Source organism: Ciona robusta, chromosome 7 (assembly GCF_009617815.1).
Source record: "Ciona robusta chromosome 7, ASM961781v2".
In the NCBI taxonomy this organism is placed as follows: domain Eukaryota; kingdom Metazoa; phylum Chordata; class Ascidiacea; order Phlebobranchia; family Cionidae; genus Ciona; species Ciona robusta.
The window spans coordinates 62,854-188,291 of NC_143241.1; the positions used below are offsets into that span (position 1 = coordinate 62,854).

Sequence of the window (125,438 nt, forward strand, 5' to 3'; positions counted from 1 at the left end):
TTTTTTTTTTTCATCAACCGATGAATCAGTAAAGAAGTATGCTGGTAAAATATAAAAATACAGAGATACAATGCAAGCCACATTATTTATTTAGCTAAGCTTTTCTTACCAACAATTTGTTTCCAGTTTCTGCATATTCCCTTGACCATGGGATGCTATCTGTTGATTATTAACAGAAAATCCAGGACTGAGAAGTATGCTGGTAAAATATAAAAATACAGAGATACAATGCAAGCCACATTATTTATTTAGCTAAGCTTTTCTTACCAACAATTTGTTTCCAGTTTCTGCATATTCCCTTGACCATGGGATGCTATCTGTTGATTATTAACAGAAAATCCAGGACTGACAAACCCAAGAAATCTCTTCAAAGTTAAATCGGAGTCTATGCCCTCTCTGATTTGCATTTCATCCAACACGAGAGACTGCAATAAGTTGGTTTGTCGTTGTCATTCATATTGGCTGTGCTAAACATCATGCCCATGTACTTGATTATGTTTTGTTCAATCCCTGGTGGAAATTTTAAAGCACTGACTCGCCTACATGAGTTCTGTATGATATAATTGGAAATGACAGTTTTCTTAGAAATTCATATCTGTAGAAGTCAATTGTTTAACTAACTAAACAGTTAACATTCACAATTTTGTTATTTGTGAAGATATGTTTAACTTACCCATGTGCACCAGTCGTACATCTAATTTGCAAACATTTCTTAATAGTTTCATCAGACCACACTTGTCCTTTACTATTTTTGGAAAGAGAGCTAAGTTGATCTTCATTTAAAAATGAACTAAGTTTTGCCATCTGTTGACTACTTTTTTTTAGTCAGCTGTGCAATCTAATAACAAAAATATATTATTTAGAAATTAGCTATTCAAAAACAAAAAAAAGCATATGCTATCTATATGTTTTTAATTTTTTTCAAAAATAATGAATCTGCAACAAACCTTGATATCGTATATATAGAATTTTTTATACCTTGCACTTTAATCGACGACGCACTTCCAGTTGCAGCTGCTTGCAAGTGGCACATGCTTCAGATGCTTGGGTAAATCCTAATATTGATCTCAAGTAAAGGCCTCTGTTCTGCTTTTGAGAAATGATGTATTGGATAGGATAGCAGGACAGATCGACACAGTCGAGGCAAAAGGCTGTAACTTTTCGCTTCTGAAACTGTATACACATGATCAGCATAAAAGCTAAATAATAAATAAAAATTTATACTGCACTTACTGATCGCACCCAGAGCAGAACTCTTTTTTTAGGGGTCGGTATTATAATAAAGTTTTCGAAATAGTAGTTCAAAAAGGGCAGGAAAAGAACAAAGAAAAAATAAAGCAATGTGTTAAGATAAAATATAAGCGTTCATATATTTACAAATGTGCGCCAGGAAATACGACACAGGTGTTTTGTTTCACACACCTCGTGATCATTCTAGATAATTGTGTTATTTATAATTTTTTATACTATATGCTAAATAGTTTCATAAATATTGTTCCTATATTTTATGAAACACTGCATTAAAATCAATTTCCCTTGGATTTGTGTGTGTTTCCTTCACAGCAAAAACGTAGATTTGCTGGAGCACATACAGGAGGTCTGCAGATGGGGACGAGGAATCTGTCTTGCTTTAACTAAACGGTGAGTTCTTAATTTACCATTTCATACTGAAAATAAACAGTTAAAAACAAATAAACGGTAAGTTCTTAATTTACCATTTCATACTAAAAATAAACAGTTCAAAACAAATAAACGGTGAGTTCTTGATTTACCTTTTCATACTATAAAAATAAACAGTTCAAAACAAATAATTAGCGGTAGATGAGCAAATATGCGACACGCTATGTCATAAAAATATTGATAGGAGATGAACATTTTAACAACAATTATCTGATGATCAACACAGGAAAACTGAACCTAATGCTTACATCACAATACTACCTTTCACCATGCTTCATGTTCATAAACAATGTTGGCATTTCATGTTTGCAACATGCGCCAAATAGGCCATTGACAGAAAGTTTCTTGTTTTATTTTTTGATCGCACAGTACTTCCAGCCTGAAAATCACTGCAATCCTGCAACATTTGTTTTGATTAGGCAAGACTCCTAAAAGATATTGTCCTCATTTAACTTGCCTGTTTTGGTTAAAATCGCTGAGTGTATTGCTGAACAAATTCATCAACTGCGGTTTGCTTCAAAAAATATATCTTTGTGGTGCGGTTGGATATTTTGACCAGTTTGACGCCGCACGAGACCAATTATCGTCAAGATAGAATGTCTTATTTTCATCCTGTGTTAATATTGGTATGTAACCTGAATGATCAGTAGTGTAACTATTAATGTTTTTACTTATAAGGTAGAGCAGCATGGACATTCAGTTCCACATTATCTATACCAGCAGTCACTAATTCTGGAAAATTGCGCATTATGCAATTTGTAGACATGGTGTCTGTAGGATTGCATGACTAATAATATTCTTGCTATATTTTAATTTACTGGCATTTAATAGAAATAATAGTTATTGAAAAATAAACAGTATGTTAAAAACACAGACATAACAAATGTCAGTTAGCAAAATGGAGTAAATACAGAAATTAACCTTTGTTTTGTAACCTATTACTGGTACATATCTTAGATGCATTGAGTTCACAAAACCCTCAGTAGAAACTTGTTTTCCAAGCATAAGTACTCGTAAAAATTCTAAGTAATAAACCTCGCATTGGCAGAATGTGGCATTAATACTCACTAGAGTCTTTTTAAAGTTTAAAATAAATTATGAGTTATGGTCATTTCAATACAGCTAAACTAGCAAGAAAATTAGTGGTTTATTTTGTGTTGACAAGTGGTAATTATACCATGTCAGGTTGACAATAAGGCACACATGACAATATGATCGTCCTGTCCCTACCAACCAGTTTAATATTTTACTAATTATGTGACACCACCAATTTAATATTTTAACAATTATGTGAATAACACACGTGTCAGCCAGTACAAGTGCGCGTTCGGTTACTTTTATTTAACCTATGTATGGTAAAGTGCTTACAGCTAAACTAGCAAGAAAATTAGTGGTTTATTTTGTGTTGACAAGTGGTAATTATACCATGTCAGGTTGACAATAAGGCACACATGACAATATGATCGTCCTGTCCCTACCAACCAGTTTAATATTTTACTAATTATGTGACACCACCAATTTAATATTTTAACAATTATGTGAATAACACACGTGTCAGCCAGTACAAGTGCGCGTTCGGTTACTTTTATTTAACCTATGTATGGTAAAGTGCTTGGATACTTTGTTGTCAATTACACTACAAGTAATATAAAGATGTTTGGAATCGGTTTTAATTATAACGTGTCAAGTAGTATAAAAAACTATTTTGTTTTAAATAAAGTGTCATCTTCGAGTCGCATGGGTTTCATTTTCCGTACGTCGAGAATCTCGTTAATGTACAGCCTCGTTATTGTGAAAACGGCTTTTTATATCATTTTTTTATGAAGTAAAGTTTTAAATTAAAATATTTCAAGGTTGTGGTAAGCACCTTTAAAATAGGTCTTTAAGCTCAAGTTCAGAGTACAACAGAAATAGACGTCACGATAAAGAAACAAGTCGAGATAGCTCTAGTTCAAAGTACAACAGAAATAGACGTCACGATAAAGAAACAAGTCGAGATAGCTCTAGTTCAAAGTACAACAGAAATAGACGTCACGATAAGGAAACAAGTCGAGATAGCTCAAGTTCAAAGTACAACAGAAATATAGACGTTACGATAAAGAAACAAGTCGAGATAGCTCTAGTTCAAAGTACAACAGAAATAGACGTCACGATAAAGAAACAAGTCGAGATAGCTCTAGTTCAAAGTACAACAGAAATAGACGTCATGATAAGGAAACAAGTCGAGATAGCTCAAGTTCAAAGTACAACAGAAATAGACGTCATGATAAGGAAAACTCCTTTTCGGAAAATGCCTGTAAAAAGACATGTAAGTGATTTTTGTTTATTTTGTGTTGATTTACTGCTTAATTTAAATTTACTGCTGGTTTTGGCAGCGCTTATAACAAATTCTATTGTCGCTGGCAAGCGCAGTATTTTTGTAGGTTATTTCCGGGAAATCACTCTCAAAGCAATGAAACATACATTGTATAATTTCATTGTATTAACTGGTTTTTGACTACTTGAGTATGAATTGTCAAAACTCTGGATATTTAGTTTTTCTCAGTTGCAATTATTGATTGGTTACAAGCGTATTAAAACTACAAAATGTAACAGAACATTTTAATAGCTTTGTACTACCGAAGTAGACCAGTTAAAATAGTTGATTATAATTATATTTTGTGCTTTTAACTTTGTGGATGCAGCACTTTGTGCATGAACTTGTTTTGTATAGTGATGTTTCTTTTATTAAAATGTTTTCCGATACAAGAAAATAAAGACCTTGTCACTTATGCTCACGCTGGTACGAGGAATATTAGTGCAAGATTTGTTTACTTTTGCAATTGTAAAAGTAAATATTCTCCACTATGTGGAGAGGAAATCTTCAGTTAAGACCTGACGATGTTGTTAGAGATCGCAGAATAGCTTCTCAACGAATTCATGTTGAGGGAGTTATAGATTTAGCAAAAACATATAAAATTATTATAACTGTACCTCTTCCTTATCAATTGATTCCTCTTGGCTTAAAATTAGTTTTCATTTGCTGCTGTGCAACTTCCGTACGTCAGTTGTATCATAGTAACCTACTTAGATCTTTACAAATATGTTTTGTTTCAGTTGTGTTTAATAAAACAAAATTTGCCAAGTTGAAAGAGAAACTGAAAAACATATTTAACCGAAGAACTTTTTTGAAGGTTGAAAATCACAGCATGCGAGAGGTATTGGTATATACAAACCAATTCATAGATATTTTTATTAAAATACAATATATATAGAAACCTTTTAAAACAAACAATGGGATTAAGACTTTTTGGGACAACTTTTTGGCTATAAAAGGTCGCCAAATTTTACTGTAAAAACGTTGCAATTTTGGCAAAACTATCTGTTCATAAAAATCATAGTCAGCATGTATCGTTTCCACAAACATGTCTTTAAACGTAGTATATACTATAAAATAACAAACTTTTGCTTTACATGTATACAGTTGGGATTGGATTTGAATGTAGTATTTATGACCGTTTTAAATAAAAACCGCTGTCAGTGAACTCTAAAAATGGCAAGCAGCTTCCAGGGGCCACTACCAGATCTATACCTAGGTATGGACATTGGATCCGATTTGGATGTAGTATTTATGTAACCGTTTTAAAATAATACCGTTGTCAGTGAACTCTAAAAATGGGAAGCAGCTTCCAGGGGCCACTACCAGATCTTTACCTAGGTCACTTCTAAAATATGATTTTTATTTAACTTTCCATCAGGACTAGCACCCAAGTAAGGTATATCTGGATCAATATGCAAACCACATTTTTAACAACAACATTATACTTTTTGGAAAACAGGTCTAGGGCAACATTTTCAAATTGTTTTTCATGTAGAAGGGAAGGAGAAGAAATACCCACAATACCAACATGGACTCGCACAACTTTTCCATACCCCGTTTCTCTGTTGCTTTTACTATCTCACCAAATCGGGAAGATGTGAGCCTAAATTTTCTTTCACTGTGCCAAAGACACACACTCCGCCTGGGATACGTGTCATCTTTTCCAATTTTTCTGTATCTTGCTTACGAAATTATATACCATCTTAACTAAACTATCCTTAATTATATTATTACTATCTAATAACCTTAAACTGTTCATCAACCAAAAGTATTTAACAAATGAAATACTAAAATGGTCATGGTCTTTCTGGGCTGCTTCTAAATCTGCTCTTTTATACAGATAATTCATTGTAATGGACGTTTGCTTGCTAATACACCACAATAAGATATTATGTTTGTCCTAACCAAGTCGATGTAATCTGCCGCATTTCTGTATTCCCTTGACCGGGTGTCATCGTCCACATCTGTTGAGGAAACACCAGGAAGTTTTGATGCCTCCACAGGACCACCTAAGAAAAATTATTTTTACATTTAGTTAAACATGTATTAATTTGACACTTACCCTGATGTTTATGTTTAGGTTGTTAAAATGTTTGCAACGAACCAGTACAGGAGTCCAAATCCAGCACATCTTTCTCTCTAAACTCAACCAGCATGCATAGAATAGCTGCAATATATGCCTGTATGTTGAATGGGACCTTGACCTGCAGGACACTCGCAACTTGTGTTTTCGATTTCTCCAGATGATTTAATTTTTAGTTTAGTGCTGTAATGTAACCCTTTTTTCATTGCCGCTTGAACTAAACTGCTAAAAGATACACATGCATCCAAATACGAAACACTGCATTCTTGTGTGCTTTTAGATTCAGTAAGCAGCTTTCCTTTTTCAATTGATTTTATGTCTGAGTTCATGTGGTGGTCAATTGCACCGCGATAGAGTAAGCTTTACAAAATTCTAGGTTAATGCTGGTATTATGTCTCTGTCTTGAAGTACTATGCTCCGAAATTGTTCTGTTGGCCAGTGAAATGTAGTTTGTGATGGCTGTGGTATTATTATGTTTTGAAATTTGTTGTTTCGGTCGTAATCTTCTAATCTGAAAAGCAATTATAAAGCTAACTAGATGGCGTAAATTCACTGACGTTAAAATGACAATCTTATCAGGATAAAACAAGAGTTGGCCAACTCCCATTGTTACGTTTTCACCCATTGTCTCTCGTCACGTTATGTAAATCGCAACCACGTGACAGTTACTGATGACAACGGCGACGCTGCCAAATAAAAACAAAAGCAGTTATCCTCTGAGTGTCAACAATGACAGTTATCCAGTTCCCGTATTGTAAGTGATAATACTTGGCATAGTAAGAGAGTGCACCTTAAATTTGGACTTTAACTTTAAAAAACAAGATAGCCTTTGGTGCGTGTGTAAAAGTGCAGCATTGTTTGCCACAACTTTGAGATGCATCCTAATCTTAACACCACGTAGATGCGTATTATTAGAAACCTCAACAAACACTATTTTTGATCAGATTTAAGTTGATTTTTGTATTGTAATCTGTTGATATACATAATTTTTTTGTAATAGTTGTGTAGTAATTTAATATGGCCTGTCAATTGAATGAAAAATTAACCTTAGAATTACTTGTTACGGAGTTTGAGAAACAAGAAGAAAAACAACAACAGCCAACAAAAATTATAAATATTACCATCTTACATACTTTACAAATTCCTCCTGCATCGTTCACACAGTATGGGTTTTCACAAATATCAGCATGGTATAACAAATATAAAATAACAAGTAACAAGTCGGCAATATTAAAAATGTATCCGGAAGTTTGCAACAAAGCTATCAGTTTTTTCACTAATCCAAGCGACAACTGTCAAGCTGCGTGGAAGCTTCTCAAAATCATTAAAACAATTGTTCAGGATACGATTCCAAATGTTGATCATACACCCCAATTACGTTGAGTGATACTGAAAAAGGCATAATTGAGTATAGGAGGCTATACAGTTAAAAGAGCAGGAAGTCGATTTAGAAATGAACTTATAAACTTAGTTTCATCGGATGCACCGTGCGGTTCTTTGATTCCTATATTGGAAAAGCAAGATGTATCTTTAAAGTATCCCAGTAAAGATTATGTTAGTTTGTTATGCACAACTTACTTTCTCTTCATAAAAGTAACATTTTTTTCCATGGTGTTAAAGAATCCATCTCACCACTATAAATTCCCTAAAACATGGAATCATAATTAGATTGTTATATCTATTTACTACACATGTACACAACTTACCTCCATGATGTTGAGTATTTTATCATTTCACTACCAGCATGTTCAATGCACTTGCAGCTTATTGGCATGAAGTTGTCATCACTTGATTATTTACTGTGAAGAATTGTGTTGGAAGAAACATTTGCATTTTCCATAACTTAGGGCAGGATTTACAAGAAACAACCCACAAAATTCAGATAAAAAAGCTGCCGTCTTTCACTTTACTGAAGCTTTAAATTTGCGGACTGAAGAAACAAATACATTAACTCACTAAATATCTGACAATGTGGTGAACGAGATATGGTTTCCATACTCATCTTTTTCCCTGTCCAATGTAAAATCGGATGATTTCGCTTTTCAATAGAGTCAACCCCTCTACACATCTGAATATTTTTCATATATCCTAAATTGCCAAAAATGTTGTACTTAATTAAATAGCTTTACCCACCCTAAAACAAAACACAGCGCTTTTAAAATAGTTATTTATACTTAAAAGAGAATAGCGTATCTTCTTTTGGGTTAGGAAGGTCAATCAAATTATCCAAATCAATGGGCCATCCATACGTGTACGAAGTAAAAACTTCAATGTTTCTGTCAATGCAGATTCTATAAAAAACAACAACATTACAACAGTTTCATATTTATCTAGTTTTAAAATTATTGCATAAAACTTACCGAAATTTAGAAGCCACTTCATGCTCCGACATGAAATCAATATAAACAAAATCTGCATGTTTTATAGCCAAAATATTATGATCCAGATTGCAAATAAAGATTAAAAATATGTATCTCTTCGTTGTTACCAAAAAGTTTTATTTTTTGCATCCAAAAGGGTTGTATAATTTCGTGGTTGATTTTTTCCTTGCATCACCATCGTATGGGGAGTTTGCGAAAATTTTTGAATCGGTTTTGTTTTCTAATTGTTTTATCATATCTGGTTTTGTTATACGAGTTTCCTGTATTCCGAGGATCGTTATATTTTTGTTATTCACGTAGTTTGATATTGCATCTATTTTATTTTTTAATCCATTTATATTAATTGTGCCTATTTAAAAAAAAAACGCTTGCTCGCTCTCATAAGACATTAAAAACGTTTAAAAAAGAGTCGGGAGAATGTGAGAAAGGGAATTTATGGGTGAGTTTTGGTTATAGGTCTTTTGTTCTTCTCCTCTTCGAGGTAGTGTTAAATTTCTCGAGTTCATCCATTTCTGGTGACCTCCGGATTGTCGGGGGTTCGTGATTCCCCATACTCGTCTCGTATATATTGGAGTAGTAGTGCGTCGGCATATTTGCTAAGTTTTGGTGGTAGGTCTCTATAATTTTTATATTCCTTTCCACATCTTCTTCGTCGGATTGTGTGGATGCAGATGTTTCGGATTGACTGGAGGGGGAGTTTTCATTTTCTTCGCTTGCGGGTGATGGTGTATTGTTTTTGCCCTTTAGGATTGATTGTTCAGGTTCAATTTGGGGTTTGGGGGTTTTGACTGGTGTGCTGGATGTTATTCTGGTTGTTTCTTTCGATCTTTTTTTTTGATTTTGGTGTTCTTTGTTTCCGGGGGTTTGTTGTTCTTCCATATTTTCTGTTTCTTTTGGGCTTGTTGCCTCCTCCAAACTTGGAAAATGTTCCATGCTGTTTAGCTCTGGCTCTATTTGAAGAATTGAGAATTTGTTTGTCGATTGTATTGGTTTGGGTTGGGCTTTTGGTTGGCTTTTGGCTGTTCTTGTTTGTATTTTAATCCATGGTTGTGCCTTTTTATTTTCTGGGTTTGTTGGTTTCGACCTGCAGTTTTTGGTTATGTGGCCCTCGGTTTTGCAGTAGGTGCAGAATCCTTTTTTTGGACATGCCCTCTTTCCTTTCAAAACCGGCATAGGGGCAGATGTGACTCGCCGGGCCGGGTTACCGTCGCCCATTTCCCACATATTTTTGCAACCTTTGGGAGGTTGTTCACATTTAGATTTTCGAAGTAGTGGTTTAGCCATCCGTTTTTTATGTCTTTGAAATTTCTATGGAACCCAAAACTCATGTTGTTTACTTTGCCCCATTTGTTTTTTTCTACCAGTTTTTTTATTTTGCTTTCCTTCACGAAGCATGGGACTGGGTGTAGTGTTACTACTTCCAAAGGTGGGGTGGGGAGATGTGCCGTTACTGTCATTATATTTCCGTTTTCAGATGTGAACTTTTCAATTTTTTCCTGAAAAAAATCGACGATTTTTTTTATTTTGTGGCTGCTTTCTTCTTTTAGGGTGACCAAGAGGGCGACATCCTTAAAAGATTCCGTTATGACGCCTTTAACATCGTCTACCAGAGGCTCCAGTGGGCGGCCCGGGCTGAACAACTCCATGAAAGTCGATACACTGATGTGCTCGACATTCCCTTCAAACTGTATGATCACAGATCGTTTGGCATCTTCAATCAGTTCGATGACGTTTTGGTTTTCGTTTGAATATTATGTTTTATGATTTGTGGGGTTTTGTACGCGTGTATCGTCCTGGCAGCGGTCGGATGTTTTTAATGGCAAAGTAAATTGCGAAATACAGTAATAAATAAATGTGCGGAAAAGTAATTATTAGTGTTGCCAAAAAAGCGCAAAAAACACACAAAAAAGGGGAGTTGGCAACACTTGATTAGTCAAAAAGGCAGGCAATTACCAAATTTAGGCGTGGGTAATTAGACGAGTGTTTCCGAAAAAAAGACAAAAGTATTAGGTTACGCAATACGGGGAAACACTCAAAAAAAGGGGGGAAATGGCAGATAGTATTAATTGGCCAATGATCTCATGTTTATCGTCGCTTCTCGGCTCTTTGAGTTATTTGAAAGTAAGAACGAGCAACCAGTCCGTCTGTCTTACTCACTCTAGAGAAGCTCTCTCTCTCGCTCTGAAAATCTGCTCTGCGACCAGGTGAACTTGTTTACTTTTTCTTGCTACGATTAAGCCTGCCTGCTCGCTCTCAATCATCCATCAATAACTATAATTGCCTGTGTTCCTATCAACGACCCGTCACGGACAAGTTCCCTTTTTTTGTGGAGTAATCTACAGGTCACCTGGATTAGATCTTAAATCTAACCTTGAATTTCAAAACCACCTTTGTTCAACACTGGACAAATTAGAAACTAGAAATTCTAAATGTATTGTTATAGGAGACTTTAATTATGATTTGCTTAATGATAACAACCAACACATATCTGATTTTATTGAGATAATGCATGATCACTGCTATCAGTCAATTATAAATAGACCAACTAGAATCACAGACACAAATGCAACAGCAATAGATCACATCTGGACTACAGTTAACAGTTCACACATCAAAGCAGCAAGTATAACAAACTCAATATCAGATCACCTGCCAGTTATTTTCAAGCAATAAACACGAGAATTCACATAAATCAGACCAAACTTACTTCAAGGAGTTTTAGCCCAGGTAATATATCAAAATTAAATAAAACTTAAACAAAAGTTATACAAAAATTACATATTAAGGCAAACAGCACAAAGTAAATCGGAATATAAACTAGCAAGAAACAAGTATCATCATGCAGAGTAGTATAGTAAAGAGTAAAAAGAATATTACAGAAAACTATAAACAGAAAAAAACATGAAAGCAACCTGGAAAACTATCAACGGTTTGCTTGGAAACATTAAAACCCAGTTCACAAAAGCATTTATGATAGATGGTAAACAAACAAGTGATCCAGTTGAAATCCAGATAGGTTCAATAAACATTTTTCAACCATAGCCTCAGAATTAGTCAAAAGTATTCCACAATCAGACAGTCACCATACAGAATTCCTTCATTCCCGCTCACCAACCTCTATGTTCATCTTTCCAACAACACCAACTGAAATTAAAAATTTAATTCATGAAATAAAACCAAAGTCTAGTAGTGGCATGGATGGCATTCCAGGCAAAGTCATTAAATCTACTACTGATAACATTTTGATAGCACTATCACATGTTTTTAATTTACCATTACAATCCGGAACTTTTCTTAAAGCCTTTAAAATTTCAAAAATAATTCCAATATTTAAAAAAGGTAAACCCGAGGATATAAACAACTATAGACCCATAAGCCCACTACCAGTATTCTCCAAAGTGTTAGCAAAACTAATGTATGTACGAATTTGTTCTTACCTCGTTCGATCTAAAATACTCCATGATTCTCAATTCGGCTTCCGAATAGGTCATTCCACTGATCATGCAAACTCCATGTTAATAAATACTATCATAACTAGTGAACTAGAAAATTAAAATTCAGTCCTAGGATTATTCTTAGACCTGTCAAAAGCATTCGACACTATAGAAGACCATAAAATACTGTTACAAAAGATGTCTCATGATATCAGAGGGACTGCATTAAATTGGACCCGTAGTTACCTTTTAGACCGGAATCAATTAGTAGAATTTAACAGACTTGTCCTCCAACCAAAAAACTATAAATCTTGGAGTCCCACAAGGATCAATACTCGGCCCTTTATTATTATTCCTGATATATATATAAATGATTTTCCAAACTGCTTAAACCACAGTAAATGCATAATGTTTGCTGATGACACTAGTATTTTTATATCAGGTAAAACAAAGACAAAAATTCTTCAACATGCTAATAATGACCTAAAAAAACAATTTAAATTGGCTATGTTCTAATAAACGATTTCTGAATACTGATAAAACTAAATTTATGTTTTTTTCAAACTCTGCGAAAAAAAATTTTTCGCAAACCCACATAGAATTCAAAATAAACCATCACAAAATTGAGCAGGTAACTTCTTTTTGATTTCTTGGCGTTACAATTAGTGAAAACCTTTCATGGAAACATCACATCACAAACCTAATTAAAAAACTACGAACGAATTTGGCTATAGTACGAAAGATTAAACCATTAATAAACCAACCATCCCTATTAACACTTTACCATTCAATGATGTTAAGTCATATAAAATATTGTATAACCACTTGGTGTAATGGAAACAATCAATTAATTGCTAAACTTCAAATACTTTGCAACAAATTTATTCGAATGATCTTTAATCTACACAAACGGGTTAACACAACTAAAATCATGAGACAACATGGCCTTCTTACAATTCAGGAAATGTATAAACTGGAAATTCTCACTCTAATGTACAAATGTAACAGTTATAAACTACCTACAGCTCTGCTTCATTCCATCTTCCATAAACCATCACACATTACACGAATAACTAGAAGTCAAGCCAAATTCTCCATCCCTATTGTGCCGAGAGATATATTGGTCCTAAACTTTTGGTCTCATTACCAATAAAAATTTGTCTGTGCTGTCAAACACCATATGTTTACACAAACACTAACTTAAACACTGACTAATACACTTACCACATTACCCTATTTAAACCGTTTAAGCCAAACACACACCTTCATCCTTTAATAACTACGATGTAATTTACCACTATTTTTTATATTTTGATTTATTTTAAATTGCCCACTTTGAAACACTATAATTCTCATTTTTTATTCTTTTTTGCATGGTCTGTGACTTTCACTACTTTGCATGGTCTGTCTTTTAATTTATTGATACAGCACTCTTACACTTACTGCCAACACAATTTGATGCACATTATTTCAGTGTTCAACATCGACATGAGTACTATTACTTCGTAAGCCGTTGGCACACTTGTGTTTTGTTTGTTTAATTTCCCCTGATGGAACTCTGTCCAACAAGCTACTGTTTCCGTAGCTCACATTACTATTCTTTTATACCACACATTCTGCATGTCACTCATTTTTGTTCATATCTTAATTTTTTTATTTATTCAATTCTGCTGGTCCACTCTTCTTTCCAATACTTGTTTATATATCTTTTCCATCGTATTCCTAACTTTTCAACTCCTAAAGCATACCCTAAACAGATTTACTGCCCACAAGTACTCTAAACTGCAGGTTCAAACCAACATCAAGAGAAACCCTTCACGAACTAGAGCTCCAGGCATCTCAAGGATTAATATTCGAAATAAATAAACATAACTCAATCTGCAACTAACCGGACATTATACTTAACAAACATAACAATTTGCAACTAACTGGACATTATACTTGCTGCCCATTTTCCTTTTTGCTTCTTATTTATAACTATTTTATTTATTTGCTTTTTTTAAAGTTCTCATTCCAATGTTTATTTATACTGTGATGTATATTAATGTAATGCACTTTTTTCTAAATTCTATATAAGTTTGCACTCGAAACTGTTTACTGTAAACTTTGGTGGAATTTCTTTTTGGGGGTTTTGTGTTTCCATCATGTTCCAATCTTTGGATCAATCTTCTTTAAGGCTGACTCCCCCCATTGTACGAGTTGTGTCCTTGCGCACATTTTTCTTCCAATTAGAACTTTAATATGTTTAATTAAATGTTATTTATTTAATTTTAATATTGTATCGTCTGTAGGGTGTAACGGTCATGCCTTTTATCCAAAACATTATTTTTTTTCTTTTTTATCAACAAGCGTGTTTTAACAACTGTTACTACCCGTCTTTTCGCTTTTTGTCAACTCCCTTGTTCTTCGTTATCGTGACCGAAGAGCCGAAATAAATTTCATTCATTCAATGCCAGCACACCTGAAAATGTAGAGAAGCGTTTACCAGAGTACATAACTGTTTTATTGCATCTATCTATATATTATACGAGTCCCGCTATCAGTAAAATAGAAAAGGAAACGTTATGTATCAGGACCAATATTGGACAGAGACAAATTAGGTCGTTAACCTCGCACCGCACTAGCAAGTTTCATAAATGTGTTGCGCCTCGTTAAATTTACATTTAAAATGTATTATTTAAATTAGACTTTTATGTTATGTAACACTGTTACGTTTATTAATTCCCCTCCATTGTGTTATGCGATATCTATGCCGTATCATTCCAAAATCACCAAGCGTTACGGAACCGCCATTATCTCGATTTCCTTTGTTAACCGCAACGCTAATGTTGCTCTTAAGTATTATTAATCCAGTTTAATCGCGGTGATTTAGCGTTGTACTTGTACCTATGTTCCATTATTAGTAGTGACAGTCCTAACACTAATACCAGAGTATACTAAACTAGAGTAGGCCAACTTTTTTCACCCATTGTCTCTCGTCACGGTATGTAAATCGCAACCACGTGACAGTTACTGATGACAACGGCGACGCTGCCAAATAATAACAAAAGCAGTTATCGTCTGAGTTTTAACGATGGCAGTTATCCAAGTTCCAGAGTGTAAGTGATAATATTTAGAAATTGTATACTATGACGAAAGGGTTTTGCGTTACGTTTGCGGCTGTGTCATTTTATCTGTATAAAAATAAAAATAGACTGTGATTATTCTTATTGATTTAGATTATTACGGTCGTAAGATTTTTTTAAAGATAAAAATGCCGGCCAGAAATTGTGCAGTTCCTGGTTGCTCGTGGAATTACGACAAGAATTGCAGCGTACAGTCTACAAGCCTATTTTCGGTTCTTCGGCCTGAGTTCGCGAAAACGGCAGAAGATAAGGTTCACCGTGAAACTTTGACCAATTTTATTTTATCAATAAGAGATTCCAAGTTGGATAATATCAAAGAACTCCTTCATAAAGAAGTGTAAGTGCGTGTTTAAACGTGTTAGAACATTAATTACATAAAATATAAATACTAACATGTATACAAATATACTTAGGGTCGGAATTTGTGACAAACACTTTAGGAAATCAGACATTGAGATAAAAGGAAAGAGACACAAATTGAAAGTTGGTGCTATTCCATGCTATAATCTACCAAAAGAATGTAGCTTTAGTAGATATGCAGCTGTCGCACCAAGATCGGACAAAGCCCGAAATCGAAAATTCATTCCAGCAGTCAGACACAAAAATTTTGATCAGTTATTCAACTCTTATAATAAATTACCCGAAGAAATGCAAGGTATATAAGAGTTTAGTCAGAGCTGTATAAGTTTATAATGTATTCATAAGATGTCCAAGTAGAAAAACAAGTTTGAAAGGTTATTTAGTGTACAGAAACATATCCAACAAAACTTTGTTTGATTGTAATACATGTTTGTGCTTTGTCAGATAATCATCCAAATGTTTGTAATTTCAGATATGTGGGCTATATATAAACATGCAGATTTTGTTTATATTGATTTCATGTCGGAGCATGAAGTGGTTTCTAAATTTCGGTAAGTTTTATACAATAATTTTAAAACTAGATAAATATGAAACTATTGTAACTTTTTTTTTGTAGAATCTGCCAGATGTGTAGAGGGGTTGACTCTATTGAAAAGCGGAATCATCCGATTTTACATTGGACAGGGAAAAAGATGAGTATGGAAACCATATCTCGTTCACCACATTGTCAGATATTTAGTGAGTTAATGTATTTGTTTCTTCAGTCCGCAAATTTAAAGCTTCAGCAAAGTGAAAGACGGCAGCTTTTTTATCTGAATTTTGTGGGTTGTTTCTTGTAAATCCTACCCTGAGTTTATTATCTTAAAATGGGAAATGCTGATGTTTCTAACACAATACTTCACAGTAAAAGAATCAAGTGATGACAACTTCATGCCAATATGCTGCAAGTACATTGAACATGCTGGTAGTGGTAACAAAGACCTAAAGGAAACTATTGCAGTGAATGATAAAATACTCAACATCATGGAGGTAAGTTGTGTACATCGTACATGTGCGGTAAATAGATATAACAATCTAATTATGGTTCCATGTTTTAGGGAATTTACAGTGGTGAGATGGATTCTTTGACACCATGGAAAAAAATGTTTGTTAAATATCAAATGTTAAATGGTAACAAGAATCCACATGGACGATGGTATCATCCTGATGTCGTAAGATGGGCTATTGAGTTGTATAGCAAATCACCATCCGCTTATGAGCAGTTGCGAAAGAGTGAAGTCCTAGTTTTACCGGCGAAAAGTACTATGAAACAATATAGGTATTTGATATTATGCAATGTTAAATAAATGCATGTAAAATATTTGATATTATGCTATGTAACAAAAAATGCATGTTAAATATTTGACATTATGCAATGCGATATTAAATGCATGTTAAAGAATGATGTTGTTAAAAAATTCCAATCATTTTTATAAATTTTTGTATTTATTACTACAACATTTATATTGCTTTCTCAGAAATCAAGCCGATACAAATGCGGGAATCAACCAGGAAGCATTGTCTGAGATTGAACGAGTGACTGCGGGCGGAAAAAGTTTACCTGGTTATTTAACAATAGATGAAATGAAAAGTAATACTGCGTTGCTGTTTGGTATTCCTTTAAATAATTTCTGATATTGTATTTAGTTTGGGAAAATCTTATTCTAAGAGAAGGAAAGTTGGTGGGTTTCGTAGACTTTGGCCCAAACAACAATTGCTTACCAGAGATTGCCACCCATATATTAGGTAGACTTTGAATGTTATTCTTTAGTAGCATGATGTTTAATGAATAAAACTTTTACAGTATTCTATCTGCGCACAGTCAGACGTGAGATATCACTGCCAATTGCATGGTATCCAACAAAATCCACTTCAGCAGAAAATCTAGCTTTACTCTATTGGAACATTTTGTTTGCATGCGAAACTAGAAATGTAAACATTCATGCATTAGTTTCTGATGGGCATCCAACCAACAGAAGATTGTACAAATTGCTCAGTGGAGTAGATAATTTGACAGGAGAAAATGGGCTGACTGCTCCAAACCCATTTGCGCCAAATAGACCTATATTTTTGTGCTCTGACCCGTCACATTTGTTAAAGGTTTGTAAACGAAATTTAACGACCTATGTATGATTCCATAACTGATGTTTTTGTTTAATCCTTAAGACTGCAAGGAATGCATTGTATTCATCAAAGCCAACAGGAAGTCTATATTTACACAAAGGTGGGAGAGATATATTGTGGACACATGTTCAGCAATTGTTTGATCAGGAAAGGGCTATTTTAAAGAGAGGAAAGGGCTATTTTTTCAGGAAAGGGCTATTTTAAAGAGAACTCCTCTTTCTGAAGAGCACATTAATCTAAATGCTTTTAGCAAGGTACTGTGTTATTAGTATTTTCTTGACAAAAATACATTTACTTAAATGATCTTAGATGAAAGTGAACTTGGCAAAAGATACTTTGTCTTGGAAAGTTGGTCTGTCAACAATAAAAGGCGCAGAAGGAACATCTGATTATGTATTGCTGTTTTCAAAGTGAGTTAAAAAGTAATAGAATGATTTTGTTAACACTGACTTTTTATTTCATCTTGCATTTATCTAATTGTATACTGATATTTGTTTACTTATATTTTGCAGGTGGTTTGATATAGTTAACTGTCATTGGAGTCACCCCATAAGAACGATGGAAGATGACAGAATAATTTGGTTGAAAGAACATTTTTATAAAAACATTGATTGAGTGGAAGGTAAGCTAAGAATTTGTCATGAAAATATTACAATACTTTACAATACTGCCTGATTTTTTGTTTACCTAATAAAATATATTCCTAAACAGAGAGAAATAAAAACCACTGAGAAGAAAACAATTATACCCCAACCAACATTTGAAGGTTTATTATTTACAACCTTCAACTTTATTAACCTTTGTGAGCGACTTTTATATTCTTTGGAATATGTTTGTCTTGGAAGTTTTACCCAAGATATTTTAGAAGCGTTCTTTGGAAACCTGGTAACTAAGCATTTTTATTCTCCCATGTGGTAAATTGTGTCAACAAAAACAGGGCATTCCTGTAACTGGTATTTTATACAGAGACAACTAGGTCAGCGTTCTCAAAATCCTGATATTGGTGAAGCAGCATATGGCATTCAGCACATATTGAAGAGAAAGATAATTAAGAAAGTTAAGGGTGGGAATACAACAAACGGAACGAAAAATGCATGGCAGACTGCTGTAATGAACCATTGCCCAAGAAAAAGAAATGATTCTGAGGTAAGTTTTCATGTTTTTATTTTAAAACTCATAAATACAAATTATTGAAACAAGAATAAGTTATCACAGGTTACTGTTTGTTTTGTGCCATAGCTACACTTTTTAAACCATGCCGTAAACTAGTGGATCTTGAAGTTTTTTTCTTAGAAAGCTTGTGGAACAATTTTTTAGGAAAGCTGTAAGATAAAACTCTAATAAATAAGGCCACAATGTAGTTTAGTAGTTGTACAACATTGTCTTTATCACCAGGTTCACAATTGTCATGTAGTTTTTGCAAAAACTTTATGTACTGACTGTTATTAGGTATGTTCTCACTAAGTATATGAAAGTTGATCATTGTAGGGTTTTGTTGGGTTTCTTTCTTGAAGAGAAAATAGGTTGTGCATAACAGACTAACATAATCTTTACTGGGATACTTTAAAGATGCATCTTGCTTTTCCAATATAGGAATTAAAGAACCACATGGTGCATCCGATGAAACTAAGTTTATAAGTTCATTTCTAAATCGACTTCCTGCTCTTTTAACTGTATAGCCTCCCATACTCAATTATGCCTTTTTCAGTATCACTCAACGTAATTGGGGTTGTATGATCAACACTTGGAATCGTATCCTGAACAATTTTTTCAATAATTTTGAGAAGCTTCCACGCAGCTTGACAGTTGTCGCTTGTATTGTTGAAAAAACTGACAGCTTTGTTGCAAACTTCCGGATACATTTTTAATATTGCTGACTTGTTACTTGTTATTTTATATTTGTTATACCATAGTACTCTAAACACTAGTAGGACAACGCTTGGCAATTGTTTGTTTGTTCTTTAATGACGTAATTTTTGGTCACGCATGAGTGGCTAGGTTAAGGCGGTTTTGTTTCTGATCGAATCAATTGAGCTGTGTGTATCGTGAATATTTATTTGGTTTGTACAAAATTACCTGGTAAGTGAATTCGGCAAAATGCTATGGTAAAAAGCTTTTGTTAAATGTTATGTTTTAATTAAAATGCTTTATTAAATAGTGGATTGATATTTATATAAGCTAAGCAACTTTTATATAAACTTTTCAAAAATGCCTGCTACCCACTGCGCTGTTCCTGGCTGCAACTGGTCGTACCACTTGGGTAAACGAACGAATGAAACCCGAAGTATCTTCACTGTAAGAAGACCTTCTTTTATAAAAGTCCCAACCGAAGCTGAACATCACACAATGTTAACAAATTTTTTGTTGAGTATGCGGTGTTCCACAAAGGCTAGTGGCGAAATATAACTGGGGCGCTATACTGAGCAGCAAGATGTTAAAATGAACCATCCAATGGAAAAGAAAAGGCTGATGGCACATCCTACATTGGAGGGATTGGTTTTCACATCAAGAAATTTAATTGGTTTGAGTAGACAGCTCCTCCAATGCACTAAATTAAAATATGTGTGCCTTCATTCATTTACCCAGGATGTCCTTGAATCATTTTTTGGGAATCTTGTAAGTATCACTTTTTATTAAGTTTTGATTTAGTGTTTTGCATAAAATGACTGCTCACTCATAAGTTATTATTTAAACTCCTTAGCGACAACTTGGTAGAAGGTCAGCCAATCCAGATGTTAGTCAAGTTGCATATGGATTGCAGCACATCACACAAAGAAAAATTATCAAAAAAATCAAAGGTGGCAACACCACTCACGGAACCATCAATTCCTGGACAACTGTGTGTGATGCAGATGTTCCACGAAAAAAAAGAAAGGTGCAGTAAATGAAACATAAATTGTTTCAATACTCTTTTTTCCATTACTGCCACTAGATTTCCAACGGGCAATCTAGTTCGTTTGCACATGTTTATAATTTGTTCTTACATGTTAAACCAAACCAGCCACAGTGAGCCTGCTGGTGGTACAGGTGATACCCCCCCCCCCCTTGAGGGGCTAATACCGAAACAGTTGTCTGGGGGGGACTGGGAAGCCACCGATTGAAATTGTAAAATTAAGACAAGTAATACACTTTACAAATATATTCAGTTTTTTTGCATTGAAAAAAAGAAAGGTACAGTAAAACTATAAATGAAATACACAATACAAAAACGAAGGAAAATTTAAATGTATGGAAAAAAAAGAATCACTCAAACTGTCAAACAACATCAACAACTGTTCGACAAAAAAGGTTCCATACAAAAACCTGATTTACATAATATATATATTATATACGCTATTATTTATTAAGTTGCCTTAGCTTTTTTTTTAAATCACCTCTTAAACCAGCGGACTGTTTAGATGAAGTTTTTAACATGTCATCTAACAGTTTTTTGGCATAAGTGTAAGAAAGTAACCTTATAAATAATTGCACCATATATGTAACCACACATTCAACATTATTGGAATTCAATTCATGTTCTTCACACAATGATTTTAAATGGTCTATTAAATACAAGAAATAGTTTGATTTTATCACATTTTTACTTACAAAATTAAAATCTATTTCACCATGATTTTTACTTATTTCTTGAGTGACATATAGGTATACTTTTTGTAATAAATACATAAGTTCTTCTGATGGATATTTAAGTGCTCCTACTCTTTTTTCCATTACTGCCACTAGATTTCCAAAGGGCTTATTCGTTTGCATATGCTGTAGAATGTTATTATTTTTATATTTGCCAATTGCCTTTTTTAATAAATAACCTCCGAGATACTCAATTATGTCATTTTCATGTTGGGTGATACATCCTTGTGTAGGTTCATTTACTGGTAGTGTTGATGGTTTTGTGATCACTTCAATTATATTAATTAAAAACTTAGCAGCATGTGCATTTGTCAGTTGATTTTTAAAATACTCTTTTGCAGAAAGGCACACCTTTGGATATCGTTCCAACAACTTGGCTGACTGATGGGTTTGTCGGTACAGCGTCAACCACTCAGCAATTAAAGTTTCCCCGGCAGATGTCAGAGACAAACCAGCTTCCACTAACTGTACAATATCATTAGGCCCTGCTTGCATGACATCGCTACATTCTGTCACAGTTGCACTTTCTTCCTCAACAAAATCCGTCAAAACTAGTTGTTGTATCGCATCCTCAGAAATACTCTCCCAATAATTTTCTGCCATCGCTATATAATTCACCTTATTTCTATTTAATTATCCTAATAAATACAAAATGTTTTGATATTCGCTATATACTTTTTGTATCCAAAACTGAAACTTATATAAACATTACTGAACACAATAAATTATACTTGCGATTGCTTAAATTGGTGCAGGAACAGCTTACAAATGACTCAGGGAACTACATTTTCTTGGTATTAACCAACAATCACATATTATACAATAATAACTTTTCTTAAACGCGTTTATTCTTAATTGGTTGGTTTGCCAGTCAGTCACTCTTCCTGTCTCATATACCGGTAAATATTATTAGAATTACACTGTATATAAAAAAGATTCTCTTCAGAAGCAAGCGATATTCCATGACTAAAACCTCACTACGCAACTCTGCAATATCAATCATTTCGAGATTTATTACGTAACTCACTACAAAAAAATTAGCAAGACATTACTATAACCAACGCTGATACAATATATTACAATAAGACGACAGTATAATGGCGCTTCTAAAATCATATCCTAGTCACTCATGCGTGACGATTGTCTCGTTGTCCTACTACTGTTTTAGAGTACTATGGTTATACCATGCTGATATTTGTGAAAACCATAGATATCATATATATAACTAGATTGCGCATCTGGTGTTCAAAATTGAAGTCAATTGAAGCGCGCCATTTTGAATCGTATGTGACCCACTTGTCTATTATCGTATATTGGTAATGTGTTATCTGGGTTAGTTTTAGGCAGAAAAAAACTCATTTAATCCAAACAAAAAGTTAACCTACGGCAGATATTTCTTTAGTGAGTCTGTATGATTATACTCTGAAGATTTTGCGTTTTTAAAAGTAACGTTTGACCCAACTTTTACCGACAATTTACGTGAGAAACTTTAACTCCTAACAGAGTTTAGCAAGGTATTGCCATAATTAGCCAGTCTTCCAGTGAGTTTTTAAACTTACCTGTTGGCGATTTATTCTAGTTCGTAATAATATCTATTAAATTTAAAATGGCTATACAAGGCGAGTGCAGCAGTAAATATATAGGCCAATTCAAGTGTGGCGGTTATACCCAATGTACCGGTATAATGGACTCGCATCAAGTTGTAGGTCTAGTTTTTAAAAACAAATGTATTCAAAGTTTGCAGAAAGAAACGACCCGTGCAATGGGGGGAGTCGGCTTTAAAGAAGTTTGATCTAAAGATTGGATCATGATGGAAAAACAAAACCCCCAAAAAGAAATTCCACCAATAGTACACAGTATACTGTTTCAGGGGCACACTTACTGATAACATAATAATTACATTATAGTATCATACTATCAAAATAAAAATATGGTTATATACAAATACATGTACAAATTGGTGCAAGTAAATAATTTTAGGATGGAATAGGTGGCTTAGTTAATGTGTTAAGTATTAAGTATATAATGAGGATAACGCAAAAAGAAAATTTCGCTGTTTGGTCCAATGAGTATCCAATTGTTTGTGTGGGTGTGGGAGGTTTCCAGTTAAGAGGAATGTCTGGACATTCATCAGTGGTGGAAGCTAATCTCTACCAGCCAGTTGATCCAGGTCTCTAAGACACATAATTTTTGGCCAGTAAATCTGTATTTAATACGTTAATTAAACAGTACTAGCATGAAGCACACCTGTAATGATTATATTATCATAACAAGATTTTTATATCATGAGATTTGTAATATACATAGCTAATTTTACTGTTAACTGGTTAATCATAGTTTTAAAAACAGCTTGATATGCTTACTCTGTATATCATTATGCAACTATTGACTACAAATTTTCGAAACCTTTGTGTTGATAAAATATAATTTAAAATAACAAAATTGAACAAAATATGCTGTAAAATGTCTAAAACTAATACTTCTAGGAAAGAAAATATAAAACACTACTACTATTATAATTGTCTTGTAGCCTACTGCAATAAACATTATTGGTGCTTAAACAGAACCAATTTATTTAATTTTTTCGTACCAATTGTCCAGCAATAGTTTGATTGAATTCCTTTTCTAGATGATGAAACCGAATTTTGCAATATGCCAATGCAAGTGATTTTATAAGGTGAAACACATGGTTGTCCATTACAGAAGAATCAGTCATATGATTATTTAGTTCTTCAAATAATTGACTGTTATCCTCCAAAACAGATGTAGCAATGGCTAACGGTATCCCTTTTCCTACAAGAATAACAATTTAAGGTATGTGTTGTAAGATCCACAAGAAAAAAAAATCTTTATTGTTTAAAATTCTTTAAATATTATGTTCTTCATTATTCGTATAGGGTAAATACCTATAAAGAAAGAACTGCAAAGTTAAAGCCATACCTTGTGGTAATTTTCCCTTGGTAGTTAAAAGAAGCCTTTGAAATCTTATTTCAGTTTCTTCGCAAACTTTTATTGTACTGTTTGTAGGTTTACATAATCCACCTTTGTCCTTTTTTTCTAAAAACAATGAATTTGTTTTTTCTTTTGTAGATCCAAGGGCAGCACAGCACTGGTAACAGAGCAGTTGTTTTTGGGCCATTTTTGCAGCATACCCCGCAATGTACGAAATTGATGCCTTTTTATATTCTGAGAGTTTCGTTATTGGTGGAATGTCAAAATAATCATGATCCTGGTGAAGTGGTATGTTTTCTGATAGATCATACTTTCTAATTAACGCTGCATTTGAAATTGTTATTGGTAGTTTTTGGCCAAAATTATTGTCTTCTAGAACTGAAATAACTTTCAAAGGATTGCTTGTGTCGCAGTTCCCTTTTCCTGCTTCAATGCTGCTCCTCATAAGAAGGCGTTTGTACGCGGCAGTGAATTGTTGTACAGTGGGGTTGTTGTTGAATCCACCAGCTGATCGAATCGCACCAAAAAACAATTCCAGGTGATCTTGACTTAGTTTGTATGTTAGTATATACCTCATTGTTGCCTCTTGTTGTTCAACTAAATCATGAAATAATTTCTTTGATACATCGGCTGCCATTAAGAATCCTAGAAAACCAGTTTTTTTGCGGGATTTAAGTATTGGAACATTAGACTTGTCTCGTAGACCACTGATGTATCTAGAAGCATTTTCCAAAAATGGTTTCCAGCTAGATTGATTTGATAGTCGAAGTGGTGATTTAAAACCCCTACCACATGGATTACGTGAATTTAAAACATCGAAAAGTCTGTCAAATAATCTTATAAATTTAACTGTTGCAGCAGAACCTTGAAATTTTTCCATTTTCAGGATGGTGCAGCAATAATCAATAGCATCAGCTACACTTGAACTTAAGGCCTGAGCTGCGAGGTTCACCTTCATTTTTGTTGTCTCCATTGAATGTGAGCTAGTTTTAATTTATTAGCAAGTCGAAGCCCTTCATTCTGTTGTAGGTTTTGCAGCTCCACAATGAATTTCCAATCGATTTTACTTCCATCTTCATCAATAAGGACTTCTTTACTACTGTAACCGACAAGCAGTTACATCAAGCCAAAGCCTCAAATTAAAATAACACGCCAAAACATTTATTCCCGTGCACGCACTCTAGAAAGCAGCTGTAGGGCGAACATAAATTATGGCACCGCAGCAGCACGAAAATCCAACACACGAACGGAATATTTGTTGCAGCAAGAGTTTTTTAAATACTGAAGCCACACAGTTGGCACGCTATGAGGCTTATTCAAATAGAAAATAAAACGGTTAGATAAGAACTTAAAACGACTAACAACCAAAGAATAAGAACCTACCGCTACACAGCTAACACTGAAATGAACTAAAAAGACGAGCGCATGGCCAGACGAAACACAAGAAAACCAAGGAATGTAAATTGCAGTTAACGGGGAATGTAAGACGCGCGCCGGCATCCGCAACGACTAACTTTAAGGAAATTTAGAAATGACGCTGTAGTTTACACACCGGCCCCAAAATGACATGTCCACATTCATTTTCTATAAATATAACGACAGCGTCACCGAGCGGGTGAGGAATTCGCTGAGATGTCCTGAAATAGCAGTGCTTTGCACTTACTAACGTATTCGTTGCCCCATTTGTTTTGAAGTCAACGGTGGACGGGATGTAGGATATTCGTTGCCCCATTTGTTTTGAAGTCAACGTAGGATATTCAGACTGGGCCATATTGATGGTTTGCTACACGTCGCCGAATTAAAGCCTAACCAGTTTGTTAGTCGTGCAGATGGTGGGCGAACTTAAACATAGTGTAAACAAAAAACGTTTATACAATTACAATGTGGTACATAAAATGTCCGTACAACGAGTAAATCTCGTCGTCGCCTGAGTCACGCTGACTCTAACAAGCAAAGCTTGCGAATGTCCCGAATGAACATCGATTTCTCCGTCGGTCACCATTAAAACAATATCTCCAACCGCGAAATTTTTCACGGGCTGCAACCACTTCTGTCTTAACTGCAGTAATGGGAGATATGATTTCGTCCATTGGTCCCAGAATCTATCTGCGAGATACTGCACCGCCTTCCAGGATTTTCGGTAGCCATCTCCTTTCATGAACACCCCGGGCGAGTACGATGACGCGATAACTCCAGTTAGAATCGAATTTGGTGTCAGGGCGTTGAGGTCTCTTGGATCGTCGGATACCGCAGTCAACGGGCGGCTATTAAGAATGTATTCTATCTCCGCCATGTAGGTTTGTAACGAATCATCGCTCATTGTTCTCTCCCATGACAGTTGCCGCAGTATCTTTCTTATCGAACGAATCATCCGCTCCCATACACCTCCTTGATGACTCGCATGGAGCGGATTGAAGTGCCACTGGATCCCTCGCTGCGATAGGGATTGGTCGATCTGTCTGACATTCCAATTTTGAATGTTCGTTCTTAATTCCTTTTCTGCTCCCACGAAGTTCAAACCGTTGTCGCTGTACATGTGCTTTACAGCGAATCCACGTCGACAAAGAAATCGACGCAATGCATGAATGAACGCCATCGTATCCAGGGAATGTGCAACTTCGAGGTGTATTGCACGTGAGGCCAAACAGGTGAAAACGCATACGTAGCGCTTCACATGGCTGCGGCCAATCTTCACCATCAATGGTCCCATGTAGTCAACACCAGAATGGGTGAAGACGGGATTGCCCGGCGTTAATCGACATGACGGTAATGGTGCCATAACCTGCTCGCCTACTTTTGCTTTCCAAAAGCGACATGACCGACAAGATTTTAAATAATAACGAACACTAGACAACCCTCGCACAATCCAAAAACGTTCTCGAACAGCAGACAAAACATGTTGCGGACCGGAGTGACCAACAATATCGTGATAAAAATGAATAACAAGTGACGTAACAGCGTGACGACTCGGCAAAATAATAGGATGTCTCGTATCTTCTTCAAACGACGAATACGACAAGCGTCCCCCAACTCGCAAAATACCTTTAACCAAAATGGGACGCAACTTAAACAAAACACGACGCCCCCTACCGATTGCAATCCTACCACAATCTGCTCGCAAGGCAGCTGTGCAATCTGAATGATCGACCAATGACGTCATAACATCGACAAAGGCTTCTGCCTGAACCAACTTAACAATATCCATAGTAGCGGCGCGCAACTCATCAACCGACAACGGACCTCTTAACCATTCGTGGGCCGACGACAAACCATGACATAACCTATGACTTAAATAAAACTTAAAACGAGCGAGCCAAACGAACGAACGCTGCAAACGCGTCAACGATGAAAACCGAGATAATAACTTAAGCAATGGCGTCGTAACTGAAATAACGGCGGCGTGACTCTGCGTTGCCTTTTTCACTTCTGGGTCAGAGTCTGGAATTGCTGGCAGCGAGGAGGGCCGAACTGGCCACGAATCTTCGGATTGGTGCAAAAATGATGGCCCATTGATCCACACATTGACTTGCCCCCCCGTTGCTTTGTTTGGCATTAATCCTCGAGAAGCTGCATCTGCCGGGTTGCGTTTTGAATCGACATGTCTCCACTGTTTCGAATCGGATAATTCATGTATAACGCTCAGTCGATTAGCCACGAACCGTTGAAATCTTCTCGTAGTATTGAAAATGTATTGTAACGCAGACGTGGAGTCTGTCCATGAAATGATTCTGTTGACTTGGTGTTGAGACTTCTCTACAATTTGTCTCACCAGCTTCACCCCGACCACGCACGCACACAATTCCAACCGCGGAATCGTAACAACTTTCAGCGGAGCCACGCGCGACTTTCCCATAACAAACGAACAAGTAATATCACCGGCATTGGAAACAACACGGACATAACAAACCGCGCCGTAGCCTAACTCGCTTGCATCGCAAAAACAATGTAGCTCAACCGACCGATTAGTATTGGACAGACCCAACCACCTCGGAACTCTGATTGATTCCAAATCTTTAAGGTCTTGCACCCACTTGAACCACTTGTCTTCTTGGTGTTGCGGTATTGGCTGATCCCATCCGATTCCATCTTCGCATAGCTGTTGCATAATTCTCTTCACCGGAAGAAGGAATGGCTGAACGAATCCAAGAGGATCAAACACCTGGCTTGCCATTGAAAGCAGGCCTCTTCGAGTAGCCGGCTTCTCTTTCACGTTTACCTTTACCTCGAACGCATCTGTTTGGGTGTTCCAAAATATCCCATGGTTTTGTCTGTCGGTAGACAGGCCACGTTTAAAGTCTTCCAGCATGGCGACAGCTCACTTTGGTTTAACTTGTCCATCACGTACCGACTGCTGCTCAAATACTTCGTTAGCTTGAACCCTCCACTTGATAACAGTTCGTCCAACTCGTGAATTAAGGAAAGCGCCTGTTCTTCAGTTTCTACAGACTTCAGCAAATCGTCCACATAGAAATTTTTCATGACTGATACGACAGCCTCTTCACTCACTCCGGGGATATTGTCCTTCGCCGTCCGTCTCAGAGCAAATGAAGCACAACTCGGAGAAGACGTGGCACCGAATATATGCACAGTCATACGGTAGCTTAACGGCTGTTTCGTGTAATCCCCGTTTTCCCACCATAGGAAACGAAATGCGTCGCAATCGTTGGAGTCAACGTACACTTGGTGGAACATAGCCTTGATGTCCCCTGTGAATGCAATCTTGTATTTCCTGAAGCGAACCAACGTTCCAACAATACTGTTTGTTAGATCAGGCCCGGATAACAGGTTTTCATTCAGTGAAGTCCCTCGATACTTCGCCGCGCAGTCAAACACAATGCGGAATTTTCCCGTTGTTGCATGGTGCGGTACGTACCACGTTCTCCCTGGAATCCCACGCTCACAATCCATGGGTACCACAACGGCATACCCACTTGAAAGGTACTCGTTCATTTTCAAATTATACATATGATGAAGTCTCGGGTCGCGAACAAACCTCTTCTTTAGACTCATCAGTCGCTTTAGCGCCATCTCCCGACTATCAGGTAAAACCCGTTCCTCGTCCTTCCAAGGTAACGCGACTTGGTAGTGACCACGAACTTTCGTAACGGAAGCTTCCATCTTCTCAAGGGCTTTTTTATCTTCCACGGACATTGGGCGGGCTGGATCATTGCATTCAGAAAAATCTTGATTGAACATTTGTTTCATTTGCTGATGTAACGTCTCCATCGTGCAACACGCATTGTAAGTGTGACGAGCCTCAGATGTACTTGCTGCAGGAAGGGAACGCTCCGGACCAACGAGCGCCCAACCCAACACGGTTCGAACGGCGTTTGGTTCATCGTCTCCGCCTATTCGCTGTTCAACGACACAGTGAGCGGATTTGCAACCGGCCCCAATGAGCAACTCCACGCGACGATCAGGATCAGGAAATTCCAGACCTTTCAAATGCTCGTACCTGTCGACAACCGCGTTGCATGGAATGCTGGATTCTAATGACGGCAGCTGCGATACCGCGAACACACTTGGTATAAACACCTCACTATCTTCGTATATACCGCGAATAGACAACGAAACTAAGCGACTTAACTCTCGACCGCCACCGAACAAACATTTTACGTCTAAAGGTACTGGCGAACCGCGCAAACCTAAACGTCGCATCAAACTCGTGGTACAATAAGTGCTATCAGAACCCTCGTCGAGGAATGCATAAGTCCGGTGAGGATGGGCTTTGTCTTCTCCCCACACGAACACTGGAACTACCTTGAGACGAACTCTTTGGGTGGAAGGGATGAATTCACCAACGCACGAAGTTGTAGGTCGATTTCGTATCTGCCCTTGCTTACCAGGAAAGCGTTGAATCGGTGAACTATCTCGTCTCATTGGATGAAGCGTAGTATGATGTCTGGCCCCACAGCGGAAACATCGTTGAGGACAATTGCAGTTCCTCGCAGTGTGACTTTTCCCCAAGCAGTTAAAGCATAACTTCTTCGACTCTACCATGGCCCAACGATCATCGGTTCTTCGCTGCAGGTATGCGGAACAACGCATGCTTTGATGATCGTCACCACAGAAGTGACAGCGCTGCCTCACTTCCATCTTTCGCTTCTCAACAGTCAACGGTTTCGCTGGAGCCGATACCACAGTATGTGTGACCGCATTGCCTACTCTTGGACGTACCTTAGACAGGACTCTTCCTAGAGCATTTGTGGAGGATTTCACTTTATCCCGGATGAATTGCTCGATTTGCGAAAACTTCACTTGCCCACCAGCGTTAAGATAAACAGCCAGCCTGTCGTTCAGTTGCGATTGAAGATGGCGCGGTAAACGTTCGAACAGAGCCTCAGTTGTCTGATGAGTGTCTAAATCAGTTGCGTAACCATGCTCGGTCAAAATTATGCGACTGTTGACGAGAGATGTTAGAAAATCGCTTAGTCCATCCTCAGTATCTCGCACTTGCGGACCTTTGGTAATTGTATCCAGGTGAGCCCTAACGACCATATGTCGTTGACCAAATCGACTTCGTAGTAAGTCCAGGGCTTCTTCAAGCCCACGTTCTGCTGGAGTGATTAGAGAACATGACTGGATCATTTTTCGCGCTCTGCCCTCGCAGGAATTTATCAACTGACGCAACTGCATCGCAGGTTCTCTCACCTGATGAGCCACCGTTTCCTCGAACGTCTTAATGAACTCGAAGTAGTGAAGTGGACTGCCGTCAAACTTCTCACGCCGACCATGAGTCAATACGATACCTTGCTTTATGACCGCCTGTACACCTTGTATGGCCTCCACCAACGTTGATAACGTCGCATTATTCGTCGAAGGTGTGGTATCTTGTGGTGCCACGTGTCTGACCTGTTCAGATTCAATACCTGGTGGTGTCTCATTCGCCACTCTTAGAACATCGTGTTGGACTGGAACGTTCGATAGGTTCTCCTGAAGCCAAGTTTCTACGTGACGGGTTCCAACATCGCAAGCACTACTTGCATCGGAAGCATCGTCAGCCTGTCTACGCAATACTTTTGCTTTGAGCATTTCCCTCTCCATAGACAACCTTTTCTCTCGAAGATCGAGCTCCGCTCGCTCGTAATTTAACTTCGCTTCTTCTTCAAGCTGCTGCGCCTCGTGAAGCAGTGAGGCGCGTCCAGAACGCTTCGAGCTTGCAACCGATGGTGCTTTAGCCGGAGACGTAGATGTAGTAGGGGGAAGGGGAGTCAACCCTGCACATCGTGTGACATAGGAAGTACAGATTCTCTCCATGCGCACCTGTTTACCACGCACATCATCGGATTTCGCTTTGCCTTCTTTTCGCAGCGAATCGTACTCTTCTCCTCTCGGCACAAATCTTGCAGTTTCATCATAATACGCCGTACACTTGTCTGCAGCGGCATCAAAGAATGCCTTCTTCTCTAACACTTCATAGTAATTGGATGGATCCTCCATGAGATGTTCTAGTTGGCCTTCCAACTTTGTGACGTTTGCCTTCAAACCACCCGCACTGCGAATCCTTTGTTCAATATCCCACGTGACATCTTCTCGATACATGTCTACGTCACCGCCTACACTAGAAACACCACGTGGTCCCCGAAACGCCATATAGACCGTAAATACGCAAAACTAAAGTAAACAAACAAACGAAAGCGCCAACTGTAAACTGCAAAAGTCGATCCGAAACCTCCGTACTAACTTCTACCCCGAATAATCGACAATTAACAGCGCAGCTATTTAAAAAATACAATGTAACCGACAAGCAGTTACATCAAGCCAAAGCCTCAAATTAAAATAACACGCCAAAACATTTATTCCCGTGCACGCACTCTAGAAAGCAGCTGTAGGGCGAACATAAATTATGGCACCGCAGCAGCACGAAAATCCAACACACGAACGGAATATTTGTTGCAGCAAGAGTTTTTTAAATACTGAAGCCACACAGTTGGCACGCTATGAGGCTTATTCAAATAGAAAATAAAACGGTTAGATAAGAACTTAAAACGACTAACAACCAAAGAATAAGAACCTACCGCTACACAGCTAACACTGAAATGAACTAAAAAGACGAGCGCATGGCCAGACGAAACACAAGAAAACCAAGGAATGTAAATTGCAATTAACGGGGAATGTAAGACGCGCGCCGGCATCCGCAACGACTAACTTTAAGGAAATTTAGAAATGACGCTGTAGTTTACAACTACCTAACACATTTCGGACAAGCTTCAGCATATGGCATATATCCAAAAGCACATATACATTTTGGGTGGAATCAAGTGGATGTTTAAAAAAAGGTTGCAAATTGATTGGATTTAAACATGCACCAAGTTCGGTCAGCATTAAAATATGACACGAAGGACCATCACAGGTCACAGAACTAACCATCACCCCAACATCATGTAAACGTTCTATGCAAACTCTCACTAGATTTGCTCGTTCAGTTCCACTTAAACCATCAATGAAAAAATATCCCACAGGTACTTTCCAGCTGTCATTTATGCTAACCACCATAAACACTAATGCATTCTTCGCAATAGGACACTCATCATCTTTTGGAGCTCCACAGCCAAGATCAACATAGCCTCTAAATTGTTGACCATCCCAGGACACATGTTTTTTGATGGCCATTTCATCCAGCATAAGGGCGCATATCACTTTCTTTTTATTTTCTTTGGCACGAAGTACTTTGGCTGATAATGATTGAAATGCTGGATTGGTAAACCCTGGACCGAGAGGTATTTTGCTGTACCATTTTCTAATGTTTGATTGACATGGTAAAGCTAAGTTAAATGTTTTGCGAACATAATCATAGGCCTTGGAAGAATAAAACTGCAAAGTTAGGGCAAATGCCCGTAATTCTGAGGGATAGGTATTGCCTTTAAAACAGCCAGTGTTATTTTCAGAAATTCTTTTTAAAAGTGATAATGGGACTCCAGTTGTTGTATTGAGCAGTTCTTCACAATTTGCAGATACAAGGTTTTTGTTAAGTAGAATTTTAATGACAGATTTTAATGACTTAACCTGCATTTGATGTCGGCGTGATTTTTGTTGATATATCTTCACTTTCTTTTTTAACTGCGAGATTTGATTATTTTTTTTTGTACTAGATGTTGATTCACAGTATGGATGATCGTTCACAGTGGAAAATGTATAAGTACTTATATGCTGCTGTTCAAATGAAGTTGAGATTGATGGAGATGATTCATCCATAAAACGTGTACTTGGTGGAGGTCTTTCTTTATTTAGCTTTTTCAAATGAACAGGAAAATTTTTAAACCTGGTTGGTATAGCACTTTTATCCAGTTTGACACGTTTTCCAGTACGAATTAAATATTTTTCTTTAAAATGATCCGAACAGATGCGAGAGTGTATGGTTGGCTTCCAGTTTTGTCTGCGCATTGCAGCCAACCATTTCAATTTTTGGTCCGGGTTCCATGGGAATCTTTAAAATATTTGAAATATGTTAACTTTACTCAAATCAAACTTAAATTGGCAACTGCGCTCAAAAATTATTATTTTCTGTTTATTTTTCTGTATAACCTTTTTCTCTTATATGTTTAAGTAACAATAAAATATTATATTCTTGCTTTCAGTTGCAAACACTGTCTGTATAATCATCTTGACTTACGAGTGATAAGTTCGTGGATGGAGTTTCTTTATTGCCGTCTCTTCATCTGCACTACCTTCACTATCACTTCTCCTCAAGCTTTCTGTGCAAGACTTTCTCCTCTTATTGCATCCAAATGCACTGCATTGGGTTCCTCTCTTTGACATATTTTTGATATAAAATTTCTCTGAAAATAAACTCATATGTACAATGTAGTTTGTTTTGTTTCTCATACATATACTACTCTACCACAGTACCACTATATTATATTTGTATGAAAGCACCAAATAACTATTGACTGTTACAACTATAAGAAAGAATCGCATAACCTCAAATAACCGAGTGGCTGAATAAATTAAAAACTTTCAAAAAAAAATTAAAAGCAAATCTTTCCGCTGCTAGTGAAGAATCGTTACGTTATCTGCTTACTACTAAACCCATATAAGTACTAACCCCTTAACTAATAACCCTGAACTATCAACCTCTAACACTTTCTACCTGCCTAATCTGTAACGTATCTGAGGATTCATCACTAATGCCTATTTTCCCTTTACTATAATGTAATACTATATAAATATTGGCTATCTAGATGATACTAGACGGTACAAATAATTTAAACTTTTCATTTTAGATCATATATAAACTTTTTGTTTGGATTAAATGAGTTTTTCCTGCCTAAAACTAACCCAGATAACACATTACCAATATGCGATAATAGACAAGTGGGTCACATACGATTCAAAATGGCGCGCTTCAATTGACTTCAATTTCACATTGATTGAAAACACGAGATGCGCAATCTAGTTATATATATGATATCTATGGTGAAAACCCATACTGTGTGAATGATGCAGGAGGAATTTGTAAAGTATGTAACATGGTAATAATTTCTTCTGGATATGTATTTTGAATTTTTGTTGGCTGTTGTTGTTTTTCTTCTTCTTTCTCAAACTCCGTAAAAAGTAATTCTAAGGTTATTTTTTTATTGAATTGACAGTCCATATTAAATTACTACACAACTATTACAAAAAAAATTATGTATATCAACAAATTACAATACAAAAATCAACTTAAATCTGATCAAAAATAGTATTTGTTGAGGTTTCTAATAATACGCATCTACATGATGTTAAGATTAGGATGCATCTCAAAGTTGTGGCAAACAATGCTGCACTTTTACACACGCACCAAAAGCTATCTTATTTTTTAAAGTTAAAGTCCAAATTTAAGGTGCACTCGCTTACTATGCCAAATATATCACTTACAATACGGAAACTGGATAACTGTCATCGTTAAAACTCAGACGATAACTGCTTTTGTTTTATTTAGCAGCGTCGCCGTTGTCATCAGTAACTGTCACGTGGTTGCGATTTACATACCGTGACGAGAGACAATGGGTGAAATAGTTCATTAGTTTTACTAGTTGCCTTAGTCAATTGGTAATTTGGTTGCAATTGGATTTGGTTTACCTGAATACGTACTTTTGCCGCTGTGAACCTTCTGAAATGTAAATACACTGTATATACACAACTCGGAGTGGTGAGACAGACTCAATTGCTGATTACGCATAACCGGTTCGATCCAATCCAGTAGGTCACAGCCACTGCCTACAGACCTGTATGGATTCTACATTGAGTTCTGAGAATCACGACTTGCGTCGATTTCTAAGGTGACGGATAACGTCGATTTGAGATACAACCTGTCGGTTATATGTACGCTACGAATTGACAGTACTATACAACCTGTCGGTTATATGTACGCTACGAATTGACAGTACTTCTGACTCGACAACTGGTGTCGATTTCTGTAAGAACTTACGGTAGCTGAAGTAATGGCTTCTAATGTACCAGAGCCTTCCAATGCTAAAGGGATTTTATTGCGAGAAGACAAAGAAGCCTTTATCAAAAACCTAAGGAAGGAAACGAGAAATGCTCTGCAGAATTTGACCAGGAAAGAGACAGAACGAAAGAACCTGATGAGTGTGGAGCCTGTTGACTGCAACGAGATTAGTACCAAGTGGGTTCTTGTCAAGAGATGCACGCTGCGTGCATGGGGCTATGTGACAAGCTCATACTTGAACTGAATACAGAACCTGCAAAAGAAAAAGCAGCAACGAAGAGAGAGGAACTCATTCACAGGAAGTAAGCTCTGGATAGCTAAGTGAATTATCGCTAGGCGGCCTCATATCGGGTAGAGCACCTTCGCTCCACCAATCTAGTACACATCCTCTAGGAAATCCCGGAGAGAGTCTGAAATTGCGAGGAGACAGGAGGACCTCGACAACCTAAAGAAAAGCGCTAAACTTGAGTTACGTAAAGTGGCGGGGGTTGGGGCTATCTCAACGACCACCACCAAGAAGCGGATTGCCGCCACCAGCGCCGTGGCTAGGAAGAGCAATAGAAGAGGAGCACAGACCAGTTAGAGCTGGTTTTAGCCCTGACAATCCAGAGCTGGTTTCAGCCCTGACAATCCACCTGTGGCGGGAAAGTCTGAGACCTTGGTTCATTTTTCAGTGTTCAAGTCCGGGTGGAATTGCCGAAGTTTGATGGAGATATATTAGAGTATTATACGTTCAAAGATGACTTCAAGGATCTCATTGAAACAAAGCCTGTGAGCTACTCTGTGAAGCTACAGTTTCTTTTCAACATGGTTACAGGTGAATGGGGTAGTAAAGCCATTCGAGAGCGTCAAAGTGCATACGAGGATGCGTGGACGCGGTTGGATAAAAAGTACGGTCAGAGGACCAGCTTGGTTCGGACGTATTTAAGGGAACTCACGCAAGGCCCAGTCATAGGAGCTACTGACACTGACAAGCTGTCCAATCTAGCCGACCAGATGCACGTATGCTACCATCATCTTATGGATTGGGGATATGAGCAAGACCTTAACAACGAAGATAAAAGCAGCATAGTATTTTACTCCTGTTTTCATTTTCAGTGGATTTTTAATATATACAACTGATTTTGTTTTTGCTAAGGTAAGAAAATAACAGTGGCACAACTATCTGAATGTTCATCTTCCTCTCAGTTTGATTCTCCAAATATTGATGAGATACTGATATGGAAAGAAAAATATGCATTGTTGCTACATGACCTGTGTATTAAAAGTTTAGTTTGATTTGTATACAAAATGATTTGTATACAAAAATGGACATAACACTAACAAAATTGATTTATTAGAAACAACCTCGACAAAATGGAACAACTTCTTGAAGATCATGAAGCTGCCACAGAATATGGTGAAATTGCCAAGAAAGTTTTCCTTCAGCAACTACTATTATTTTGAGGATGTCTGTTTACTTAGCTGTTGTAGTGCTTACTGCATAGTATTTGATACAACAAAAATGTTTATTTCCTTACAGGTTGGACAAACAGTTGATGCAAATTGAATCTTCTAAAGGTATCTCCAATCGGTGGTCTAATTCGAGTGATGAATTTCATGCTGCCTTAACATCTGCAGCTGATAAGAAGAGATACAATATGTTGATAAAATTTAATAAGTTATGTATGGAAAAGCAGTTTTTGTCATCATTAATAAAGAAATATGCAGGTATATATACGCATATGAAAATATTCAATGGTATGCGTTTTATTCTGAGTACATTGCTAAAAGCGGTATATTTTTTTGTACAATGGGACAATCTGTTGTAGAAAAACCATTGTCAAGCTTAAAGCGTGTTACGGCAAAAATGAGGGAACTGATCGCAGATTATATTTCTTACTCCTCGTACCGTACTGCTACATATCAGAAGAATCTTTCAATAAATACAGAAAGACAAGTAAGATTTCGATTTAAAAACTCCGGACAAGCAACTATTCAGAAAATGCTTGATTGCTTCAATCTGATGCAACGTTCTATTGAAGAACAAGGAGAGACAAAAAAAGACATGTTAAACATTTTACAGTTTTACCAAGAACAAATTAATATTGTGGAGCAGTTATATCAACAGACTGATGAAATGATGAAGCCATATGTGTTAAATCACCAATTACAGTTAGAGTTTTATTTAAAGCAAACATGGATTAAATTTAAAAAATACATCAATTATTTTTCCACGAACGCCTTTGATTACGCAGAATTCTCATGTGGATTTTGTGTGTGATCAATTTGAAGTGGATGAAAATGAGGTGGCCGAGGCACTGGACTCTGTTACTAATGAAAATGATAATGAAAGTGACGTGCGGCGGTGATTCGAACATGGAATTCAGGTCGGGTGAGATGCGAACGTGCGGCGGTGATTTCCAACATCAAATCAGGTCGGGTGAGATGCGAACGTGCGGCAGTGATTCGAACATCGATTTCAGGTCGGGTAAGATGCGAACGTGCGGCGGTGATTCGAACATCGAATTCAGGTCGGGTGAGATGCGAACGTGCGGCGGTGATTCGAACATCGATTTCATGTCGGGTAAGATACGAACGTGCGGCGGTGATTCGAACATCGAATTCAGGTCGGGTGAGATGCGAACGTGCGGCGGTGATTTTCAACATCGAAGTTTAAGTAAGTTAGGAACACGATTCCGGTCTATACATTTCATAAACACTTGAACTTATTTCAACTTTTATCTGTTGCGCGAAGATATACGCTCGATAACAGGCTAAGCATAAGTGCTCTGCAGCGCCACCTTACTGTAGCACAGAAGTGCGCAATAGGCCTTTTGCAGGATTAGGTCACGTGCTTGGATACCGCATAGCAACACCATGTTGGGACGCAAGCGGCCCAGCACCGTATTGCAATTTATAGTGTTACGAAGGAGATTAGAAGTTTTCAGTTCAAAATACTAGCGATATACTAAGTCTAAAGCGTTCTAAATCAATTATTTGTAAAGTTTAATAGTATCTTAAGTTAATTCGATTGTTTTCCTGCAATATTTCGTCAATAAGACCTTTTTTTATTGAATAAACTCAAAGCCCTTTGACAGTCGTGACCGGTATACCACATGGAGAACAATCAAGGTAAGCTTTGTTCATACTGTTTAACACTTTTTTTATTTTAATACTGTTGTTCATGTCTGGCTTTATAAGCTGAGCTTTGTTCTAGTATTTAAACTCGAATTTTGTCTCTAAACAACAATGAATTCTGAAGTTTAATGTCTTATTTTATGTATTTGTTTAACTTAGGATCAAGTTCTGCTGACTCTTCAAGTCAAGATCTAAGAATGGTTCCCGATTTTACGTTTGCGGAGGTTGAGAGCTATGCAAAATCTATGTCTGGGTGTACTAGTACTAGTAAAGCTTACAAATTTTTTGCTGAACCCGGATATCTACATAATCTAAATGGTATAAGTATATATGTAAATGGGGGTGAAATTAAAACGGTTTTCAGATTTCAAAAACAAAGTTCTCCCTAAACTTAATGATTATTATGACACGGTTATGTAGTCTTGATCTGTGTAATAAGATTGTTGTCACTGTCATGTATTTTTATATTTGTGTATTTATATTTGTTTGAAATTTGACATATAACTACAAGTTGGTATTTTTTTCCAGCGACCTATTTGGTGGATAGAGTCAAAGTGACAGGGAAGTGCTTTAGATCAATGAGGAAAAGTGAGCCCCCACACATTCTGGAGCTGTTTATAAAGTTTGAGAACAAAGTCATCAACGCCAAATGTTCATGTGTTGCAGGTGCTAGTGGCTATTGTCATCATCTAATAGGCTTACTTTTCTACATGGCACATTGCAAAATGTGTGGACTGACAGCTATACCGGATGACTTAACCTGCACAAGTGTACCACAGCGCTGGAGTGTACCAAGGGAACGACATATCCAGACAAAAGAAATCCAGTCTGTGTTTGTGAAGAAGCCAAGAATGGGTGCGAATTACAACAAGTTTATTAAAACTACTTTATACTCACCATGTACTCATTATGGAATTTTTTGCAAGAGTGATTTTTTAGGTTTAAACCCATTACCATTGGCAGCTGACATTGCACCCACAGCAGAGAAAAGACAAAATTTGCTTCAACTGGCCACAAAATATGGAAATGTCCCCAAAGGTAGCATCTTAAGTTACCAGCAAAAGCTGTCTCAGGAATATATTATAAATGACTTTCTTGCTGGGGATTTTCCTAAATTACCACTTGAAGATGCAGGAGAAAAAATTAATAACAATTTGCAGCTTAGTTTAAACCAAGAAAAGCAGGCTGCGCTTGAAGCTCTGTCTGTAACCCAAGCAGTTGCTTTGGACATTGAAGAAAAAACTGTAACCCAGAGTGCAAGTAACCTTTGGCAGCTTTTGCGCTCTAAGAGAATCACTGCCAGTAGGTTTGGCATTTGTGCTAAGCGTTTGTCAAATTTTGAAAACTTGGTAAAACAAATCAACCCTTCAAGACATGTTGTAACTGCTCCTATGAGGAGAGGTATTAAATTGGAACCCCATGCTGCTATGGTGTATGCCAGTGTGGTCAAAGCAGGGATGGTCAACATTTACCCATCTGGATTGGTAATCTGCCCAAAGTGCCCTTGGCTGGGGTGTAGTCCTGACCGCAAAGTGTATGATATTGCAGCAGCTAATCAGGGATTGAATCCATATGGCTTACTAGAGATTAAAGTAGTTAAAGAGGGTGAGACTGATTTCAGGAATGTGAGATATATTCATATTGATCCAGTTACCAAAGAGAAAACACTGAAAAGAAACCACGAGTACCACTTCCAAGTTCAATGTCAGTTGGCACTTACTGGCATTGAGTGGTGTGATTTTTTCAGTTTTATGAATGACAGTACATTTTTTTGTCAGAGAATCCTTTTTGACAAATATTTTTTCCAAGACAGCAAAGACAAAGTAGACAAGTTTTTTTTTGAATACTTTTTAAGGCCAACATAGTATGCAAGGATGCAATAGTCAGAGAATCATTTTTGACAAAAAAATTTCCAATACACAGCAAAGACAAAGTAGACAAGTTTTTTTTATTACTGTTTTAGGCAAACATTTTATGAGAGGATGCAATAGGGCTGTGTGCAGAACAGATGCAGGACACAGAGAAACAAAATCATTAAATAAAATATAAATTTTTTTTTATTTTTCATTCTTTAAAATTAAGGGCCCCTGAAAATTTGTCAATAAACAGGCAACTGTATATATTTGATTTATTGAGCCCAACATTGACAGTGGTACATCTGAGTCGAAGATGTGAAATTCTTTAATCCTCCTGATTGCCCTTTCAACATGTATTCTCAATTTGGCAACTGTCTTTGTGTTATTGACTTCTGCTGCAGAAAACTGCCTTCTATCTTGTAAAAATGGGGGAAGGTTAAGGCCGACCCCCCTATTCCTCAACATATCCTCTATATCAAAACCCTTATCTGCCATCACAGAATCCTCATTCTCCAACAAATCTAGTATACCTGAACATCTTGTAATTTCTCTATCTGAAATTGCTCCTGTAAACATGGATGATACAAATGTTATTGCACCATGTGGTGCAATACCTACCAAGCTCTTTAGTGTGGTGCTACTCTTATAAGAAGAGTAGAGCTGTGATTGCAAAAGGAGAGATGATGGTGTCTCAACAAATATTTCGGTGCAATCGAGGATTACACGAGTGGTGGGGTAAAGGCTTTTAAATTCAGCTGGCATCTTAGCCCTAACATCAGCCCTAGTTGGCCAAATTGGTTGCATTCCAAGAAGAAAATACAGATAGTTGGCCCAGGTATTTATTTTTCTGCTCACTGTTGAGACATGCAAGTTGAAACGGTGTGCAAGATCTTGTTGAAAAAGTCCCAACCTAATTCTAACCAAAAACATGAACAATTCATCTATGAGTTGCATAGCCCTGATATTTGGCCGGTTTACTAATAAACCTGTGGCATAACAATATGTGATTTTTTCAGCAGAAGGCTTTGCAAAATTATAAAAAAACTGAAAATGCTTATATGAGCAGAACCCAGTATAAAATTTTATGGCATCATTATCTGTGGAGAATCTTTCCAAACCAAACTTGTAAATAACAACTTCTGCTGCAGCTTTCTCCTTTTGTACTTGTAATTCCTCTTTTGCAGCTACCACTTCTCTCCTGGATGCTGTCAGTTCGGCTTGCGTAGCAGCTAGCTGTGCTTTGGTCTGTTGGAGTTCTTCACAAATGCTTTGGGCTTGGTTTGATTTAGGGGGTTGGTTTGAAGCATCATCCGCTTCCATATCACTTTCATCTGTTTGTGTCCCACTAAAAATTAATTTTCAATAATTAGCAGAATCAACATAAGATAATGATATAAGCCAACGACAATAAATTTGTGAATTACTAACTCCAGATATCTACCCCCATATAACAACATATATACACACCTTTCACAAACATCATGCCTTAAAACTTTCCGCCTTGTATTTGTGGTTGCTGTCCAATCAAATACAGAGGGCAATGTTCCTTCTTTTAGAAGTCGTCTCCCAGAATTATCGGGAGGACGGAAATCTTCTTCCTTAAAATGTTTGCTACACACTCTTGTCTTGGATGTTATCTACAAATTTCAGAACATGTGTAAGCTGAATACACTGAAAAACCAGACATATTTTTGTCACATAAAGGAGCATTTCTGTGTTTAAATAAATATGTGAACCTACCTTAAAATTTGGGCCAACGTCCCTTCTAATTTTGACAACCCATTGCTTTCGCATTTGCTCGTCCTTGGGCATACGGTGAAATGACAAGGAAGTGTTGTAGCGACTATCACCGGTACAAATCGGAACACAACAGTGATAATTTCCTCCTTTAAACTTCTTATTGGGAACCGGAGAAGTCAAGTCGCAACCATCTGATACTAATATAGTTTAATATACTAGAACAAAGCTCAGCTTATAAAGCCAGACATGAACAACAGTATTAAAATTAAAAAAATGTTAAACAGTATGAACAAAGCTTACCTTGATTGTTCTCCATGTGGTATACCGGTCACGACTGTCAAAGGGCTTTGAGTTTATTCAATAAAAAAAGGTGGTATTGACGAAATATTGCAGGAAAACAATCGAAATAACATAATTAAGATACTATTAAACTTTACAAATAATTGATTTAGAACGCTTTAGACTTAGTATATCGCTAGTATTTTGAACTGAAAACTTCTAATCTCCTTCGTAACACTATAAATTGCAATACGGTGCTGGGCCGCTTGCGTCCCAACATGGCGTTGCTATACGGTATCCAAGCACGTGACCGAATCCTGCAAAAGGCCTATTCCAAGAGAAATCAATGTAGAATCCGAACGGGTCTGTAGGTCCTGGCTGTGACCTACTAGCTTTCGATCGGACCGGTTATGCGTAACGAGCAATCTAGTCTGTCTCACCACTCAAGTTGTGTATATACAGTGTATTTACAGTTGACGATCGGACCGGTTATGCGTAACGAGCAATCTAGTCTGTCTCACCACTCAAGTTGTGTATATACAGTGTATTTACAGTTGAGGTGGTACACAGCGGCAATAGTACGTTATTAAATCACAACACTAGAGGCAGCACAATTTTAAGAAGCACAATGAATATGAACCAGAGTACGTGAAGATGTGAGGTACAAAGCAAAAGTGACTGCAATATACAGGCGTAAGTACTAATGACACATTTCACAGGTAATAGTGTACACAAGGAATGCTAAAATACTTTGGGCTCGTTATTGTTTCTATGGCAAACACAATTTTGCAGTAAAGGTAGTATCAAAACTATAAAAAGCTAACACAGTTGAGGTACTCTAGCAGCACAGAATGCACCGTTGTCCACTACAGAAAAGTTTCACTTGGGAATTACAAAATACTGGTATAAAAATGGCAAGTACGTACAATAGGCACACACTAAATGGAGGATCTTGCAAGAAAGGAAGCTGTGTGTTCCCTTATGAGGCAGACAAGAAGAAAGTATAACAACTCTCTGTAACACCATGGTTGGCAATAAAACCTAGAAAAACCGTTTTACCCGACCGCCCCACCCTACTATATAAATTTAAACTTCCTGCATGGCCGTGTCCAATTCCTTGGAATTCAGCCAAATCACTTTTTCTTCAATCACAAACTCTATTTGACTGCATTCTGAATGAGTTTCTCTAAAAAATTAAATACTACTATTTCAAACCCCTTTATTATATGATAACAAGAATACAACTGAATTTAAACTAAGTACATGTCCATAAACAAAAGACACACTAAAAGTGTAAATCAGAGTTCAGGTCGGGTGAGATGCGAACGCGCGGCGGTGATTTCCAACATTGAATCAGGTCGGGTGGGATGCGAACATCGAATTCAGGTCGGGTGAGATGCGAACGTGCGGCGGTGATTCGAACATCGAACTCAGGTCGGGTGAGATGCGAACGTGCGGCGGTGATTCGAACTATCGAAATTTTTTTTTTTCATAATTCACTACCAAAATATAATTTGACCAAGACATATTTGCAAAACGTGATCTTAGCCAAAACGTTTCTATACCCATGGCACAAAGCCTCACAATATACTTATTTTTCCAAGAATGTTGAATAATTTTCTTGCATGCTGCTGGACCATATCCGGACGGGCATTTAAATGGTATCCCATCAGGCAAACCATTCATTTTCAATCCAAACTCATAGATTTTCGAATATGGCATTCTTGCTGTTTGCCCAACAGCTTCTGCTGTTAAGATTAAATTTAAAGTATTAGATCTGCAATACAAAATCTTGACAGCAATATAACAGTTTTAATAAATACTCACAATAATTTTCGTTGTAGATTTTTTGAACCTCTGTTTTAAGCTTTCTTAGCACTTCGTGCTTATTCTCTTTGTAAATGGCGAGCGCCAGGTTGCGTAATCTAGCAATCATTTAAGCAGCGCGTTTCGGCGCCAGTGTTGCCATTTTGTGTTTATTTCTCTGTTTGGTTTATATGTTTTCGTTAAATAGTTGTATACGTGGCACTGCCTTTTTCTTTTCCTGCAGTCTGAGTCGTTTAAATTATTCATTATAAAATGTAATGGGCTAGACGCAGTTGGAAAATGTATAAGTCCAAAATTAAAGGTATGTTTCTGTGTTTTTGTGCTATAATTCGTATTTGAGTATTTATGTATAACTGCATTTTTCAGTTACGTGTCAATAAAGATTCTGTAACCGTACAAAAGACTGACGAGAGAAGAGGCACCAATCTTGGTTGAAGATCGGGCGCCGCTACAGTAACTTTAATTTGGCAACTGCGTCATCAGGTGAATTACTTTATCGGTTTGTGAAGTTAGAGCGCTCATAATGTCGCTCGAAGTTACCGATCAAAATGCTGGCTTAACCCAAAAAGACCATGAACTTGAGCCAATCATAATCGACGATCGTAATATAACTTTGCGTCGGAAACGTGTAGAACCTGAGGTAGAGGATCCGTATTCCTCAAAACTAGATTTGTTAAATCGAACTGAAAAGAGATTGAATATTCGTATTAACGAAGTTGACGAGTTGTTGTTAACGAGCAATGAAGTAGAGATATTGCAGAAACGCATGGCTGATGTTTTTGAAACAAGGAGACACTTTGGACATTTACTTGGCGAAGTGCTCGCTAGTGCGCCTACGGCTGAGCAAGAGCGTATGGGCGATAAAAAGGATCATTACAAAATGTTAGTGTCGAATCTTATGAGCAACACGAGACAAACGTTAGACCGATTAAGGCAAGAATGCTCCTCGCGTAGATCGACAGCAAGTCGCAGTAGTGCCTCATCCAGTGCGCTATCGGGCATTGACTAAGCAACGGCACAAAATTAACGAAGAAATGGCCGCATTGCGATCAGAGTTAACATTTATTAAAGAGGCGCACAACGCCGAAGTTACGAAACTGCGTAGCGAGCATGAGGTGGAAATTGTAAATTTGAACAAACGAATAGCTTCTCACAGCGCTCGCGCCAGTGCATGTCTTGAGGCAGCCATGATCGAAAACCCTTACGGCACGAGTCCGATCTTAATTTTAGCAGCATTCCCCGTGGCTCTGGCACCAGCAACGTTCGCGAATGGGTAAACAACGCTGATGGGCAAAAAAGAGGTCTAGAAACAAATGAAGCGACGCGAACAGAGCAAAGAGCGCGCGAGCAGCCTACCAATGTGATTACAGACGAGATGGAACCGAGTTCTCGTTTGTCCGCCTCCCGGAGGCAACCTTTGTTGGGAACTCGTGGTGACGCGAATGGTCATAGGGTTTCTCGTTATACCGAGCTTCCGTTTACCGGATGTCAAAATAGATGTTTTTGACGGCAATGTTTTAAAATTTCCAGCTTGGGAAACCGCCTTTAACGCTTTGGTTGAACAACGGTCCACATGTACAGCGCATAAGTTGAATCTCTTAAGCCAATATTTGGTGGGCGAACCAAAATCGTTAGTAGAAGGATATCTTTTGCTCCAATCCGACGATGCTTACTTCGAAGCTAAAACTAGGCTTAAACAGCGCTATGGGAACGACAGCGTTATCGGAAAAGCATTTTACGACAGGCTAAGTTCGTGGCCTAAAATCTTAACCAGAGATCCGAAAAGACTGCGAAATTACGCTGATTTTCTTATGCAAGTCGTGGCGCGAATGGTCATAGGGTTTCTCGTTATACCGAGGATAGTCTAATACCGAGCTTCCGTTTACCGGATGTCAAAATAGATGTTTTTGACGGCAATGTTTTAAAATTTCCAGCTTGGGAAACCGCCTTTAACGCTTTGGTTGAACAACGGTCCACATGTACAGCGCATAAGTTGAATCTCTTAAGCCAATATTTGATGGGCGAACCAAAATCGTTAGTAGAAGGATATCTTTTGCTCCAATCCGACGATGCTTACTTCGAAGCTAAAACTAGGCTTAAACAGCGCTATGGGAACGACAGCGTTATCGGAAAAGCATTTTACGACAGGCTAAGTTCGTGGCCTAAAATCTTAACCAGAGATCCGAAAAGACTGCGAAATTACGCTGATTTTCTTATGCAAGTCGTGTCAGCCAAAACAACAATTCACAGCTTGGGAGTGTTGAATTTTCCACAAGAAAGTAATAAAGTACTTTCTCGATTGCCTGAATTCATAATTTGTAAATGGCGCGACTATTTATATCGGCATCAAAGGGAAACTCCTGGCAGTCGCTATCCAACGTTCGAAAATCTCGTGATGTTTATAAATGAACAGTCGAAACGAGAAAATATTCCTGAACTGCAAGATCTTTCGTCTAACCGCCAAACTAATAACCGATACCCGAACGTACAGCCTCTTTCCAGAGGACACATGTATAAATCCTTACACGCTCAAGTTAACGAAAGTATGAGTCGCTCTCCACAATGTAGTTATTGCAAGTCGAACCATCATATAGACAACTGTACTACGTTCGACACATTGTCCCGTGAGGATAAAATGTTCTTCTTACGTTTTAAGGGGTTATGCTTCAGCTGTGGTTCTAGCACTTCGCATTCGGCACGTTATTGCAAGAATAGAGTCGTGTGTAAAATTTGCAAAAAGAAGCACCTGACGGTCCTGCATATAGAATGGAAAACACGCGCCCCTGCGACTACATCACGATGTACTAGTGTTTGTGAGAATGTTGGCGTGATGGATGGTTGCGATAACGCCATGATAGTACCTGTGTGGGTAAGGGCGGCAGACAACCCTGGTCAAGAAATGTTGTCGTATTGTATACTAGACGATCAGTCAAATAAATGTTTTATGTCGGAAGCTCTACAACGTGACCTTAAGTTGCCCGGAGTAGAAACGCATCTCAGTATATCTACGATACAAGGTCAAAGCGTCGCGACATCTTGTGAACGTATTCGAAACATAGAAGTATTCAGTTTCGATCGGCAGTCGATGATTCCCGTATCTTCGCTGTACTCCCGACCCACCATTCCGTTTAATGCAAGTCAAGTACCGCGACCCGAAGTAGCAAAGCAATGGCCTCATCTTAAAACGATCGCGGAAGAATTAACCCCGTTTAAACCTAACGTGGAAGTAGGGTTGCTGATTGGTAGCAATGTTCCAAGTGCGATACGGCCAAGGCAAATAGTGTGCGGCAATGAAGATGAGCCTTACGCACAAAAGTCGCTACTAGGCTGGGGTATCGTCGGTGTTGTTTGTAAAGATCATTCTGATGTTCGTGGAGCCGTAGTGCATCGAACGGTGTCAAGTGTATGCGCTTCAAGTAAATTTCATTTAACGCACCAAGCTAAAGAGATACTGAATCCAAACTCAATTTGCAAAATCCTAGAAAACGACTTTATCGAAAACGATAAGAGCAATCCAATGTCACGGGAAGATAAAATGTTCGTGGACTTGTTAAATATTCATACCGTACGTCGAAAAGACGATCACTACGAAATGCCGCTACCGCTAAGGAGTGCTGAGTTAAAGCTACCGAACAACCGCCCACTCGCACTTAAGCGATTGTTTCAACTAAGACGCCGGTTCATAAGAAATCCTAAATATTACGAGGATTATAAAGTATTTATGTCCCGTATCCTAAAAGATTGCTCTGAAACAATTGATGACAAAGATCTAACGGGTCAGCCTGGCAGAGTAAATTACGTGCCGCATACGGGAGTATACCATCACCGCTAAGGAGTGCTGAGTTAAAGCTACCGAACAACCGCCCACTCGCACTTAAGCGATTGTTTTAACTAAGACGCCGGTTCATAAGAAATCCTAAATATTACGAGGATTATAAAGTATTTATGTCCCGTATCCTAAAAGATTGCTCTGAAACAATTGATGACAAAGATCTAACGGGTCAGCCTGGCAGAGTAAATTACGTGCCGCATACGGGAGTATACCATCCCAAAAAAACAGGGAAGATCAGAGTGGTCTTCGATTGTTCTGCACAATTTGCCGGTTCAAGTTTAAACGATCATCTGCTTCAGGGAACCGACTTAACAAACAACCTTGTAGGTGTTCTTACCCGATTCAGGAAAGAAGAAGTTGCCTTGATGACAGATATCGAGTCAATGTTTCATCAGTTCTTTGTAAGAAAACAAGATCGGGATTTCTTGAGATTTCTGTGGTGGAAGGACGACTCGTTTCAAGAAATATTAGAGTACCGGATGAAAGTTCATTTGTTTGGCGCCAAAAGCTCACCGGGCGTCGCAAATTACGGTTTAAAGCAAGCGGCAGACGATGGTGAGGACATTTTTGGGCAAGATGTGGCAGATTTCGTTCGTCAGAACTTTTATGTTGATGATGGCTTGTTATCCGTGCCTACTGTAGATAACGCGTTGTCAATCATCAAACGCAGTCAATTACTGTGTGCAAGAGCAGGATTGAGGCTGCACAAATTTGTTTGTAACAAGCCCGAAGTTGTAGGCTATTGCAGATTCCGTCTGCAGATCGTGCGGAAGGGTTAAAATATTTTGACGTTAATTGCAGAGAACTCCCGATGGAACGCGTTTTAGGTTTAATGTGGTGTGTGCAAAACGATTCCTTTAATTTCAGGATTGAACTTAAAGACGAACCATGTACGAGACGAAACATGCTATCAACAATTTGTTCAATATATGACCCAATGTCATTTTTATGTCCAGTGATACTGGAGGGAAAGCGAATCCTGCAGTATATGTGCAGAGGGAAGCTAGATTGGGATGACCCTGTACCACCCGACATCCACGAGCGCTGGAACCTATGGAAAAAGGACATTCTAGAACTGGATCAACTTAAGGTGAAGCGTTGCTTTAAGCCGGAAGGATTCGGAGATTTGAAGACCGTAGAAGTGCATCATTTTTCGGACGCCAGCGAGAAAGGGTATGGACAGTGTTCTTACTTACGTCTTATAAATGAAAATGGTGAGGTCCATTGTTCCTTTATTATCGGCAAATCAAGAGTAGTCCCTTTAAAACCTATCACGATTCCACGACTAGAATTAACCGCGGCTGTTGTGTCTGCCCAAATGAGCGCCTACCTTAGAAAGCACCTAAGTTACGAAGGCTACAAGGAATTCTTTTGGGTGGATAGTCAGGTAGTGCTCGGTTATTTAAATAATGATGCAAAGCGATTTCAGGTTTTCGTTGCCAACAGAATCCAGAAAATCAGAGATGTATCGAAGCCAGAGTATTGGTTTCATATCTGCGGAAAAGAAAATCCAGCAGACCTAGCGAGCCGTGGTGTGTCATCTTCCCATTTACTTAAAGACGATTCGGTGTGGCTTTATGGACCGAACTTTCTGTGGGATCAAAATTTAACCGTGAATGACGGAAATTTCACTTTAACACAAGACGTGGAGAAACTGCTTCAATCAGAGACGAAGAAAAGTAAGGTGTTGAAAGCCCGTGCTGATGAAATGGAAGCAGGTTTTTTGTTCGACTTATCTAGATTAAATAGGTTTTCTTCATTTTTTCGTGCAAAAAGGGCGTTGGCGAATTGTATGATGTTACGAGACAGATTGCGGAAAGTAGACCTACCCCTCAGCTCACGAGTTAATTGCCATCTCATGGAACGTGCTGAGCGTTTAATTATTCTTTGTTTGCAGAGAGAACATTTTAGTTCCGAAATCGAAACTCTGAGTAAGACGTTGGAGTGCGACAAAAACAGCAAAACTTTGAAACGCAGTAATAATTTATTTCGGTTGAACCCGTTTGTTGATACCGAAGGTGTATTGCGAGTCGGTGGACAATTAATCCATGCCAATGTAAATATTATTGTAAAAAACCCTCGTATATTACCGCAGAAGTCCCACATCACCGAACTAATAATTCGATGGCACCATGAAAGGATGAACCACATGGGTCGAGGAATTACTCACAACGACATTCGACAAAGTGGTTGGTGGGTGATTGGAGGTTCGACAGCAATTAAAAGCTACATAAATACGTGTGTCGTGTGTCAAAAAATACGAAGGCCAACCGAAACACAAAAAATGGCAAACCTTCCGAGGGATAGAGTAATAGACGTAGCCCCCTTTTCATATTGTGCTGTTGATTTGTTTGATCCGTTTTACGCTAAGGAAAGACGGTCTGTGTTAAAACGTTATGGTGTGTTGTTGGTTCACGTGCATGGCATCTCGTGCAATTCACATAGAAATTGCAAATTCACTAGATACCAGTTCTTTTATCAACGCTCTATGCAGATTTTTAGCTCGTCGTGGCCCGGTGGCTCAAATTAGATCCGACTGTGGCACAAATTTGGTGGGGACATTCAACGAACTACAAAAGGCGGCGAGAGAATTAAACTCTGAGACAATCTCGACCTTCCTTCTGGAGTCGAGCTGTGATTTTGGATCGACTTTAAATTCAACCCGCCCCATTCGAGTCATATGGGCGGTGTATGGGAAAGGCAAATTCGAACTGCCAGAAACGTTTTACAACCCTTACTTTTGCAGAACTCGCAACAATTAGATGACGAAGCTCTTCGCACCGTCATACCCCTTGCCACTGATCTTCTGAATGATCCCGGAGCTCCTGAACCAATTACCCCCCAAATCATCTTTACGTTCGATCCAGATGGCGTCGTGTTCAGTTTCTAGTGAACCAGTTTTGGTCACGCTGGAGGAAAGAATTTCTACTGTCACTTCAGCCAAGGCAAAAGTGGGTGCAAACAAAGAACGACATTTCAGTTAACGACGTCGTACTACTGGACGAACCGAACTCTCCACGAAATAAATGGAAGATGGAACGAGTGTTGGAGATTTTCCACAGCGAAGATAAACTGGTTCGACATACGAATTTTGGTAGCAGGTGCAAGTACCAAAATGCAATAAACGTCCTAGAATTGTTAGCATCATTTTAACATATATATATATACTGCAATATGCTAAATGAACCATATTTTAAATTAAAAAAGTATGAGTAAGAAAATCAGATTTTAGCGTACTTGCATGTTAACTAAGACTTCACATAAGTGGTTGGATATCGCAACTGGCTATATCCCTGTCAGCTTTTCCCCGGGTGACTATTTCACCTGTGATCATTCCTTCCCAGATTATTCCTCAGGATGACTATTTCCCCCTCCCCAGGTGTAAGAAGTTAGGGGAAATGGCCGTAGAGGCAATGGATAGTCACGGAGAGGAAGTAGCCAGGTGAATAGTCACGTAGAGTAGGTAGCCGGGGGGGGGGGTATTAGTCACTGGAGGAAATAGTTACAGAGGGGAAGTAGCCGGGGGGATAGCTATGTGCAGAATAGTCACGGGGGGAAGTAGCCGGGGTGAATGGTCACGGAGGGGAAGTAGCCAGGGGGGATATTCATGGGTTGAATAGTCACGGAGGGGTAGTAGCCGGGGAATAGTTATGAGGAGGAAGTAGCCGGGGGGTGATAGTCACGTATTTTACAAATTACATGCAGAAAGCCTGAGAGGCGCACCGAACGAATCAAATCTGGTAATTGGTACTCTATTAACAACTTAAAACAAAGCAAGAATATGTTGCCAAACTAATGCTTTTCACCTTTTTCAAGTCTACAATTCACTGCAAATACCTACAGCCCACGGTCACTCTAATTAATTATATAGCTGTTTTGCCAATGTAATAAATAAAATGCCTCACGTTTTCGCTTCATAATCAACATCACGCACTTAACCATATATAGCGTTAATTGCGTATCGCTATGGTATGAAAGTTTTATTTTGCGCCCATTCATGCGCTGCTAATATTTGTCAAACTTTCTCTAATGTCTAGGGTTAATCACGAGTCGAATCGGGTGAAATTGATTGGATTTAAACATGCACCAAGTTCGGTCAGCATTGAAATGTGTCACGAAGGACCATCACAGGTCACAGAACTAATCATCACCCCAACACCATGTAAACGTTCTATGCAAACTCTCACTAGATTTGCTCGTTCAGTCCCACTTAAACCATCAATGAAAAAATATCCCACAGGCACTTTCCAGCTATCATTTATGCTAACAACCATAAACACTAAAGCCTTCTTCGCAGCAGGACACTCATCATCTTCAGGAGCTCCGCAGCCAAGATCAACATAACCTCTAAATTGTTGACCATCCCAGGACACATGTTTTTTGATTGCCATTTCATCCAGCATAAGGGCTCATATCACGTTCTTTTTATTTTCTTTGGCACGAAGTACTTCGGCTGATAATGATTGAAATGCTGGATTGGTGAACCCTGGACCGAGTGGTAGCCTATTTTGCTGTACCATTTTCTAATGTTTGACTGACATGGTAAAGCTAGGTTAAATGTTTTGCGAACATAATCATAGGCCTCAGAAGAATAAAACTGCAAAGTTAAGGCAAATGCCAGTAATTCTGAGGGATAGGTATTGCCTTTAAAACAGCCAGTGTTATTTTCAGAAATTCTTCTTAAAAGTGATAATGGGACGCCAGTTGTTGTATTGAGTAGTTCTTCACAATTTGCAGATACAAGGTTTTTGTTACGTAAACTTTTAATGACTTATAGTCCAGCAGAATAGTGAAATAATTGTGGAATTTGAGGTAAAAGCATAAAAATTGTTACTCTTGTAGAATTTAATAAGTTGAACATTTTGAAACTCAGACCCATTCCGAAATCTCGATTTTATGACGTCATGGTTCGAGGATTTCATAACACAGTTTTTGCTAGTTTTACTTTTTGGGGTAACACTAATTTACTGACGGCGGATGCTGCGGATGCCGACACTAATTTACTGACGCGCGTATTTACAGATGTGCGGATGAATGTGCAAAACTAATTTACTGACGCGCGGATGCTTACGGACAACAACCAAAATGCAATAAACGTCCATATTACTTACGGATGGTGGTATATATGCAATATATAGTTACGGATGGTGGTGTTTATGCATTATATAGTTACGGATGGTGGTGTATATGCATTATATAGTTACGGATGGTGGTGTATATGCATTATATAGTTACGGATGGTGGTGTATATGCATTATATAGTTACGGGTGGTGTTATATATGCATTATATAGTTACGGATGGTGGTGTTTATGCATTATATAGTTACGGATGGTGGTGTATATGCGTTATATAGTTACGGATGGTGGTATATATGCAATATATAGTTACGGATGGTGGTATTATGCATTTTATAGTTACGGATGGTGGTGTGTAACCAAGATATAGTTACGGATGGTGTTTAGTTACGGATGGTGTTTAGTTACGGATGGTGTTTAGTTACGGATGGTGTTTAGTTACGGATGGTGATGTTTATGCATTATATAGTTACGGATGGTGGTTTATATGCATTATATAGTAACGGATGGTGGTATATATGCATTATATAGTTACGGATGGTAGTGTGTAACTGTGGTTATTTAAATTAGAGACCGACCGATATCATTTTTTTCGACCAATACTGATATTTTTAGCTTTTACCGATATTTTACCGATATTTATAGTAACGGATGGTGGTATATGTGCATTATATAGTTACGGATGGTGGTGTGTAACTGTGGTTATTTAAATTAGAGACCGACCGATATCATTTTTTTCGACCAATACTGATATTTTTAGCTTTTACCGATACCGATATTTTACCGATATTTGATACTATAGCGAAACATATGAAATGATCAGTTTTAATCAAAAGTAATGCCTGTATTCAAGATATTGCAAGTTATAGAGAAAAATTGGTTGGTTTACTTGTATTTAGGAAACCTGCATGTTCTTAGGAAGGCGTTGCTTTTGTATGAAACTAGGACGCACATGAACGCTAAACTATACAACGCTCGTGGACGTTAATATACGACGCACGTGGATGTTGTTTTGTTTTTTCTCTGTTTGGTTTATATGTTTTCGTTAAATAGTTGTATACGTGGCACTGCCTTTTTCTTTTCCTGCAGTCTGAGTCGTTTAAATTATTCATTATAAAATGTAATGGGCTAGACGCAGTTGGAAAATGTATAAGTCCAAAATTAAAGGTATGTTTCTGTGTTTTTGTGCTATAATTCGTATTTGAGTATTTATGTATAACTGCATTTTTCAGTTACGTGTCAATAAAGATTCTGTAACCTTACAAAAGACTGACGAGAGAAGAGGCACCAATCTTGGTTGAAGATCGGGCGCCGCTACACTCTTTTTCTTATGGAATAAACACATTAAGTCACATAAAACGGAGAGCTAAATCTGGCATTAATATTTTATTATATAGTTATTATAGTTTTTTAAAATAGAAGGTATCAATTGAGCAGGAGTACTAGTTTTTCAAATAAACAAAAGATGTTGAAACGTGAACACACCGGATAGGTTAATTTGGTTCATGTGGGATAAAAATTCTCTTTGTATGTTTCCCTGCTTAAAATATGACATCGACGTAGAGGTTCCAAATACATTAAAGGTCCCATTAAAATATGACAATCCACCCATAACCACTCCATCTTTATCCAAAGTTTCCGTCTGTAAAAACAATCGTTTAAAACAGCGGTTCTCTAACTTTTCTAAAGATTTTGCCTGGTAGACCCTTTGCAATTAGTTTGATATTTCACAGCCCTGGAAAAAGTCAAAAAATGCTATAGGAAAATGAATAACCACACCAATGAAAGAAAAAGAAGAAACCATCAAATGAGGTAACCCTCTAAAAACTGCTGTACGGACCCCAGTTTGGGAACCGCTTGTTTCAAAGAAACGTTTTACCGTATGTAGCATGATTTTACCACTTGTGTCATGATTTTCAGCTGTTTAGTTATTAAACTGTTTCTTTGTTTGTCATCCATTTCTTCATTACATGGCTGTTGATCAACTTTATCTTTCCAACCTTCTTTTTCAGTCTTAGAGAGACCTGCCCAAGCTTTACCCCATAACCGGAAATCTAACAAATTATATTAATGTCTGTCTGTACCACAAATACATTCTAATATGGTTTACTCTTTTTAGAACAGTTAACAGTTACAAATTAAAAAGAAACAAATTAAATATATACCTACAGATTTAATTTTCTTACCAACATCTTGCAACAAAGAGCAAAACAAATTAAAAAGAAACAAATTAAATATATACCTACAGATTTAATTTTCTTACCAACATCTTGCAACAAAGAGCAAAACAAATTATATGCTGTCTGTTTTCTACTCAATAAGATTCTAGATTTCTTTGATGTGGTACAAGTAAGTTTTGATTTGTGGTTCTGTATCCACCTCTTAAAATTAAGTTTGCATGATGAGATTACTCACTTATGTGTAGCTAATATTGGTTATACCTAGAAAAGAAATCTTATCAAACTCACTTTAACTTTTGGTACTGAAAGTCCAGATATTGCAAATGCATCCGAAACAAGATTTGAAGTTGGTCTTCGCATTCTCTTTCTCCAAAATGTCATAAGGTCTTCCTTTTGTTTTTCAGTAAGATTGTTTCTAAATTACAAAACAACAGGTACGAAAAACAATATTTGTACTAACTATTTTACAAAAACTGCTTTTAAGATAAACTCACTGATCACACATACCGTATTCTCGGCATCTTCAGAGAGAAAGCAATTTTTCTTATTGGCTATTCCTATTACTGCAAAAAGAGACAATAATAAGGTAATGACTATTAGTATTATTGAGCCAAAAGATGAATTGTTAGCATCATTTTAACATATATATATATACTGCAATATGCTAAATGAACCATATTTTAAATTAAAAAAGTATGAGTAAGAAAATCAGATTTTAGCGTACTTGCATGTTAACTAAGACTTCACATAAGTGGTTGGATATCGCAACTGGCTATATCCCTGTCAGCTTTTCCCCGGGTGACTATTTCACCTGTGATCATTCCTTCCCAGATTATTCCTCAGGATGACTATTTCCCCCTCCCCAGGTGTAAGAAGTTAGGGGAAATGGCCGTAGAGGCAATGGATAGTCACGGAGAGGAAGTAGCCAGGTGAATAGTCACGTAGAGTAGGTAGCCGGGGGGGGTATTAGTCACTGGAGGAAATAGTTACAGAGGGGAAGTAGCCGGGGGGATAGCTATGTGCAGAATAGTCACGGGGGGAAGTAGCCGGGGTGAATGGTCACGGAGGGGAAGTAGCCAGGGTAAATAGTTACGGAGGAAAGTAGTTGTGGAGGGGAAGTAGCCGGGTGATTAGTCACGGAGGGGAAGTAGCCGGGGGGGGATATTCATGGGTTGAATAGTCACGGAGGGGTAGTAGCCGGGGAATAGTTATGAGGAGGAAGTAGCCGGGGGGTGATAGTCACGTATTTTACAAATTACATGCAGAAAGCCTGAGAGGCGCACCGAACGAATCAAATCTGGTAATTGGTACTCTATTAACAACTTAAAACAAAGCAAGAATATGTTGCCAAACTAATGCTTTTCACCTTTTTCAAGTCTACAATTCACTGCAAATACCTACAGCCCACGGTCACTCTAATTAATTATATAGCTGTTTTGCCAATGTAATAAATAAAATGCCTCACGTTTTCGCTTCATAATCAACATCACGCACTTAACCATATATAGCGTTAATTGCGTATCGCTATGGTATGAAAGTTTTATTTTGCGCCCATTCATGCGCTGCTAATATTTGTCAAACTTTCTCTAATGTCTAGGGTTAATCACGAGTCGAATCGGGTGAAATTGATTGGATTTAAACATGCACCAAGTTCGGTCAGCATTGAAATGTGTCACGAAGGACCATCACAGGTCACAGAACTAATCATCACCCCAACACCATGTAAACGTTCTATGCAAACTCTCACTAGATTTGCTCGTTCAGTCCCACTTAAACCATCAATGAAAAAATATCCCACAGGCACTTTCCAGCTATCATTTATGCTAACAACCATAAACACTAAAGCCTTCTTCGCAGCAGGACACTCATCATCTTCAGGAGCTCCGCAGCCAAGATCAACATAACCTCTAAATTGTTGACCATCCCAGGACACATGTTTTTTGATTGCCATTTCATCCAGCATAAGGGCTCATATCACGTTCTTTTTATTTTCTTTGGCACGAAGTACTTCGGCTGATAATGATTGAAATGCTGGATTGGTGAACCCTGGACCGAGTGGTAGCCTATTTTGCTGTACCATTTTCTAATGTTTGACTGACATGGTAAAGCTAGGTTAAATGTTTTGCGAACATAATCATAGGCCTCAGAAGAATAAAACTGCAAAGTTAAGGCAAATGCCAGTAATTCTGAGGGATAGGTATTGCCTTTAAAACAGCCAGTGTTATTTTCAGAAATTCTTCTTAAAAGTGATAATGGGACGCCAGTTGTTGTATTGAGTAGTTCTTCACAATTTGCAGATACAAGGTTTTTGTTACGTAAACTTTTAATGACTTATAGTCCAGCAGAATAGTGAAATAATTGTGGAATTTGAGGTAAAAGCATAAAAATTGTTACTCTTGTAGAATTTAATAAGTTGAACATTTTGAAACTCAGACCCATTCCGAAATCTCGATTTTATGACGTCATGGTTCGAAGATTTCATAACACAGTTTTTGCTAGTTTTACTTTTTGGGGTAACACTAATTTACTGACGGCGGATGCTGCGGATGCCGACACTAATTTACTGACGCGCGTATTTACAGATGTGCGGATGAATGTGCAAAACTAATTTACTGACGCGCGGATGCTTACGGACAACAACCAAAATGCAATAAACGTCCATATTACTTACGGATGGTGGTATATATGCAATATATAGTTACGGATGGTGGTGTTTATGCATTATATAGTTACGGATGGTGGTGTATATGCATTATATAGTTACGGATGGTGGTGTATATGCATTATATAGTTACGGATGGTGGTGTATATGCATTATATAGTTACGGGTGGTGTTATATATGCATTATATAGTTACGGATGGTGGTGTTTATGCATTATATAGTTACGGATGGTGGTGTATATGCATTATATAGTTACGGATGGTGGTATATATGCAATATATAGTTACGGATGGTGGTATATATGCATTTTATAGTTACGGATGGTGGTGTGTAACCAAGATTTAGTTACGGATGGTGTTTAGTTACGGATGGTGTTTAGTTACGGATGGTGTTTAGTTACGGATGGTGTTTAGTTACGGATGGTGATGTTTATGCATTATATAGTTACGGATGGTGGTTTATATGCATTATATAGTAACGGATGGTGGTATATATGCATTATATAGTTACGGATGGTAGTGTGTAACTGTGGTTATTTAAATTAGAGACCGACCGATATCATTTTTTTCGACCAATACTGATATTTTTAGCTTTTACCGATATTTTACCGATATTTATAGTAACGGATGGTGGTATATGTGCATTATATAGTTACGGATGGTGGTGTGTAACTGTGGTTATTTAAATTAGAGACCGACCGATATCATTTTTTTCGACCAATACTGATATTTTTAGCTTTTACCGATACCGATATTTTACCGATATTTGATACTATAGCGAAACATATGAAATGATCAGTTTTAATCAAAAGTAATGCCTGTATTCAAGATATTGCAAGTTATAGAGAAAAATTGGTTGGTTTACTTGTATTTAGGAAACCTGCATGTTCTTAGGAAGGCGTTGCTTTTGTATGAAACTAGGACGCACATGAACGCTAAACTATACAACGCTCGTGGACGTTAATATACGACGCACGTGGATGTTGTTTTGTTTTTTCTCTGTTTGGTTTATATGTTTTCGTTAAATAGTTGTATACGTGGCACTGCCTTTTTCTTTTCCTGCAGTCTGAGTCGTTTAAATTATTCATTATAAAATGTAATGGGCTAGACGCAGTTGGAAAATGTATAAGTCCAAAATTAAAGGTATGTTTCTGTGTTTTTGTGCTATAATTCGTATTTGAGTATTTATGTATAACTGCATTTTTCAGTTACGTGTCAATAAAGATTCTGTAACCTTACAAAAGACTGACGAGAGAAGAGGCACCAATCTTGGTTGAAGATCGGGCGCCGCTACACTCTTTTTCTTATGGAATAAACACATTAAGTCACATAAAACGGAGAGCTAAATCTGGCATTAATATTTTATTATATAGTTATTATAGTTTTTTAAAATAGAAGGTATCAATTGAGCAGGAGTACTAGTTTTTCAAATAAACAAAAGATGTTGAAACGTGAACACACCGGATAGGTTAATTTGGTTCATGTGGGATAAAAATTCTCTTTGTATGTTTCCCTGCTTAAAATATGACATCGACGTAGAGGTTCCAAATACATTAAAGGTCCCATTAAAATATGACAATCCACCCATAACCACTCCATCTTTATCCAAAGTTTCCGTCTGTAAAAACAATCGTTTAAAACAGCGGTTCTCTAACTTTTCTAAAGATTTTGCCTGGTAGACCCTTTGCAATTAGTTTGATATTTCACAGCCCTGGAAAAAGTCAAAAAATGCTATAGGAAAATGAATAACCACACCAATGAAAGAAAAAGAAGAAACCATCAAATGAGGTAACCCTCTAAAAACTGCTGTACGGACCCCAGTTTGGGAACCGCTTGTTTCAAAGAAACGTTTTACCGTATGTAGCATGATTTTACCACTTGTGTCATGATTTTCAGCTGTTTAGTTATTAAACTGTTTCTTTGTTTGTCATCCATTTCTTCATTACATGGCTGTTGATCAACTTTATCTTTCCAACCTTCTTTTTCAGTCTTAGAGAGACCTGCCCAAGCTTTACCCCATAACCGGAAATCTAACAAATTATATTAATGTCTGTCTGTACCACAAATACATTCTAATATGGTTTACTCTTTTTAGAACAGTTAACAGTTACAAATTAAAAAGAAACAAATTAAATATATACCTACAGATTTAATTTTCTTACCAACATCTTGCAACAAAGAGCAAAACAAATTAAAAAGAAACAAATTAAATATATACCTACAGATTTAATTTTCTTACCAACATCTTGCAACAAAGAGCAAAACAAATTATATGCTGTCTGTTTTCTACTCAATAAGATTCTAGATTTCTTTGATGTGGTACAAGTAAGTTTTGATTTGTGGTTCTGTATCCACCTCTTAAAATTAAGTTTGCATGATGAGATTACTCACTTATGTGTAGCTAATATTGGTTATACCTAGAAAAGAAATCTTATCAAACTCACTTTAACTTTTGGTACTGAAAGTCCAGATATTGCAAATGCATCCGAAACAAGATTTGAAGTTGGTCTTCGCATTCTCTTTCTCCAAAATGTCATAAGGTCTTCCTTTTGTTTTTCAGTAAGATTGTTTCTAAATTACAAAACAACAGGTACGAAAAACAATATTTGTACTAACTATTTTACAAAAACTGCTTTTAAGATAAACTCACTGATCACACATACCGTATTCTCGGCATCTTCAGAGAGAAAGCAATTTTTCTTATTGGCTATTCCTATTACTGCAAAAAGAGACAATAATAAGGTAATGACTATTAGTATTATTGAGCCAAAAGATGAATTGTTAGCATCATTTTAACATATATATATATACTGCAATATGCTAAATGAACCATATTTTAAATTAAAAAAGTATGAGTAAGAAAATCAGATTTTAGCGTACTTGCATGTTAACTAAGACTTCACATAAGTGGTTGGATATCGCAACTGGCTATATCCCTGTCAGCTTTTCCCGGGTGACTATTTCACCTGTGATCATTCCTTCCCAGATTATTCCTCAGGATGACTATTTCCCCCTCCCCAGGTGTAAGAAGTTAGGGGAAATGGCCGTAGAGGCAATGGATAGTCACGGAGAGGAAGTAGCCAGGTGAATAGTCACGTAGAGTAGGTAGCCGGGGGGGGGGGGGGTATTAGTCACTGGAGGAAATAGTTACAGAGGGGAAGTAGCCGGGGGGATAGCTATGTGCAGAATAGTCACGGGGGAAGTAGCCGGGGTGAATGGTCACGGAGGGGAAGTAGCCAGGGTAAATAGTTACGGAGGAAAGTAGTTGTGGAGGGGAAGTAGCCGGGTGATTAGTCACGGAGGGGAAGTAGCCGGGGGGGATATTCATGGGTTGAATAGTCACGGAGGGGTAGTAGCCGGGGAATAGTTATGAGGAGGAAGTAGCCGGGGGGTGATAGTCACGTATTTTACAAATTACATGCAGAAAGCCTGAGAGGCGCACCGAACGAATCAAATCTGGTAATTGGTACTCTATTAACAACTTAAAACAAAGCAAGAATATGTTGCCAAACTAATGCTTTTCACCTTTTTCAAGTCTACAATTCACTGCAAATACCTACAGCCCACGGTCACTCTAATTAATTATATAGCTGTTTTGCCAATGTAATAAATAAAATGCCTCACGTTTTCGCTTCATAATCAACATCACGCACTTAACCATATATAGCGTTAATTGCGTATCGCTATGGTATGAAAGTTTTATTTTGCGCCCATTCATGCGCTGCTAATATTTGTCAAACTTTCTCTAATGTCTAGGGTTAATCACGAGTCGAATCGGGTGAAATTGATTGGATTTAAACATGCACCAAGTTCGGTCAGCATTGAAATGTGTCACGAAGGACCATCACAGGTCACAGAACTAATCATCACCCCAACACCATGTAAACGTTCTATGCAAACTCTCACTAGATTTGCTCGTTCAGTCCCACTTAAACCATCAATGAAAAAATATCCCACAGGCACTTTCCAGCTATCATTTATGCTAACAACCATAAACACTAAAGCCTTCTTCGCAGCAGGACACTCATCATCTTCAGGAGCTCCGCAGCCAAGATCAACATAACCTCTAAATTGTTGACCATCCCAGGACACATGTTTTTTGATTGCCATTTCATCCAGCATAAGGGCTCATATCACGTTCTTTTTATTTTCTTTGGCACGAAGTACTTCGGCTGATAATGATTGAAATGCTGGATTGGTGAACCCTGGACCGAGTGGTAGCCTATTTTGCTGTACCATTTTCTAATGTTTGACTGACATGGTAAAGCTAGGTTAAATGTTTTGCGAACATAATCATAGGCCTCAGAAGAATAAAACTGCAAAGTTAAGGCAAATGCCAGTAATTCTGAGGGATAGGTATTGCCTTTAAAACAGCCAGTGTTATTTTCAGAAATTCTTCTTAAAAGTGATAATGGGACGCCAGTTGTTGTATTGAGTAGTTCTTCACAATTTGCAGATACAAGGTTTTTGTTACGTAAACTTTTAATGACTTATAGTCCAGCAGAATAGTGAAATAATTGTGGAATTTGAGGTAAAAGCATAAAAATTGTTACTCTTGTAGAATTTAATAAGTTGAACATTTTGAAACTCAGACCCATTCCGAAATCTCGATTTTATGACGTCATGGTTCGAGGATTTCATAACACAGTTTTTGCTAGTTTTACTTTTTGGGGTAACACTAATTTACTGACGGCGGATGCTGCGGATGCCGACACTAATTTACTGACGCGCGTATTTACAGATGTGCGGATGAATGTGCAAAACTAATTTACTGACGCGCGGATGCTTCCGGACAACAACCAAAATGCAATAAACGTCCATATTACTTACGGATGGTGGTATATATGCAATATATAGTTACGGATGGTGGTGTTTATGCATTATATAGTTACGGATGGTGGTGTATATGCATTATATAGTTACGGATGGTGGTGTATATGCATTATATAGTTACGGGTGGTGTTATATATGCATTATATAGTTACGGATGGTGGTGTTTATGCATTATAGTTACGGATGGTGGTGTATATGCATTATATAGTTACGGATGGTGGTATATATGCAATATATAGTTACGGATGGTGGTATATATGCATTTTATAGTTACGGATGGTGGTGTGTAACCAAGATATAGTTACGGATGGTGTTTAGTTACGGATGGTGTTTAGTTACGGATGGTGATGTTTATGCATTATATAGTTACGGATGGTGGTTTATATGCATTATATAGTAACGGATGGTGGTATATATGCATTATATAGTTACGGATGGTAGTGTGTAACTGTGGTTATTTAAATTAGAGACCGACCGATATCATTTTTTTCGACCAATACTGATATTTTTAGCTTTTACCGATACCGATATTTTACCGATATTTATAGTAACGGATGGTGGTATATATGCATTATATAGTTACGGATGGTGGTGTGTAACTGTGGTTATTTAAATTAGAGACCGACCGATATCATTTTTTTCGACCAATACTGATATTTTTAGCTTTTACCGATACCGATATTTTACCGATATTTGATACTATAGCGAAACATATGAAATGATCAGTTTTAATCAAAAGTAATGCCTGTATTCAAGATATTGCAAGTTATAGAGAAAAATTGGTTGGTTTACTTGTATTTAGGAAACCTGCATGTTCTTAGGAAGGCGTTGCTTTTGTATGAAACTAGGACGCACATGAACGCTAAACTATACAACGCTCGCGGACGTTAATATACGACGCACGTGGATGTTGTTTTGTTTTTTCTCTGTTTGGTTTATATGTTTTCGTTAAATAGTTGTATACGTGGCACTGCCTTTTTCTTTTCCTGCAGTCTGAGTCGTTTAAATTATTCATTATAAAATGTAATGGGCTAGACGCAGTTGGAAAATGTATAAGTCCAAAATTAAAGGTATGTTTCTGTGTTTTTGTGCTATAATTCGTATTTGAGTATTTATGTATAACTGCATTTTTCAGTTACGTGTCAATAAAGATTCTGTAACCTTACAAAAGACTGACGAGAGAAGAGGCACCAATCTTGGTTGAAGATCGGGCGCCGCTACACTCTTTTTCTTATGGAATAAACACATTAAGTCACATAAAACGGAGAGCTAAATCTGGCATTAATATTTTATTATATAGTTATTATAGTTTTTTAAAATAGAAGGTATCAATTGAGCAGGAGTACTAGTTTTTCAAATAAACAAAAGATGTTGAAACGTGAACACACCGGATAGGTTAATTTGGTTCATGTGGGATAAAAATTCTCTTTGTATGTTTCCCTGCTTAAAATATGACATCGACGTAGAGGTTCCAAATACATTAAAGGTCCCATTAAAATATGACAATCCACCCATAACCACTCCATCTTTATCCAAAGTTTCCGTCTGTAAAAACAATCGTTTAAAACAGCGGTTCTCTAACTTTTCTAAAGATTTTGCCTGGTAGACCCTTTGCAATTAGTTTGATATTTCACAGCCCTGGAAAAAGTCAAAAAATGCTATAGGAAAATGAATAACCACACCAATGAAAGAAAAAGAAGAAACCATCAAATGAGGTAACCCTCTAAAAACTGCTGTACGGACCCCAGTTTGGGAACCGCTTGTTTCAAAGAAACGTTTTACCGTATGTAGCATGATTTTACCACTTGTGTCATGATTTTCAGCTGTTTAGTTATTAAACTGTTTCTTTGTTTGTCATCCATTTCTTCATTACATGGCTGTTGATCAACTTTATCTTTCCAACCTTCTTTTTCAGTCTTAGAGAGACCTGCCCAAGCTTTACCCCATAACCGGAAATCTAACAAATTATATTAATGTCTGTCTGTACCACAAATACATTCTAATATGGTTTACTCTTTTTAGAACAGTTAACAGTTACAAATTAAAAAGAAACAAATTAAATATATACCTACAGATTTAATTTTCTTACCAACATCTTGCAACAAAGAGCAAAACAAATTAAAAAGAAACAAATTAAATATATACCTACAGATTTAATTTTCTTACCAACATCTTGCAACAAAGAGCAAAACAAATTATATGCTGTCTGTTTTCTACTCAATAAGATTCTAGATTTCTTTGATGTGGTACAAGTAAGTTTTGATTTGTGGTTCTGTATCCACCTCTTAAAATTAAGTTTGCATGATGAGATTACTCACTTATGTGTAGCTAATATTGGTTATACCTAGAAAAGAAATCTTATCAAACTCACTTTAACTTTTGGTACTGAAAGTCCAGATATTGCAAATGCATCCGAAACAAGATTTGAAGTTGGTCTTCGCATTCTCTTTCTCCAAAATGTCATAAGGTCTTCCTTTTGTTTTTCAGTAAGATTGTTTCTAAATTACAAAACAACAGGTACGAAAAACAATATTTGTACTAACTATTTTACAAAAACTGCTTTTAAGATAAACTCACTGATCACACATACCGTATTCTCGGCATCTTCAGAGAGAAAGCAATTTTTCTTATTGGCTATTCCTATTACTGCAAAAAGAGACAATAATAAGGTAATGACTATTAGTATTATTGAGCCAAAAGATGAATTGTTAGCATCATTTTAACATATATATATATACTGCAATATGCTAAATGAACCATATTTTAAATTAAAAAAGTATGAGTAAGAAAATCAGATTTTAGCGTACTTGCATGTTAACTAAGACTTCACATAAGTGGTTGGATATCGCAACTGGCTATATCCCTGTCAGCTTTTCCCCGGGTGACTATTTCACCTGTGATCATTCCTTCCCAGATTATTCCTCAGGATGACTATTTCCCCCTCCCCAGGTGTAAGAAGTTAGGGGAAATGGCCGTAGAGGCAATGGATAGTCACGGAGAGGAAGTAGCCAGGTGAATAGTCACGTAGAGTAGGTAGCCGGGGGGGGGTATTAGTCACTGGAGGAAATAGTTACAGAGGGGAAGTAGCCGGGGGGATAGCTATGTGCAGAATAGTCACGGGGGAAGTAGCCGGGGTGAATGGTCACGGAGGGGAAGTAGCCAGGGTAAATAGTTACGGAGGAAAGTAGTTGTGGAGGGGAAGTAGCCGGGTGATTAGTCACGGAGGGGAAGTAGCCGGGGGGGATATTCATGGGTTGAATAGTCACGGAGGGGTAGTAGCCGGGGAATAGTTATGAGGAGGAAGTAGCCGGGGGTGATAGTCACGTATTTTACAAATTACATGCAGAAAGCCTGAGAGGCGCACCGAACGAATCAAATCTGGTAATTGGTACTCTATTAACAACTTAAAACAAAGCAAGAATATGTTGCCAAACTAATGCTTTTCACCTTTTTCAAGTCTACAATTCACTGCAAATACCTACAGCCCACGGTCACTCTAATTAATTATATAGCTGTTTTGCCAATGTAATAAATAAAATGCCTCACGTTTTCGCTTCATAATCAACATCACGCACTTAACCATATATAGCGTTAATTGCGTATCGCTATGGTATGAAAGTTTTATTTTGCGCCCATTCATGCGCTGCTAATATTTGTCAAACTTTCTCTAATGTCTAGGGTTAATCACGAGTCGAATCGGGTGAAATTGATTGGATTTAAACATGCACCAAGTTCGGTCAGCATTGAAATGTGTCACGAAGGACCATCACAGGTCACAGAACTAATCATCACCCCAACACCATGTAAACGTTCTATGCAAACTCTCACTAGATTTGCTCGTTCAGTCCCACTTAAACCATCAATGAAAAAATATCCCACAGGCACTTTCCAGCTATCATTTATGCTAACAACCATAAACACTAAAGCCTTCTTCGCAGCAGGACACTCATCATCTTCAGGAGCTCCGCAGCCAAGATCAACATAACCTCTAAATTGTTGACCATCCCAGGACACATGTTTTTTGATTGCCATTTCATCCAGCATAAGGGCTCATATCACGTTCTTTTTATTTTCTTTGGCACGAAGTACTTCGGCTGATAATGATTGAAATGCTGGATTGGTGAACCCTGGACCGAGTGGTAGCCTATTTTGCTGTACCATTTTCTAATGTTTGACTGACATGGTAAAGCTAGGTTAAATGTTTTGCGAACATAATCATAGGCCTCAGAAGAATAAAACTGCAAAGTTAAGGCAAATGCCAGTAATTCTGAGGGATAGGTATTGCCTTTAAAACAGCCAGTGTTATTTTCAGAAATTCTTCTTAAAAGTGATAATGGGACGCCAGTTGTTGTATTGAGTAGTTCTTCACAATTTGCAGATACAAGGTTTTTGTTACGTAAACTTTTAATGACTTATAGTCCAGCAGAATAGTGAAATAATTGTGGAATTTGAGGTAAAAGCATAAAAATTGTTACTCTTGTAGAATTTAATAAGTTGAACATTTTGAAACTCAGACCCATTCCGAAATCTCGATTTTATGACGTCATGGTTCGAAGATTTCATAACACAGTTTTTGCTAGTTTTACTTTTTGGGGTAACACTAATTTACTGACGGCGGATGCTGCGGATGCCGACACTAATTTACTGACGCGCGTATTTACAGATGTGCGGATGAATGTGCAAAACTAATTTACTGACGCGCGGATGCTTACGGACAACAACCAAAATGCAATAAACGTCCATATTACTTACGGATGGTGGTATATATGCAATATATAGTTACGGATGGTGGTGTTTATGCATTATATAGTTACGGATGGTGGTGTATATGCATTATATAGTTACGGATGGTGGTGTATATGCATTATATAGTTACGGATGGTGGTGTATATGCATTATATAGTTACGGGTGGTGTTATATATGCATTATATAGTTACGGATGGTGGTGTTTATGCATTATATAGTTACGGATGGTGGTGTATATGCATTATATAGTTACGGATGGTGGTATATATGCAATATATAGTTACGGATGGTGGTATATATGCATTTTATAGTTACGGATGGTGGTGTGTAACCAAGATATAGTTACGGATGGTGTTTAGTTACGGATGGTGTTTAGTTACGGATGGTGTTTAGTTACGGATGGTGTTTAGTTACGGATGGTGATGTTTATGCATTATATAGTTACGGATGGTGGTTTATATGCATTATATAGTAACGGATGGTGGTATATATGCATTATATAGTTACGGATGGTAGTGTGTAACTGTGGTTATTTAAATTAGAGACCGACCGATATCATTTTTTTCGACCAATACTGATATTTTTAGCTTTTACCGATATTTTACCGATATTTATAGTAACGGATGGTGGTATATGTGCATTATATAGTTACGGATGGTGGTGTGTAACTGTGGTTATTTAAATTAGAGACCGACCGATATCATTTTTTTCGACCAATACTGATATTTTTAGCTTTTACCGATACCGATATTTTACCGATATTTGATACTATAGCGAAACATATGAAATGATCAGTTTTAATCAAAAGTAATGCCTGTATTCAAGATATTGCAAGTTATAGAGAAAAATTGGTTGGTTTACTTGTATTTAGGAAACCTGCATGTTCTTAGGAAGGCGTTGCTTTTGTATGAAACTAGGACGCACATGAACGCTAAACTATACAACGCTCGTGGACGTTAATATACGACGCACGTGGATGTTGTTTTGTTTTTTCTCTGTTTGGTTTATATGTTTTCGTTAAATAGTTGTATACGTGGCACTGCCTTTTTCTTTTCCTGCAGTCTGAGTCGTTTAAATTATTCATTATAAAATGTAATGGGCTAGACGCAGTTGGAAAATGTATAAGTCCAAAATTAAAGGTATGTTTCTGTGTTTTTGTGCTATAATTCGTATTTGAGTATTTATGTATAACTGCATTTTTCAGTTACGTGTCAATAAAGATTCTGTAACCTTACAAAAGACTGACGAGAGAAGAGGCACCAATCTTGGTTGAAGATCGGGCGCCGCTACACTCTTTTTCTTATGGAATAAACACATTAAGTCACATAAAACGGAGAGCTAAATCTGGCATTAATATTTTATTATATAGTTATTATAGTTTTTTAAAATAGAAGGTATCAATTGAGCAGGAGTACTAGTTTTTCAAATAAACAAAAGATGTTGAAACGTGAACACACCGGATAGGTTAATTTGGTTCATGTGGGATAAAAATTCTCTTTGTATGTTTCCCTGCTTAAAATATGACATCGACGTAGAGGTTCCAAATACATTAAAGGTCCCATTAAAATATGACAATCCACCCATAACCACTCCATCTTTATCCAAAGTTTCCGTCTGTAAAAACAATCGTTTAAAACAGCGGTTCTCTAACTTTTCTAAAGATTTTGCCTGGTAGACCCTTTGCAATTAGTTTGATATTTCACAGCCCTGGAAAAAGTCAAAAAATGCTATAGGAAAATGAATAACCACACCAATGAAAGAAAAAGAAGAAACCATCAAATGAGGTAACCCTCTAAAAACTGCTGTACGGACCCCAGTTTGGGAACCGCTTGTTTCAAAGAAACGTTTTACCGTATGTAGCATGATTTTACCACTTGTGTCATGATTTTCAGCTGTTTAGTTATTAAACTGTTTCTTTGTTTGTCATCCATTTCTTCATTACATGGCTGTTGATCAACTTTATCTTTCCAACCTTCTTTTTCAGTCTTAGAGAGACCTGCCCAAGCTTTACCCCATAACCGGAAATCTAACAAATTATATTAATGTCTGTCTGTACCACAAATACATTCTAATATGGTTTACTCTTTTTAGAACAGTTAACAGTTACAAATTAAAAAGAAACAAATTAAATATATACCTACAGATTTAATTTTCTTACCAACATCTTGCAACAAAGAGCAAAACAAATTAAAAAGAAACAAATTAAATATATACCTACAGATTTAATTTTCTTACCAACATCTTGCAACAAAGAGCAAAACAAATTATATGCTGTCTGTTTTCTACTCAATAAGATTCTAGATTTCTTTGATGTGGTACAAGTAAGTTTTGATTTGTGGTTCTGTATCCACCTCTTAAAATTAAGTTTGCATGATGAGATTACTCACTTATGTGTAGCTAATATTGGTTATACCTAGAAAAGAAATCTTATCAAACTCACTTTAACTTTTGGTACTGAAAGTCCAGATATTGCAAATGCATCCGAAACAAGATTTGAAGTTGGTCTTCGCATTCTCTTTCTCCAAAATGTCATAAGGTCTTCCTTTTGTTTTTCAGTAAGATTGTTTCTAAATTACAAAACAACAGGTACGAAAAACAATATTTGTACTAACTATTTTACAAAAACTGCTTTTAAGATAAACTCACTGATCACACATACCGTATTCTCGGCATCTTCAGAGAGAAAGCAATTTTTCTTATTGGCTATTCCTATTACTGCAAAAAGAGACAATAATAAGGTAATGACTATTAGTATTATTGAGCCAAAAGATGAATTGTTAGCATCATTTTAACATATATATATATACTGCAATATGCTAAATGAACCATATTTTAAATTAAAAAAGTATGAGTAAGAAAATCAGATTTTAGCGTACTTGCATGTTAACTAAGACTTCACATAAGTGGTTGGATATCGCAACTGGCTATATCCCTGTCAGCTTTTCCCCGGGTGACTATTTCACCTGTGATCATTCCTTCCCAGATTATTCCTCAGGATGACTATTTCCCCCTCCCCAGGTGTAAGAAGTTAGGGGAAATGGCCGTAGAGGCAATGGATAGTCACGGAGAGGAAGTAGCCAGGTGAATAGTCACGTAGAGTAGGTAGCCGGGGGGGGGTATTAGTCACTGGAGGAAATAGTTACAGAGGGGAAGTAGCCGGGGGGATAGCTATGTGCAGAATAGTCACGGGGGGAAGTAGCCGGGGTGAATGGTCACGGAGGGGAAGTAGCCAGGGTAAATAGTTACGGAGGAAAGTAGTTGTGGAGGGGAAGTAGCCGGGTGATTAGTCACGGAGGGGAAGTAGCCGGGGGGGATATTCATGGGTTGAATAGTCACGGAGGGGTAGTAGCCGGGGAATAGTTATGAGGAGGAAGTAGCCGGGGGTGATAGTCACGTATTTTACAAATTACATGCAGAAAGCCTGAGAGGCGCACCGAACGAATCAAATCTGGTAATTGGTACTCTATTAACAACTTAAAACAAAGCAAGAATATGTTGCCAAACTAATGCTTTTCACCTTTTTCAAGTCTACAATTCACTGCAAATACCTACAGCCCACGGTCACTCTAATTAATTATATAGCTGTTTTGCCAATGTAATAAATAAAATGCCTCACGTTTTCGCTTCATAATCAACATCACGCACTTAACCATATATAGCGTTAATTGCGTATCGCTATGGTATGAAAGTTTTATTTTGCGCCCATTCATGCGCTGCTAATATTTGTCAAACTTTCTCTAATGTCTAGGGTTAATCACGAGTCGAATCGGGTGAAATTGATTGGATTTAAACATGCACCAAGTTCGGTCAGCATTGAAATGTGTCACGAAGGACCATCACAGGTCACAGAACTAATCATCACCCCAACACCATGTAAACGTTCTATGCAAACTCTCACTAGATTTGCTCGTTCAGTCCCACTTAAACCATCAATGAAAAAATATCCCACAGGCACTTTCCAGCTATCATTTATGCTAACAACCATAAACACTAAAGCCTTCTTCGCAGCAGGACACTCATCATCTTCAGGAGCTCCGCAGCCAAGATCAACATAACCTCTAAATTGTTGACCATCCCAGGACACATGTTTTTTGATTGCCATTTCATCCAGCATAAGGGCTCATATCACGTTCTTTTTATTTTCTTTGGCACGAAGTACTTCGGCTGATAATGATTGAAATGCTGGATTGGTGAACCCTGGACCGAGTGGTAGCCTATTTTGCTGTACCATTTTCTAATGTTTGACTGACATGGTAAAGCTAGGTTAAATGTTTTGCGAACATAATCATAGGCCTCAGAAGAATAAAACTGCAAAGTTAAGGCAAATGCCAGTAATTCTGAGGGATAGGTATTGCCTTTAAAACAGCCAGTGTTATTTTCAGAAATTCTTCTTAAAAGTGATAATGGGACGCCAGTTGTTGTATTGAGTAGTTCTTCACAATTTGCAGATACAAGGTTTTTGTTACGTAAACTTTTAATGACTTATAGTCCAGCAGAATAGTGAAATAATTGTGGAATTTGAGGTAAAAGCATAAAAATTGTTACTCTTGTAGAATTTAATAAGTTGAACATTTTGAAACTCAGACCCATTCCGAAATCTCGATTTTATGACGTCATGGTTCGAGGATTTCATAACACAGTTTTTGCTAGTTTTACTTTTTGGGGTAACACTAATTTACTGACGGCGGATGCTGCGGATGCCGACACTAATTTACTGACGCGCGTATTTACAGATGTGCGGATGAATGTGCAAAACTAATTTACTGACGCGCGGATGCTTACGGACAACAACCAAAATGCAATAAACGTCCATATTACTTACGGATGGTGGTATATATGCAATATATAGTTACGGATGGTGGTGTTTATGCATTATATAGTTACGGATGGTGGTGTATATGCATTATATAGTTACGGATGGTGGTGTATATGCATTATATAGTTACGGATGGTGGTGTATATGCATTATATAGTTACGGGTGGTGTTATATATGCATTATATAGTTACGGATGGTGGTGTTTATGCATTATATAGTTACGGATGGTGGTGTATATGCATTATATAGTTACGGATGGTGGTATATATGCAATATATAGTTACGGATGGTGGTATATATGCATTTTATAGTTACGGATGGTGGTGTGTAACCAAGATATAGTTACGGATGGTGTTTAGTTACGGATGGTGTTTAGTTACGGATGGTGTTTAGTTACGGATGGTGTTTAGTTACGGATGGTGTTTAGTTACGGATGGTGATGTTTATGCATTATATAGTTACGGATGGTGGTTTATATGCATTATATAGTAACGGATGGTGGTATATATGCATTATATAGTTACGGATGGTAGTGTGTAACTGTGGTTATTTAAATTAGAGACCGACCGATATCATTTTTTTCGACCAATACTGATATTTTTAGCTTTTACCGATACCGATATTTTACCGATATTTATAGTAACGGATGGGTATATATGCATTATATAGTTACGGATGGTGGTGTGTAACTGTGGTTATTTAAATTAGAGACCGACCGATATCATTTTTTTCGACCAATACTGATATTTTTAGCTTTTACCGATACCGATATTTTACCGATATTTGATACTATAGCGAAACATATGAAATGATCAGTTTTAATCAAAAGTAATGCCTGTATTCAAGATATTGCAAGTTATAGAGAAAAATTGGTTGGTTTACTTGTATTTAGGAAACCTGCATGTTCTTAGGAAGGCGTTGCTTTTGTATGAAACTAGGACGCACATGAACGCTAAACTATACAACGCTCGTGGACGTTAATATACGACGCACGTGGATGTTGTTTTGTTTTTTCTCTGTTTGGTTTATATGTTTTCGTTAAATAGTTGTATACGTGGCACTGCCTTTTTCTTTTCCTGCAGTCTGAGTCGTTTAAATTATTCATTATAAAATGTAATGGGCTAGACGCAGTTGGAAAATGTATAAGTCCAAAATTAAAGGTATGTTTCTGTGTTTTTGTGCTATAATTCGTATTTGAGTATTTATGTATAACTGCATTTTTCAGTTACGTGTCAATAAAGATTCTGTAACCTTACAAAAGACTGACGAGAGAAGAGGCACCAATCTTGGTTGAAGATCGGGCGCCGCTACACTCTTTTTCTTATGGAATAAACACATTAAGTCACATAAAACGGAGAGCTAAATCTGGCATTAATATTTTATTATATAGTTATTATAGTTTTTTAAAATAGAAGGTATCAATTGAGCAGGAGTACTAGTTTTTCAAATAAACAAAAGATGTTGAAACGTGAACACACCGGATAGGTTAATTTGGTTCATGTGGGATAAAAATTCTCTTTGTATGTTTCCCTGCTTAAAATATGACATCGACGTAGAGGTTCCAAATACATTAAAGGTCCCATTAAAATATGACAATCCACCCATAACCACTCCATCTTTATCCAAAGTTTCCGTCTGTAAAAACAATCGTTTAAAACAGCGGTTCTCTAACTTTTCTAAAGATTTTGCCTGGTAGACCCTTTGCAATTAGTTTGATATTTCACAGCCCTGGAAAAAGTCAAAAAATGCTATAGGAAAATGAATAACCACACCAATGAAAGAAAAAGAAGAAACCATCAAATGAGGTAACCCTCTAAAAACTGCTGTACGGACCCCAGTTTGGGAACCGCTTGTTTCAAAGAAACGTTTTACCGTATGTAGCATGATTTTACCACTTGTGTCATGATTTTCAGCTGTTTAGTTATTAAACTGTTTCTTTGTTTGTCATCCATTTCTTCATTACATGGCTGTTGATCAACTTTATCTTTCCAACCTTCTTTTTCAGTCTTAGAGAGACCTGCCCAAGCTTTACCCCATAACCGGAAATCTAACAAATTATATTAATGTCTGTCTGTACCACAAATACATTCTAATATGGTTTACTCTTTTTAGAACAGTTAACAGTTACAAATTAAAAATAAACAAATTAAATATATACCTACAGATTTAATTTTCTTACCAACATCTTGCAACAAAGAGCAAAACAAATTAAAAAGAAACAAATTAAATATATACCTACAGATTTAATTTTCTTACCAACATCTTGCAACAAAGAGCAAAACAAATTATATGCTGTCTGTTTTCTACTCAATAAGATTCTAGATTTCTTTGATGTGGTACAAGTAAGTTTTGATTTGTGGTTCTGTATCCACCTCTTAAAATTAAGTTTGCATGATGAGATTACTCACTTATGTGTAGCTAATATTGGTTATACCTAGAAAAGAAATCTTATCAAACTCACTTTAACTTTTGGTACTGAAAGTCCAGATATTGCAAATGCATCCGAAACAAGATTTGAAGTTGGTCTTCGCATTCTCTTTCTCCAAAATGTCATAAGGTCTTCCTTTTGTTTTTCAGTAAGATTGTTTCTAAATTACAAAACAACAGGTACGAAAAACAATATTTGTACTAACTATTTTACAAAAACTGCTTTTAAGATAAACTCACTGATCACACATACCGTATTCTCGGCATCTTCAGAGAGAAAGCAATTTTTCTTATTGGCTATTCCTATTACTGCAAAAAGAGACAATAATAAGGTAATGACTATTAGTATTATTGAGCCAAAAGATGAATTGTTAGCATCATTTTAACATATATATATATATATACTGCAATATGCTAAATGAACCATATTTTAAATTAAAAAAGTATGAGTAAGAAAATCAGATTTTAGCGTACTTGCATGTTAACTAAGACTTCACATAAGTGGTTGGATATCGCAACTGGCTATATCCCTGTCAGCTTTTCCCCGGGTGACTATTTCACCTGTGATCATTCCTTCCCAGATTATTCCTCAGGATGACTATTTCCCCCTCCCCAGGTGTAAGAAGTTAGGGGAAATGGCCGTAGAGGCAATGGATAGTCACGGAGAGGAAGTAGCCAGGTGAATAGTCACGTAGAGTAGGTAGCCGGGGGGGGGGGGGGGGTATTAGTCACTGGAGGAAATAGTTACAGAGGGGAAGTAGCCGGGGGGATAGCTATGTGCAGAATAGTCACGGGGGAAGTAGCCGGGGTGAATGGTCACGGAGGGGAAGTAGCCAGGGTAAATAGTTACGGAGGAAAGTAGTTGTGGAGGGGAAGTAGCCGGGTGATTAGTCACGGAGGGGAAGTAGCCGGGGGGGATATTCATGGGTTGAATAGTCACGGAGGGGTAGTAGCCGGGGAATAGTTATGAGGAGGAAGTAGCCGGGGGGTGATAGTCACGTATTTTACAAATTACATGCAGAAAGCCTGAGAGGCGCACCGAACGAATCAAATCTGGTAATTGGTACTCTATTAACAACTTAAAACAAAGCAAGAATATGTTGCCAAACTAATGCTTTTCACCTTTTTCAAGTCTACAATTCACTGCAAATACCTACAGCCCACGGTCACTCTAATTAATTATATAGCTGTTTTGCCAATGTAATAAATAAAATGCCTCACGTTTTCGCTTCATAATCAACATCACGCACTTAACCATATATAGCGTTAATTGCGTGTCGCTATGGTATGAAAGTTTTATTTTGCGCCCATTCATGCGCTGCTAATATTTGTCAAACTTCCTCTAATGTCTAGGGTTAATCACGAGTCGAATCGGGTGAAATTGATTGGATTTAAACATGCACCAAGTTCGGTCAGCATTGAAATGTGTCACGAAGGACCATCACAGGTCACAGAACTAATCATCACCCCAACATCATGTAAACGTTCTATGCAAACTCTCACTAGATTTGCTCGTTCAGTCCCACTTAAACCATCAATGAAAAAATATCCCACAGGCACTTTCCAGCTATCATTTATGCTAACAACCATAAACACTAAAGCCTTCTTCGCAGCAGGACACTCATCATCTTCAGGAGCTCCGCAGCCAAGATCAACATAACCTCTAAATTGTTGACCATCCCAGGACACATGTTTTTTGATTGCCATTTCATCCAGCATAAGGGCTCATATCACGTTCTTTTTATTTTCTTTGGCACGAAGTACTTCGGCTGATAATGATTGAAATGCTGGATTGGTGAACCCTGGACCGAGTGGTAGCCTATTTTGCTGTACCATTTTCTAATGTTTGACTGACATGGTAAAGCTAGGTTAAATGTTTTGCGAACATAATCATAGGCCTCAGAAGAATAAAACTGCAAAGTTAAGGCAAATGCCAGTAATTCTGAGGGATAGGTATTGCCTTTAAAACAGCCAGTGTTATTTTCAGAAATTCTTCTTAAAAGTGATAATGGGACGCCAGTTGTTGTATTGAGTAGTTCTTCACAATTTGCAGATACAAGGTTTTTGTTACGTAAACTTTTAATGACTTATAGTCCAGCAGAATAGTGAAATAATTGTGGAATTTGAGGTAAAAGCATAAAAATTGTTACTCTTGTAGAATTTAATAAGTTGAACATTTTGAAACTCAGACCCATTCCGAAATCTCGATTTTATGACGTCATGGTTCGAGGATTTCATAACACAGTTTTTGCTAGTTTTACTTTTTGGGGTAACACTAATTTACTGACGGCGGATGCTGCGGATGCCGACAGTAATTTACTGACGCGCGGATTTACAGATGTGCGGATGAATGTGCAAAACTAATTTACTGACGCGCGGATTTACAGATGTGCGGATGAATGTGCAAAACTAATTTACTGACGCGCGGATGCTTACGGACAACAACCAAAATGCAATAAACGTCCATATTACTTACGGATGGTGGTATATATGCAATATATAGTTACGGATGGTGGTGTTTATGCATTATATAGTTACGGATGGTGGTGTATATGCATTATATAGTTACGGATGGTGGTGTATATGCATTATATAGTTACGGGTGGTGTTATATATGCATTATATAGTTACGGATGGTGGTGTTTATGCATTATATAGTTACGGATGGTGGTGTATATGCATTATATAGTTACGGATGGTGGTATATATGCAATATATAGTTACGGATGGTGGTATATATGCATTTTATAGTTACGGATGGTGGTGTGTAACCAAGATATAGTTACGGATGGTGTTTAGTTACGGATGGTGTTTAGTTACGGATGGTGATGTTTATGCATTATATAGTTACGGATGGTGGTTTATATGCATTATATAGTTACGGATGGTGGTTTATATGCATTATATAGTAACGGATGGTGGTATATATGCATTATATAGTTACGGATGGTGGTGTGTAACTGTGGTTATTTAAATTAGAGACCGACCGATATCATTTTTTTCGACCGATACTGATATTTTTAGCTTTTACCGATATTTGATACTATAGCGAAACATATGAAATGATCAGTTTTAATCAAAAGTAATGCCTGTATTCAAGATATTGCAAGTTATAGAGAAAAATTGGTTGGTTTACTTGTTTTTAGGAAACCTGCATGTTCTTAGGAAGGCGTTGCTTTTGTATGAAACTAGGACGCACATGAACGCTAAACTATACAACGCTCGTGGACGTTAATATACGACGCACGTGGATGTTGTTTAGCACGCACGTAAAGTCTAAACTACGACGCAAGTGACGGCTATACAGTACGACGCACGTAAAGGTCAAACTACGACGCACGTAAAGGTCAAACTACGACGCACGTAAAGGTCAAACTACGACGCACGTAAAGGTCAAGTAGGACCCACGTCCTTCGCACGAACTATTTATATATCGGTGAAATATCGGCGAAATATCGGCGCTTTTTTACCGATACCGATTATCGGTGTTTAATTGTTGTCAATTAATAAAGGAATAACAATACTAACTCGTGGTATTACCCAAAAACCGTCATGTATTTTGAATTTGAAAATATTAGGAAATATGCTGATGTGCTTAAGTGTCCCATCTTCACCCACTGTACTATGTGGTATATAGTAGTGAAACTAGTATTGCCAAATATTTTCAAAACAAAAATTAATGGCGGTTTGGGTAATACCACGAATTAGTACTATCATTCCTTTATTAATTGACAACAATTTAAAAAAAATAAAAATAAAACACCCGAGGAGTTATTTAGCGATTCGCACACCAAGTGAAATTTTACAATTTCGAAAACAGACAGGACGGGACAGTTTAAAATCCTGGTTACCTTTATTAATAAGTGTATTTATTATCAGGAATACACGTAAATAATACGAAACAATACTGTACGCTTTGTTTAAACATGCTTTTCCTTGCCCTACCACCATAGTTTTAACATGTTATACCTATATACATTATATTATTGCATAACAATTGGTATTGTTTGAACAATGGGTATATTGTTCGAACATCAATTGATAATTTTTGTATCCTACAAATGCAGACAACTTAATAACCGAAAGGCCGGCGCCGCCCCCGGTTCGATGCTCGACGGCGGTACTAACACTGATCGGCGTATGTGTCCTTGGGCAAGACACTTAACGGACATTGCTCCAACCCAGCGGTCACTTATGGGTTGTCCAAATTACAGTCATACACAAGAAAAAAAACAAACAATTACCCAAAGTTGCATATATATGGTGACTCGCTGCCCAGACGAGGATAAACCTTCTGTGGAAGTGCGTCCGGTTGTGACGTTGTGAGTACGAGTGTAGTTCTCGAATGATGTTCGCAGTAATAGTCCGCAGATGGAGTCCTATATATACGGGTCAAGAATCGGGACAAAAAAACGGAACTTGGTCGGACCGGAGAACGAGTTCGCAGAAATAGTCCGCAGATGGAGTCCTACGGGTCAAGAATCGGGACAGAAAACGGGACTTGGTCGGAACGGAAACGAGTTCGCAGAAATAGTCTGCAGATGGAGTCCTATATATACGGGTCAAGAATCGGGGACCCCCAGGTCCTCACAGACCTCACCCATACAGAATAGAATAACAGAAAACTCTGTTTTGGCAAAAGCCAATTTTGTGCCAAAACAATCTCCAAGTGCAAATGACTGAATTTCGAATATATTTTCCATGTATTATCTTGTTATTATATCAGTATATTATGTTTGAATAACCCCTGAGGTATAAATTATCTTTCAAAGTTTGGCAATGAAAACATACAAAACTACAATGTGGGGGAAGATGGGACTCCAAATTGAAATATATTTACTTTAGCAGTATTCTGCATGGTGACCCAAATTACTCCAGTTACTATATGTAAATTTATATTCAACGAGATGTCAGAAAACTTCATGATGTTGCAAAACGAACCGCTTACTTTAGAAGAAGCGAAGTCTTTGTTGGAGAGCCCAACAAATATAACAAGTATCCCGGCAGTTACACCCAAAGCAGGGTTTGCATATTTTTTTCAATCCAAGAAAAATAGCACAAAGAATGACTTCACCTGTGACCAAAGTTAGTATAGACCAAGTTAGGAAACGGCGCTCGTGTCCGCCATTACGGAGCCCACAGAGCGTGAATCGTCTATACAAATGCATGGTCGGCATGTGTTCATTTAGTTCTTGTAAGCGATACAAAGCTAAAAAACACGTATAGCGGTTGTTTTAACATTAAAAAATTAATTTCTAATTAAAATCTTGTTATATAATATTAAATCTAGGAATTAATGTGAAGTGAATTATTATTTTGACTGGTTTTCAGCGTACAGTGTGGTTTAACAGGGTACTTTACGTTGGCGATTAAAACTAGCAGCAATCAGCTTAGTTTACATAATAGTATATATTCATACCTACGAATCTACAGAGCCATTCTTTACTACATTTATAATTCAACATGAGTGGACATGCAGCTCCAAACTGCTTAAGTACTAGCAGATAAGGTGTTCGCGTTTTCCGATTTCATAAAGACCCGTAACGTACTAATTCAAGCAAATGACCAAAAATAGTAACTCAGTATTGTTTTCACTTCGATATTAGGCAAATTTTACAAAGATACCTTAAGTTTCGTTGCCGGGTATACGTGTTAAGTTTGTGAGCAAAAAAGTAAAATCACGGCAATTTACATGTAAAACTGCAGCTAGATACAACATTTTATGGTAATGTTATGCGTTTTTGTTTGTATTTTTATATTTTAAACATGTTCTTTTTGGTTAGTAAACTTAATATTTTCTGTTATTTTACTCTTTAATCGATTCAGTGTTCAATAAAAGTTGATTATTTTTGTGAGGTTTGTTATTGTGATAAGATATAACATTAGTAGAAAGCCATTTTTACGCGCAGAAGTGCTTGGTTTTTAAAAAATCGCAATATTTAAACGAAAAACAGCAGCCAGCAATGATAAAATGCTATTCCGTGGGCTCCGTAATGGTAGCGACTATGACGTCGTAGACGCGAGACAATGGATAACAAGACTCTTTGTTTTACAATCCGTTTCCTAACTTGGTCTATACTAACTTTGCCTGTGACCAGTACCGTTTCGATCATGGCGGCGCAAGAAAATACGAAGCTTTTGGAATTAGTGCGAAAGTTCTATAATGTTAAAGACCCTGAGGGCACCGGAAGACAAAATCTGCCTGACTTTCAACGCCATGTATATTCCACGATTGCTGCCTACAATAACAAGTCTAACCCCCTCTTATGCCTGGTTCATTATTTCGGAGATGAAACATGCCTTGGTTCATTATTTCGGAGATGAAACAAGCTATCGGGATACAACACATGGCAACAGCAAGAAAAAAACGGAATTTTTCTGAAAACGACGAAGACGTTGCTACAAAATCTACGGAGCCAAAAAAGTGTACGATGATTGTCAGACTACAAAAAGTAAAGGCGATCAGGCTCATATGGCTGTGGACAGACCAAGAGACCGAAAACAGGTAGAAAACATCCAGTATCTACAAAATCAAAAATTTTCCAATGATGAGTATTTCAGCTCATTAGAAATTTCAATACAAACTGGGGCATTCGTACGTTCTTTCGACGTGTATCCAAGTTTGACTGTTCAAATGGGGGACTGAATCTATGCTGCAGTTAATGAAGGATCTAGTGAAAACAACTAATAAAAATATAAATTTGAAGCATCTTATATCTTACGATACAACATTCTCAATGGGAAATTTTTACGTTTCAGTCTTAGTTGGGAGGAATGTGTTTTTACAGGATGATCTTATTTTTCCCATCGCTTTTATGCTCCATGATCGAAAGTTTATGAAGCATCATCGTCTCTTTCTTCAAGAATTTTTTCCAGTAGTAGGTTTCACAAAATCAAACGCCATACCACTTGTGACAGATAGGGAGAGAGGAATCACAAAAAGACTTGTGTCCAGAGATAAAACATGTATATTGTGCAAATCACATAGTCAAAGATGTCGAAATGTGAATAAAAAAAGCTGGAGGAAAGAAGATGTGCGCAATCTGATAGCAAAGAAATATCTACATTGCAAATTACAAAATTCTTTGCATTTCGGGCATATTTTCAACAAAATCTCTATGACGATCTGGACCAACATGCTTGTAATTACGTTACAAAACAATTTGCTGCGTTTCGGGAAAATACACTTTTACATAGCACTTCCTGGTGTATTATGCAATGTAGACAAATCAGCTCCCTGGTGCAATCGACCTCTGCAACATGGTCCCCAGTAGACCAACTTTCTTTTCCGTCAAAGATGGACAACCATCCGTAGTAACACTGGACAGTTTTTGCCATAGTAATTGCATTGTATGCATGGCATTTTGCACACATTCAAAACAATCTTTTCCGGTAGTAGTGCCTTTCATTGATTCCATTGAGAGCAATTCTTCTGTGATTTCAAAGTTTTCTGAAATACCTCGCACAAAGATGAGCAACTGTGCAGTATCATCGCAATCGACCTCTGCAACATGGTCCCCAGTAGACCAACTTTCTTTTCCGTCAAAGATGGACAACCATCCGTAGTAACACTGGACAGTTTTTGCCATAGTAACTGCATTGTATGCATGGCATTTTGCACACATTCAAAACAATCTTTTCCGGTAGTAGTGCCTTTTATTGATTCCATTGAGAGCAATTCTTCTGTGATTTCAAAGTTTTCTGAAATACCTCGCACAAAGATGAGCAACTGTGCAGTATCATCGATGTCAGTGCTTTCATCCAATGCCAAGGAAAACAGCTGAAATGACAGTACATGCGCTTTCAGTTGTGATGTGAGGTTTTCACCCATTGCCCCAATGCGGCGAGCTACAGTTCTTCTCGACAAACTGACTTCTTCAAACTTTTCTTTTTTTTTTTGTTCTGGGCAGACTAGATCAGCTACATTGAGCATGCACTTTTTGACAAATTCACCATCGTAGAACGATTTGCTGTGCTTAGCAATGTTGTATGCGACCACAAAGCTGCCACGAGTGGCAGTTTTCTGGGCTGTATTGGTTTTTATGAATACATTCTGCTGCCTTAGAAGTCTTCTGTCCAGTTCTGTTGCTCTTACTTGCCGTTCCTCTAATGATAAAATATCCCCATAGCCTGCATGTTTTGTCGCATGATGGCGGCTAATGTTGTACTCCTTAAACACGGCAACACTTTCATTGCACAGCAAACATACTGCTTTCTTGCCAACTTGTGTGAAAAAGTACTTGGGCATCCAATCTTTGTTAAATTCGCGACACTCCTTGTCAACTTTACGTTTCTTGGCAAAATCCATGGAGAAATATTTACTGTAAATTCTATATTTCAGTCTTAAAATAATCAAGCCTTGAACCAGAAATAGCACTGCTGTATATTGACGTTGTTTTCCTCAGCCAAGCAGCATGTTTATTATGAAATAGTAGGGATTCACACGTGGATTCATTCAATGTATATAACTACAAGTAATGGAATCTCCCGCATTACGTCATCAATCGCAGCTTTTTCGTTCACGCTATCACGCTTGACTGCACAAACATAACTGCGGGGAAATCTGAATCTTTGTTTACTAAACAACAGACACATTTTAGTAGTCGGTGGATTTACAGTGAATTCTGTGGATATATATTCATTTAAAGTTAATTAGAGCTCCGACAGGTAACCCGATTTTATTTTTCATGATTGGAATGCATAATGTAAGCAATTAGTGGTACAAAAGACAGGTAATGTTTATATTGTGCATAATTTCCTTTTTTTTGTAATTGGTAGATTGCACCACCATACTGTGGATAGGCATGTAGTTGATTGATTGGCAGATTTTGGTGTAAGTTTAATATGTTTTTGTAGTTTTAATGTTAATATTGTTTAGGTGATGGGTTCAAATGTTTGTGTTTTTCCTGATTGTGATAATGGGCGCCCACAGTTTTCTCTTTTTCACATCCCGAACAAGAAGTATTATGGAGGGCCCGAACAAGAAGTATTATGGAGGGGAAAAGCATGAATGGGGCAGTTAAAATGGAATGTATCATATACGGTCTTGTAGAGCAGATAGCATTTTGGAGAAAATATTCAAAAGTGATAAAATGCATATGTGTAGTGTTCATTTTACAGAAGATTGTTTTGTTATTACAGAAAGTAAGTTTGTAAGTAAATTTTGTAAGTAAGGTAAAGTAAAGTTTGTAAATAAGGTAAAGTTATAAGTAAAGTTTGTAAGTAAGGTAAAGTTATAAGTAAAGTTTGTAAGAATGGTAAAGTTTGACAGTGCTGTATTATATAAAATGCACAATTTGTTTTCATTTGAAAATCAACAATTTAAAAATCAGCAAACAATATGTTTTAGAATCAAAAAAATTGAAGATTGGTTCAATTCCAACAATTAAGCTTCCAGCTAAACTCCAAGAAAAGCAGGACAAGTCTAAGCCGAGAATTCCTGTTGAGAAAGCACTACCAAAACCTAAGCCTGTTCATACTAACTTTCAATCGTTCTGCAAGGCTGCAGAAACTTACTTAAATAACAGATCAAGTTGTCGCTGGACAACAGGAAACTCAAGTATGATGTTTATTATTATGGTTGGAAATCACAGGTTTCTGATTTGAGCATACAACACACAACAATTGCATTTTGTGAGGAAGGACTAAATATTTGTCGTTCCCCGCCAAACTCGAGACAGTGTTTCCGTTATGTTAAGTGCATGAGGAAAGTAATCGTTAATAAATCGCTCATCGTGCGGTTTTAAATCTGAAAATTCAGTCTAAAAAATATAAATATATATTACGATTTGATTTCATTCAAGAGATTAAAGAAAAAATGCTAGAATTGAGAATTAGGGTAAGTGCGGAAAATAATCGCCTTATCAGCAACAACAACAACAACAAAGCCAAGAACAACTGTTCGACGAAAAAGGATCTATATGACCACTAACGTGTTCAATAACGTGTTCAACAAAACATGAATTACGTTCTAGGGTAGATATATTGAATATAAAACAATAATTACGTTCTAGGGTAGATATATTGTATACAAAACATAACTGGCGTTCTAGGGTAGATATATTGAATATAAAACAATAAATACGTTCTAGGGTAGATAGAATTAGGGTAAGTGCGGAAAATAATCGCCTTATCAGCAACAACAACAAAGCCAAGAACAACTGTTCGACGAAAAAGGATCTATATGACCACTAACGTGTTCAATAACGAGTTCAACAAAACATGAATTACGTTCTAGGGTAGATATATTGAATACAAAACATAACTGACGTTCTACTAGGGTAGATATATTGAATATAAAACAATAATTACGTTCTAGGGTAGATATATTGAATATAAAACAATAAATACGTTTCTAGGGTAGATATGTTGAATACAAAACAATAAATACGTTCTAGGGTAGATATATTGAATATAAAACAATAAATACGTTCTAGGGTAGATATATTGAATATAAAACATGAATTACGTTTTAGGGTAGATATGTTGAATATAAAACAATAAATACGTTCTAGGGTAGATATGTTGAATATAAAACAATAAATACGTTCTAGGGTAGAGATATATTGAATATAAAACATGAATTACGTTCCAGGATAGATATATTGAATATAAAACAATAAATACGTTCTAGGGTAGATATATTGCATACAAAACATATATGAATCGAATAAATCATTAACATACATAAAATTATATTCCATCAGTTATAAAGGATACACAGCTTACTATGTAAACCTCGTGTTTTTTAGTTCTGCGACTGACATGTGATGCTACTACAATTCTATTTGCGCGGCGCAATTCTGCATTTCTTTTTTTCTCTTTTTAACCACTCGGGATGTCGGCGAGAATTACGTTCTAGGACAGAGGATAAAGTGCGTACCGGTTTAACAACGGCAAAACGGTCAAATTTGTGATGTTGAAGCCAGAAGTTTCGGACAAGGTTCATTCAGAAAAGCATATGAAAGCAAAGCCTCTTGCTGTCTCTAGGGAATTTCAAGGAACTTGGGTACTGAAACGGTATCTCTCCTCTACATTACCTACAATCAAAGCAATGAACCAAACCTGCCAGGTACATACACAAAAAATAATTTAGGCACACACACTGGCTACTCACTGGGCACAACAAAATGAAAAGGAAAGTAGAGAAAATGGAAAAAGCTTTGGAATTTGGCCACTTTCCAAAATTTAATACAATATACTTGGGTCAGGATACAAATTCTGAGAATTTTGTCACTATAGAAGAATACATAGAAGGTGACTTTATAAAGTTCCTCTGCAGCGATGGACAGATGTGCTCAGTGCTCAACTCCTCCCTCTTTATCGCCAACATACGAAAAGGCTGCATGTCTATCTCAATATTCATACATTCAGTCCGACAAGAAACGATTACTGACGGATATACAAGGAAGCGAAATAATATTTACAGATTCGGAAATTGCACCAACACATGGCCTACTCAATACACGGCCTAGGAATACACCGAAACTGCTCAGAAAATAAGAGGCCTATTGACGCGAATAATGCCCATTATAATACATTGTTACGTCACGGTTTTATGGATGGATTTCCTTTATTTTTTCCTTCAATTGTATAATAATGAGTTTTAAATGTTCTTTTGTATTGGACCTCCAGTTTTGGTTTGGGTTTTTATACAGTGTGCTGTACAATAAATGTTCATTCATATTTTCATTTAAGTTTAAAATATTAATTACGATTAGTTGAAGTTGAGGAAAATATTAAATTCTGTTCGAATCGGAAATGTATGCGTAAAAACGCTATTGAAGTTGAGAGAAATATTAAATTCTGTTCGAATCGGAAATGTATGCGTAAAAACGCTATTGTGACGTAAAGAAACGACGCGTGAATTCGTACTGTGTCGTAAACAATCCTCATGTTAATCGGTTCCACTTATGTCGCAAATAAATAATTATTACAGCTTATATATGAAAATACCGAAAAAGTTTATGTCCCCAATTGCGTGCGGAATGATGCGTAAACAAAGCGTGTATCATCAACTACCACGTAAAAAAGGGTATTTACGAAAAAATGCGCCGGTGCCGCACTCCTACGCATATGTAAAACTGTACGTCAATGTATACTTGACTTGTTTCACAATCAAATCGAACATTGTTAATCTTTCTTGGCACAGCAAATAAGGTGTAACTGGTATACTACCTCCAAAATTAACCCGTAATTTTTATTTATGGCTATAGGCTTAAAAATTGTAAATAATAATGGGCAAAACTATTATAAAAGTTTGCAAGGGTGCAACGATGTACGTTGTAAGAGGCAGTACCAGGTTTATTATTAGACTGGAATATTTTTTATTTACATATTTCTTTCTAAAGTGAAGAGACGACACAGCGGGTGGAGAAAAAGGGAGTGGCAGATGGAGGAGGGGGGCGAAGAGAAAGAGGCGGAAAAGGAGATGATTGGGAAGTAGTATGTTTTCAAAGATTTAGAAAAGATATTTATTCTGTATTTGTCCCATAAACAGAAAGCCAATGAAATGTTTTATCAACACGGAATTTTTTGTGTATAAGCAAATACATCATTTATATAATTAAAAATGTAGTAATAATTATCATTTTGTTTGTTACTGTAACCGACAAGCAGTTACATCAAGCCAAAGCCTCAAATTAAAATAACACGCCAAAACATTTATTCCCATGCACGCACTCTAGAAAGCAGCTGTAGGGCGAACATAAATTATGGCACCGCAGCAGCACGAAAATCCAACACACGAACGGAATATTTGTTGCAGCAAGAGTTTTTTAAATACTGAAGCCACACAGTTGGCACGCTATGAGGCTTATTCAAATAGAAAATAAAACGGTTAGATAAGAACTTAAAACGACTAACAACCAAAGAATAAGAACCTACCGCTACACAGCTAACACTGAAATGAACTAAAAAGACGAGCGCATGGCCAGACGAAACACAAGAAAACCAAGGAATGTAAATTGCAATTAACGTAGAATGTAAGACGCGCGCCGGCATCCGCAACGACTAACTTTAAGGGAATTTAGAAATGACGCTGTAGTTTACACACCGGCCCCAAAATGACATGTCCACATTCATTTTCTATAAATATAACGACAGCGTCACCGAGCGGGTGAGGAATTCGCTGAGATGTCTTGAAATAGCAGTGCTTTGCACTTACTAACGTATTCGTTGCCCCATTTGTTTTGAAGTCAACGGTGGACGGGATGTAGGATATTCAGACTGGGCCATATTGGTGGTTTGCTACACGTCGCCGAATTAAAGCCTAACCAGTTTGTTAGTCGTGCAGATGGTGGGCGAACTTAAACATAGTGTAAACAAAAAAAAACGTTTATACAATTACAATGTGGTACATAAAATGTCCGTACAACGAGTAAATCTCGTCGTCGCCTGAGTCACGCTGACTCTAACAAGCAAAGCTTGCGAATGTCCCGAATGAACATCGATTTCTCCGTCCGTACTTTAACTTTTCGAATAGCTCCTTCTCTATCGGGGAATACTTCGACCACTCGAGCTTTCGGCCATTCACCTCGTTTCGTCCCCTCGGTCACCATTAAAACAATATCTCCAACCGCGAAATTTTTCACGGGCTGCAACCACTTCTGTCTTAACTGCAGTAATGGGAGATATGACTTCGTCCATTGGTCCCAGAATCTATCTGCGAGATACTGCACCGCCTTCCAGGATTTTCGGTAGCCATCTCCTTTCATGAACACCCCGGGCGAGTACGATGACGCGATAACTCCCGTTAGAATCGAATTTGGTGTCAGGGCGTTGAGGTCTCTTGGATCGTCGGATACCGCAGTCAACGGGCGACTATTAAGAATGTATTCTATCTCCGCCATGTAGGTTTGTAACGAATCATCGCTCATTGTTCTCTCCCATGACAGTTGCCGCAGTATCTTTCTTATCGAACGAATCATCCGCTCCCATACACCTCCTTGATGACTCGCATGGGGCGGATTGAAGTGCCACTGGATCCCTCGCTGCGATAGTGATTGGTCGATCTGTCTGACATTCCAATTTTGAATGTTCGTTCTTAATTCCTTTTCTGCTCCCACGAAGTTCAAACCGTTGTCGCTGTACATGTGCTTTACAGCGAATCCACGTCGACAAAGAAATCGACGCAATGCATGAATGAACGCCATCGTATCCAGGGAATGTGCAACTTCGAGGTGTATTGCACGTGAGGCCAAACAGGTGAAAACGCATACATAGCGCTTCACATGGCTGCGGCCAATCTTTACCATCAATGGTCCCATGTAGTCAACACCAGAATGGGTGAAGACGGGATTGCCCGGCGTTAATCGACATGACGGTAATGGTGCCATAACCTGCTCGCCTACTTTTGCTTTCCAAAAGCGACATGACCGACAAGATTTTAAATAATAACGAACACTAGACAACCCTCGCACAATCCAAAAACGTTCTCGAACAGCAGACAAAACATGTTGCGGACCGGAGTGACCAACAATATCGTGATAAAAATGAATAACAAGTGACGTAACAGCGTGACGACTCGGCAAAATAATAGGATGTCTCGTATCTTCTTCAAACGACGAATACGACAAGCGTCCTCCAACTCGCAAAATACCTTTAACCAAAATGGGACGCAACTTAAACAAAACACGACGCCCCCTACCGATTGCAATCCTACCACAATCCGCTCGCAAGGCAGCTGTGCAATCTGAATGATCGACCAATGACGTCATAACATCGACAAAGGCTTCTGCCTGAACCAACTTAACAATATCCATAGTAGCGGCGCGCAACTCATCAACCGACAACGGACCTCTTAACCATTCGTGGGCCGACGACAAACCATGACATAACCTATGACTTAAATAAAACTTAAAACGAGCGAGCCAAACGAACGAACGCTGCAAACGCGTCAACGATGAAAACCGAGATAATAACTTAAGCAATGGCGTCGTAACTGAAATAACGGCGGCGTGACTCTGCGTTTCCTTTTTCACTTCTGGATCAGAGTCTGGAATTGTTGGCAGCGAGGAGGGCCGAACTGGCCACGAATCTTCGGATTGGTGCAAAAATGATGGCCCATTGATCCACACATTGACTTGCCCCCCCGTTGCTTTGTTTGGCATTAATCCTCGAGAAGCTGCATCTGCCGGGTTGCGTTTTGAATCGACATGTCTCCACTGTTTCGAATCGGATAATTCATGTATAACGCTCAGTCGATTAGCCACGAACCGTTGAAATCTTCTCGTAGTATTGATAATGTATTGTAACGCAGACGTGGAGTCTGTCCATAAAATGATTCTGTTGACTTGGTGTTGAGACTCCTCTACAATTTGTCTCACCAGCTTCACCCCGACCACGCACGCACACAATTCCAACCGCGGAATCGTAACAACTTTCAGCGGAGCCACGCGCGACTTTCCCATAACAAACGAACAAGTAATATCACCGGCATTGGAAACAACACGGACATAACAAACCGCGCCGTAGCCTAACTCGCTTGCGTCGCAAAAACAATGTAGCTCAACCGACCGATTAGTATTGGACAGACCCAACCACCTCGGAACTCTGATTGATTCCAAATCTTTAAGGTCTTGCACCCACTTGAACCACTTGTCTTCTTGGTGTTGCGGTATTGGCTGATCCCATCCTATTCCATCTTCGCATAGCTGTTGCATAATTCTCTTCACCGGAAGAAGGAATGGCTGAACGAATCCAAGAGGATCAAACACCTGGCTTGCCATTGAAAGCAGGCCTCTTCGAGTAGCCGGCTTCTCTTTCACGTTTACCTTTACCTCGAACGCATCTGTTTGGGTGTTCCAAAATATCCCAAGCGTTTTGTCTGTCGGTAGACAGGCCACGTTTAAAGTCTTCCAGCATGGCGACAGCTCGCTTTGATTTAACTTGTCCATCACGTACCGACTGCTGCTCAAATACTTCGTTAGCTTGAACCCTCCACTTGATAACAGTTCGTCCAACTCGTGAATTAAGGAAAGCGCCTGTTCTTCAGTTTCTACAGACTTCAGCAAATCGTCCACATAGAAATTTTTCATGACTGATACGACAGCCTCTTCACTCACTCCGGGGATATTGTCCTTCGCCGTCCGTCTCAGAGCAAATGAAGCACAACTCGGAGAAGACGTGGCACCGAATATATGCACAGTCATACGGTAGCTTAACGGCTGTTTCGTGTAATCCCCGTTTTCCCACCATAGGAAACGAAATGCGTCGCAATCGTTGGAGTCAACGTACACTTGGTGGAACATAGCCTTGATGTCCCCTGTGAATGCAATCTTGTATTTCCTGAAGCGAACCAACGTTCCAACAATACTGTTTGTTAGATCAGGCCCGGATAACAGGTTTTCATTCAGTGAAGTCCCTCGATACTTGGCCGCGCAGTCAAACACAATGCGGAATTTTCCCGTTGTTGCATGGTGCGGTACGTACCACGTTCTCCCTGGAATCCCACGCTCACAATCCATGGGTACCACAACGGCATACCCACTTGAAAGGTACTCGTTCATTTTCAAATTATACATATGATGAAGTCTCGGGTCGCGAACAAACCTCTTCTTTAGACTCATCAGTCGCTTTAGCGCCATCTCCCGACTATCAGGTAAAACCCGTTCCTCGTCCTTCCAAGGTAACGCGACTTGGTAGTGACCACGAACTTTCGTAACGGAAGCTTCCATCTTCTCAAGGGCTTTTTTATCTTCCACGGACATTGGGCGGGCTGGATCATTGTATTCAGAAAAATCTTGATTGAACATTTGTTTCATTTGCTGATGTAACGTCTCCATCGTGCAACACGCATTGTAAGTGTGACGAGCCTCAGATGTACTTGCTGCAGGAAGGAAACGCTCAGGACCAACGAGCGCCCAACCTAACACGGTTCGAACGGCGTTTGGTTCATCGTCTCCGCCTATTCGCTGTTCAACGACACAGTGAGCGGATTTGCAACCGGCCCCAATGAGCAACTCCACGTGACGATCAGGATCGGGAAATTCCAGACCTTTCAAATGCTCGTACCTGTCGACAACCTCGTTGCATGGAATGCTGGATTCTAATGACGGCAGCTGCGATACCGCAAACACACTTGGTATAAACACGTCACTATCTTCGTATATACCGCGAATAGACAACGAAACTAAGCGACTTAACTCTCGACCGCCACCGAACAAACATTTTACGTCTAAAGGTACTGGCGAACCGCGCAAACCTAAACGTCGCATCAAACTCGTGGTACAATAAGTGCTATCAGAACCCTCGTCAAGGAATGCATAAGTCCTGTGAGGATGGGCTTTGTCTTCTCCCCACACGAACACTGGAACTACCTTGAGACGAACTCTTTGAGTGGAAGGGATGAATTCACCCACGCACGAAGTTGTAGGTCGATTTCGTATCTGCCCTTGCTTACCAGGAAAGCGTTGAATCGGTGAACTATCTCGTCTCATTGGATGAAGCGTAGTATGATGTCTGGCCCCACAGCGGAAACATCGTTGAGGACAATTGCAGTTCCTCACAGTGTGACTTTTCCCCAAGCAGTTAAAGCATAATTTCTTCGACTCTACCATGGCCCAACGATCATCGGTTCTTCGCTGCAGGTATGCGGAACAACGCATGCTTTGATGATCGTCACCACAGAAGTGACAGCGCTGCCTCACTTCCACCATTCGCTTCTCAACAGTCGACGGTTTCGCTGGAGCAGATACCACAGTATGTGTGACCGCATTGCCTACTCTTGGACGTACCTTAGACAGGACTCTTCCTAGAGCATTTGTGGAGGATTTCACTTTATCCCGGATGAATTGCTCGATTTGCGAAAACTTCACTTGCCCACCAGCGTTAAGATAAACAGCCAGCCTGTCGTTCAGTTGCGATTGAAGATGGCGCGGTAAACGTTCGAACAGAGCCTCAGTTGTCTGATAAGTGTCTAAATCAGTTGCGTAACCATGCTCGGTCAAAATTATGCGACTGTTGACGAGAGATGTTAGAAAATCGCTTAGTCCATCCTCAGTATCTCGCACTTGCGGACCTTTGGTAATTGTATCCAGGTGAGCCCTAACGACCATATGTCGTTGACCAAATCGACTTCGTAGTAAGTCCAGTGCTTCTTCAAGCCCACGTTCTGCTGGAGTGATTAGAGAACATGACTGGATCATTTTTCGCGCTCTGCCCTCGCAGGAATTTATCAACTGACGCAACTGCATCGCAGGTTCTCTCACCTGATGAGCCACCGTTTCCTCGAACGTCTTAACGAACTCGAAGTAGTGAAGTGGACTGCCGTCAAACTTCTCACGCCGACCATGAGTCAATACGATACCTTGCTTTATGACCGCCTGTACACCTTGTATGGCCTCCACCAACGTTGATAACGTCGCATTATTCGTCGAAGGTGTGGTATCTTGTGGTGCCGCGTGTCTGACCTGTTCAGATTCAATACCTGGTGGTGTCTCATTCGCCACTCTTAGAACATCGTGTTGGACTGGAACGTTCGATATGTTCTCCCGAAGCCAAGTTTCTACGTGCCGGGTCCCAACATCGCAAACACTACTTGCATCGGAAGCATCGTCAGCCTGTCTACGCAACACTTTTGCTTTGAGCATTTCCCTCTCCATAGACAACCTTTTCTCTCGAAGATCGAGCTCCGCTCGCTCGTAATCTAACTTCGCTTCTTCTTCAAGCTGCTGCGCCTCGTGAAGCAGTGAGGCGCGTCCAGAACGCTTCGAGCTTGCAACCGATGGTGCTTTAGCCGGAGACGTAGATGTAGTAGGGGGAAGGGGAGTCAACCCTGCACATCGTGTGACATAGGAAGTACAGATTCTCTCCATGCGCACCTGTTTACCACGCACATCATCGGATTTCGCTTTGGCTTCTTTTCGCAGCGAATCGTACTCTTCTCCTCTCGGCACAAATCTTGCAGTTTCATCATAATACGCCGTACACTTGTCTGCAGCGGCATCAAAGAATGCCTTCTTCTCTAACACGTCATAGTAATTGGATGGATCCTCCATGAGATGTTCTAGTTGGCCTTCCAACTTTGTGACGTTTGCCTTCAAACCACCCGCACTGCGAATCCTTCGTTCAATATCCCACGTGACATCTTCTCGATACATGTCTACGTCACCGCCTACACTAGAAACACCACGTGGTCCCCGAAACGCCATATAGACCGTAAATACGCAAAACTAAAGTAAACAAACAAACGAAAGCGCCAACTGTAAACTGCAAAAGTCGATCCGAAACCTCCGTACTAACTTCTACCCCGAATAATCGACAATTAACAGCGCAGCTATTTAAAAAATACAATGTAACCGACAAGCAGTTACATCAAGCCAAAGCCTCAAATTAAAATAACACGCCAAAACATTTATTCCCATGCACGCACTCTAGAAAGCAGCTGTAGGGCGAACATAAATTATGGCACCGCAGCAGCACGAAAATCCAACACACGAACGGAATATTTGTTGCAGCAAGAGTTTTTTAATTACTGAAGCCACACAGTTGGCACGCTATGAGGCTTATTCAAATAGAAAATAAAACGGTTAGATAAGAACTTAAAACGACTAACAACCAAAGAATAAGAACCTACCGCTACACAGCTAACACTGAAATGAACTAAAAAGACGAGCGCATGGCCAGACGAAACACAAGAAAACCAAGGAATGTAAATTGCAATTAACGTAGAATGTAAGACGCGCGCCGGCATCCGCAACGACTAACTTTAAGGGAATTTAGAAATGACGCTGTAGTTTACAGTTACAATATCTTTATGTTTTACAAAAAAAAGAGGATAGCTCCCTACAGAAGGTGTGTTGAGATGGGCTATATTTTATTGGGCTATATTTTATTTACCATGACCTATAACTTAATTTTGCAGATAGCTGCTTTATGAAGATGTAGGTTCCATGCATTCATTATCCAGATCCCATTTTTTTACTTTATAAAGCGCAGGAGGGCTGCAAAGGTATGTATTTATTAGTATTTATATATTGTTCCAGTATTATCTATTATCTATTTTTTACACATTTAGAGAAGAGGAGGCCGTCAAGGCGGCAGAATCTATCGGGGTGGTAAAGGCCGTCAGGGAGGCATAAAAACAATAAATTTTATACAAAATGCTTTGCATTAATTTTATGTTGTGAAAAACAAGAGTAATTTAAAAAATCAAATTGTCAGCTGTTCCACCACGCATCCATGAGGTCGCTGTGTATGCGTGATCGTTAGGTTTTCACAGGAGAACCTTCTCAATGCCATGGTGTGAAAACAATAGAGATATGTTAACCAACCTCGGCAATGCCATAATGTTCCGATATGTAATATACTAAGAATTGGCCAGTTCTTACAAGACACACAGTTACTGTAACAGCATATGCTTGAAAATTATACATTGGCCGGGTCAAACACGAAATACAGTGTATGTTGCTGTAATACAAGCATTGTTGTATTCCAACATAAGTAAAGTTAACGTTTTTTTAATACCGCATTATCAGGTATAGATACTTTATTTATGGGCAACAGAATGTTATATCTATCTTTGCTTGCATCATGTTCATTCTAACAAATTTGGTATGAAACCACTGTGGCCATTTTGTACATTGAACTCAACTATTGGTTCTATCTCTCCTGCATGAACCACATATACTTTAATACTAAGTGCTGTGTTTTTGGTAATTATACTTAGAATGAGTTCTCTGGATTCCTTTGATCTAGTCATTGGCTTTGGCAATTATTTTCCTTTGCAATGCCACTTTGTATCATGCAGATCAGTGGTCCAAGCTCATGTGGTCACTCCGATACTCCGGCCTTGTTAGTATTGTGTTGATTGATGCGATTTGGATACCAAATTTATCAACCAATACGTTATTTAGAAACAGCTTTGCTTTGTAAATATTTACTGTTAGTTGTGATGAATTTTTTTCTAGTGAATCTAAGTATAACAACTGTCTGTTTTAATGTCGACTGCCAGCAACACCCAATCACACCTATTTGGGTGCCACGGAAAAAAGATAAAATTATTTTTGCTAAGACTTACATTTGTCCACAAACGTTTTAATGACAGTAACCACGTTCCATCATTTGTGCCACTGCAGAATCAGTACATGGCCTACTCAATACACGGCCTAAGAATACACCGAAACTGCTCAGAAAATAAGAGGCGTATTGACGCGAATAATGCCCATTATATTAATACATTGTTACGTCACGGTTTTATGAATGGATTTTGCTGTCTGGCTGTAGTTTTTGCATCAAATAATAGTTATTTACCATTCCCGGTTTAATTACCTTATTTTTCGGGTTATTTTATCAACATCTTATATTTTTTATAAATGTTTAAGCATGACTGAACAGAAAGGAGTTACTTTCAACCACGTGCGGCATACAAGTAAGTTTTACCGACAGTTTAGTTTGGCTCAGTCGCTGAGTGAAAATACTATTTGGCTTAAAACAGAAGTTTTTTAAGACAGCCTGTAGTGTACAGACTTTGGGAAAAAAAAAGGGAAAAGGAAAAATAGAGAACTGACTAAAGTACTGTACCGTAGGTGATGTATCACTTATCAGCTGTAGGAAAGCACTCACATAAACCCATACCATAGCCAACCTAACAATCCACTCAAATACACAAACCCCCAATCCAGACAAACCAGGCACAATAGACCATAAATACACAACCCCCGAACAAACTGTCACCAGAACTGCCAAGTTAACAAAAGTCAAGTTGAGCTGTATTCCAACGTATAATTACGATCCTCAATGAATTAACAAATGTTCAGCAAGTGTTTCGAAACAATACAGCCACTATACAAACACCTTATTCAAATAGAATAAATTAAGCAATAAGAATTACTACAGTCGCGAATAATAAATGCCGCTACATGGCTAACAAAGCTGCGCAAACTACTATCTAACGGGCCAGAAACAAGAAGGTTAACTGGACATAAACGAGAAGGTTAACTGGACATAAATTACGCATCAACATAGAATTATACAATCAACATAGAAACCATAACATATAATGGAGAAACGATAACGTATAATCGATACCAAATTTAACCGCTACATACTCCCCCCAAAGGACACGACTGCCAAGATGTGTCATTTCCAAACAAAAGGCGGTGAAAACAAGGGAGATTAACGAACCTATACACAACACGAATGTCACACAACAATACAATATATACCCAACAAACAAATATATAAACAATTCTAAGCGGATTCTAGCAAACAAAGTTTTCGAATGTCTCTTAGATAGACACCATCCTTGCTTCGAACTCGAACTCTTCGAACTACTCCATGCATATCCGGGAGTATTTCTTCAACTATCGCTTTCGGCCAATGCCCTCTGGCTGTTTCGCTTTTCATCAGCACGATATCCCCCACCGCTAAATTTCGCTTGGGCTGCAACCACTTTTGGCGTTGCTGTAGCAGCGGTAAGTACTCTCGTACCCACCTCTGCCAAAACCTTTCCGACAATAGTTGCACCGCCCGCCACGACTCCCGATAACCATCAGCCTCGATGAAGACATCCGATGGGTATGACTGAGCCACACTTCCAGTTAGTAGCATCATTGGGGTCAGGGTAGCTAAGTCCTTCACATCGTCACTTATTGGGGTCAAAGGTCGATGGTTAAGGATAGATTCTACTTCGACCAAAAAAGAATGCAACGAATCATCCGACAGTACACGATCTGCACAGAGAGAACGAAGGATTTTTCTTACTGACCTGATGACCCTCTCCCATATTCCTCCTTGGTGACTCGCGGCTGGTGGATTAAAATGCCACTGTATACCTCTTTGACTGAGATGCAAGTGAATACAACTCTGGTTCCACTTTTGAATACCCTCCTGCAGTATTCTATCAGCACCAACAAAATTTGTCCCGTTATCACTGTATATGTCCTTCGCTGTCGAACCCCAGCAGTGAAGGGAGCATTCCCTGCAACCACTCTACACTTGGGAAGCGGTGCCATCACCTGTTCTCCCACCTTAGCTTTCCATCGCCTGCATGGCCGACACTCTTTGAGATACCGTCTTACTGCCGAATGTCCATGAACTATCCAGTACATCTCACGAACCAACCCCAAAACGTATTGGGTCCCACAATGACCAGCTTTCACATGATAATGTTGGATGATCAAGTCTGTAACATGGTGATGACTTGGTAGGATCATAGGATGGCGACTATCCTCCTCCAGTCCCGCCTCTAGCAAGCGGCCACCGACCCTCAAAATGCCATTTACCAATATTGGCTGTAGTCTCTGTAATGAAAGAGAGGGAGATTTAATGCATTTTATAGCCTTATACCTGAGCGCTTCTCTGCATGACGAACGATCTTCCAACCCGTTCACAATCTCAGGGAACATTTCCCATTGCACCAACTTAACCACATCAAAGACGCTTTGCCGCAACTCATCCACCATCAGAATTCGATCTGTTGCTTGTTGATCGCCCATCAATCTTGTAGTTTTAGGAATATTTCCTCTCAAATATTGTTTGTATCGTGTTAACCATGCTACCGCACGGAGTAGCCGTACCCAAGTGGAGTAATGGCAAATCAACCTCTTCATACAGACCGGCAATATAGTTCCCACCACAGTATTGACTTTGAAGGTTGGTTTAAATTCAATTTCTTCATCTGGCCTTGACGGAAAGTTCACCAATTGTCTAGGCCATTCATCTTCATTCTTCAGTAGAAACGGAGGACCCTCAAACCAGAGCCTGGCCTTTTCGATCTGATTTGGCATCAACCCACGAGATGCAAGATCCGCAGGGTTGTTCTTCGTGTCAACATACCTCCATTGCTTTGTATGTGACAGATCATTGATAATGGCCAATCTATTGGCCACGAATGTCTGGAACCGTCGCCCAGGATTATTTAGAAACTGCAATACTGAAGTCGAGTCTGTCCAATACACGATTCGGTGCAGCTTACATGTCAACTCACCAGCCACCAACTTACCAAGTTTCACTCCAACAGTAGCTGCCGACAGTTCAAGACGGGGAATAGATACAGTCTTTATAGGAGTAACACGTGATTTACCCATAACCAATGAACAAAATGTAACCCCATCCACAACCACTCTCAAATAACATACTGCACCATAACCCACAACACTCGCATCACAAAAACAATGCAATTCCGCACATGACATACCTGGACCCATTTTATACCAACGTGGCACACGTACACTACGCAAGCTTTCCAAACTACCCAACCATTTCAACCACACTTTCTCCAACTCAGTAGGTATGACTGAGTCCCAATCTAACTTTAACTGACATAATTGTTGCAAAAGGTGTTTAACCGGAAGTAAAAATGGTTGAATGAAACCCAAAGGGTCATACAACTGACTCGCCATAGACAAGATGCCTCGGCGAGTAAGAGGCTTCTCTTTCACACATACTTTAACACTAAAATGGTCACTTTCAGCATCCCATACTACTCCCAACACCTTCTCTCCAGGAAGCTTATCTTTGCACAAATCTAATCCATGTAGCACTGGAGCCAGATGACCATCACTCAATTTTTCCAGTACTTCCTTACAGTTACTCATGTATTTCGTCAGCGGGAACCCAGCTGTGGCCAGGGTCCTTTGCAAATCTGAAGCTAACTTCACTGCATCATCTGTAGATGCAACGGAGAGCAAACAGTCATCCACATAGAAATTGTTATGGATAGCATTCAGTACCTCAGTCCTGGCAACTTTCTCATTATCTTCTGCAACCTGGCGCAAGGCAAACCCAGCACAGCTAGGAGAAGAGGTTGCCCCAAAAACATGAACCCGCATTCTATAGTCTTCTGGATCCCTACTTAAATCCCCCTTCGGCCACCATAATAGGCGTAGTGCATCTCGATCCTCTGGATTTACGAGTACTTGATAAAACATAGACTTTATATCAGCTGAAAGTGCGACCTTTCCTTCACAGAAGCGCATGAGCACCCCCACTAAGCTGTTCGTTTGATCAGGACCTTGTAACAAATTATCATTTAAACAAGTCCCATGAAATCGAGCAGCACAGTCAAATACCACACGAAACTTTGGACCAGTACAATGGTGAGGCACATACCATATCCGAGATCCCGAAACCCTATCTGCCTGGTTTACTTTCTCAATGTGGCCGCACCGAATGGACTCCTCCATTTTCCCTGCATACCTCGTTAACAAGTCCGGGTCACTGTTCAATTTTCGTTTTAGGTATCCCAAACGCTTTTCTGCCAAACACCTATTGTACGGCAAAGCAATAGAGTCCGATTTCCAGGGCAATCCCATTTCATACCTCCCATCAGTCTTCCGAATGGAACGTTTCATCATGCTCAGAGCCCTGTTGTCCTCAACTGAATTTGCTAAGCCAAGTGAATGTTGTTCTCCTTCAAAGTCCCGATCAAACATTTTTACCATACGGTCGTGCAGTTCCAGATTGTCCATTTTAACGAAATTTACACAAGACTGCTTCCGCTTGTCACCACCACGCATGTCTTTCCCAACCAAGCTCCATCCTAATCTTGTTCTCACTCCAACAAGTTCATTCCAAGTGTTACCCTTCCGTGAATCTATAATCTCATGAGCCTCTTGTGCATTTGCACCAATAAGGAGGCCTATTTTTCCATTTAAAATTTCGTGGAAGCACAATCCTCGAAGATGTTGGTAGTTTTCAACATCTCTCCGCCTTGGTATACTAGACTGAACATTTGGTAGCTTAGGTACCCCTAGTACTTCATCCAGTCGAATCACATCAGTTTCTTTACAACCACTAACATTGAGGGAAACTTTAGAACAAAGATAAGTAGACATTCCATTGAAGCAGTCGACAGAGACCGGCATTTTCGCACCTCTCAGGTTAAGCTTATTAAGCAGATCCATCGAACACAGACATACATCCGCGCCTTCATCAAGGAACGCATAGGTCTCCACACACCTGCTCCGATCGCTACCCCACACTCTTACCGGCAGAACCTTAACCCGCACAGAAGTCCCAGTGTCCTCTTGCACAATCACATTCGTTGCCACTTGTTTGACCATATCCCCTCCAGAAGAATGATGAGCCATCATCTGTGGGTGGTAACCATGGAATAATATATTATGGTACCGTTTACACTTCGAACAAGGAGGTAGTCTGCAAAATTCCACGCGATGACCTTTGCACAAACAATTAAAACACAGATTATTCCTAATGGCAAACTCGCGACGTTGAGGCATGGATTTTCTTCTAAAATTCTCACACTGTCGAATACTGTGAGCCCCATTGCAACAATAACAGTTTCTTGTAACCGGACTCACCGGTAAGCGGCCAACACTGGGCTGATTCCTCTCCTCATCAATATGCGTATTTTCCATGGCTTTGGTTGCATAAAAGGCTTTTCTTCTCACAGGTTCCTTACTGATTGTTCTTCCTGAGTGTGATGACATTAATTCCCCAAACTGACTATTTAAAATATTCAGTTGCCTCCTCAGAACCCTTTCTATCATAACAAAGGAGGCTTTACCATCATCTTCTTCCACTGCCATCCTACATAAACGTTCCTGAAGGTTGGTTGGTAACCTTCGAAAGATACCGTTAGTAATTTCCTGTGAATTCAGTTCGAGGTCACATCCTTGTCCTCGCATAACTGATGCATAGGTAGCCATAGAGTTTAACAATCTTCCTAAGCCGTCCTTAGTGTTCTTTACTGTTGGGCCTTCCAGCAATTGTCGCTTATGATGCCTAATTTGTAGATGACGCTGGCCGAATCGCTCCTGTAATATCTTCAAGGCGCATCGTAAACCATCCACGGGAGACCCCATCAAACTGCACGGCCTTATCGCCTCACCGGCACCACCAATGCACATATCTTGTAGGTAGTGCAGTTGCGTCATGTGATCATCCACCCGCTTTAGAACAATATCCTCAAACGACCGGATAAAACTAAAATAATTAACTGGGTCACCTGCAAACCGAGGTAATTCTCTCTTCGGCAAAGTCGCCTCCTGTCGCAATGCCATGGATAGGTTCTTTAGCACTCCCAACACACCACCATCCACATTCTCATTGGTTCTAGTCAGAACATTCCCAGAAACTTCCGAGTCTTGATCTGAAGTGTGAATAGCTCCCGCTGGATCAAAGGAGACAGACCTTGGAGCAGGTCTCTGCTGCCTCACTTGATAATCTGAAGTTGTCGCTGAGGGAATATCCCTAGCCATTGGTCCAACCAACTTTCGGCCTATTCCATCAAGTCTCAACGTACCCTCTGACACGAACCCTCCAGGACCTCCCTCTTCTCTGTCCAACTCATCCGCACTGCAGCCTTCACCGTCCAAAGCAATCCTTTCCAATTGAAGATGATATTCTTCTTCAAGTTGTGACCTTCTCCTGTCCAACGCTGCAATCTCCAATTCTGCCCTCTTCTTTAAATTTTCTTCTTTAAGCGCCAGCTCCCGTCTTCTCTTCTTACTCCGTGCACCACTTGATATTTGTGACAAGGTCCTAGACCCTTCTTTCCTAGATCCACTAGGGCCCGGGGAAGACACTTCACTGCTATCATCGACCACAGCAACTTCTCCTGCCATTGAATCACATAAAGCCATGTAGCCACCAAATGCCTGAGACACGGCATTGACCCCTCTCAACAGCTCACCGTGAGTTTGGTTTGCAGCGTCGACCTTTTCACTAGGCCCCTCCAATTCAGCAAGATGGTCGCACAGGGACTTACTTATTTTCATTGCCTCTTCAGAAGCAGTATCATAGTCAAGCTTCATTGCTCTTGCTAGTGGAAGTCGGGCAGGATCCTTCATGTATTCCCTCAATTGAATTTCTATACTGCTAAGGTTTCGAGCCTTAGCCCGAAGATCCCGAGCCAACACATCCACCGCTCGACTCAATGAAGAGGAATCCTGGGGACTTTGATCTTTCAATATACTCCTCTCCGCCATACTAATATCAGAGAGATACAGATCCAACAAATACAAAAAAACAATTCCCCTAACCACCTACTACTATACTATCTAGGGTAAAGCCCTAGAAACAAGACCTTCCTATACTATAACCCACAAACTACAAACGCTTACTAGCTAAAAAATGAAACCGACAAAATTGTGGGGTAAAGACCCACCCAAAAAAGGGACAAGAGTGCCTATAACACTGCCTATAAATCCTACAAATCAACAGGGCTTGTTTCGAAAAATGTAGTGTACAGACTTTGGGAAAAAAAAAGGGAAAAGGAAAAATAGAGAACTGACTAAAGTACTGTACCGTAGGTGATGTATCACTTATCAGCTGTAGGAAAGCACTCACATAAACCCATACCATACCCAACCTAACAATCCACTCAAATACACAAACCCCCAATCCAGACAAACCAGGCACAATAGACCATAAATACACAACCCCCGAACAAACTGTCACCAGAACTGCCAAGTTAACAAAAGTCAAGTTGAGCTGTATTCCAACGTATAATTACGATCCTCAATGAATTAACAAATGTTCAGCAAGTGTTTCGAAACAATACAGCCACTATACAAACACCTTATTCAAATAGAATAAATTAAGCAATAAGAATTACTACAGTCGCGAATAATAAATGCCGCTACATGGCTAACAAAGCTGCGCAAACTACTATCTAACGGGCCAGAAACAAGAAGGTTAACTGGACATAAACGAGAAGGTTAACTGGACATAAATTACGCATCAACATAGAATTATACAATCAACATAGAAACCATAACATATAATGGAGAAACGATAACGTATAATCGATACCAAATTTAACCGCTACACAGCCTATATATATCTAGCAAAAGAACACCCGCAGTAATAACAACAAGTAAGTTAATTGATATGTCCATTGTGGACTTTTAAAATCGTTGCTTAAAAACAATATAGGATATTGGATAAACACAATCATTTTTAGCCTTTCGTCTTTGTCTGTTTGTCTTTCTCAAGGTGCTTATGCCTATCTGTCCTGCTGCTCATACCCTATTTTCTACTCGAGTTTTTTGTTAAAGCATGACAGATGCTCTTCCTCGAGGTCCAAAAATGGGTCATAGAGCACATCATAAAATAAGACTGTATAGTATAAACAAACTCACGATAGCCTCTCTTCGTACTTAAAGGCACATTAAACAGTAGGAATAAAAATGCTAATTCCCATTATATATATATATTATTTTGGTCAATTATAACACTAATTTAAAAAAAGTAAACAAAAAACCTTCAGTTTTTGATTTATATACGTTTAAAATTCATATACGCCAAAACGGTACTCCGGAACCGGATAACTCTGAAGACAACAAAAGAGCCATTCCTCCTTGCAGATTTACACGCCAACGCCGCTCTCTTGCTCCTCATTATGGCGAGTGAACAAAAATGATAATCCTTCTGTACCTTGTATGTTTTGTTTTTTTAAACGGTAGATTGTAATGTGTGTTTTTGTTTTACTTCTATGTCGAACTACCGCGAATTCCTTTCAATACTAAATCCTCGTTTCCTTAAACATTCATTAGTAATCGGCGTTTGCCGTTTTTTGTAATATTTGTAAAACTAATGTTTTGTGTTTCAGCATACTTTGATTCTATTTGAATAAAGTAAGTTAAATTAGCCCACGTTTCAATCTGCATAATAGGTTATATACATACAGAACACAATATCTTAATGTACAAGACACCGATAAATATTGGTGCAAGTCAACGCGTAAACTACAGACACCGATAAATATAGGTGCAAGTCAACGCGTAAACTACGTTAACAACTCAAGTAACTGCATTAACCTAAGAAGGTAATCACAAATTTTAGTTGCCTGCTAGTGCTGCTACAAGTGAAAGTATGTAAACAATTGTATATCTTTCTATTAAATTGGCTTTTAATTTTAAGATGTAAACTGTTCTTAGCAAAATTGCACGATGTTAGCATTTTTAAAACATCGTTTCCGCTATGTTTAAGTACACGAGGAAACTAATCGCAATGTAATCGCTAATAATTCGGTTTTAACTACGAAAATTTAGTCTAAAAATTATTTGATTTTGCAAGTCAACGCGTAAACTACGTTAACAACTTAAGTAACTGCATTAACCTAAGAAGGTAATCACAAATTTTAGTTGCCTGCTAGTGCTGCTACAAGTGAAAGTATGTAAACAATGGTATATCTTTCTATTAAATTGGCTTTTAATTTTAAGATGTAAACTGTTCTTAGCAAAATTGCTCGATGTTAGCATTTTTAAAACATCGTTTCCGCTATGTTTAAGTACACGAGGAAACTAATCGCAATGTAATCGCTAATCATTCGGTTTTAACTACGAAAATTTAGTCTAAAAATTATTTGATTTTACTAAAAAGAAAAAATGCTAGAATTTGGAGTTAAGCAAAGTGCGGAAAACAACTGCTCGACGAAAAAGTGTGTGTGTGTGTGTGTGTAGACAATCATTAGCTGAGAAGGTTTCTTGTTCAACTCTTGTGTTGTATATATTGATAATATTGTTTGTTTTTCTCCTGAATTTAGTACTGCCTTACAGGAGCTGGAGGGAATGTTTTGTCGCGTTAGTGGTACAGGCTTGAAGCTCAATCAAAAACAAAAGCGGTTGGTGAGTGGCCAAGGCCCTATAATGTCAAGGAGTTACGGAGTTTTTTAGGCTTTGCTCCCTATTACCGTCGTTTATTTGAGGATTCGCCTCTATTTCGTTTTTTTCTAACAGCACTTACGCATAAAGAATGTCCGGTTTACTTGGTCGTCCGTTTGCAAATCTTTGTTTGACAACTTGAATTCGGTTTTGATATACGCCCCAGTGGTGGCATATCTTTTACCCGAGGCAAGTTTCACATAATTGGACGGTAAGAAAAAAGTAGTTGATTACTGTAGTAGCTCTACGTTAAAGAGTCTGGACCACGCTCATACAAGTTGGGTTTAAATGAAAATTTACACTTAATAAATACTATCTGTGGTAATTTTTTGTGAAAAAAATATTTAGTTTGGCCAAAAAAACGTTTTAAAAAGTGCCAAAAAATTCGCCTATTGTTGCGTCACTCGCGGGCACTATGACGTAAATTACGTCACGATCTTTTCTAATCGATCAGCTGATTTAGGCTTTGCTGTTTGCAGCAAAACAGTGTACCGTCGACATAGCATTTTCTGTTACTTTTAAATTAAGAAATAAGCGTGGGTAATGCCGTGGCCTGATTTTAGTTTAAAATTAATATTTTTAAAAATTGTTTGTAAGTGTATTACAGTATTACACTATTTAAATTTGTCAGTTAACAATAATGTAAAAGTGTCAGTGTGTGATGTATAGTCAGGTAGAAGTGTTTCATCTGATGAAGTGACATAAGTGAAGATCCTAGTCCACTAGCAATAGGTATTGAGCATTTCCAGTTTGAACCTGTACTTCCAGCAAGTGTTGGGGAAGTAGACAGGCGCCACAGGCCAAGACCATGGAAAATAAGTGAAGCTGAGCAAATCAACAACACAATTTGGTGGGTTGACGAAGAATAGCATTTATTAAAAAAAATGTGACATTTAATAAGTCTGTTGTTTAAAGTGTTGCACTGTCTTTTTTCCTAAATTTGTTGAAATTTGTGTAAACAGATTTGTGTTGCAAATATGATATTCTTGACCGAGACCCGAGCATGGAATACAAATTTAGTGAAATCAATTTACTTTAGTCTAGTATTTATTGTTGGCCTTCATACCAAAAAGTTGGTCAATCACATGTTTATGGTGTTTATTTTGTTTAGACAGTATCGCTACACAGCTGATCAGAACTTTGTTCGATAGGTACGGCAATGACTGGAAAAGGAAAACAGAAAGGTTCAACATTATAGTGACAGTTCAACAACATTTGCAAGAATTTTTCATCATTCAGTTTTGAATGGTCTTGTTTCATACAAAATGTGATTCATGCAAGAGTTATGTTGTTTTAAATTAAGTACATTCAATGTACAAGAAATACATATTTATGTATTGGAGTATTTTCATTGTTTTGAATAAAGAATACTTGTACCGGATGGCGGATCTATTCTTCTGCGCTCTCCAAACACAATGCTGCTTACTTGATCCGAACAAGTTTCCTTGCATATTCTAATTAGAACATATCATAGTAAAGCGATCTGAAGTGAAATGTGCACTACAAATATGAGATAACCAGCATACCAATGTAATGTTGCTTGCTTTTTTTTAAGCCCCGCTCTTTCTTTTAAAAATGAAAACATACACACACTTATCGCTTTACAGCCATTCTTGTCTTGCTATTTTAAACACAGCACCTATCAGGCATGATTACTCGGCTTATGGTAAACTCCTATATGGTAACTTTAAATACAGATATAAATATAGTCTATGCCATATAGGGAAAAAACAAAAAGAATTTAAAATCTGAACCCTAGAAAGTCACGAAAACTAATTCTCCACTAAGCTTGGTAGGCTATTTTGTGTGGTTATACACTGATCCCTAGGAAATAGCTTCCAATAAGTTGCTGAAGCTATAGGTATTGTTAATACCTTAAAAAACGTTTTGATTTGCTTATCTATCAAAACTGCACCAATAAACCGCTGATAGACCGGGTTTTCCCCATAAACAAAATATTGCATTGTGACGTCACAGTGCCCGCGAGTGACGTTTTTTACAACTGTGAAATTTGATTTTTTAAACGTTCATAACTTTTAAATTAAAGCGATTTTTCACAAACTGGCTGTGAATTTAGCATCAGTGGACATAAAACTTTATTCTTATGCAAAAAACTGCGCAACCATGAGAACCGTGGGCCGGACTCTTTAAGCAAGACAAAACGCCACTATTGCACCACGTTTCGGGAATTATCAGCTGTGGTAAAGTGTTTAAAGAAGTTCCGCCATTACTTGTGGGGAAAAGAATTTACATTACGCACTGACTACGCTTCATTAAAATGGCTGCTGACAATAAAACAAACCCGGAGGGTATGTAAGCCCGATGGCTCTCGGTTTTAGGCACCTATCAATTTCAGATTGAGCATAGGCCGGAGAGGCAACATGTAAATGCTGCGGACGGGTTGTCTAGGAGACGTTGTGAACGGGACGCCTGTCTTGATTGCGGTAACGTTAAAAGCAAGGTGGTGGTGTTCCTATACACGTGCAACTTCTACAGACATTAAAGCTGAAGTTTAAACTTTGCCACATATATTAAAAAGGTAAGCCCATAATTGCTTTGTTATGTTGTTAAGCGGTGCTTTATTGGCCAGTTAACTCCGTGTGGTGTCATTCTTAAAGTGCTATGGTAGTATTCGGGTCTGTCTTAACGTTGAAAAGGTACAGACAAATGTAGTTGTCCTGATAGCTGATATTGGCACCCCTCGTGGCATATTAGGTTCAGACATCCTCATAAGCGAAGGTTGCCTGATAAATTTTAAAACACGATTGTTCTTGTTTAACAGACAGACACATTAAAACAATCCTCCCTGTACTAAACCGGCATTACCTCTCCACGATTCCTTTCCAGAACATCTGAAATGTTTGCTCGAAAACAGACAGACACATTAAAACAATCCTCCCTGTACTAAACCGGCATTACCTCTCCACGATTCCTTTCCAGAACATCTGAAATGTTTGCTCGAACCCTTGCGCCACTTATTTTAATACGTTGGACTTGGTGATATTGGCACCCCTCGTGGCATATTAGGTTCAGACATCCTCATAAGCGAAGGTTGCCTGATAAATTTTAAAACACGATTGTTCTTGTTTAGCAGACAGACACATTAAAACAATCCTCCCTGTACTAAACCGGCATTACCTCTCCACGATTCCTTTCCAGAACATCTGAAATGTATGCTCGAACCCTTGCGCCACTTATTTTAATACGTTGGACTTGGCTAGTGGTTATTGACAAGTCGAAATGAAGCAAAAATAGGTTTCGCCATTCCGGTGTTTCAGTTTAAAGTTATGCCTTTTAGTCTAACGAACGGTCCATTCACGTTCAAGCATTTGATACAGAAACAACAAACACAGCTATCATACTCGGGCGATACTTTTGCAAAAGTAAAGGAGACCTTTTATACTGCAGAAGGGTCACCTGGATTGAAAACTCAACAGCTTTAAATTTGGCAGCCATATCGATACACGAGTATCGCGGAAAATTTCCCGGGAACGAACAGTATATACACTGTCAACTTTCAGGATCGTCCTACGGTGTTTCCATTTATGTAAAGACTTCACAAGCTGTAAAAATAAAAATTAGGGAAAATATTTTTACATTGCCACCAAAGAAGCTCTATGTCAAACTAATAAACGAAGCAACAGAAATTGGAAGTGCACCCAGAAACATCTATCAAATTCATAATTTTAAATAGTAAGAAAAAGAGAATAAACAACCTTCAACGAACGTAGCAGATGATTACCTTAAAGTTATTATAACATGCTCACCACTCATCCTTTTGTGCAAGATGTAAATTGTTCCAAACAGGATTCGTTTTCAGCAATTTTGTATCGAAAAGGTAAATTGATAATATTTAAATGTTTTGTATGTTTGGAAAAACCGTCTTGGGTATAGAAAAGACATACAACCTAAGCCAAATGTTTGCAACTGTCAGTTTTCAAGCAACTGTCAGTAATTAATGCTCACCACTCATCCTTTTGTGCAAGATGTAAATTGTTCCAAACAGGATTCGTTTTCAGCAATTTTGTATCGAAAAGGTAAATTGATAATATTTAAATGTTTTGTATGTTTGGAAAAACCGTCTTGGGTATAGAAAAGACATACAACCTAAGCCAAATGTTTGCAACTGTCAGTTTTCAAGCAACTGTCAGTAATTAATGTAACGACAAAAAAGCATCCAATTTTTTTGGGCCTATATTCCTTCACATATATTCAAATCAAAAATGTTTTTCCTATTTCTTTAACCAAATGGCAAATCAATTTATGATGCATCAACACTTTCAGATGATGAAATTGCCATCCACAAAACATTTATTAAGCTCTATTGTGATATGATGAAATTGCCATCCACAAACATTTATTAAGCTCTATTATGCTAAAATCATCTAAAAAATAATTTAAAAAATTACATTATACACAAAGTTGGTCTATGTGAGAGAAAGAGGAAGATGCTGGTAAAATTAGTTTCTTAATGTTTGGACACTACTAGTAAATCAAACGATGCATTTGAAAAAAACAGGAAAAGTGAAAGCCTACTGTCTCGAAAATAATATGGAACAAGCATTAGGCTATATAAGCAACAGAGTTTTGCCAAATTTAAAATCTAAAGTATGGCCATATAAATTGAAGAACGGTGTTTGTTGGACAAACAACAATGAATCTGCCAATTTAATGTTGAAGGTTCAAACACAGTGGCAAAAAGTTTTACCGGCATGGGTCAGTACGTGCTCTTTGGAGAGTTTCAAAAATTCCAACATTCTATTAACCTTACAGAAAAACAAAAAGAAGCGATTTTTTATTAGTTTTTTTTTTAATTTGGACCCATCAAATGTGAAAAATTCTATTAACCTTACAGAAAAACAAAAAGAAGCGATTTTTTATTAGTTTTTTTTTTAATTTGGACCCATCAAATGTGAAAATCAAACAACGAACAGAGTAACAATAATTTATTTGTAAAAAAAACACCTTCCTCAGGAAAAAAACCAGCAAAATACAAGAAGAAAGGGACACTGCTTTTAATCATGTTGTAATTATTTCGTTCTTTTTTATATCTTGTAGTTTTATGTCATTCTTTTTTTTATCTTTTAATTGTCTTTCTTTTTTGTACTTGTAAATATGTTGTTCTTTTTCGTATCGAGTAATAATGTTGTTCTTTTTTTGTGTCTTGTAATAATGTCGTTTTTATTTTGTGTATTTTAATTGTCGTTCTTTTTGCATCTTGGAGTTGTTTCTGTATTAAGATACTAATTTTTAATCCAAAATTTAAACTTTTTTATTACAAAGTAAAATAATATTGTTCTTTTTTTGTGTCTTGTAATAATGTCATTTTTATTTTGTGCATTTTAATTGGCGTTCTTTTTTGCATCTTGGGGTTCTTTCTGTATTAAGATACTGATTTTGGTTTAAACTTTTTTAGTACAAAACTGCATGCCAAATTTGAAACAACACCAATATGCTTCAACAAAAAATAAGAAAAAATACTTATGTATTTACACATCTATAGAGTGTACTTGTTCATCATAATTATGGTTGCTTTGGATTCTTAATCTAACACACACACACAAAGAGTACAAAAGGTTTTCCATATTTTTTAATCATATTCATGCAAGTTGATATATTTATATATATATAATTGGAGAAAGGAAGTAGAGTGTCACTTGAAAACAGCAATATTACAGAGAAGATTCATGCAAGTTATATATAATTGGAAAAAGGAAGGAGTAGAAGATTAAGGGTTAGAGTGTGGTTGTTTACTTTCCGTTTTTTTACGGTGTACTTGTCGACTGAAATAGCAGCTGCAAGCTTTCTGGTGATCTTCTGATCAATGGTGGGTCTGTATAACGTTTGTGTGCGGGTGTTGTCGTTTGCATTTCGTATATGTTTGAATAGTAGTGTCAGAGATACTATCCATTGTTTGGCGTCACGGTATGTGAATCTAGTCACGTGGTTTCGTTGCCAAGTACGCTAAATTGAAAATTAGAGTAAACAGACATTTGTGCACGTTACATTTTTGTTTACATTGAAGTTTCTACATAAATATGCCTGCGTCAAATTGTGCCGTTTGGGTTGTACTATTACAACAATAAAACAAATGAAGACAGAATTAGTTTATTTTCTGTTTTACGACCGTTCGGCAAGTCGCCAGAGGAAGTGCAACATCTGCAGACGCTGACTAATTTATTCTATCCATGAGAGATGGGTCTTTGGACAACATCAAACATATTTTGCATAAAGAAGCGTATGTATATTGTTTGATCTTTTTATAATATATCAATAATTGTTCTGCACATCATAATAGATTACAGCCTATAGGCTATATACCACTATTGTAATCTCTTTTTTTGAAAATGTGTGGTATGTTTAAAGTAACTTTTATGTTCTTTAACCAGTGTTGGGATATGCCCTAGACATTTTAAAGAGGAAGATATAGAATGGAAAGAAAGTACAAATTGAAAACAGGTGCAGTTCCATGTAAAAATCTTCCAAAAGAATGTAGTTTTAGTCGGCTAGCAGTCAAGTCATCTAGAACAGGTAAAGCTTTAACCAGGAAGTTCACTCCACTGATAAGGCATAAAAATCTAGATCAATTGTTAAATGCCTATAACAAGCTGACATTGGAAATGAAAGGTAAAATTAAATCAAACGTTATGTATGTGTGAGATTCTAAATGGATTTTATACAGACATTCCAGTTACCTGTACATTGAATTCATAAAGGAACATAATGTTGTTTTAAGAATAAGGTTTGTTTAAAAGTAAACAAAACATGAATGCAGAATTAGCACATTACATCTAATTTTATCTTTAGAATTGGGATAAACAAAGACCTTTCCTATTCTTTCATATCTGTGTTTGGGTGGCCGATTAATGTGAAACATTTACCCGATGCTCCTAGCCCAAAGGAAGACACATTATACTACTTGTTAAGTATGTTCTGTTGGAGGTGTATGTAATGTAAAGTTATGTTTTAAATTTTTTATATAATTGTTTTACTGTAGAATATATGGAAAACATTACAGCATGTAAGGGTATAGATTCAGACAAATCCAACAAGAAACACCATATTATACATTGGACGGGTAATAAAATGAGCAGTGAAACAACCATACAACGTTCACCCCAATGTCAAGTATTTGGTTAGTAAACTGAGTGATAACACGTATTCTACGTTTGATTGTTTATATGTGTGTATAATTAAAAATAGTGTAGGTTATTTTCTTTCCAAACTACTGCCAATTTTCAGTAATTAGCTCTAGTGAAGAGGATGAATTTGCCCATGTGTTGAAGTGTGTATCATTCACCTAATCAATGAACAAAGATGTTTATGAAACAATTGGTGTAAACGATAAAATTGATAACATATTGGAGGCAAGCATCTAATATAATAGACATGTTGTTTCCCAGAAAATATATTCGAGTGAGGTGGACACTCTGCCGGAATGGAAGCGGATGTTTGTGAAATATCAATTAGCGAATGCTAAAAAACTCCACATGGTCGAAGATACCACCCGGATGTTGTGCGGTGGGCTATTGAAATGTACAGCAAATCGCCTTAGGCATATGAACAACTTCGTTTAAGTGGTGAATTGCATTAGGTTTACCTGGAAAGAGTACAATAAAGCAGTATGGTAATTTATTATTTTTAGGTGGATATGGTTATACACATTATAAATGTATAATTTTATTTCAGGAATTATACATTATACAGATACGAATGCTGGAACTCATCAGGAAGCATTGAAAGAAATTGAAAGTATCACACAAAAATGTAAAAACTTTCCTGGGTATTTAACCATGGATGAAATGAAAAGTATAGATTTGCATTTTTTATTTTTTACTAGCTTATATGACTAGTGTTTATAATTTAAAATGTCCCACAGTTCGTGAAAATCTGGTGCTTCGTGAGGGAAAGCTGGTCGGGTTCGTTGACTTTGGTGAGAGTACAATTGATGCTTCACAAGAAATTGCGACACATATTTTAGGTAAACTCAAAATGCTGTTATCTATTTTAAAACAAACACAAAATGTTATTCACATCCTACAGTATTCTATCTTTGCACCATTAGAAGAGAGATATCACTTCCAATAGCTTGATATCCGACAAAGACCACTTCAGCAGAAACACTCACTATAATTTTTTGGAATTTGCTTTTTGGGTGTGAAAAGAGAGGTGTAAATATCCATGCCCTTATTTCTGATGGTCAACAGGAAAATGTAAAAAATCCTGAGTGGCATTAAAACTTTTAGTCTGGATAAATATGCCTTACAGTTCCCAATCCGTGTGCACCGGGAAGGCCTGTATTTCTGCTGTCTGATCCACATTTGTTGAAGGTATGTTTTTTAAAAAAGGACGAACTATACCATTTTTCTATATTAAGGTTTTAAAATATTTACTATCTTTTCAGACTGCACGGAAAGCTCTTTACTCTTCTAAGCCTACTGGAAGCTTGTATAGGTGCAAAGGGGAAACGATATTCTTTGGCCCCTGTTCTAAAAAGAACACCATTATCTGAAAAGCATGTTAACTTAAATGCTTTTAGCAAAGTAAATTATAAATACTAATTTATTATATTCAAATATTACTAAACCTTATTTTAGATGAAAGTTGGTTTGGCAAGAGACACACTCTGATGGAAAGTGGGAAAATGTTTCCACAATAAAAGGTGCCAAAGGAACTGCTGACTATGTTTTATTATTTTCAAAGTAAGCGCTTTATTGTTTAGAATGTTCATGGTTTGTAACATACACATTTTTATTTTGAAGATGGTTCGACATAGTGAACTGTAGATTTAATCATCCGATAAGATCAAATGATGATCAAATGATTTGGCTGAAACATCATTTTATTGTCTACCTACTTTGAGTGGCAGGTAAGTTAGATTTTATGCTTTATATAATATTTTGGGCCTTATTTATTCTAACTATTAATTTATTGATCTCATAAGAGAATGAAGCAACTGAAAAGAAAAAAAGTTATGTTCCAACAAACTCTTGAAGGACTTATATTCACCAAACTTGGTCTGTTCTTCAGTTGTTGCTAAAAATACCATAACACCCCTTGAAACTGTATATTATATTTAAAGAGACAACTTGGGAGAGATGATCTCAAAATCCGGATGACAGTGAAGCTGCATATGGTGTACAGCACATTTGGCAACGGAAAATTATAAAAAAAGTTAAAGGGGGTAACACAACAAATGGATTTAAAAATCCCTGGCAGAACTTGTGCAATGAACCTCTTCCCAAGAAAAAGAGACCATGATGTTGATGTAAGTTTTATTAAACACTTAGTTGTATAACAGAATGCAATATACACAAAACTTAACTGCCATAAAAAATGTATCATTTTTATTTGGGAAACACTAAACGTTTTTTTTTATTTTTACCCTTGAACCTGTTGACTTCTTTTTTAGCTTATGAAATAACTTCCTGGGATAGCTGTAAGCTAAAACTCTTATAAACAAAGATATGTATTGTAAAAATTGAGTTACATATAAACAAAGATAATATGTATTGTAATAATTGAGTTACATTATCTTCATCACCAGGCTCACATAAACTATTCAGATTTTCTAAAAACTTTAGGTAATGACTGTTAGTGAACATGTATTGGATAACTACATTAAAGTTTATTATTTTAGAATTCTTTTGAGTTTCTTGGCTCACATAAACTATTCAGATTTTCTAAAAACTTTAGGTAATGACTGTTAGTGAACATGTATTGGATAACTACATTAAAGTTTATTATTTTAGGATTCTTTTGTAAAAAGAAAATATGCCGTGCTCAATAGACTAACGTAATCTTCTGAAGGGTATTTTAAGTTGACATCTTTTTTTCTAGAATGGGAATCAGTGATCCACGAGAAACCTTACATGCATGGGATTTCCCATAAGAAAAAAAAATTGCTGAACTTTGACCGTTTCTAGTTTTTATGCATGGGATTTCCCATAAGAAAAAAAAATTGCTGAACTTTGACCGTTTCTAGTTTTTAAACTACTGGGAAATTTTCTAATTTTTTTTTGGATTTGTTACAAAAAATGCTTCTACTTTGTGACTATATAAATGTGACTCCTATATAAACAAATTATAGAATATGGCCTTTATTATATTTTATTTTCTCCATTAAACGTAGCTACTCTGCCCAAACGTATTTTTTTATTTCTATGTCGAAGCAACATAGAAATAAAGCAAAACTTGAATTGAACACGAAAAGCTTGAGCCGAAAAGGTTACGAAAAAGTAAACTAACAAGCGGGAAGCTGAGTTGTAGTTTTCGCGTGCTCGTTCGTTATTTTAGAAACCAAATGGGTTTAAGAGCTCGAAATAGGTCACGTAGCATCGTCTGAATACAATAGATATGTGCCCTGCTGATTTAATGGTACTTTGCTGCTAAAATTCACGCGTTCATAGTACAGCTATATATGGTACAGTGATAAGGCGTTATAGAAATATCTTAGTAAGTTAACAGTTTATAAAATTCACCAATTTATTTAGTTCAAGTCAATTTAAATCAGTTACGTGAATTGTACCCGTGTTGAGCTTTAACGAAGAAAAAAGCAGAGTTAAATTAGTTAAGATTAGTTAAATTTACCATTCAGTCATTTAGGCTGAACATTAGAATTTTTCCGCTATGCCTTATGGTTGCTGTGTTCCCAAATGCTATGATTATAAGTCTGCACATGAAGATGGGGTTCATTTTCACCGAGTCCCTAAGGACGCCAGGTTATGTAAAAATTTATTTAGTTCAAGTCAATTTAAATCAGTTACGTGAATTGTACCCGTGTTGAGCTTTAACGAAGATAAAAGCAGAGTTAAATTAGTTAAGATTAATTAAATTTACCATTCAGTCATTTAGGCTGAACATTAGAATTTTTCCGCTATGCCTTATGGTTGCTGTGTTCCCAAATGCTATGATTATAAGTCTGCACATGAAGATGGGGTTCATTTTCACCGATTCCCTAAGGACGCCAGGTTATGTAAAAAATGGCTGATGAAAATTAGAAATTCCAACCTTCCCCAAAATGCTCGACCATCTTTGTTGCTGTCACATAGAGTATGCAGTAAACATTTTAGAAAAGAGGATTATTACTTAAAATGGAAACTAAAGACAGGTATGCAACAGTTTTAAGGTATTCTTTCCACTTTGAGCACAAATATAGTATATAAATTAAAAATTGGCTTTAGGTGCCAACAGCTCGTTCACGTTCTGCCATATTAAAAAGAAAAGGCTTGGAATTACCCTCAACTTTAAAGCAAACAAGAACAACTACTCAGGTATTGTTTAAACAAAAGTTATGTTGTGATTTGACCATATAAAAACCTGTAATGTTTTAAACTTTAGGCAACCAGTTCAGAAGATTCACAGTCTGATTTAAGCATTGGATCACAAGGAATATCAATGACAGCGCAATCAATCATTGATGCGCTTCGTTATTTGGGCGAATGCTGCTCTGCCATTCGCGGCCACTGCGACGAAAAGCAATCGAGTAATTTATGGAGATTAATTAGGCTTCTGTGTCGGTACAATCCAACCATTAAACAGTATTTTGATGATGATACAGCTACTAAGTTTGTATCACCAGACATTCAAAATGAAATTTTATCTATAATCAGTAATAATGTAACACGTGTTCTTATTGGAAATATCAAAACACAATCCCGTGGCGAACAGCATATGTCATCTGTATTTTCTATCATCATTGATGAGACATCAGATTTGTCAAATTTGGAGCAGGTGAGTGTTTGCATTCGCTACGCCACAGACCAATTTCATAGTAACGAAGTTTTTCTCGGATTTTATGAAACGTCGAAAACTGATGCATCCACACCGCGAAAAATTGTCGACGATGTTTTGTTAAGGTTTGGTCTTAACATACAGCAGCTACGCGGCCAAGGTTATGACGGCGGGAGTAACATGTCCGGAAAAATAAGGGGTCTTCAGAAAAGAATTTCTTATGATAACTGCAAGGCTCTTTACTTTCATTGTACAGGGCATCAGCTAAACCTCATATGCCAGGACGCATGTGCTGCAAACCCGTTAGTTGGACAAGCGATGGGCTATATTAGCAAGATTATTAATTATATAAAGGAATCTCCAAAACGCTGGGCTGCATTTCAATGTGTTGTATTTGAAGGCTATCAAAAGGTCCGACACGTTGGGTTATGCGTTTGGCCAGTATCGACGCTGTACCGGAAAATTATGAAAATTTATTGAACTTTTTCGTTCAGCCAGTGAAAATACGTCTTTCCGTGCGGCTACCCGGTCAACAGCTCTTTCGTTTTTGGATTCTCTTCAATTATTTAAAACATACTTTTTTTCATAGAGTACTGCAACGGTTGTTTTCAACAATAAATCCTGTACACGTGAAATGCCAAGCACGCAACATCACAATAGGCGAAATTCAAAAACTGATGAATTTTCTTGCTCAAACGCTTGCTCAAAAAGGATAGTTTCCAGCACAGAAGTAGCACTTCTTGCTTCTTGTTTCTCTTTGTTGATGTCTTGTTTTCTTCGTGTATTGTTTTTTCACTTTATATGCTGACTCTCGAGCATTTGATTCTGACTTTATGTTTTTCTCGATGGATGATGCTTGGGCTTCTGATCTTTCCATCGCATTCGCCATATCAAGTAAATTGACAAGAGTAAGCTGTTGTGTCTCAAGCGCTCTTTGTCTTATTTTGTGATTTCTGCATCTGCTGATTATCTGAGTTTTGATTTCATCGTCAGCGCTATGAAAATCACAATTCTTTGATAGTTTACGAAGACGAGAGTGAAACTGTTTCATTGTTTCATCTTCTTGTTTTGTTTCACGGAATGTTACTCTTTCATAATCAACATTCTTCTTGTCTGTAAAATGTTGCTTTAGAGTTGCTATGGCTTGATCATATGATTCAGCATCGTCAGTGTCAGGTAGACTTTTGAATATTGAAAAGACTTCATCACCAGCATAATGTAGTAAATTAGCTCTTTTCACTTTATTTTCGGTGATGCCTTTTACCACAAAACAGTTATTGAGGCGTTCTACCCAATGTTCCCAGCGAGGGCCTGTTGTCGAAGATTCGTACGGATTAAACGGAAAAATACCATCAGACGCGATAGCAGCCATCTTGGTTTTTCTTTACCGTCTTGCTTTTGCGAACTTCGTAATATGGACGTCTTTTGTCCGTTAGCTTTCTCTGATCGACTAATGCACGTTCTTGTTTAAGTAACGTTATCCTCGTCGCCAGTTATAGTGTTCCACTGTTTAGTTCTATCATTTAAAGACTAGACTGGACTCTTGGTTAGTTCGGTATCTTGTTAGTCGAATTAATAACGTGGTTATGAATTATGATCCGATCACGTGATACGATACATAGATATCAAATACTTCGTGATATATGATAGCATGAATATAAACAATGAGCATGAACACTACATTAACAACAATTGTTCATATTTATTAGCGGCTGTAAGAATGACACCACATGGAGTTAACTGGCCAATAGCACCGATTAACAACAATTGTTCATAAACAGAAAAAAAACTTAGTAGGATTAGACAAACCTTGCAGCATGCAGAGAACATAAAAAAGACCCGAACACTACCATAGCACTTTATATTTTCTTTATTAGCGGCTGTAAGAATGACACCACATGGAGTTAACTGGCCAATAGCACCGCTTAACAACAATTGTTCATAAACAGAAAAAACTTAGGATTAGACAAACCTTGCAGCATGCAGAGAACATAAAAAGCATGTGTCCACCTGGCCTCGTCTTCACCAGTTAACGCTCGTTTAAAGAAGTTTGATTTGATTTTTTCATATCATGACGCGACGCTTTAAAGTGTCGACAATTACTGTTCCAGGGGCCTGTTTCGCCACATAATGCACAGACTTGCACTGGACGACGTACTCTACTGGTACCGCTCGAATCCCGGCATTCATGAAGCGGTGTCTGCTGAATCACGTGAAAGTCAAAAGAATGCAATCCGTCTGCCATATACTTTTGATAGTGTATTTCGGTGATAGTGTATTTCGCCTTATCGACATGTCATCCAAGCTCGAAATGAATTGTTCGATCAAATACCGTTGAACACAATCCCCAGTCTGCAGAGTATGGCAGCTGCACGCGCGAGTTATTTATTAAGCTTTTGATAAGCACGCCAAAATTTACGTCATGCACGCGGAAAAATTAAAAACGAAATAAAATATACAAACATCAACACACGACATTTAAAACAACGAGTAAAAAGCGGCAGCGGGCGGTAATAAAAATTTCAATATTAGGACGGCTGGTCTTCATCACATAAGACGAAACTACCCGCTTTTGCTCCAAGACGGGAAAGAACTTTACTGTTATCAGCATACCGAGATGCCCTTCCTCTTTGGTCTATAAAAACGGGAACACGATGCATAGGCAAGTTGTACTCCTCGCAACCGTCAAGATATAAGGAAGCCATTTCCTTTAATGTGTTACGACATTGAATTGGTGGGGGGTACATCCAATCTACGTTCGTTCTTCGTAGCAGAGTATCATTGGACTGACCCCCTGCTTTTAATTGTGTTTTCATCACAGAGTAGTAAGACTCTACTACGGCTTCAGATCCCCCCATTGCCAAAGCAACGTCTAGTGCAATACAGTTCTTTTCCGAGTTCTGTATAGTAGTGCAATACAGTTCTTTTCCGAGTTCTGTATAGATGATCTCTTCGTTTGTGTGAAATGTCTCGTAAGCGGAAGTTTCATCTAGGGCCGCAACTACGGTTTCGCCTTCAAACGTAAACCTAAATTTTTCGTCCAATTCAAAATCGGATCGATCAGTCGCGTCAAACCTTAGAAGTTGTGAGGCGTTGGGGTCTAAACCGAACCAATCATGTCTGCAGTGCCCGAAGTCTTCCCATATTACCCTAAACACCGTCTTCTTATAACGGCTAAAAACTGGGTGTGCAAATGTTGGCCCAAACGTAAACCTAAATTTTTCGTCCAATTCAAAATCGGATCGAACAGTCGCGTCAAACCTTAGAAGTTGTGAGGCGTTGGGGTCTAAACCGAACCAATTATGTCTGCAGTGCCCGAAGTCTTCCCATATTACCCTAAACACCGTCTTCTTATAACGGCTAAAAACTGTGTGTGCAAATGTTGGGTGCAGGTTTAAGGATGGATTTTTTTCGCTAAACTCTTTAACGTGCGGCAGAGAGCATACGTACTGAAAAAAAACTGTTTAAATGATGTATTTCCGTAATCTTCCAATTCTGCTCGTTGATTCAGGGCTAAAATATGCATGCCCCCTGTTACCAAGTTTAAAATGTCTGGTAAATACATGCACTCTGCAAGAATGGAAGAAACATGAGGTACACATTTTAGACATGCGTTTTTCTAAACGGTTGTGTACAGCCTCACATAAATGTATCAAATCAACCAGGCAGTCACCAGGCTGGCGCATTTTCCATTCAAACACCTTTCGTTTCACTGAACCGTTGATGATTGTTTCCGCATGAGGACACACGATCCAGCCATCTTCCAATGCCACGTTGTGAAATCTTCCATATTTACATATTTCAGCAAAGTGAATATAAAGCTTTGGAAATAGTTTGTTGTCCAAGGAAACGTCCCCCTGTTGTACCTCCTCAAGGTTTTGCTTCATGCCGATTAAAATGGACTTCAACTTGGGCCACCACTTTATAATTTGCCACAAATTTTGATTGACACTTTGTGCTCTAATCATAACTTTTGTAACAGGTGTAAGACAATCTAATACACCGCAAAGGTCAATGCAAAAATCTTTTCCTTTCACGAGGTACTTTGTTTCTTCACAATCATCCTCAGTTTCACGATTTTCCTCAAATGTTCGAACTAGAGCTTCATAACTGCCGTAAATGCTTATAAATTGCTCATAGGCACTGCTCGTAAATCGAGTCGTAGTATAGGTCTTAGCAACATTACCAGGTAGGTCGTATCTTTTTTTAATGGAGGCGTATTCAGCCGCGCCCTTTCCGCGACCAAACATGACGTTAAACTTATTTGATCTCCTAATTAATCGGTCGAAAAAGATCTTGCAGTCCTTGTTTTTAACTGCAACAAGAATTGTGACAATCCTCAGGCAAGGCAGGAAGCGCATCTCTAATTAAGCGCCGAAGGCGGTTCCCGAATCCTTAATATAATAGGTTTTTTCTTTGGGCATCTAAGTCGCGGCGTGAAAGAGTGCGCGCGCTCTAATTGAGTTTGTGTTACAAAGTCTTCGCTCGTATTGTTTTAAAAACTCGCCCTATATGCCTTGAGCCGTATGCGCTGCTCCTGCTACCTCAAATTCCCTCCCACGCTAATTACTTTCTTAGTCTCTAACGCAGTGACGTAGAGACGGGCGTGTTCTAAGTGTAAAGCGAGTACGTACTGTGTCGTGTTAAGAGTCGGACGTTCCTTGTTTTATATGCAGCTTTATATTTTACAATATGATTTTATCTGACCACGGGTGTTTTACGAACCTGAAGACTAGATAGAAGTGTAACAAATTGGCGATCCGGCCAGGACCACTGAAGCTATACATATAACTAGAGAGCGCGACTCAATCAGATTTAAAGGCAGCAGAGAGCGAAAATAGAACACGCTTGACTGATTCAGTTTTGTCCCCAATTTTAAAGGCGCCAAAGGCAGTCTGCCTGTACGATATACCATTAAAAAGTAAGTTCTCCGTTTGTTTCTGTATTTTTTACCTTTAATTATGGGCTAGTAAGGTAAATACTTTAAATTTTTGTGATTAGGATTAAACAAAGCCAGTTTACATGACCACTTTGCCCGTGACAAAAGGTTTACCGTGGTTATGGTATTATCAGAGTAGGTGTCATTATATAACTTGTGTATTAATATAGAATATGGATATTGTTTATTCGCTATGTATGTAATTTTAGTTTTTTTACAAGAAATTTTCCTTCATTAATCATTTGTTGTATTACAGATTTGAAGTAAATATATAGAACCCCAGGCATAATGCAATCAGTAACTAAAGATGAGTAATTTGGTAAAGATGGTTACAACAATGATGAGCTTAAACATAAACTATATATGTATAAATAAAGGCTGGCAGATGTTCTGAAAGATAAATTAGCCATTTGTTTATAGATTGCCGGTCAACATCAGCGCAGCAAAAAAACAAGTGTTTAAACCCGTAAAAATGGAATCAGATCTATATTTTTGTTTAAAAGTTGGAGAAGAAATACAAGACTTTCTGAGCACATAAATTAAATGAAGAACTATATAAAAAAACAAGTGTTTAAACCCGTAAAAATGGAATCAGATCTATATTTTTGTTTAAAAGTTGGAGAAGAAATACAAGACTTTCTGAGCACATAAATTAAAAGAAGAACTATATAAAAATCTCCTAAGTAATATATCATCGCATTATGATGAGAACACAAAACTATTGTTCCAAATATGTAAAATGACTTGTTTGTGTCAAATATGTTACAAAATTGCTTGTTTCATATATTCCTATTGCTTGTGAATTCTGTCTTTATTTTCACCATAAATTCTGTTGTAAATTTAAAATAAACGCGCAATTCACCTTATAAACTGTAATATATGCAAATAACAAATGAAGATTTTAACATACTTTGTAATAGAGTGTATACATACTGAACTTACGTATTTGAATCAGCGTTAGGCAAAATCAATCAAGCTGTCAGTAGTAAGTTTGATAAAATACTTTGTAATAGAGTGTATACATACTGAACTTACGTATTTGAATCAGCGTTAGGCAAAATGAATGAAGCTGTCAGTAGTAAGTTTGATAAAAGAGGGCATCAGTGCTGTGCATATGGGTGTAAAAAAAGATCAGGGGCTAAATGCAAAGAGAGAAGCGACAGTGAGGGTAGTGACGATTCTGAGAGTGAAAGTAAAAGAAAGTTTCCAAGAACTTTCCACAAGTGAGAACGTTGCATATTATGTCATGTTAGGGATGAGCCTAGTAAGAGAATAACATTGTGAAAACATGGCATTTTAATTTAGGTTTCCCCGGAACAACTATATATGTATAAATAAAGGCTGGCAGATGTTCTGAAAGATAAATTAGCCATTTGTTTATAGATTGCCGGTGTCAAATATGTTACAAAATTGCTTGTTTCATATATTCCTATTGCTTGTGAATTCTGTCTTTATTTTCACCATAAATTCTGTTGTAAATTTAAAATAAACGCGCAATTCACCTTATAAACTGTAATATATGCAAATAACAAATGAAGATTTTAACATACTTTGTAATGGAGTGTATACATACTGAACTTACGTATTTGAATCAGCGTTAGGCAAAATCAATCAAGCTGTCAGTAGTAAGTTTGATAAAATACTTTGTAATAGAGTGTATACATACTGAACTTACGTATTTGAATCAGCGTTAGGCAAAATGAATGAAGCTGTCAGTAGTAAGTTTGATAAAAGAGGGCATCAGTGCTGTGCATATGGGTGTAAAAAAAGATCAGGGGCTAAATGCAAAGAGAGAAGCGACAGTGAGGGTAGTGACGATTCTGAGAGTGAAAGTAAAAGAAAGTTTCCAAGAACTTTCCACAAGTGAGAACGTTGCATATTATGTCATGTTAGGGATGAGCCTAGTAAGAGAATAACATTGTGAAAACATGGCATTTTAATTTAGGTTTCCCCGGAACAACTATATATGTATAAATAAAGGCTGGCAGATGTTCTGAAAGATAAATTAGCCATTTGTTTATAGATTGCCGGTCAACATCAGCGCAGCAAAAAAACAAGTGTTTAAACCCGTAAAAATGGAATCAGATCTATATTTTTGTTTAAAAGTTGGAGAAGAAATACAAGACTTTCGGAGCACATAAATTAAAAGAAGAACTATATAAAAAAAACAAGTGTTTAAACCCGTAAAAATGGAATCAGATCTATATTTTTGTTTAAAAGTTGGAGAAGTAATACAAGACTTTCTGAGCACATAAATTAAAAGAAGAACTATATAAAAATCTCCTAAGTAATATATCATCGCATTATGATGAGAACACAACTAAGTAATATATCATCGCATTATGATGAGAACACAAAACTATTGTTCCAAATATGTAAAATGACTTGTTTGTGTCAAGCACAATATGTTACAAAATTGCTTGTTTCATATATTCCTATTGCTTGTGAATTCTGTCTTTATTTTCACCATAAATTCTGTTGTAAATTTAAAATAAACGCGCAATTCACCTTATAAACTGTAATATATGCAAATAACAAATGAAGATTTTAACATACATACTGAACTTACGTATTTGAATCAGCGTTAGGCAAAATCAATCAAGCTGTCAGTAGTAAGTTTGATAAAATACTTTGTAATAGAGTGTATACATACTGAACTTACGTATTTGAATCAGCGTTAGGCAAAATGAATGAAGCTGTCAGTAGTAAGTTTGATAAAAGAGGGCATCAGTGCTGTGCATATGGGTGTAAAAAAAGATCAAGGGCTAAATGCAAAGAGAGAAGCGGACAGTTAGGGTAGTGACGATTCTGAGAGTGAAAGTAAAAGAAAGTTTCCAAGAACTTTCCACAAGTGAGAACGTTGCATATTATGTCATGTTAGGGATGAGCCTAGTAAGAGAATAACATTGTGAAAACATGGCATTTTAATTTAGGTTTCCCCGGAACCCAGTTCTATGGCAACAGTGGGTTCATAACATCCGCAGGCCAAATTGGAAACCAACAGAACACTCAAAAATATGTTCTGATCATTTTACAGAAAAACAAATTTATCGACACAGAACCAAGATTCAGCTTGCATCAAATGCTGTACCCTCTCGTTTTAAAAGTTTTCCAGGGCATTTAAAAAAGGTTTGAGATTTTATGGAATTATGCAGACATAGGCAATAACTTAGGATTCATTTATTTTAGACAACAAGACAAA

At 37.8% G+C, this 125,438-nt stretch overlaps 17 protein-coding genes, 7 long non-coding RNA genes and 1 pseudogene across 27 annotated transcripts in view; 10 read left to right on the top strand and 15 right to left on the bottom strand.

Annotated features, from left to right (window-relative positions):
- The window catches only part of LOC149733180 (uncharacterized), a 4,761-nt gene extending 3,482 nt beyond the window's left edge, over positions 1 to 1,279 (bottom strand). Inside the window, exons 1-3 of the long non-coding RNA XR_016385246.1 lie at positions 979 to 1,279; positions 674 to 838; positions 1 to 595 (exon numbers count right to left, since the gene is read on the bottom strand). The exon at positions 1 to 595 is cut by the window's left edge and continues 573 nt beyond it. This is a non-coding gene — a long non-coding RNA (uncharacterized LOC149733180). The remainder of the gene's footprint in view (positions 596 to 673; positions 839 to 978) is intronic.
- A 3,332-nt stretch (positions 1,280 to 4,611) lies between these two features.
- Positions 4,612 to 6,444, bottom strand: LOC149733181 (uncharacterized). The gene is made up of 2 exons (XR_016385234.1): positions 6,102 to 6,444; positions 4,612 to 6,048 (listed from the first exon to the last, which is right to left on the bottom strand). It is a non-coding gene; the product is annotated as an uncharacterized LOC149733181 (long non-coding RNA).
- On the top strand, positions 5,267 to 6,382 carry LOC149733182 (uncharacterized). Its single transcript, XR_016385233.1, has 2 exons — positions 5,267 to 5,377; positions 5,535 to 6,382. It is a non-coding gene; the product is annotated as an uncharacterized LOC149733182 (long non-coding RNA).
- Positions 6,445 to 7,972: 1,528 nt separating the features above from the next.
- LOC149733183 (uncharacterized) lies at positions 7,973 to 10,254 on the bottom strand (annotated as a pseudogene).
- A 4,866-nt stretch (positions 10,255 to 15,120) lies between these two features.
- LOC149733184 (uncharacterized) lies at positions 15,121 to 16,001 on the top strand. The gene is made up of 2 exons (XR_016385388.1): positions 15,121 to 15,399; positions 15,895 to 16,001. It is a non-coding gene; the product is annotated as an uncharacterized LOC149733184 (long non-coding RNA).
- A 49-nt stretch (positions 16,002 to 16,050) lies between these two features.
- LOC149733185 (uncharacterized) lies at positions 16,051 to 17,609 on the top strand. The gene is made up of 6 exons (XM_089881968.1): positions 16,051 to 16,160; positions 16,327 to 16,451; positions 16,520 to 16,740; positions 16,940 to 17,052; positions 17,109 to 17,207; positions 17,266 to 17,609. Exons 1-6 carry the CDS (start codon positions 16,115 to 16,117, stop codon positions 17,592 to 17,594), a joined length of 933 nt encoding a protein of 310 aa, XP_089738094.1. The 5' UTR covers positions 16,051 to 16,114; the 3' UTR covers positions 17,595 to 17,609.
- Positions 17,610 to 17,887: 278 nt separating this feature from the next.
- Positions 17,888 to 18,717, top strand: LOC149733186 (uncharacterized). The gene is made up of 4 exons (XR_016385392.1): positions 17,888 to 17,995; positions 18,098 to 18,207; positions 18,297 to 18,470; positions 18,552 to 18,717. It is a non-coding gene; the product is annotated as an uncharacterized LOC149733186 (long non-coding RNA).
- A 611-nt stretch (positions 18,718 to 19,328) lies between these two features.
- On the top strand, positions 19,329 to 21,740 carry LOC149733187 (uncharacterized). The gene is made up of 4 exons (XM_089882104.1): positions 19,329 to 19,664; positions 20,013 to 20,201; positions 20,287 to 20,460; positions 21,554 to 21,740. Exons 2-4 carry the CDS (start codon positions 20,025 to 20,027, stop codon positions 21,692 to 21,694), a joined length of 492 nt encoding a protein of 163 aa, XP_089738230.1. The 5' UTR covers positions 19,329 to 19,664; positions 20,013 to 20,024; the 3' UTR covers positions 21,695 to 21,740.
- Positions 21,741 to 26,040: 4,300 nt separating this feature from the next.
- LOC149733188 (uncharacterized) lies at positions 26,041 to 28,856 on the bottom strand. Its single transcript, XM_089881153.1, has 2 exons — positions 28,484 to 28,856; positions 26,041 to 28,397 (listed from the first exon to the last, which is right to left on the bottom strand). The coding sequence occupies exons 1-2, from the start codon at positions 28,854 to 28,856 to the stop codon at positions 26,041 to 26,043; spliced, it is 2,730 nt and encodes a 909-aa protein (XP_089737279.1).
- LOC149733189 (uncharacterized) lies at positions 28,811 to 32,351 on the bottom strand. Its single transcript, XM_089882105.1, is given in 2 exon segments — positions 28,811 to 29,068; positions 29,070 to 32,351. Coding segments are annotated over 2 exon segments (2,799 nt in total). The 5' UTR covers positions 31,758 to 32,351; the 3' UTR covers positions 28,811 to 28,957.
- A 5,031-nt stretch (positions 32,352 to 37,382) lies between these two features.
- LOC149733190 (uncharacterized) lies at positions 37,383 to 40,751 on the top strand. Of its 3 annotated transcripts, none has more exons than XM_089880394.1 (3): positions 37,383 to 39,033; positions 39,244 to 39,303; positions 39,382 to 40,751. In XM_089880394.1, exons 1-3 carry the CDS (start codon positions 38,844 to 38,846, stop codon positions 40,578 to 40,580), a joined length of 1,449 nt encoding a protein of 482 aa, XP_089736520.1. In that variant the 5' UTR covers positions 37,383 to 38,843; the 3' UTR covers positions 40,581 to 40,751. The 3 variants fall into 3 exon arrangements, with proteins under 3 accessions (XP_089736520.1, XP_089736519.1, XP_089736518.1); XM_089880393.1 differs by having other exon boundaries at positions 37,383 to 38,709; positions 38,875 to 39,033; positions 39,244 to 40,751; XM_089880392.1 differs by having other exon boundaries at positions 39,244 to 40,751.
- Positions 40,752 to 40,772: 21 nt separating this feature from the next.
- Positions 40,773 to 42,874, bottom strand: LOC149733191 (uncharacterized). The gene is made up of 4 exons (XM_089881154.1): positions 42,612 to 42,874; positions 42,312 to 42,502; positions 42,039 to 42,208; positions 40,773 to 41,916 (listed from the first exon to the last, which is right to left on the bottom strand). Exons 1-4 carry the CDS (start codon positions 42,625 to 42,627, stop codon positions 40,773 to 40,775), a joined length of 1,521 nt encoding a protein of 506 aa, XP_089737280.1. The 5' UTR covers positions 42,628 to 42,874.
- Positions 42,875 to 45,451: 2,577 nt separating this feature from the next.
- Positions 45,452 to 48,249, top strand: LOC149733192 (uncharacterized). The gene is made up of 3 exons (XM_089881155.1): positions 45,452 to 45,690; positions 46,021 to 46,166; positions 46,352 to 48,249. The coding sequence occupies exons 1-3, from the start codon at positions 45,452 to 45,454 to the stop codon at positions 48,247 to 48,249; spliced, it is 2,283 nt and encodes a 760-aa protein (XP_089737281.1).
- Positions 48,250 to 48,362: 113 nt separating this feature from the next.
- On the top strand, positions 48,363 to 49,028 carry LOC149733193 (uncharacterized). Its single transcript, XM_089881156.1, has one exon. It carries the CDS (start codon positions 48,363 to 48,365, stop codon positions 49,026 to 49,028), a length of 666 nt encoding a protein of 221 aa, XP_089737282.1.
- A 158-nt stretch (positions 49,029 to 49,186) lies between these two features.
- On the top strand, positions 49,187 to 50,779 carry LOC149733194 (uncharacterized). The gene has a single exon (XM_089881157.1). The coding sequence runs from the start codon at positions 49,187 to 49,189 to the stop codon at positions 50,777 to 50,779; it is 1,593 nt and encodes a 530-aa protein (XP_089737283.1).
- Positions 50,780 to 54,776: 3,997 nt separating this feature from the next.
- Positions 54,777 to 55,923, bottom strand: LOC149733195 (uncharacterized). 2 transcript variants are annotated; one of them, XM_089880589.1, is made up of 4 exons: positions 55,795 to 55,923; positions 55,590 to 55,707; positions 55,226 to 55,380; positions 54,777 to 54,968 (listed from the first exon to the last, which is right to left on the bottom strand). In XM_089880589.1, the coding sequence occupies exons 1-4, from the start codon at positions 55,885 to 55,887 to the stop codon at positions 54,777 to 54,779; spliced, it is 558 nt and encodes a 185-aa protein (XP_089736715.1). In that variant the 5' UTR covers positions 55,888 to 55,923. The 2 variants fall into 2 exon arrangements, with proteins under 2 accessions (XP_089736715.1, XP_089736716.1); XM_089880590.1 differs by having other exon boundaries at positions 54,812 to 55,380.
- A 3,534-nt stretch (positions 55,924 to 59,457) lies between these two features.
- LOC149733196 (uncharacterized) lies at positions 59,458 to 60,919 on the bottom strand. Its single transcript, XM_089880636.1, has 4 exons — positions 60,613 to 60,919; positions 60,408 to 60,525; positions 60,044 to 60,198; positions 59,458 to 59,786 (listed from the first exon to the last, which is right to left on the bottom strand). Exons 1-4 carry the CDS (start codon positions 60,703 to 60,705, stop codon positions 59,595 to 59,597), a joined length of 558 nt encoding a protein of 185 aa, XP_089736762.1. The 5' UTR covers positions 60,706 to 60,919; the 3' UTR covers positions 59,458 to 59,594.
- A 3,435-nt stretch (positions 60,920 to 64,354) lies between these two features.
- LOC149733197 (uncharacterized) lies at positions 64,355 to 65,501 on the bottom strand. Its single transcript, XM_089880642.1, has 4 exons — positions 65,373 to 65,501; positions 65,168 to 65,285; positions 64,804 to 64,958; positions 64,355 to 64,546 (listed from the first exon to the last, which is right to left on the bottom strand). Exons 1-4 carry the CDS (start codon positions 65,463 to 65,465, stop codon positions 64,355 to 64,357), a joined length of 558 nt encoding a protein of 185 aa, XP_089736768.1. The 5' UTR covers positions 65,466 to 65,501.
- Positions 65,502 to 69,170: 3,669 nt separating this feature from the next.
- On the bottom strand, positions 69,171 to 70,317 carry LOC149733198 (uncharacterized). Its single transcript, XM_089880634.1, has 4 exons — positions 70,189 to 70,317; positions 69,984 to 70,101; positions 69,620 to 69,774; positions 69,171 to 69,362 (listed from the first exon to the last, which is right to left on the bottom strand). The coding sequence occupies exons 1-4, from the start codon at positions 70,279 to 70,281 to the stop codon at positions 69,171 to 69,173; spliced, it is 558 nt and encodes a 185-aa protein (XP_089736760.1). The 5' UTR covers positions 70,282 to 70,317.
- A 3,691-nt stretch (positions 70,318 to 74,008) lies between these two features.
- On the bottom strand, positions 74,009 to 75,155 carry LOC149733199 (uncharacterized). The gene is made up of 4 exons (XM_089880638.1): positions 75,027 to 75,155; positions 74,822 to 74,939; positions 74,458 to 74,612; positions 74,009 to 74,200 (listed from the first exon to the last, which is right to left on the bottom strand). The coding sequence occupies exons 1-4, from the start codon at positions 75,117 to 75,119 to the stop codon at positions 74,009 to 74,011; spliced, it is 558 nt and encodes a 185-aa protein (XP_089736764.1). The 5' UTR covers positions 75,120 to 75,155.
- Positions 75,156 to 82,397: 7,242 nt separating this feature from the next.
- Positions 82,398 to 83,300, bottom strand: LOC149733200 (general transcription factor II-I repeat domain-containing protein 2-like). The gene has a single exon (XM_089881159.1). The coding sequence runs from the start codon at positions 83,298 to 83,300 to the stop codon at positions 82,398 to 82,400; it is 903 nt and encodes a 300-aa protein (XP_089737285.1).
- A 5,092-nt stretch (positions 83,301 to 88,392) lies between these two features.
- On the bottom strand, positions 88,393 to 94,143 carry LOC149733201 (uncharacterized). The gene has a single exon (XM_089881160.1). It carries the CDS (start codon positions 94,141 to 94,143, stop codon positions 88,393 to 88,395), a length of 5,751 nt encoding a protein of 1,916 aa, XP_089737286.1.
- A 3,040-nt stretch (positions 94,144 to 97,183) lies between these two features.
- Positions 97,184 to 102,885, bottom strand: LOC149733202 (uncharacterized). Its single transcript, XM_089881161.1, has 2 exons — positions 97,701 to 102,885; positions 97,184 to 97,665 (listed from the first exon to the last, which is right to left on the bottom strand). Exons 1-2 carry the CDS (start codon positions 102,883 to 102,885, stop codon positions 97,184 to 97,186), a joined length of 5,667 nt encoding a protein of 1,888 aa, XP_089737287.1.
- Positions 102,886 to 106,645: 3,760 nt separating this feature from the next.
- Positions 106,646 to 108,457, bottom strand: LOC149733203 (uncharacterized). The gene is made up of 2 exons (XR_016385247.1): positions 107,091 to 108,457; positions 106,646 to 107,018 (listed from the first exon to the last, which is right to left on the bottom strand). It is a non-coding gene; the product is annotated as an uncharacterized LOC149733203 (long non-coding RNA).
- Positions 108,458 to 113,268: 4,811 nt separating this feature from the next.
- On the top strand, positions 113,269 to 113,763 carry LOC149733204 (uncharacterized). Its single transcript, XR_016385249.1, has 3 exons — positions 113,269 to 113,373; positions 113,444 to 113,545; positions 113,608 to 113,763. It is a non-coding gene; the product is annotated as an uncharacterized LOC149733204 (long non-coding RNA).
- The last annotated feature ends 11,675 nt before the right edge of the window (positions 113,764 to 125,438 follow it).

Bases quoted from the DNA above. Each gene is read 5' to 3' on its own strand.
- LOC149733185 (XM_089881968.1), top strand. From the start codon at position 16,115: ATGAGTATGGAAACCATATCTCGTTCACCACATTGTCAGATATTTA. The intron at 16,161-16,326 runs GTGAGTTAATGT...AATACTTCACAG, and splicing joins ACCACATTGTCAGATATTTA to TAAAAGAATCAAGTGATGAC. The intron at 16,452-16,519 runs GTAAGTTGTGTA...TCCATGTTTTAG, and splicing joins AAATACTCAACATCATGGAG to GGAATTTACAGTGGTGAGAT.
- LOC149733187 (XM_089882104.1), top strand. From the start codon at position 20,025: ATGAACCATCCAATGGAAAAGAAAAGGCTGATGGCACATCCTACATTG. The intron at 20,202-20,286 runs GTAAGTATCACT...TAAACTCCTTAG, and splicing joins AATCATTTTTTGGGAATCTT to CGACAACTTGGTAGAAGGTC. The intron at 20,461-21,553 runs GTGCAGTAAATG...ACTCTTTTGCAG, and splicing joins TTCCACGAAAAAAAAGAAAG to AAAGGCACACCTTTGGATAT.
- LOC149733188 (XM_089881153.1), bottom strand. From the start codon at position 28,856: ATGTTCCACCAAGTGTACGTTGACTCCAACGATTGCGACGCATTTCGT. The intron at 28,398-28,483 runs GTGAGCTGTCGC...ACACCCAAACAG, and splicing joins GATGGACAAGTTAAACCAAA to ATGCGTTCGAGGTAAAGGTA.
- LOC149733190 (XM_089880392.1), top strand. From the start codon at position 38,844: ATGTCTTATTTTATGTATTTGTTTAACTTAGGATCAAGTTCTGCTGAC. The intron at 39,034-39,243 runs GTATAAGTATAT...ATTTTTTTCCAG, and splicing joins ATATCTACATAATCTAAATG to CGACCTATTTGGTGGATAGA.
- LOC149733191 (XM_089881154.1), bottom strand. The intron at 42,209-42,311 runs GTAGGTTCACAT...TGAAATTTGTAG, and splicing joins ACGTTGGCCCAAATTTTAAG to ATAACATCCAAGACAAGAGT. The intron at 41,917-42,038 runs GTGTGTATATAT...ATTAATTTTTAG, and splicing joins AGGCATGATGTTTGTGAAAG to TGGGACACAAACAGATGAAA.
- LOC149733192 (XM_089881155.1), top strand. From the start codon at position 45,452: ATGGCCGCATTGCGATCAGAGTTAACATTTATTAAAGAGGCGCACAAC. The intron at 45,691-46,020 runs GTAAACAACGCT...GAATCTCTTAAG, and splicing joins CCAGCAACGTTCGCGAATGG to CCAATATTTGGTGGGCGAAC. The intron at 46,167-46,351 runs GTTCGTGGCCTA...TAAAATTTCCAG, and splicing joins AGCATTTTACGACAGGCTAA to CTTGGGAAACCGCCTTTAAC.
- LOC149733193 (XM_089881156.1), top strand. From the start codon at position 48,363: ATGTCCCGTATCCTAAAAGATTGCTCTGAAACAATTGATGACAAAGAT.
- LOC149733194 (XM_089881157.1), top strand. From the start codon at position 49,187: ATGTCATTTTTATGTCCAGTGATACTGGAGGGAAAGCGAATCCTGCAG.
- LOC149733195 (XM_089880589.1), bottom strand. From the start codon at position 55,887: ATGACATTTTGGAGAAAGAGAATGCGAAGACCAACTTCAAATCTTGTT. The intron at 55,381-55,589 runs GTAAGAAAATTA...ATAATTTGTTAG, and splicing joins CTCTTTGTTGCAAGATGTTG to ATTTCCGGTTATGGGGTAAA. The intron at 54,969-55,225 runs GTAAAATCATGC...TTGTTTTTACAG, and splicing joins TGAAAATCATGACACAAGTG to ACGGAAACTTTGGATAAAGA.
- LOC149733196 (XM_089880636.1), bottom strand. From the start codon at position 60,705: ATGACATTTTGGAGAAAGAGAATGCGAAGACCAACTTCAAATCTTGTT. The intron at 60,199-60,407 runs GTAAGAAAATTA...ATAATTTGTTAG, and splicing joins CTCTTTGTTGCAAGATGTTG to ATTTCCGGTTATGGGGTAAA. The intron at 59,787-60,043 runs GTAAAATCATGC...TTGTTTTTACAG, and splicing joins TGAAAATCATGACACAAGTG to ACGGAAACTTTGGATAAAGA.
- LOC149733197 (XM_089880642.1), bottom strand. From the start codon at position 65,465: ATGACATTTTGGAGAAAGAGAATGCGAAGACCAACTTCAAATCTTGTT. The intron at 64,959-65,167 runs GTAAGAAAATTA...ATAATTTGTTAG, and splicing joins CTCTTTGTTGCAAGATGTTG to ATTTCCGGTTATGGGGTAAA. The intron at 64,547-64,803 runs GTAAAATCATGC...TTGTTTTTACAG, and splicing joins TGAAAATCATGACACAAGTG to ACGGAAACTTTGGATAAAGA.
- LOC149733198 (XM_089880634.1), bottom strand. From the start codon at position 70,281: ATGACATTTTGGAGAAAGAGAATGCGAAGACCAACTTCAAATCTTGTT. The intron at 70,102-70,188 runs GTGAGTTTGATA...CTTAATTTTAAG, and splicing joins TTTCAGTACCAAAAGTTAAA to AGGTGGATACAGAACCACAA. The intron at 69,363-69,619 runs GTAAAATCATGC...TTGTTTTTACAG, and splicing joins TGAAAATCATGACACAAGTG to ACGGAAACTTTGGATAAAGA.
- LOC149733199 (XM_089880638.1), bottom strand. From the start codon at position 75,119: ATGACATTTTGGAGAAAGAGAATGCGAAGACCAACTTCAAATCTTGTT. The intron at 74,940-75,026 runs GTGAGTTTGATA...CTTAATTTTAAG, and splicing joins TTTCAGTACCAAAAGTTAAA to AGGTGGATACAGAACCACAA. The intron at 74,613-74,821 runs GTAAGAAAATTA...ATAATTTGTTAG, and splicing joins CTCTTTGTTGCAAGATGTTG to ATTTCCGGTTATGGGGTAAA.
- LOC149733200 (XM_089881159.1), bottom strand. From the start codon at position 83,300: ATGGATTTTGCCAAGAAACGTAAAGTTGACAAGGAGTGTCGCGAATTT.
- LOC149733201 (XM_089881160.1), bottom strand. From the start codon at position 94,143: ATGGCGTTTCGGGGACCACGTGGTGTTTCTAGTGTAGGCGGTGACGTA.
- LOC149733202 (XM_089881161.1), bottom strand. From the start codon at position 102,885: ATGGCGGAGAGGAGTATATTGAAAGATCAAAGTCCCCAGGATTCCTCT. The intron at 97,666-97,700 runs GTCAGTAAGAAA...CTCTCTGTGCAG, and splicing joins ATATGGGAGAGGGTCATCAG to ATCGTGTACTGTCGGATGAT.